The 144,179-nt window shown below is 35.0% G+C and overlaps 1 protein-coding gene across 1 annotated transcript; it reads left to right on the forward strand.

The window, feature by feature from the left end:
- Window positions 1-12,575: 12,575 nt before the first annotated feature.
- Window positions 12,576-90,080, forward strand: LOC127546497 (XK-related protein 6-like). The gene is made up of 3 exons (XM_051973578.1): window positions 12,576-13,351; window positions 77,455-77,567; window positions 79,998-90,080. The coding sequence occupies exons 1-2, from the start codon at window positions 12,576-12,578 to the stop codon at window positions 77,471-77,473; spliced, it is 795 nt and encodes a 264-aa protein (XP_051829538.1). The 3' UTR covers window positions 77,474-77,567; window positions 79,998-90,080.
- The last annotated feature ends 54,099 nt before the right edge of the window (window positions 90,081-144,179 follow it).

Consider the following 144,179-nt stretch of genomic DNA (forward strand, 5'->3'; position numbering starts at 1 on the left):
TATTAGGATCATGAAAATAATACTTATAATTATAAAATGAGAATATAGAAATTAATAAATTTAAAATAATCATATAATTTATCCTTAAAAGACATGGTAATGATTGGAAATGCAGTAGGAGTTAAGGGGAAGCTCAGTGTGAGTTGAAATTTCATGGAGGAAGTGAGACTTAAACTTGGCTTTGTAAGTTGGCTAGGATTGAGTTAGGCAGAGGAGAGAAAGAAGAGTGTTCTAGGGGAGAAACAGCCAGCACCAAAGTCCACAGAAACACAAAGGAGCATGGGATTAGTGTATGTGGGGAGGGGTCGGAGGGTTTTAGAAATAGGGAATATAAATTTTAGAGCAGTAGGGGATACTAGAGATCAATTAATCCAACTCCTAAATTTTGGTGGCACAGAAACTTAGGTCCAGATAGATGAAGCAATTTGTCTGGACCACACAGATCAAAGACTTGGCTGACCAGAGAAGAGAAAAAAAAAAATACAAAACCCTAGTTATACAAAATGAGTTGATATCACATAGGAAGCTTTGAAAACCTTAAGATTCTATATAAATGATAGGTTTTTTTATTATTATTTTATGAAAATAGTATATTTGGAAGGGGGCTAATTTGAGTCAGGGAGCTAAGAAACCTAAATTAAAATGTTGGTAATGGGAATGCAGAGTAAGGGCTATTGCTACAAAAGCCTATAATGAGTAAAAACTGATAGTTTTCAAAGATTTTGAAGAAAGAGATTAATGGTGTCATTGCCAATCAATTAGTCAAGAAGCATTCATTAAACATTAAGTACATATGTTTCCAGAACTGTGACAGAGATAGGGCAGCTGAGAGGGGCATCTAGGTGTTTTTATTTTTTTCCCAGTGGTGGGAAGGAGCACTCCTTAAAAACATATTAGACAGAAAAAATTGCCATAGATAAAAAAGAGCAGTCATCCAAACAAAAGTTCTGTGTGAAATTGACAAAAAAGAAGGAGGCGATATCAGGGGGAAAAAAGGATTATTTTTAATAGAATGCTTAGAAAAAGAACATATTTTAACTAAGTTAAAATATTTCATGTATATATTCATATTTTGATTTCCACTAAGATTGTAAACTGATTGAAAGCATAGATTATATCTCTTTAAAATTATTTTTGAAAATCATTATAAACCTAAAACTGAGAACAAATGATAATAAACAACCAAACCTCATATGGTATATATCTCTAGATAAAATCCATGACCCAGAACTTAAGCTATGAATTTATACAGGCAAGGCTCAATCTTGGGTATCAATTATAGATCTTCTCTTTTCCCCATTTCCCCAACAATATGTTCCTTGGGAATATCAGAATACAGTTTATATCTATCATAAAGAAAAAGGACCCTCAGCTCTCAAGAACTCAGACCAGTGATACAAGTTTTATTTAATTCAGTAAAAAAATATGAAACAAGACAGACTTCTACCAAAGTTTGTGAACAATAAAAAACTAACACTTTCCCCCTCTCCCTGACAGGCTTCCCCTTCCCCAGATCCCTAGGGGAGTATAATCCTCTAAACTCATAGCACTAGACTTATAACTCTAATTACAAATTCGGACTGAGTTCCTCTTGGAAAAGAAAGCATTTTGGGTCATTAGGTTAACTGCTTTCCCCTCTCAAAAAGCCCAGCCCACCTCATGGCCAGCCTGGGAAGGCCCTGGGTTGGGGCACTGATGAAAGGCAAGGTCTGGGTTTTTTCTTCATTCTTTGTTATGCCCCTACTGCTCTTCAGGTCCAGCATCTGTTTAATTTGGTTCTAAATTCCTCTACATGGCTCAAGAACTTGGGGATCCCCTGGAGGTTCTCTTCTCTTGGGAGTTTTGCTTCAGAAACTCTTTACTTTATCTGTGGATTCCTCCACTGCTGCACCTACTGAGGTCACAGGGTCCTCCCCCTGGAGGAGTCTGGCTCATGCAGGGGTTTCCCATCCTGGAAAATGAGGCTGAATCTGTGTAGCTCTCAGTTTTGGCTCTCTCCATTTCTGTCTGTATCTGCTTTCACTTTGAAAGGCCAAATACAAAGTCATGGCTAGCTATAGCTTCATCATCCTCCAATGTGTGAGCAGATGGTCCCTCTCATATAGACAGAGGTATCTTTAAGGACAATGTATGAATGAAAGAAGACCCAAATGAACAAACACTGACCTGCTCCTCTTGTGGTGAGAAGACAAAGAAAAAAAAATGGCAGCCCCAGGAAGCTAGGTGGTGGGCGATAGGATCTTGGGAGGAGTTCAGAAAGACCTGGGTTCAGTCAGATACTTACTAGATGTGTGAGTCTGGGCAGTTACTTACTTCATCTATCTCAGTTTCCTCAACAGTAAAACAGGGGTAATATAACCTCTATCTTCTGGGGTTACTGAGAGGATCAAATAAGATAATATTAATTGTTTAACATAGTGCCTGGAACAGATTAGGCACTTAATAAATGCAATTTCTTCCTTCATACTTTCAAAGAGCTTATAATCTAAATGACAGAGACAATGCATGCGAGTGGAAAGGCCTGAAGTCCTCAGAATTCATCAGCAGAGTGGATGGGATGGCCCAGGCGTTCTCAGGATGCTCTGGTGGGTCAGATGACATTGTCTAGGTATGGGAAGGGGTGTAGTGGCAGAGCTGATGGGAGCTGGGACAGTAGTTTCTTTGCTTTTTCCCTCTCTCTCTCTTTTTTTTTTTTTTAGTAACTTTTTATTGATAGAATGCATGCCAGGGTAATTTTTTACAGCATTGTCCCTTCATTCACTTCTGTTCCGATTTTTCCCCTCCCTCCTTCCACCCCCTCCCCCAGATGGCAAGCAGTCCTTTACATGTTGAATAGGTTACAGTATATCCTGGATACAATATATGTGTGCAGAACCGAACAGTTTTCTTGTTGCACAGGGAGAATTGAATTCAGAAGGTATAAATAACCCGGGAAGAAAAATAAAAATGCAAGCAGTTTATATTCATTTCCCAGTGTTCTTTCTCTGGGTGTAGCTGTTTCTGTCCATCTTTGATCAAGTAAAGCTCTCTTTATCGAAGAGATCCACTTCCATCAGAATACATCCTCAAATAGTATCATTGTTGAGGTATATAATGATCTCCTGGTTCTGCTCATTTCACTTAGCATCAGTTCATGTAAGTCTCGCCAGTCCTCTCTGTATTCATCCTGCTGGTCATTCCTTACAGAACAATAATATTCCACATGAATAACATTCATATACCACAATTTACCCAACCATTCTCCAGTTGATGGGCATTCTTTCATTTTCCAGCTTCTAGCCACTACAAACAGGGCTGCCATAAACATTGTGACACATACAGGTCCCTCTCCTTTCTTTAGTATCTCTTTGGGGTATAAGCCCAGTAGAAACACTGCTAGATCAAAGGGTATTTCTTTGCTTTTTCTCAAAGAAGATACTACATCTTGCATTTCCAGGCTTTTTCATTGGTTATCCATCATGTTTCCCAGAAGATGGCCTTTTTTCCATGCAAATCAATCCTTTGTGCTTCTTTCAAGTCTTAACTAAAATCCCACTTCTCACAAGAAACCATTGCTAGTTCACTTTAATATTATAGAGATTTCTCTATGAGATTATCTCTAATTTATCTTTTACATATCTTGTCTGCATATGATTGCATGCTATCTCCCTCATTAGATTGTGAGCTCCTTGAGAGCAAGATACATTTTTGCCTTTCTTTGTATATCCGTGGCTACTAATGCCTGTTATAGTAAGAACTTAATAAATGATTGACTTGCTTGTACTTAAACTTTTCTCTCCAAAATTACTGATTATTTCTCAAGTGCTAAAACAATGGCCTTTCCTTTGTCCTCATCCTTCTTGACCTTCCCTCTACATTTAGTACACTGAATACTTTTTCTTTCTGGAAACTATTTCCTTCTTGAATTTTCATGCTCCTTCTCTGTTGTAACTCTTTTTGGGGATGTTGGCTTCTGTCTGTTCCTTCTTACTCTCCTCTGCAGGATCATCATTAGCATCCTGTCCACTAAATGTGAGTGTATCCCAAATATTTGTCTTAGGTCCTTCCCCACTTTACGATGGTATTCTCATAGCTACTATATACGATCATCTCTATGCAGATGATTACAAAATTTACATCTCTAATCCATTCTCTTCTGAGTTCTAGTCCTGTATCTCTGAAATGCTTATTTGAAATCTCCATCTGGAAATGCCACAGGCACCCTCAACATATCTTAATCAGAACTATGATTGAACAACCAAATGAAGGAAGAATATGTATTTAAGCACTTACCACATGCCAGCCCATTTCCTACTTTGTTCAATCACTATTTGTCTGGTCATCTGGCTAGCAACCTAAGATTCATATCTGCCTCTTTCTTACTCTGTACATCCAATAAGTCATCAGTTTTGCAAATTCTGTCTTAGTATTTCTCTATCAATGCTATAACTTCCCTACTTCAGGTCCTTATCATTTTACCTGGATTATTGTAATGGTTTCCCAACTGGCCTTTCTGGCCCTAGTTTATTCTTTTCTAATAATCCTCCACATAGCTGCCAAAGTGATACTATCCCATCAGAGGCTCCACAATTCCTTTAGGACAGAATATAAATATAAATCCTTTGGCTGGTTGCAAGTTAGTTTTCCTTACACACCCAAGTTCTGGCCAAGCTATTACTCTTACATAATCTATACCTTTGCACAAGTTATCCTCCTATGTCTGGAATGTTTTTCATTCTCATCTTTATCTCTTGGATCCCATAGCTCAAATCCCAGTGTTCAGTTCAAATCCCATGTGCATATCAACTGGGCTTTCTTTGAAAACATTTCTTGGTTTTGTTAAAAAGTTCAAATTTTTTATTCTGTTTTATTGATCTCTTGATTATTTCTTAGACTTCCTTTCAGTGTAGACTTAGTTTTCTAAGTTTCTTACTAATATAAGCATTTAGCTCATGAATTTATCTTTGAGTAGTCTACTACATCTCAAGTATATTGATATGTAGTATCTGTACTATCACTATCTTTGATATGACCTAAAAGGCTTTTATGATCTTTTTACCTTAGCTTTATCTAATAATTTTAGTTTCCATATAGAACTTTACTTTAAACTCATACTATTACTACTTATTTCTAAGTTTATTGGATTATGATAGAATACATACAATTTATACTTTTCTAAATATGCCTAATCTTTACTGTGATTGAAGATGAGACTTTTCTCCCATATCTTTTATATTTACTTCAAAAGAAGAATGAATATTCTTTGTTTTTCCCACTGAGTTCTCTTTTCAAGTCTGTTAGATCGTTTGTTTAATATCCTGTTCAAGTCTATTATTATCTCTTTGAAATATTCAGATGTTATTTTTTTTAAGATTGCTAGTTTTGTCTTTATAAATGTTACTATTAAATTATATCATAATGATACTAATAGCTCAATTGATATTGTACTCTAAGAGTTTAAAAATTTTTTAATAATAAAAAAGTTGTTAATAAATAATAGTGTAACCTGACAACAATTTAGTAAAAGTAGGTGCCATTATAACTCTCATTTTATAGATGAGTATCTGAGATTGAGAAATTATGTAGTTAGTGAATGTCTGAGAATTTGAATGCTGATCTTTTTAACTTCAGGTACAACACTATCTACTTTGCTGTTTTATTATTTTGTATACACTGTTTAAGCATAACAATTTTTTTTTTTTACCTTTAATTGTTTTCTAGCTCAAATTCAACTTTGTACAGCATTATCAATGCCACTCTCATTTTTCATAAATGAACAGTAAGAGGATAAATTTTTGTCCAACCTTTCAATTTAAACCTATATGTGTCCTTCTGCATTAAATGTGTTTCCTATAACAATGTGTTGTTAGATTCTGCTTTCAGTCCAGTCTGTAACTTTTTCTTTTTATTAGTCTATTTATATTTAATTACACAATTCTGAAATTACACAAATCTAAAATCTTAATTATACAATCTGAAGTTACTTTGAAATATATTTTCTGCTATTCAGATTCCTAAAACCCCTTCTGATGTATCTATTACATTAAAATAGTATATTTAGCTTTGCTATGTAGATGCTTTTTGCTTAATGACCTATATTTAAAAATTTCATGTATGCCACAATTAAGTTTTTCTGGTTTCAGAAAAATCTGCTTATATGCTGATAGATTTCCTTTGGTGTGTTTATATTTTCTTTCACCTTGTACTATTCTTTTTTTGTCATTGTAGTGCTTAGGAATTTTAGGAAAATATTTAAAGTTTTTATTTATTATAGTTTAATAATTTCTATGTGTAGAATGATACTGATTTTTTATATTCTGTATAGCTTTATTTCCTGGAATATTATGTAAAGATTCTTTTCTTTTTCTCAGTTTTCTGGCATGTCAGTTTTCCTGATGGTGCAATGACTTGGCCTGTCATCCAAATATGTCAAATTGGTTCTGCATTGTTTCTAAGGCTTTCCAGCTGAGTCACTTTGTGATCTTATTTAAAAAAAAAAAAAAAAAAAAAAAAAAAAAAAAAAAAAAAACAAACTTTCTTGAGAGTTTTGCATTCAGGACTTATTTAAAGTCCATTGTTGACGCTTCTATTAATACTTTCAGGTATAAAAAAATAGCCTACATATTAGACTCCCACCTCCTCCTCCACTGATTTTTTTTTTTTGGTCCTTAAAATTTTTCTTTGTCTTTTAATTCTGGTTTCAGTTTTTCCATTGGAATGTTTTTGAGTGATATAGGTTCTTCCTTTATTTTTCTCTTCTGATTTTCCTGTCAGTGTTCATTAAATGCTCTTTAAATGTCTCATCAATCCATTTAGACTATCTTCTATTACTGATTTCTTCCATTTTCATTTGTTCTATTACTTTTTAAAATATGTATCTGAGATCCTTTTTGCCCTCATCTTTCATTTCTAAAAACCTAATTTTTATTGTTTAATGGATTTTAGCTATTTTTCTGTTGAGAGGACCAAGACACCTGAGCTTGCTGAAACCTCTCCCTCTTCCAGGAGGAGGTCCCACGAGTTATATATTTAATCCCCCTCTTCCCAACTCTTCCCAAACCACAATATTTAAATTCAATGCTTAACCAATGAGATGCCTAATATTTGCTGAATGTAACCGAATAGGGAGAAAATTTTTTTAAAATAAGAATTAAAACTAAGCTTTTTGAAGAGATGAGCATTGTTATGACTTTAAAGCATAAAAAAAAATTCCAACTTCTACCTAAAAAATTTCCTAATAACTCTAGCTACTAATACCAAACTTTTCCATTCTTGAGTATCCTCAGTAATTTGTATAGGTACTATTTTAGGATCTGATTAGATTTAATTGAGCAATATACTTCATACAATGTCTATCCTACAAAGCGTAAAGCTCATCAAGTTTTCAAAGCTGTCCATTACCTTGTTGCATCCTATTTAATCTTATTAACTCTTCAGTATGAACCCTTCCCTCTACTCAAACCAGTGTCTTTTCTTATCTCTTGGATGCCTTTCTTCTTTACATTTTATATCCTATTCATCCTTTAAAGCATTGTTCAAGTCACAACTGTGTGAAGCTTTTCCTTATAATTCCAGGCTATACTGGCTTCTCTTTTCTCTTTTTTCATTGTCTGTACCACATCAATTATTTTGGCACCTTATTTTTATTCTTATTCTATGATTGTGTGTAGTGGTAAAACTGTTAACCAGGAAGACTAGGTTTGAATTCTGGTTCTGACACTAGGAAGGCAACCATGTTTCAAATCACTTAACAAATCTATATATTCAGGACCAGCCTTCTATCTTTAATAAAACATCTTTGATTGCCTACTGGTATTTCTTTTCTTTTTTCTTCTTTTAAAAAATATTTTTATTTTCCCGCTACATGTAAAACATTTTAAAATTTTTATTTTATTTGATTAAAGCTTTTTATTTACAAAACATATGCATGGGTAATTTTCCAACATTGACCCTTGCAAAATTTTCCATTCCAAATTTTCCCTTCCTTCCCCCCACTCTTCCCCTAGATTGTAGGCAGTTCAATACATGTTAAAATATATGTAAAATCTTTTTTTACATTATATATGTACATCCATTTTTTTAAAGTTACATATAAAACAATTTTTTACATTATATATACATCCATTTTTTTTACACAATTCCATATAATCATATAAGGAGAGAAAAATCAGAACAAAAGGGGAAAACGACGAGAAAAAAACCACAAGAGGGGGAAAAATTAAAATAGTATGTGCTGATCTACGTTCAATCTTCATAGTTCTCCCTCTGGATGCAAATAGCATGGTCCCTTCAGAGTTTATTGGAATCACTGAATCGCTGATTGATCATGGCCTAATTCTGCTATTGCTGTATACAATGTTTTCCTGGTTCTGCTTGGTTCACTAAGCATTCTATAAACATTTTTGCATATGTAGGCTCTTTCCCCTCTTTCATGATAACTTTGGGATATAGATCCACCTCCTGGATATTTCTAAACTAAGTTTCCTGTAAACTTCACAAATTTAATATGCTCCAAACATGTTATCTTTGCTATATCTGTGAAAAAACACCAGATACTAGTTTAGTCTTGTTTCTACCATCATGATATACTGCTCACTTTCAATCCAGCTCATTTAGATACCACCTTAGTTCAGGCCCTCATCACACTTCTCCTAGTTTATTCTAACAACTTCCTAACTGGTCTTTGTCTTAGATTTCTCTCTTCTCCAATCTGTTCTCTATATTCCTGCCAAAATTCTCTTAAGTGAAAACATGTTCATATTCCTCCATTCAATACATTCCAGTGGCTCTTCTACATAGATTTTAAAGCCCATCACAATGTTTTTCTAATCAAATTGGATGAAAGCTATTCTTTGAACTTGGAATTTCATATCTTGCCCCTGTGCATTTGGGCAAACCAACCAATATGCCAGGAATGTGTCTTCTCTTCTCATTTGCTTTCCAGAATCCTGGCTTCCTTCAACAAAATTATCTACTCCATGAAGCCTTCTTCCATTCTCTCAGCTAGTACCTGTCCATGTTTAAATTATATTTATGTGTCTGTGTCTATGTTGTACATTCTTCCCAGCAGAATGTAAGCTCCTCATCGGCAGGAGCTGTTTTGTTTTTTATATCCATATAGCAGACACGCAAATGTCTGTTGAACTGAATTTACAAATTAGCAAGCATAGATTTATGAAATTATTTAATAAGGGGATAAAGAACTCTAAACCGCTCAATAAATCCTAAGGGTTTCATGATGATAAATGCAATTTTTTGTGTTTATAATTATAACCATTTATTTCTTTAGACCAGTACTATTCATAACTAGAATGCTGACCACTAGGTGGTGATTTCTTTTTGGCCAACCAACTCATAAAACTACCTCTGAAGGCAAAAAAGTATTGCATATGTGTGGGTTATAAGTTTGACAAAATGAGACTCTCTGAAATACTGAAGGAATGTGATATGGTAATTTATATTCCTAATTGTGCCCCCTAAGTTATTAACAAAAAGTTAAATTATATTTTGCATATTGTTTTAGAAGGCAGGGAAGAATAGATTTTGGGAGTTTAACCAAAAATAGTTTAATTAGAAAAAAAAAGTTTTGACATTTAAGGGTTTCAGTTCTATGAAAAATTCACTTCTTCACCTAATGATGTTAGATAAATGAAGTGTTGCTATTGTTTACTTTTATGTCAATCTACAACTGAAAGTATTTCTGAACAATAATTGCTTTGGTTTTTAACATTTTTGTTCTATTAAGAAACTGAAGATATTTTAAAAAGAGAAAACTATAGAATCCCTAGTCATAAAAAGTAAGGGATCCTTACTGAAATATCTTGTTGGACTTCTTTTCAATAAGCTATGGATATGGCACTATTTCATGTACACTAGACTTTATAAGCACTAGAAGTTTTATTTATTAGGTATCTTTGTTATCTTACATTGAAATATTACTTTCTTCATTAATTTCTTCTAATAAATCATATACTATTTGGTGGGGAGTTCAGATCTGCATGGTATGATAGAAAGAATGACGGATTTAAAGTTTATAGAAACCGAGTTCAAATTCTGGCTTTCATTTACTGTTAGTTTTGAGCAAATCACATAACTTTTCTGGATCTCAACTTATATATAGAATGAAGTTCCACTAGAAGACTTCTAAGATCCCTTCTGACATTAGAGCTATAGTATCTAAAGACTTTAAAGATATAAGAAAATTTTTCTCTGAAAATTCATATTACTAATTCAGTTACAATCTCAGAGTATTAAAGATTTCTTGGGACTATGAGAAGTTAATTTATTTGTCCCACAAATAGTATAAGTCAGCTGCAGAACACGAACCCAACTTTTCCTCACTTTTAGCCACTAGGCCCCATTGTTTCTTACCAAGTTCAATCTACTTTAAAAAGTTATTAAATATGTGATTGCTGCCTACTTTAATGATTCAGTTCATTGGTTCAGTTACTTAGATGGAAGTTTCATCATAAATAATATTTCTTTAGAAGTTTTTCAAATTGTTCTACTTTATCATTTTAAATTTACCCATTCAGAATAAATTAGGCATAAAACTGGCATTTGTTAAAGACATTTTATAAATGATGGGATATGATATATTCGAACTAGAGGAAGCAGATTTCAAACTCACAAATGTCTTATATGTAGAATAAACTGTTTCAATTATCTTTGTAATTAAAATACTCAGAAACATAATTGCTATTAACTACTTATAGTAGTCACAAAAGCAAAATTTGGAATTATATTTTTTTGAAGATTCTTATCAGGAATTGCTGAGCTTCTAGTTCCTTAAGAACTAGAATATGTTTAGCATCCTTAACAATATTTCTCAAGAATTAAAAGTAAATTATTTTCCTTCTCAATGCAGAGTTCTAAAAATAAGTCACAAAGTATATCTGCATATTAATAATTGTCAAATAAAAATTTAGTACCACAAATTTATAAAGTACCATTTTTTCCAGTATACAAATTTAAGTACCAAATATATGTTACTTACTTTGTCCTTATAGCATACCTGATGGTTAAGAAATTGATATTTAATACTTTTGTGGTTGGGGAAACTGACACAGAATAAGATCAAGTAAGTTCACAAAGACAGTTTAATGAGAGAATCCAAGCTTTCTGCCTTTTGGTGAAGTACTCTTTTCTTTTCACCTGACCGTTAATTACACATGCAAATTGCCCAGACAAGGTTATAATTACACTTTCTTTGGAAAAATCATTATAATTCAAATCCATTCAGTGCTGTTTCACTTGTGTAATTTGTTACCTAAGTAGTGTGTGCTACACCTATTTTAATGATATAGCACATTGATAACATTTTCACTCATTTAAAGTCATGTTTACTAACAAGAGCCTTAACAAGGAAAAATTTGAAAATGTGATTTTCACTCACATAGATTGCCTTTGTAACAACAGAAAAAGGCCAGATAATGACTTCTCAGCTATTTCTAGTTGTAGAGAGTTAAACATATTAACTTGTAAATTATTTAAGAACAAACTGTTGTCAGTCTTTCTTCTCAAATAATAAATACACAAATTAATGTGTACATGTAAAGGGTTAAATTTGGCCAAAATATGCACTTCAGGACAATTTAGATATTCAAGGTCATTATGTACCTATTTAATTCTCATTTCAGCACCCAAGTTTTCAAAGTCTAACTAATCACCAACTGGTTTATCCTGGAAAGCAGTGCAGAAAACAAGCAAAAATCTATTGACAACAGATGTGGCAGTGACAATTAATTCAGGGGGGTCAAAAAAGGTAAGCCTGGTGAGAGCAGGAGAAAGTCAAAGTTGGGGAATGACTGGGTTGTTTGTGAGAGTCTCAACCAAATACTATTTCTTTTAAAGCATAATTAAATTAAAATGGGAATGAGAGGGAGATTCAATTTGGGGACAGTGTGTATGTATATATGTATGTTTGTGTATGTGTATATGTGACATAGAATAGTGAAAAACAACCATTTTAATTCTAGAGGCTTTAAAGTACAGAATGAGGTCATCCTATCTCCTGGAAGTGACATAGCACCACCTGCTCAACACTTACCCCGCCCCTTCCCTCCTAGGTCCCGCCCCTCCGCCAGCGGCGGGCAGGGGGTTAGGGGGCGTTTCTCCTAGAGAAACGCACTGAGCAGCGACACTGAGGAAGGGGTCCTCCAAAGCTTCTGGCACTGTCCTCTCCAGGGATCATCTCGGACCTCCCAACCTTACCCAGCGGGTTTCTGAAACGCCAAGGGGTCAACCTGATGGGTTTCGGGGTCAACGGAAGAAGAAGAGAGGAGCCCTGGCGGCGAGAAACCCCCGGCCCCCCGCCCAGCAGCTGAGGAACAGGAGGACGGCCATCTTGGCTGGGCGGGCCGGGCTGGGGAGCGGCGGGCGCTGTACGATTGGGGGGCTCGCCCGGAAGTGACGCACACCACCCGGAAGCGGAGGGGGTTCCCCGGCCCACTCCCCCCTCGTTCGTTCGCTCCCCCGCTTCCTCCCCGCCCCCCTTCCTCTCCATTCGTTTCCCCCCCTCCCCGTTCCCTGCCTTCTTTTCCCCCTTCCCTCCCCATCCCTCCCCCCCAACCTCCGGAGCTGGGAAGAGAGTCAAGATGGCGGCGAAATCCGATGGCGGCGGCGTGGGGGTGGGCTTCGCCCAACTGCACAACCTGGACGAGGCGGTGGGCAGCGGCGGCGAGGAGGACGGGGAGCCTGGGGGAGGCGGCTGCGGCGGCGGAGACGGCAGCGACCCCGGCGAGAGCAGCTCCCTCCACATCTGCCACTGCTGCAACACCTCCTCGTGCTACTGGGGCTGCCGCTCCGCCTGCCTGCGCTCCCTCTTGGGCAAGAAGCCGCGCCGCAGCGCCGCCGCCGCCGACGGGGGGGACCAGCCGCTCCAGCCGCCGGCGGACGCCGCGCGCCCCCAACCGACGCCCCCCGCCGGCGCCGCGCGCCCCCAGCCCCTGCCGCCGCCGCAGGTGGAGCGGCCGTGGCTCGACTGCCTGTGGATCGTGCTGGCGCTGCTAGTGTTCTTCGGGGACGTGGGCACCGACCTGTGGCTGGCCCTCGACTACTACGGCAAGGGGGACTACGGCTGGTTCGGGCTGACGCTTTTTTTCGTGCTGGTGCCGTCGCTGCTGGTGCAGAGCCTCAGCTTCCGCTGGTTCGTCCAGGACTACACGGGCGGAGGGCTGGGTGCCGTGGAGGGGCTCAGCAGCCGGGGCCCCCCCATGATGGGGGCCGGTTACGGCCACGGGGCGGCCCGCGGGGGCGGCGGCCCCGGCGTGGGGGGAGGCTCGGCCACGCCGGGGGCCCAGCGCTTGTGCCGCCTCTCGGTGTGGATCTGGCAGTCGGTCATCCACCTGCTGCAGATGGGGCAGGTGTGGAGGTAAGAGAGATCCGCTAAGGGGGAAGAAGGGGGTAGGGGGCTGGCTGGCTGGCTGATGCCTCGGTCGGAGCGCGCCAGGGTGTCGGGTGGATGCGGCCCTCCAGGTAGCGCTCTCCTAGGCGCTTTTCCTTCGTTCCCCGTAGTAGGAAAACCTACGCTCCAGGCCCTTGAAAGTGGGATACTGGTGCTTCTCCCCGAGGGTCTGAAGCCCTCCTTTTTTCGGGATTCTTGGCCACACCTTTCTGTCCCGAGAGAGGCCCCAACGTCCCCTTTCCGTCTTGTTTTCTCTGTAGGTCGTACCTAGATCTAAGACCTTGCCTTCTCCTTCTCCTTCACCATTCTCCAAATCTCTCCGTATTTATCTCAATCACCTGCCCACTGCGCCTTTCTTTATTTTTGCTTCGATACCTCCACTTGCTTTCCTTCGCTGCACCTGGTCTGCGTCCTGAGGAGACCTCCTGTCTTTTTCCTGTCTGCTCTGCGATGGCCTACGTGGGGTTGTCCGAGACATCCTTGACTGTCCCCTTCTGTAGTTTTTAACCCTTCCCTTTTTTCTTCCCTTCTTTTCTAACAGATGCGTCCAACCCTCTAGTAGTTTTTCAGTGGCAGGTGGAATTGTGCAGTATATCGTGAATGTTAAGTATTTAATACTTATTCAGAGGAGGAATTGTCTTAGATACCTTTCTTTGGGCTTCTTCCTCGCCTTTATTTTTTGTTGGCAGGTCGGGTACTTGAGAAGGATGGCGAATGTACAAAATGTACACAGAAACTTATCGATATTCTTTCTCCCTTATCTGAACATTCCCCAGTGCCCAGTTGAATCGGTAAAAGACACTTGGATATGTTCCTTTTTGCTCGGTTACATCTGAGTCTTAACACGCTGACAATTAGATTAAGCCCTTAGTATATCTGCAGTGTTCCCCTGACAAAACCAACCGAAAACAAAGTATCTGTCTGGAAGCAGTAGGGTGAAGGTACGAAGGTGTTTGGAAAATAACTAACACGGAGAAGAGCTCTTCACATACATTGCTTCTGTGAAGAGATGTAAGTTACCAAGGCTGCCCTGACTCCTTAATGCAGAAGATTTGCAGTACCTCCACTATCTGCTGGTTTAGGGCATCTGACACAAGCAGTGTCAGAGGAATATTTCAGTCTAGTTGCATGAACAGAAATAAAATTCCAGGTTAGTTGGGTTGTTCATCTTGTTCTTACTTCAGATGTCATATTGTGAATTGAAAGTTGGAAGGTTGTATGGAACTTAAATAAAATAATTGCAGCTTATGGTCTGACTCTTTGTGGGGAGATTAATGGGGGCACCTGATTCAAATTCTTCATTTTTCTGGTTTTTACTTTGTATGTTGAAATTGAACTAGCAACAGTTCCTTCCCCCTCCCCCCACCCCCAATCCTACTTAAAAGTCTTCCATCTGCAGCTTATTCATTTTTTGCTGGTGAAGGTTGTGAATAGAGAAGAGATAAAGAACAAGTAATTTTCAGTTGGTATTATAATTCTATCCTCTAGGATGAATTTATCTTTGAAAATAAATATTTTGAAATAGAAACACAATTGTTATTAATGTAAAAAAGGTAAACTTTTGAGCTTAGGAGAAAACAGTTACATCGAGGAAAGCTTTTCTCCTACTACTCTTAGGAAATAAAAGGAAATACAATAAGAAAGAAAAAGTAATGAGAAGATGCTGATTTCTAAATACTTAAAATTGGTAGTTCATATTGTACTAACAGTGAATTTTTGACAGAATTAAAGAGAAGCATAGCCCCCTCAAATATGAGAGTGAGTGAATAATAATGTTTGATTAGGCTAACATATCTGATCCCTTTATGGTAGGTAGAATTGGTAACTGGCTGATTATTAATAGCTATTAGTAAACATTTTGAACATGATAAAAGTCATATTGCCTTTTAAGAACTTGTAGCTACAGTATAGAACAATAATACCCCTATTGATGTGCTTTTGCTGTATAGCATTTGGAATTGTGTGAAATAGGCACTATTAAAAGAAAGGCGGTTTTTTGAGAGTCTGTGCAAAACATGAATCTATTGAAATCTAGTTTTATAGGTGTTAAAACATGGGGAGCGTTATTTTTTGAGAGGAGGGAGAGGAAGATAAAAGAAAGAGACCATTTTAAGGGGTTCATGGCTTTAATTTTTTTCAAACTAGAACATTTCAGCAAAACTTGGACTTTATACCAGAGGAATATTTACTATTTAACTTTTCCTATTTTTAAATCTAGTCTTATACTGTAAAAGCTTAGATCTCAGAATTACATTTATAGTTTTTTTCCTGTAGCATTAAGAAGTAAGATAATGATGTAATTGGAAGATTACAGATTTAAATCTATTAAAATACCTATTAAGAGCTTTGTATTTGGCTTCTGTGTATGAAATAATCTAACACCCTTATGAAATGCTTCTTTCTTGGAAGCACATAAAATTCCCAAATTTTGTTTATGTTATTGTGGCTTCATAGACCCATTACGGATTAATTTTGGTTTGTACTAGAAATTCCATCGACCTTAAGTTTCATACCAAACGGTCTCTTCAATTAAGTCAGAAACAATCTATCAATAAATAATTTATGTCTTTCAGAATTTACACAAAAATTAAAAGTTATGGGTCACTTTTTGTAGAAACCAAATAGGAGAGGAAAAGAGGTAGTTTGCAGAGTAATTTAATGTTAACTTTTGCATAGAGCAAAATAGGGTTCTATGGCACTAGATGCCCCACCCAAGTTAAACTCCTGGCCTCTAATTTCTTTACTCCCATGCCTACTCAAGTCTTGATTGACAAGACCTTATTCAGACTCTCTTCTCTTTGATTGGAGAGTGAAGTACCAAACCTCTTCCCAGTGCTTCCCTTTATGAAGAGTTGAAATCACACTTTTGAGCTTACTTTCCTTTCCTGATTCCAATTTACAGAATGAGATGCCTCCAGACTAAGTATCTCCTATCTCCCTCTACACCCCATATTTTTTCCTATCTTTACTCCTCTTCCCAATCTTTTTGTATCTCTCCTCTCCCCAATAGATTGAAAGCTCTTTGAAAGGAGAGAATGTCTTTATTTTTAATTAATTGTATTCTCAGCCCTTAGTATAATTTCTGGCACATGGTAGGCTCTTCTGTTTACAGTATATTATTTTCCTTCTAATTATTTAAGATGTTACACATTCTATATAGTCGTAGGTGAGGAACATCTAGTTTTCTTGAGAATATCTCTAGGGGATACCACTTATTGACATTTGAAAGGTAAACATACATCAGAAAATGTTTTTGTTATTGGAAAGTAGGATAACTATTAGTGAGTTTGGCCGTCGAGAATATTTTGTTTAGTTTGCCATAATCATGATATATTTTAATGTAGTTTGTGTTTTTATTTAGCAATAACAAACTTTCCTCTTTCTTAAATTGATCCAAATTGTGTGCCCTTTATTTATTTGAATAGAAATTCAAAAGAAACTTTAGTTGTTTTTTCTTTAAATACTAAAATAATTCAATTTAAAAGAATTTAAAGGAGGAAGAGAGATCTTTTAAAAGTAATGCATTTTTTTCCTATTAGAAAACTATGTATATAGTAATAATGTAGCATTGATTATATCTAGAAGATTAGTAAACTAACATCACAATTTCCATTTTAGACAAAAGATCAAAGAAAATAGAAAGCAGCCATTGTGAGATAGTCCAGTATGGAATATCTTGAAATATGTGTTTCTTGGAAAGGGAATAGTTATTCCACTGTGGTGTCAGGCTCTTGACTGTGATGTAAGAGACAGAATATTAGTTTCAAAGATTTTACATAATCTGGGAATTGTGCCATACTGCAATAGAAATAGCACTGGTATAGGCCTGGGATCTATGTTCCCTGCGAAATACAGCAGGTAAAAGAGGAGAGTAGCCTTTGGTTATCAGAGTAGAAAGTGCTATAGAAAACATAAAGGCAAATGTGGGTTTCTTTAAGGCACTTTACTGAGTCCCTCTTGTTAGCCTTTTGCACAAGATGAAATATGGCTTGGACAGTGTAATGATGTATTGGTATTACTAGTCAAAGCAGTCAGCTTCAAAGAGTATTTAAAGGATCTTTGTCTATTTTGTATATATACTTTGTCTATTATGTATATTATACCACGTCTATTATGTATATTATGCCACTAAGTGCTATCTGTATGTAATATTTATCATATCAAGATATGTTTTCAGATTTGTGGAAGACATGAAACTGGATTAATTCTTAACACATTGGATGACTGTCAGGATCTAGGAGGATAGTGATAGATTGGAACTATGAACAAAACTTAATGATAAATTGTAATAGGAGTAAGGGTAAAGTTTTGCCTTTATAATTTTGAAAAAATCGGTAATGCAATCAAAGGACTTAATTTCTTTTAAAAATTTCTTTTAAAGTTTTGTTATTGATTTAAAAAACCCCAGTCTTGTCCCTATATTCTGCCACCCCCCTGTGCCTATTGAAGTTGCCTTTGTAACAAAGGAAAAGTTAAGCAAAACTGTTGGTCAAAATGACCCCATCCTGTGTCTACTGCCCCCCACCTTTACCTGGAGGAGGGAAGGGTTGTTTATGTATCATCTCTTCTACTCTGAGGTTTGTCTTTGCAATTATGAATTGGATTGTCATTTAGCATTCATTTATGTCAAAGCCCCTTTTTACTTGGTGTATAGTGGCTTGAGTTCAAGTTCTGAGAATGAGCAAGTTTTAAGTTGCTTCACTTCTCTGCCTTCTAGAAGACTCTACTTTGAAAACCTGTGTTAGGAGTTAACCATTTCCCAGTCCTTATTTCCATTTCTTCTTTTAAATTATTGTAGTTATTATATAGACAATCTCCTGGTTTTGCTTTTTTTTCTCTGCTTCAGTTCATTATATATGGTGTTCCAAAAGTCTTAGTGTAGTTTTAAGCTTTAATAGATTTCAATCTGCACCAAGACTTTTAAGGAAGTGTGTGTGTGTGTGTGTGTGTGTGTGTGTGTGTGTGTGTGTGTGGTGTGTGTGTGTGTGTGTGTTTGCTATTTGCTAATACATGGTGTAAAGATTCAAATGATATAGTCACTTCAAGAAACTTGTATTTTACAATTGGTAATGGGGAATTAGAGGTCTGGAAGAATTTAGAAATGATTTAGCTATAGAAATGATATAGAAAGATTTGGGAGAAATCTGAATAGATGGAATAGTTAAGGGATGGAATAGATGATATCACCAAGAGGGAGAATGTATTCAAAGAAGAAAAAGACTATAATCTTATTAGGTATCATCTCATCATTTAAAGGCCAGGAATAAGAGATGAATGTCATCAAAGATGGAAAGCATAGGGTTGGAGGAGAGAACTTTTGAGATTTTTGTGTCAAGAAAATCCACCTGAAGAATTCAAGAAAGATGACATTTAAAAGGCCATTGGATTTAATGATTACAGTTAATAACATTAGAAAAAGTGAGTAGCACTTTTTGAGTACTTCACAAGTATGATATCTTTATTTTTGAGTACTTCACAGGTATAATATCTTTACAACATTTCTGTTATAAGAGGGTGACATGTCTCTGGATAGCATTTTGGCAAATTTTAAGTGCTGATTGTATGGACCAGGCATTGTTTTTAAATGCTGCACTTGAAGCTTGCAATTGAATAGGGCTGGATGAGATAGATGAGCATAAATAATTATGAAATAAAGTAGACTGGTATTTGAGAGATGTCTCAAAATTGGTTTAAGATATTTGAAAAAGATGAGATTACTTTTAGCTTAGGGGACCTGGGTAGGCTTCATGAAGAAAATGTCACTTGAGTTGATGCTCAAAGAAATGAAGGATAAAGATAAGAAATCTAAATATAGGTAATAGTGTGAATAAAACATAGATGTGATAGGGCGGACTAAGACTAGGATACCATAAGTGACCTTTTTGTCTCTGATGTAGGTTACTGAAAGGGAATTTTAGTATGAGAGATGGTTGAAGAGTAAATGGAAACCTGATTGTGGAGAATCTTCACTATTAAGATAGGGGATAGTTCCGAAAAAGACTTAGGGGTTTCTTATCAGTTACAGGGTCATTATGAGTAACAAATATGTTACTGACAAAAAACTAATATGATTTTTGGAGTCTAGAATATAGAATTACAATGAAGAAAATATAGAAAGTAGTACTTCCTATAGAAAGTAAAATTGTAGTGTCCCATTCATTATTTGGCTAGGCATATTACATTATAGTATTGTAAACAATCCTGGGTACTTAATCTTAGAAAGATTATTGTCAATTTAGAATATCATCTAGAGCAGGAGTTCTCAACCAATTTTGTGTCATAGGCTCCTTTGATAGAAGCCTATGTAGTCTTTCTCAGAATAATCTTTTAAAATGCACAAAAGAAAGTAACAGGATTCCAAATGAAACCTTTTCTCCTATCCAAATTCCTGTACCCCCATATTAACAATCCTTATGTCTAGAGGAAAGTGAGTGACCAAATTGGAGAAGGGACTTTTATGGGCAACTTAAGAAGAAAGATGAATGATATTTGTCTTATAGAAGGTACTACATCCTCACTGATTCCCCATTTTATTCAGTGTTGCAGTTAGAAATCAGATAAAAAATTTATTCAATTTAGCAAAATTTATTAAGGGCTTACTATGCTTGATACATAGCATAGATACTATGTTAAGTAAGAAAGTTAAAAACTCTTCCTTTTCTCAAGAAACTCATATTCTAAAGGGAAAAAAATAATCTAAAGATATACAGGGGAATTTGGAAGTATTCTCAGAGGGAGGGCTATTGAATAGTGAGAATTCTGAAAGGCCTTTTGGGGAAAAGATGATTACAGAAGGAGCTGAGCCTTCAAGGAAACCAGTGAGGCCAGGAGGTTGGAGATCAGGAGATAGCACAATCTGCTCATAGATACATATAGGCAGCCAATGGAAGGACACAGAATTAGGAAATGGAGTATCTTCTTTAAGGAACTGTAAGCAAGCCAATATAGCAAGATCATAGATTAAGTAGAGAGCAGTAAAGTGTAAAAATATTGGAAAGATTGAAAGGTTGTGAAGTGTTTTAAAACCAAGTAGATGTAAATAGAAAGCTCTTGTAGTTTATTGATTGTGGGAGAGACAGGGTTGGTTATACTTGTACCTGAGGAAGATACACTTGGCATCTTAGTGGAGAATGTGCTGGAGTAGGAAATAGAAAATAGGAAAAACCTAGATATTGCAAAGTCAGCAGGACTTAGTAACAATGTATTTGGAGGATGAGTTCAAGTGAGGAATTGATGGGAGTTTGGATGATTGGGAGGATGGTAAAGAGGGCCTAGGATATATAGCCTTGTGGGAAATCTATAATTGGCAAGTGTAATCTGATTGAAGATTTAACAAGAGTCAAACAGGAGAGCCTAGAGAGAACATTGATAACTTTGAAGAGAGCAGTTTTCAATTCAATGATGAAGTCTGTAGCCAGAGTTTAGGTGACAGAGGAGAGTGGAGGCATCAATCATAATGGCTTTCTCTAGGAGTTCAACTACTAAAGAAGGTAGAGGATTGCTAGAAGGGACTGAGAAGTGAGATTCCATTGTATCTCAGTTAACTTTTTCTTTTTCTTTCTTTGTTTTTTGCACTGTTTTACCTCTCTTAAACACACTTCTACTAAGCTCTGGTTATTAGATACAGATAAATGTATATATTATACATATATGTGTGTGCATATACACATTTGTCATCTCTCCTGGCCTTTCATTCTGTGTGCTAAATTATAAATTCCTTAGGGTAGGGATTATGCTTTAATTTTTTTTTGTATCCCTCTTGCTACTCGACAGTATTTCTCAGTAACAGGTGCTTTATACATGGTAGTTGAAGCAGTGGATAAATTTAGCCTAGTTTTTGAGTAAGGAACTGGGAATTTGTTTAGGGGGAAAGAGTACCATACTGTGCTTAAGACAAGGTCCTTCAGGTCTAAAATTTCTTCCCTCACTATTGCCTTACTTAGAGGTTCATTTGAATTAACAAGTCTTTGGTAGTGTGCAAGTACTCATCAAAGAGTTTAGCTTATTGGTCATTACTCCTTGGATGTGAATGACTTTCATCATGTTTTCTTTTTTTACCAGACTAAAGTTTAGTTATCTTGGTAAAAGATAGGGAAATGGAGAAGAAAAGTCTAAAGTAATTTTGGATTATGAAGCAGGTTTAGGTGGATGTTAAACCCTAAATAGGCTTTTAACAATGAAAAAATAGTTTAAGGAAAATTTTTTAGAGTGGATTAGCAGTGGGGTCCAAGTCCCGCCTATATTACTAAGGAGTTGTATGAATTTGAGGAAAGTAACATGTCACTTTACATATATCATCTCATTTGAACATCATAGATAGCTTTGTATAATAGAAGTTTAAAATATCTGAATCTTACAGATAAAGAAACTGAAACTAGGAGAGGTTAGGCAATTTTTTCCCCATAAATCAGAGTCAGAATTTGAATTTGGATCTCTTCTTACTCCAGGTCTGATACTCTTTCTACTATACTATGTAAGCTCCTTGATATGGAATACTATATGAGATATTGATGATATTAAGCTCTAATGAGATAATATTTTTAAAGTACTCACCACAATGCTTGGAACATAGTAGAAGCTTAGAAATGCTTATGCCCTTCCCTTCCCCTTAATATTGAGGGGATTGGATGAAATAAATTTGATTCCTTTCAATATTAACTAATAATAATAAATTATGCAAGGGGCAGTAGGTACCCAGATGATAGACATTTGGAGACAAGGGATTTAGAATATAGTTCCTTAACAAACTTTGCTGGTACATTTATTATGTATATTTTATATACATTGACCTATGCTAGGCACGAAGGCATATATAAAGATAAAGAATATAGTAGCCTAAATGAGTTTACAATCTCATAGAAACCTGCCGACACAAGAGTTATTGTAAAAAAAAAGGTTATAACAACCTTCTTTTAAATTTAGACTCTGTAAACCTAGATGTATTACTTTTCTGATAAAAAAAGATAGGCATTTTCTTAAGATTAAGATATAATAGTATTAAACTTGTTTTGTCTCAGAGGTCAGAACTTGGGAATAAATGGTTATTCATTAAGTATTAATCACTTACCATGTGCTAGGCTTTGTACCAAGTTTTTTTTTTTTTACCAAGGATTCTAATTAAGGCAAAAGATAAGGGCTAGGTCCTTTAGGTCTAAAATGTCCTTCACTATTGCCTTAAGAGGTTCATTTGAATTAAGTCCTTATTAAGCTCTTGAGGATCTCATATTCTAGGGCGGGAAGCAACTAGCAAACAAATATATATACAAACTATGTGTAGGAAAAATAGGAAATAATCTACAGGTGGGATTTTAGCTTGGACTTGGAGGAAGCCAAGGAATCCAGGAGATAAAGTGGAAGAAAGGAAAGCATTCCAGACATCAAAGTGGGGAAGGATGGGAATGGATTGGGTGGGGGGTTGTTATGAAGATCTTTTTATGCTAAATCGAATATTTTATATTTGATCCTGGAGGTGATAGAAAGCTGCTGGAACTTATTTAAAGGGGTAACATTGTTAGACCAGTGCTTTGGGGTAATCACTTTAGTAGTTTAGAATCCAGCTTCTTAAACTTAAAAGGTTGTGAAATTTTTATTATCAGTAAACGTTTGATTTTTGTATACCTATAAATCCAATGTCAAGTAAAAATTTCTTGGGCAAAAAAGGGGTTTCAAGTGGAAAAAGTTTAAGAAACATTGGTTTAGAGGAGTGGGGAAAGACTTGAAGCAGGCACACCCATAAGCCTAATATTTATTGCAAGAGTCTGGGCCTGCATGAGTGTTAGCAATGTCAGAGGATAGAACGTAGCATATTTTTTCCCCATAGGGTTAGAGAAATTTTTTCTTTTGTTAATACTTCCTACTTACATGTAAAAGAATTTAAACAATCATTAAAAATTTTTAGTTTCAAATTCTCTCCTTTATTCCTGTCTTTCCCCCTTCTTTGAGAAAGCAAGCAATGAATTTTGATTATACTCATGAGTTCATGCCAAAAATATTTCCATTATTTGCCATGTTGCAAAAGAAAATACAAACAATATAAAACGAAAAATAAAGTAAAAAAAGTATTCTTTAATCTGTCTTCAAAATTCATCATTTTTCTCTCTTAAGGCGGCTAGCATTTTTCATCATGGGTCTTGATTAGAGTAGCTAAGTCTTTCACAGTTGATCATCTTTACAATTTTGCTGTTACTCTGTATAATATTCTAGTTCTGCTTGCTTCCCCTTTTCATGAGTTTATATACTTCTTCCCAGGCTTTTCTGAAACTATCCTGGTTGTCATTTCCTATAGCACAATATTATTCCATAACATCACAATATTATTCTATGCCATCACATTTACAATTTGTTTAATTGTTGGACATTCATTTCTTTGCCACTACAAAAAGAGCAGCTATAAATATTTTGGAACATAGAAGTCCTTTTCCTTTGTTTCTCTGGTATGCAGACCTAAGAATGGCATGACTGAATCAAAGGGTATGCAGTTTTATGGTTTTTTGGATATAGTTTCAAATTGTTTTCTAGAATGGTTGAACTAATTTCATAATTCCAGTTATGGAGTTATAACAGTGCATTAGTGTCCCAGTTTTTCTACATCCTGTCAGCATTTGTCTATTTTCCTTTTGCCAGCTTGATACCTGTAAAATGGTACCACAGAGTTGTTTTAATTTACATTTATTGATTTTAAATCAGTAGCGATTTAAAGCACTTTTTCATGGGATTATTGATAGCTTTAATGTCTAATAAAAACTGTTATGTGCTTTTACCCTTTATCAAGTGGGGGAATAGCTCTTATTTTTAAACCTTTTTTTTTTTTTTAACTCTGTTAACTACATATATGAGAAAAAAGGCCCTTCATCAGAGAAACTTGTAAAAATTTAACCCTCAGTTTACTGTCTTCCCTCTAATTTTGCTATGCTAATTTTGTTTTTGTCTCCAAATATTCATCATCTGGGTCCCCACTGCCCTCACATAATCATCAATCCCCTCAATATTAGGGGGAAAGAAAGGATGTAAACATTTCTAAGCTTCTGCTATGTTCCAGGCACTGTGCTAAGTGCTTTAAAAATATTATCTCATTAGATCTTAATATCATCAATATCATCTCCTATAATAAGAAAATTTCCATTGATTCCTAGGTTTATAATATTTTTTATAGGAATGAGTCTTATATTTTTTCAAAAGTACTCCTACTGATATAATGTGATTTTTGTTTTTAATATGGCCAATTTTGTTAATAAGTTTTCTTAATATTCTTAATCATACTGTATATGGTATTTGTGACATATTACAAGTAATCTCCTTGCTAGTATTTTAAAATTTTTGCGCTGATAATCATTCAGGAAATTGATCTATAGTTTCCTTTCTGTGTTTTTGGTCTCCCTGAGACCAAAACATATTTGTGTCAAAAGAATAAGGAAGGATTTTTTTCTCTATTTTTCTCTATTTGTTTTTTCAAATAGTTTATGTAGTATTGGGATTAATTGTTTCTTAAACATTTGGTAGGATTTACTTGTAAATTCATTTGATCCTGGAGATTTTTTTTGGGGGGAGCTACTCAGTTATGGCTTATTCAGTGTTTATTTTCTAAGTTAGGTTTATTTTAATGTGCTTTTTTCTCTTCTGCTAATCAGGACAGCTTATATTTTTGTAAGTATTCATCCATTTCACTTGGATGTGCAAAGATTAGGCAAAATTAACTCCTAATAATTGCTTTAATTTCATCTTCATTGGTGATGCATTCACCCTTTTCATTTTGATACTGGTAATTTGGTTTTCTTATTTTCTTTTTAAAAATCAAATTAAGCAATAATCTAGTTGAGTTCTCCTTCCTCCCAATAAAACCACCTTCTAGTTTTACTTATTAGTTCAGTGGCTTTTAAAAACAAAACCTTCAGTTTTATTAATCTATCCTTTGATATTTAAGATTTCCATTTTGGAGTTTAACTGAGTGTTTTTAATTTGTTCTTTTTCTAGTGTTTTTAGTTGCATGTCCAATTCATTGATCTGTTCTTTCATTGGTGTAGTCATTTAGACATATATAATTTACATATTATAATTTATTTATAATTTAAAGTACTGCTTTGATTGTATCCTACAAATTTTGGATGCTATTTCATTGTTCTTCTTGTTAATGAAATAGTTGATTGATTTTATGGTGTATTTGACTTTTAGTTTCCAATTAGCTTTTATTCTGTGCTTTCACAAAAAGAGTACATTTAATATTTCTTTTTTTCTGTATTGGGATGTGAGGTTTTTAATGTCTTAATACATTTAGTTTTTGTGAAGATGCAATGTATAGCTGAGAAAAAGATATACTCCTTTTTATTCTCATTCAATTTTCTTCAGAGATCTAGCATATTTAACTTTTCTAAATCCTAATCTTTCCCTTGATTTCTTATTTATTTTGTAGTTATATTTATCCAGTTGGGAGAAAGGAAAGTTGAGGTCTCCTACTATTATAATTTTCTGTCTTATTTCCTCCCTTAATTCATTTAACTTTTCTTTTAAGAATTTGAATTCTATGCCATTTGATGCAAATATGTTTAGTATTGGTGTTGCTTCATTGTCTAAGGCTGCTTTTAGCAAGATGTAATTTCTCTCTTTATCTCTTTTAATTAGGTCTATTTTTGTCCTTCCTTTGTTTGATAAGTGCTACACCCTGACCATTTTACTTCAACTGAAGCATAATACATTCTGTTCCATTCTCTTATTTTAAGTGTGTGTGTGTGTGTGTGTGTGTGTGTGTGTGTGTGTGTGTGTGTGTTTCACTCTTATAAACAATTTGTTAGTTTTTGGTTTCTAATCCATTCTGCTATTTCCATTTTATTGGTGAGTTCATCCTATTCACATTTGTGATTGCTAACTGCATTTCTCTCCATGGTGTTTTATTTGTTTTCCTTTTTTAATTCTATTTCTCTTCTAAATTCTTTACTATTTTCCAGCAATTCACTTACTGCCTTTTTTCTACCCATGCCTTTTATCACCTCCCTTCTTCTCCCCCCTCCCTTCTTGCCTCCCCAGATAGATTAATATGTGGGGTTGGGTGTGAGTGTGTGTGTGTAGGGTATGTTTTTAAACCAGTGTAGATGTGTGTTTCAAGCATTGCTTCCCTCCATCTGTAAAAGTTCTTCCTGGCATAACTCTTATGTAATAAAAATCTCCCTGTTTTGTCTCTCTTCTTCTTTCTCCTGGGACATCCCTCTTTCTCAGAAAATCTATCAAATTTTTTGCACATAATTGACTCATTTTCATACCCTCTTCTATATAGAATCTGTGTACCTGCTCTTATGATGATAAAGTTCTCAGAGATACATGTATAATCTTCCCATACAGAAAAATACAGTTTAACCTTACTGACTTGACTCTCTTCTGATTTATCTTGACGGTTTTACCTTTTTATTAATCCCTTGAGTTTTATATTTGAAAATAAAGTTGTCTTTTTAGCTTTGCTCTTTTCATCAGGAATTCTTGGAAGTCTTCTATTTCATTAAATATCCACCTTTCCCTTGAAATATTTTACTCAATTTTGCTGGGTCGATTCATTTTGATTGTAGTCACAGCTTTTTTGTTTTCCAGAATATTATATTCCAAACCCTCTGCTCCTTTAATGTGATAGCTGCTATTATATCTTGTGTGATCTTGACTGTGGTTCCATTGTATATGAATAATTTCTTTCTTGCTGATTGGAATATTTTTTTTTATCTGAGTTTTGGAATTTCATTATTCCAATGAATAACTCCTGGGAGTTTTCATTTTAGGATCTCTTTTCAGATGGTTATTGGTGGATTCTTTCAATTTCTATTTTAATCTCTGATTATAGGATCTCAGGGTAACATTCCTTGATAAATGTCTTGAAATATGAGGTCTATGAAATATGTCTTATGTAATATGATGATATCATGGCTTTCAGGTAGTCCAATAATGCTTAAATTATCGCACCTTTATTTTCTAGTCAGTTGTTTATCCAGTGAAATATTTCACATTTGCTTCTATTTTTTTATTCTTTTGACATTGTTTTGTTGTTTCTTGATATTTCATTAAGTCATTAGTTTTCATTTGCTTATTTCCAATTTTTAAGGAATGGTTTCTTCAATGAACTTTATTTTCTTTAGTATTTTTTGTTTTTCTTTTACCAAGGTGTTAATTTTATCTCATTAATTTTCTTGCTTTCATTTCTCTATTTTTTCTTACCACCCTTAATTTGATTTTTATTTTTTAAAAATTTATTTAAAATTTAATTATGAAAAAGAATAGTTAAAGGGCGCAGTAGAGAATAAAAGAACAGCCTGCAAGAAAGCAAAGAAAAAATGGACACTCATGAATATAATTTCTTCTACTACTATATATTATTTCTTGAACTAGAAATTGTTAGATATTTTGAATCTTTCCTGATTATTATCACATGATAATGTTCTGTTTTGTTTTCCTTTCCTTTTTCTATTCTGTTTCTTTTTTTAATAGGAAAAAAAATAGGGTGGAAAAATGAACTAGCAAGAGCAAAAAACAAACAAAAACAAAAAACCTTGACCATAAAAAGCTACTATGGTAAGAGGGAAGATAAAAGATACAAACTCAGAGGACAGTTAAGTCAAAACAGCTTCAAGCAAAACCTTTAAGAAAATGTGAATTGGACACAAGCCAACAAGAATTTCTGGAAGAACTAAAAATATATTTTTCAAAATAAGTCTTATAAATTCGGGAAAAAAAAACCCAACAAGAGGCTAAGGGGATAATGGAGGAGGGGAGAGGACAAGGGACGGAGTTTTAGAGGGAATCCTACTCACATCAGATCATCTGAATAACATACACATTTAGAAAGAAATAAAAGTCTTCTAAATTTATAAAGAAATAAAGGGTGAGGGAATGAGATAAGGGAATAGGGATCTGTAAGGAAGGGGATAAAGAGGGAACAGCATCTGTGTATGTACATACACACTCACATATGTGGAAGGCCATAAAAGTCTTCTAAATTCAGATAAGAAAAAGAAAGGATAAAGAAGGAATCCTTGGAGGGGGGAGTAGCTTAAGTAGTAGAAGGGAAAGGTCGTGGATAGAAGTAAAGTGGAGAAGCAGGAGGGATAGGAAATGAGAGATACACACACACATAAAATAATCTAGAGTAGAATTTATTATGTAAAAAGCAGTAGTAGTAATCAAAATCTTAGACAAAGCTAAACCTAAAATAAATTTAATCATTCTGGTCTGTTTTTTCATTCTTTATATTCTGTTTTATTATTTCTTGGTCAATCAAAATTTCAGTTATTTTCTTTTTTAAGACTGTATCTCCTTTTCCAGTTGGATAACTTTCTCTTTTCATAATCTTATTTTTCTTGGATGTTTTTTCTTTTTGGTTTTTCCTCAGTGTCTCATTTGATTTTTAAATTCTTTGTTGAGTTCTTCTATAAATTCTCTCTGGGTAGGGAGCCATATAATGTTATTCTTTGGGGTAGTAGAAGATTTTTTTTGGTTACCTGTGTCATTCTTTGAAGGTGAACCCTGGTCTTCCCTGTTCCCTTTCTAAGTGTCTATGGTTGGGTTCTTTTTTTCGCTGGTTCTTTTTCTTTTCTTTTTTCTTTTTTTTTTAAATGAGAACTATTAGTGTAGCCACCTCTAATCATGGGGTGGAGGGGTGGTGCCTCTAGCTTTACTTCAGTTCTTCTTTCTGACCTGGAATGCCAAACCAAGAGCTTCCCCCTCTTGCAAGCCAGCAGCATCCCTGCCCCATGCCTGTGTACTCAACAGGTATGCTGGTTCCTTTCTGCCAGGGTTGTGCCTCTACTGCCACACAGTTAGCCCTGACATTCCTAATCAGCAGAGGTTCTCTCAGTTTTTCCAGACTTATATCCAAGACTCTATCTTGTCTTATGCTGTCCAGGAAGGTGGAAGTTTCTGAATTTTCTGCTGAGGCTCCAGCCAAACTCAGCTATACCAGGGGCCCCTACTTGGTGTTTGTGCTGGAGGTGTGTGCATTTTACACTCGTTAGTCCCGGCCTGAGGTCTTTCTTTAGATCTTCCTGGGTTATCCCTGGAGGTCCTCTGTTATGCCCCAAATCTTTTTTATTTTTTACCAGACTAAGTTGGCCCTGAGGCGTATATTTGTCCTATTTGTGTGGGAATTCTGGAAAGCTGAAATTTACTGACCACTGACAACTTACCAGAGTCCTGCTTTAAACTGTTTCTTGAATTGGAATTTTTCTTAATTTTGGGCTCTATTCCAGAGATAGGATGAGGGCTCAGGCCTTTTTTCCACTGTTGTTTTCAAGGCTATTTCTGAACTTTTGAAAATTTTTAGTGCTTTCAAGGTGGTATGATCTGACAGGTGTGTTCACTGTTCTCTCAGTTTCCACTCTGGTCCTTTCCCAGGTCCTTTTCCCTTTGAGATTGCAATCAGTACTTCTCTTTAAGATCTTTTCCTTGTTTTGTGCAGGAGGTGAAACTGCCCTTCAGAGAAGTGACATCCCTTCTGAGGGTTTTCAATGACATCTGACCAAAAAGTATCTCTCTTCACCCTTGAGCTGTGCACCCAGAAGTGGATATAAGCAATGGGATTGCCAAAGAGTTGCCCCTTAAGACTCCCATTCTTTCTTGATTGAAAGTGCTTTTTAATGCCCTTAAATTTTTTTTTTTCTATAGTAGTTTATTTTCCAAAAACATGTAAAGATAGTTTCCAAATTTATGTTTGTTGAACTTTTGTGTTTCAGATTTTTCTCCCTTCCCTTTGGCCCCTCTTCAAGACACAAGATAATCTGATATAGGTTAAATACACGTATTTCCATGTAATTGTAATTAAATATATATATGTAAATACATATTTCTATATTTGTCATGTTATTCAAGAAAAATCAGACCAAAAGGAAAAAAAAAAAACCATGAGAAAGAAAACAAACAAAAAGTGAAAATATTATGCTTTAATCCATATGGCACTTTCCATCCCAAGTCTATTGAAATTGCCTTGAATCACCACATTGTTCAAAAGAACCAAGTCCAAAAGAGCCACCGTTGATCATCACATAATCTTGTTACTGTGTACAATGTTCTCTTGGTTCTTCTGGCTTCACTCAGCATTAGTTCATGTAAGTCTTTCCAGGCTTTTCTGAAATCAGTCTACTTATAATTTCTTTTAGAATAAAAAAGTATTCCATTACATTTATATATCATAACTTACTCAGCCATTCTCTAATTGTTATCATTGCTCCTCTTTGGATATAGGCAGTTAAGTTTCTAAACAGCATCTGGTCCTGTGTCCAGTATAGCAATCTCTTTCTGGCCTTAACTGATTTCCTTAACTGTTTTTTATTTAAAAGCTTCCAAAGTCACTGCTGCTTCTATCACCCTCATTTAGTCTCATCCTTGGTGTTTCATCCTTGTGGACTCTGGGTCAGGTTTCTCCCATGTGTCACAGGGTCCAATAGACTCTTTCCAACCTACTCTGTTGTCTTGGGCTGGAAAGAATGTCTGATTCTGCTATTTTGTTGGCAATGCCAATAATAATACTTATACAAATTAAAATTTAAGTGCATAAAAATACCACTTAAAATGCAAAGTTTCATTGTTCTGGGTGAATGCCATTTCCTTCTTCAATTGTAACTTAGGGCCTGGCAATAGAAACAGAATGAAAACAACAATGCCATAACTGGAGAAAAGGCCAAGAGAATATTAAAGTTTTTCTCATTTTAGAAGGAATTATAAAGGTTTGAATAGGTTAGTAGCCATGAAGAAAATCAACTAAATGCCACTTCACTGTAAAAATCTTATGATTCTTTTGCAGAATTGAAATTTGTAATCAGTGACTCTCTAAATAAAAGGAGCCAACTAAAGATTTGGGAAAAACTAACCTTATTGAAATTGGGGACACTTGAGGACAGGAAAAAAAACCTGTAATCAACATTGAAATAATAAAAGTATGTCACTCCAGGGACCATTTCTCCTAGAATCATACATATAACCTTACAGTTTGACCTTAAAGTTCATTCTTAGTGAAAAAAGAAAGCTGTTGTAGTATATCATCACATTCATACACCATAATTTATTCATCCATTCCTCACTTGATGGGCATCCACCTAATTTCCAATTCCTTGCTACCACAAAAAGAACTGCTACAAATATTGCAGATGTGGGTCCTTTCCCCTCTTTTATGATCTTTTTGGGAAAAGTCTCAGTAGTGACTTTGTTGAATCAAAATATGCACAATTTTATAGCTCCTTGGGCATAGTGAATAGAGCAAAGTATGAGACCAAACATTTAGGAAATACCCAGGTTATGAAAAGCTTTAAGTGCTAAACAGAGGGCTTTATATTTGATACTATGACTAATAGGGAGTCATTGGAACAGGAAAGTGACATTGTCAGACTTATACTTTAGAAAAATTACTTTGCAAGATAACTGTATAAATATGTATACATATATTGGATTTAACATATATTTTAATATATTTAACATATTGGATTATTTGTTATCTAGGGGAGGGAGTAGGGGAAAGGAAGGGAAATTTGGAACACAAGGTTTTGCAAGAGTCAGTGTTGAAAAATTAGCATGCATATGTTTTGTAAATAAAAAGCTTTAATTAAAAAAATTTTTTTTAAAAAAAAGAAAAATTATTTTGGCACCTGAATGAAAAATGGGTTGAAATGGAGAGAGATTTGAATGAAGAAGAATCAATTAAAAGAATATTTATTTTAGTAGTCCTTAAAAGGGGGTTATGAAGATATGAATTAGGTTGGTGATTGAATGGAGAGCTAGTAATAAAATACATCGTCTCATATGTCTGTACACAATACCAAAAGTTTAAATAATAAAAGGAACTGAAAGTCTTAATGCAAGGAGGCAAGTTTGAGTTCAGATATTAAGATTTGGTAGATTAAAGTCTTTGGCGGAATGATGGCATTGGATTGTATTAAAAAGGTATATTCATATGAGGAAATCCAGGAACTAGACTGGATAAATATGACAGTATTTGGGTGAAAGCTACAGTAGGGAGGAGAAGCAAAAGTGATTTTTGTCTTTTGGAACATTTTTTAGGCCACATGGACAAAAATAGGAAGTAGGGGAAGAGTTTGCCTGGTACAGAAGAATGATGCAATAGTGATGGAGATTTTTACTTATTAAAATATTTTCTGGAGCATTCTCTACAAAAATCAGAATAGTTAATAACCTTTTTTCCTTGCCTTTGTGATAACTTCATCTTGCAAGATAGAATGACCTGTAAGGGAAAATTCTGCTCTGAATCTGATTATCATACAAAGGAATTGGTTACATGAGTACAAATGATACCTCTTTGGGAGAGCCAGTAGAGGAATTGAAATTTACCACTACATTCTAGAATTTGTAATAAAAAAAGAGGTAAAATCTTGGCATCATCTGACATGTATTCTAGATTTGGGAAAACCGATTTCAAAGAATTTACAGGAAAAAATAGACATTATTTTAGCTTTAGGCAAAGTCAGCCCAGAAGAGATGGGAGATGCTCAGGAATGAAATTTTGAAGACACAAAGGAGAACGATTCCAATGAGCTAGAAAAATGATATTTGTCTGAAGAGCTTAAGATGCACAGTGAGCTTACCATCTAATGTAAAATTTTAAAAGGAAATACACAGAAGATATGGAAATAAGACCAGATAACAGGATGAATAGAAGAATGTACCTAAGTCTTATACAAATAGTGTTAGAATTGCTAAAGAGTGATTATGAACCTGGGAAGAGATGCCAAAGATAAGGGGGGAAAAGTCTTTTAGCTATATTAGGAGAAAAAGAATCAAAGAAGGGACTCAAGACCTCTGTGGTATTTGGGATGATGATAACTGACAACAGGAGAAGGTTGACTTCTTGCTTTGCTTCTGATTTCTCTGATAAGGAGAGAGACCATTTGCATCAGAAATGCCTGAACAAAAATGATTTGAGTCTAGTCATCTGGTCCCAATAAATTATGTTTTTCAATTCTTAAAAAAACAAGCTGCAATCACAACAATATCACTGGCAAGATATGTTGCCTAAGTCATGATCAATGATACTTGAATGATCATGGAAAATGAGAGAGGTTTAGCAAGATTGAAGAGCAAATGTTCTGATTTTCAGAAAAGTGAAGTGAACTATAGTTTGTTGATTGATTTTTGATTCCTGAGAAATTAAATTTAAAGAGGTGTTGGCAAAGCTGGATTTTAAAGTGGTATATGCAAAGTGCCAACCTACATTAATTAACAAATTATGGTAGACTAACCTTACTTCCTTATTTTGGGAGCATAGAGGTGCAGCCAGGATTAAAAGATGAGTAGAATGCTCTGGATATATTACTTATATGTTGACAAAGCTTTTGATAAAGTATCTCTTTGAACAAATAGAATAGAGGAGAATACAATCAAATGTATTCAGAACTAATTGGTTGTTGGAGGCTGTCCTCTGAGGGAGTATTTTAGGATTCTTTGCTTGTGCTTTTTAACATTTTTTTCTATGACTTGGATTAAGGCATAGATAGTAATGCTTATTAAATTTACAAATGACACAAAGCTAGAAGAAATTGCTTTCAGACTGGGTGATTGTCAGGATTCATAAGGATTTTGACAGGCATCTAAATCAACAAAATTTAATAGGAATAAGTGAAATTTAAATGGGTACCAAAAAGTCAACCTTTCTCTGCTGTTGGAGGAAGTATGGCTAGATAGCAATTTTGGAAAAAGACCTGGGGATTTTAATGAACTTCTTTACAACACTAATTTTACTCTTGACTTTCTGTTCTCCCTTGTCCCATTAGTGTTTTCATATTGAAAGTTTCTTTCACCCCTTTCACAATGAAAGTTTGTTCTGCTCTTTTGGCTCTATTCTCTTGATTAGGACATTACATCCAGAATCTCCATTTTGAGGAATAGTCATCCATGTGGGCATTGCTTCATTCCTTTTCCAGCTGTGCTTCTGAGTTTTTCATCCCATGTATTGCCTTTCTCATTACAATGAAAATTCCTTGATGACCAGGACTGTCTTTGTGAATATAGTGTTTGATATAGTTCTTAATGCTTAATAAATGCTTAGTGAATTGACTATGTATTCAATCAAAATCGGCATTATAATATAAAAGCCAGCAAAGCTAATCAAGTATCGGCTTGCATTCGGAGAAGCATAGGAACAAGGAATTGTATAGTATAGATGTTCTATAGTATAGAACAAGGAATAGTATAGTACCATGATACTCAGCCCTATATTAATTCACATTGGTGGTATTGCATGTGTATAAACTAGAAAGTTACTTAGAAAAGGTCAACCAGGATGGTGAAGCCTTGAGACATTGTCACTTAGGTAGATAAAGCAATTAGTAAGTATTTCTAATAGCCCTAGACTGTATGTATTAAGCCTTAGGGTTGCAAATACTTTCAAGCTAAGCTGTTGCGCCTAAGCGTTTTATATTCCCATCCAGGAAAGCAAAAGGGAGGAAGGGATAGTTTGGAAATGTTATGGAGACTTGGCCCCTGGCAAATTGAACCTAAAAGTTACCTTTCAGAATTTAAGGGATTAATGGAGAGGAGTTAATGATGATGCCAGAGAGAGAAAATGGTATGAGGAGATTGCTCTGTTGGCAATAGAGAGATCTGACTTCCAGAAAAATAAAGAAATATAGAAGGATAAATTGAAGGAACTAGGCATTTATTTTGGGAAAGAGGGTATAATAACTTTATTCAAGTATGTAAAGAACTCTTTATACCCAGAAGGTTAATACATCTAGAGGATGTTATAACCAGGAGCAAGAGTTGGAATTTGCAAAGAGGCCAGTGGAGGCTAGAAGTCACAGAAAATTTGATAATAATTAGAACTTCCAAAAGTGAAATGGGTTGCCTGGAGAGCTGATGCTTCCCATTCTTGGAAGTCTTCCAAGGAGAAGGTAGATGAACACTTGATGGTCATGTTATAGTGGGAATTCTTTGCATGTAGGAACAAACTGGATGGTTGTTGACTTTCATTCCAACTTATGAATTCTGAATCTCTAATTCTTATCTTTATTATCCTATAAATCCCTAGTAAAATATATCTAGCCTAGGGATCCCTTAATTAGAAAAAAAAAATTAACACACACACAATATGTGTGTGTGTGTTAACATTACCAGATTTTCTTCCACTATTACTCCTCCTGCTTCCTCCCAGAGAATCATCTCATATAACAAATAATTTTTTAAAGAGGGCAAAAAAGAGGAAGGGGGGGGAATCAATAAAAATTATGAGTGCATTAAAAAGTCTGAAAATATCCACATTTGTGGATTTCCAACCTCTGCAAAGGAGTTTTTTTTCTACACTTAATGAAGAATCTTATACTTGTATGTTTCACTTCCAGATCAATTCATTCTTGGGACTGACTCCACCTCCTCACCAGCAGTCTTGTCTTGCCCAGTCTCTGCCTAAATCCCTATTTCATGAGGGAAACCACCCATACAAACTTCACTCTCAACTCAACTTATTCTTTGGGCTTCTCTACTCCTTACTAGTAGCTTTGCTCCATTGGAATGGAAACTCTTTGAAAGTAAGGGCTACTATTTTCTTGTATTTGTATCCATATCCCTTGACAGTGTCTTGTCACATAGTATAAATGTTTAATACATGAATTTGGTTCTACTTCACATCCCTATACAGCTCCTTGTTCTGCCTGCCTCTCCCCATTCCCCCCATGTCCCCTGCCCCCTTGTTTTGTACTCTTATTATTCCAAAGATCATTCAGTGAAAAAAAGGAAATGAAATAAGCATATCTAAAAAAAAAAAACCCAAAATAGTGTACACAGTGACTATATAATATAAATGGAAAGAATTCTCTCCCTTTTCAAATATAAATGATTCAGGAATAGTGTTAGCTTATATATCATTGTTTTAATTTCTAAATTTGAAGATAACGCTTCAATTTAGTTTTCATATTCAATTCAGCTCTTCCATCTTATGTGTTTGAGAGGAAAAATAAAGTAGTTGGTCAATATGAGAAGAGAGATGCTGGCTCATAACATGAGATTGATATGTACCTTGTTGGAAGGGGGAAGAAATAGTCATAGCAGAAGGCCTATTGTTTTGACTTGTGCTTGCAGTGATTTTGTATTAGGTCACTTGCCCTGTTCCCACATGATAGTGAGTAAATAATACTTCACCTTTATTTAGGGCAAGTCTTTCATGGTTAATTATTTTCCCTAACAAATTTTAATTAAAAAAAAAATTGTTTTCTGGGTTCTGCTAACTTCTATGTTAGTTCTTGCAAATCCTACTGTTTTCTCTAAATGCATTCCTTTTGCCATTCCTTTCTTCTCATTAATACTCCATTATGTTATTGTTAGTAGATAGTAGCTCATTTTGTTTCCTTTGTTTTTCCTTGTTATAGCAAAAAAGGCTGTTATTATTTTTGTATGTATTTGTCCTTTTTCTCTTTGATCTCTTTTGATATTATTCCTTATAATAGTATTACTGGGTGAAAGGGAGATACGCGAAGTTTAAATTTTGGTGGGGTGTGGTTTTAGATTGCTTTCTGGAACAGTTGGACCACATTACAGCTCTACCAAGATATTGTTGTGCTCCAGAGATTGTCATTTTCCTTTTTTTGTCAAGTGTTTTACAGCTGTCAGTGTTTTTGGCTGAAAAATATTCCTTAAAAGTGCAGTGATGTTGAGGGAGTAAAATATATAAAAAGATAGACTCTTAGATTTAGATCTGACAGATCACTGAGGTCATCTATCCTTTTTTACCTTCTTTTGCATGAGGAATTCCAGGGGGAGTAAGTTACTTATCTAAGGTCATATAGATAGTAGAGGTAGAATTTGAATCCAAGACTTCTGACTCAAAAGCCATTTTGCTTTTTACTGTTTCATACTGTGAGAGCTAATAATTTTAAATCTCTTTGAAAATTTTGAATATTTCCATGTACATATGCTGGAATTTATAATGTGGAAATTGCCTCGTTTCCTGTTTTATCTTATTGTCTGTCTCTACAGTTAATTAATTAAATTAAAAAATTCAAATTAACAATTAAAAAAACAAAAAAAGATAACAGATCTGTATATAAGGGTAAATGAACAGAGAAAACAGTATCATGAAAACCCAGAGAAGACATGTAGAATAGAAAAGGGTAATCAATGGTGTCAAATAATGTGTAGAGGTCGAACAGGAATAAGGATTAAGAAATATGGCAGTTGAAAGAGCATTATGTAACTGCTGAAAACAGTTTTATTTGAGTGGTAAGGTTAGGAACTGCAAAACTTAATAATAGTAATAGTTAACATTTATATGCAGGGGTCCTCAAACTTTTTAAATAGGGGGCCAGTTCACTGTCCCTCAGACTGTTGGAAGGCTGGACTATAGTAAAAACAAAAAATTTGTTTTGTGGGCCTTTAAATAAAGAGACTTCATAGCCCTGGGTGAGGGGGATAATTGTCATCAGCTGCCGCATCTAGCCCTCGGATCGTAGTTTGAGGACCCCTGAAGAGCTTCCTTTGTGCAAAATGGAGGAAGGGATAAGGAAGTCTTGGAATCAGTATGATCTAGGTTCAAGTTTTTGCCTCTCTCACAGTCAGACTACATGAACCTAGGAAAGTCCATGTCATCAGTGTTCAGGAATCTCTCATATATAATATAAATTGCAGATATGTGGTAGAGGGAATTCCCTACACCTATAAGAACTCAATCAGCAAGTATTTATTTATAAGCCTTGCTTCATACCAGTTCCATTGTGTCTGGTGCCAGGATTTCCCTTAAGGAGTTTACATTTATCTGGGAGGGAGCTAAGGGAAATAAACCTGCAAATGCAAATTATTTAAAGAGTGAAATAGAAAATAATCTTTGAAAATTGGGGGAGGGAAGGAGTCAGATGGATCTATAAAACTCTGGGAGGTGACATCTGAAATGTTTGGGTTTTTAAAAATGAGTAAAACTGCTTTAACTTAGCTTCATCAAATATTTTTAAGTAGGAGAATAGGAAGCGGGGTACTAAAGGTCAGGGCTATAATATACAAAATAATATATCCCCTGAACGTGGTTTATTAAACAATGGTGAGCACAAATTGTTCTCTGCCATTTCATAGCTACTTTGTTGCTTGAATAGAGGAAAAGAATAGAGTTTCTAATGATAATAATCTTCTAATAATTAGAATATTTTGCATTCATTAAAAAAAATCTATTTGGGTAAGTACTAGCCATCAAAAGATGTTAGAAAATAGTATTTATGCAGCAGCTGGCAGCTACTAGTGTTCATGAATGTATATTGTGATCAGCTAGTAAAAGTATTTCATTAGTTGGATGTACAGTTTGATTTCCTTATTGCTGCATGAGTAAGTCCTTTGAGCAGCTGCTTTGGAAGGCATGTATAATAAACATTTCTCCACTTGTTTTAAATATGTAGCTGTTATTGTTGGAGAGTATTAACTTACCATCTGGCACAAAAGAAGAGCCTTAGTAGAGCTTAAATCCCTCCATGTGTTGTTGATATAATTTGAGGTATTTATTTATTGTCCACTGAGGACTGATAATTGATAGATGTTAGCCTTTTGGTTTCATAGGCAGATAAGATCATTTCTAGCAAATGGACTATTTGTGGAGTAAAATTGATAAAAATGTCTTAGACTGTAACTGCATAGAAATTAGTTTCTTTTAAAGTTTTAGTCATTCCCAACATTTTTAGTATGAATATTCTTTAAAATCTTAAAATATTTGCAGAACTCTATCTGAAAGTAGCATCACTTAATACTTATTTTATTTAGAAATTAAAGAATAACAAAAAGCAACTGTGAATTCAGTAGAGCATTTAAATTAAAATGTATTATTCCAACTTCCCTTCCTGTCTTAGAAAAATAACATTTTTTAATTTACAAATTAATTTTTTCATTTGTAAAAGGTAAGTTTTCTTATTTATTGAATTATTTTTGAATTTGTGGACCTCTTGCACTAGCTTTCTTCAGGAATCCCCTCTTCCCCCATTATCAGCATCCTTTCTATTTTATCTTTATTAGAATGAGGGGGAGGCATATTGAGCTAAAAAATGGGAAAATATCCCGGAAATAAATATTAACTGATCATGTATTGGTCAATCACCAAACATCTTTCCCTTCTAAAGCATCTGATTATAAAGGTAAGCTTTCTTGTCCAACTTTCAAGTAAATGGCAATGCAGCTAACTTATTTACTATTAGATAATTCAAACTGTGACTTGGAGAGTCCATAGTTAAATTACTTTCTGGTTGCTTTGTGATGAGTGTTACATTGTTGGTTTTTACTTGGTACTTTCAGTCTTGCTTTTTTTCTTGATTCTTAGAAGACAAGCAAATATGGTTAGTGAAACAACAATACATCCTGGTTACAAGATAAAAATAAAATTTTATAGTTAAAATGCACTGATGCCAGTTTTTCCTCTCATTTTTATGTATCCTCTTTGGCACTCAACTAAAGGATATACCAATCATTTTATGTGTTTGTATATGAAATATATGCATAATAATGAAATAAATTTGACTTTGGAAATTTATCTCATTGCACGAAAGATCTCTTTAAGTGTTTTTAAAGCATATTATGCCTTTATAAGATTAGGGTAAAAGATAAAATTATTTTTCTTAGTACTGATTTCCTAGAGACAAAATTTCATTTTAATCATAATATTAACAAAATTTGTCTTTGTCTTTAGAGTTTGCAGTGGAAACACTTAGGGGCAAGCCCATTCTTAAGGCCTTAGATTGGTCATCCACATTGATTGATTATCTGGAATACTCACTTATTTCTATTTCTTTAATCTATCCATTCTCTATCTTAAGAGATTCTTTACTTAATTGATCTTGTGACTTTTGACAAGCTAGACTTGAAAAATGCAAAATGCATTTTTAATTTTAAGCTTTTAATTAAAAACAAGGTAGTTTACCTAGCATTTCTTCAGTTTCTAGAGTAACCAAACTCAAGTACCCAGAAGTAGCATTAGGATGTCATCCTTTGAGGATGAATAAAACTTCATATTTTTCCAATATAAAAAGACTCTTCGAAGACAGATGAAATGGAAAGTAAATGTTTGTTTTAATTACATGTAGAGATTTTTACACCTGCATGGAATATTTGAGTACTAGGTTCAGAAGACCTCGGTGGAAAAGTTTGACTCTTGAGACTCTATTGGATGTGTGACCAAATCCAAGCCCCCTTCACATCTCTGAGTCTTAGTTTTCCTCTTCTGCAGAGCAAAGGAGTTGGTCTAGATGACTTCTGCTGTCCCTTTGTGCTCTGTCTCTATTTCTTTGCTGAACACCTGGAATAATCATAATGTGAGAGGACACTCATTAGACCTGTAAATAATTGTGTTGTGTATGCAGAGATAATCTCTTCTTCAGCAATAGTTTAATAATTTATAGGCTATAACACTTAACTCTGAACACTTATACAGTATACACATGGAAGAGTACTACTAAGAATTTTCAGTTTTTGTTTTCATCCTTACACATACTATGAATACAAAAGAATACATCACTTATCCTCTTGTCTGGTTTTAGTATCAAAGAAAACCCATTTGGTATATAGTATTACCACAAATTTTACTTGTCATAGGAAATGCTCTACCATGGCGAACTTCTGCATGTGTGATGGTATGAAAATGAACAGCTATTGAGAGACTTTACTTGTCTCACTGGCAATCACTGCATTACGTAGTATTTTAAAGCAATGCTATATCTTTACTGTTATGTATTATTGAGTGACATTAATGTTAGCCTGTTTTCCCTGTTAAATATGTAATTTGTAAATAGTTGGGCATGTTGTGACTTGTGTATCATTTGGGGGGGTGGTCTTTTTTTAAATAGGAATATGTGACATGAAAACCAATGTGGTAAGATATGATTTGGTACATACACAGTTTTGTGGTACTAAATCTTTTGTCTAAATTGAACTTCATTTGTGTACATCACTTATCCTTATTGAGGATGCAGATAGATTCTATGTAGTTATAAATAATTCATAAATATTGAAGATTGAAATCATCTGGAGGAGCATTAAACAGTGACTACATATATATATATAAAGAGAGATATATGTATATATCTATATATCTGTATCTTCCTGTTTGGAAATCTTAACAATGTAGGAAAAAGTAAGTTAGAAAAGATGTATCTATTACTTACTGTCAGAAGCATTTGTTCTTGCTCTTATTTGGTAATTAGAAATGATTGTTTTAATTAAAGAGTTATGATTCTTGGATTCTATGAATTCACAAGTAAGGGGATTTTTGATGAAGGTCCAGCAATTTTTGATATTTAATAGAATTCAGTTAATTTTTAGTGTCACTTTAGATTTTTAAAAATTGCTCTTTTTCTCTAAAAAGTATATTGAATGAGGAAGCTTAATTAAGTTTTTGGAGAATTATCATTAACTCATTATGGGTTGAGGACTATTGTTTATTGTGTTATGCCACAGTTTTCTTTTATTGTCCTGATTCAGTTTCCCTAATTATCCTCAGTCATGCCTCAGTTTCTCTGCTTCTCAGTTCTGCAAAACCTCCCCTCTTTCTTTATCAGAATAATTGATAAGGATAAAAGGTCTTATGTTTTAGAATATCAGAATGCCTCTCCTCATCCCAAGCTATTGAAATGTCAGATACTGTCTTATCAAAATGCCTCTCCCCATGTCTCCCCATGTGCCTCCCCCGATTATATAATCCCATCTCAGGTGGCTCACCCTACCCTGTCAAGAGTGCCCTTATGCTCTCAGTACCCTGACTCTGCCCCTGCCTCAGTCTACCCTCTGTGTCTGAACCGCATGTATATATGTCATTGAGAACTCTGACTGTGGGCTGGATTCTTGGAGACAGTAGTCTCATTCAGCCCTGGGACCAAACATGGAGCCATTGGTCCCAGGATATCTCTCCATTTAATAAATTATTAAATACTCTCTAATTTCTATCTTGCTCAGTTTCTCCAGCATTACATTTGAACAAAGAATAGTGAAAAAAGCCTGGAGCTTGAAGGGAAAAAACCCAAATGATAAATCTTGACTCTGTCATTCAAGGCGCAAGATCCTCTAGCAAGTCATGTAGCTTTATCTGAGCTTCAATTTCCTCATTTGTAAAGTAGGGAGAGTAATGCTCTCTTGCTAATTTCAGGATTGTTTGATGATCAGAAGGAAATAAGGCAATAAGTAAGTGTTTGAAAAAATTGTAAAATAGTGTAGATGTATAAGGTTGTAGCATTAGCATTATTTTGCCCCAACTCTTAAATTTCCTCTTTCCTCTTTCCCCTTTCCCACTTTTCTCTCATTCCCATCATAGATTATAAGTAGTGAAAGAAATTTTGGCATAAAAATTAAGAAATAACTAAGACCATGGGAAAATGGAAAAAAAAATAGGGATAATTAGATTTGGTGTCTTCCTGTCACTGCTCTTTGTGGTTTATACTTTCCTTCTTTCCCTCCCCCTACTCTTTTTTCCAATTAAGTATTCTACAGTTATTTAATGGTTAGAAACATTTTACAAGAGCTCTACCCGGGTCTGTTCCATTTGTTTCAAAATGCATTTTTTGCTAATCTGTCAAAGTTTTGTAACTATGCTAGATTTCCCAATTGAAATAATTTATACTGAAGTTTAAGTACCTAATTAGGCTTACTTCTGTAAGGGATTAGTTCCTTTTTAAAGCAATAACTTATTAAAGGGAATCATCTAGTTAAAATATTTTGGGGGAAGAGAATTTTGAGGAGCTGGGAACATCCATGTGTTTCTTTCCATTTTGGTCTTTAATACTATCCAAAGACAAAAAAAGGGTCCAGATACAGAATATCTTCGTCTTTTTGATGAATTAAGTTAAATTCAATTAAAAATTTATTTAGTGCTAATTAGGTGCCAAGGCATTGCTTGGGGAATTGGAGAGATAAAAATGACATTCTCTCCTCAAGGAGCTTATATCTTTATTAAATTGGAAAAGAAAGAATAAAATTATCCTGTTGTTGTTTTATGAAGTATTGGCCTTTCCTAATATTTCACTTTTAAAATTATAAAAAAATATATTTTATTTCCCACATTCGGGATCCACCTGTTGATAGTGAATGTCATTTATCCTAGAAACATAAATTTAGGTTTTAGAAGATTTTAGAAAGAAGCCCAGATTGACTGTGTATTTCTCACGGAATCAATTTCAGAGGTTCCTAATTACCCCTAAATAAACTCTTCTGTTTGTTTAGGTTATTTCAGTTTGGGCCTATTAGAATGTATGCTGGCTAGAAATAGGGATTGTTTTCATTGTATATGTCTTCAGCCTCTCAAACGATGCCTGGAACATGTTTAAATTATCATTGATTAATTGACCTTAGAGGCCATCTAGTCCCACTCATACATAAACAAAAAAATTCTTCTGTAGCAGAGATTTTTAATCCTAGGGTCAGTGAACTTATAATCATGTTCATATTTCAGTATATTTTGTAATTCTATGCATTTTATTTTTTGCATGTAAAAACATTATTCTGAGGAAGGAATTTAGAAATTTCATCAGAATGCCAGAGGGGTTCATGTTGCAAAAGAGATTAAGAATCTTGAATACCAACAGCTGAAAGGAATATTCTGCTTTTGTTTGAACTCTGTCTCTACCCCATCTCTCCTATTATCTCTCCCAGGAAATCCATTCCACTTTGAGATAGTCCTATTTGTAGAAAGTTTGTCTTTATTTCAAGCCTAAGTTTGCCCAATATTTTAGTTCTATCTCTTGGGACCAGGATGATCCCTAAGGAGTAGGAATTAAATCTAATTCCTTATGTGATATCTCTTCATTTATATATAGATAATTGTCATGTCTATTCTATGTTTTTTCTCTTATTTGTCTTTTTCTTTTCTCCAGGTCCCCATAGGAATATCATTTAGCAACTGTGTGGTGAATGACTTGGAGACGGGAAAGACTTGAGGCAGGGATATCTGTTAGAAGGTTATTACAGTGGTCTTGATAGGAATGATAAGGACTTGAACTGGACTGGTTGCTGTGTAAGTGGAGAAAAGGGAGATGAGTGGGAGATAAATTGTGCAGGTAGAATCAACATGCCAACTGAATGAATGTGAAGATGAAAAAAGAGTTAAGGAAAAATCTGTGTGAGTAAAAGGATGCTGCTTTTAGTGGAGATACTGATATAAATGTTTTTGTTTGTGTGTTTGCACAAAACAGTGAAAAGTGAACCATAAAGAACTGATGAGATTATTTAGAGAGAGAAGAGAAGGGGTTTAGGACATAGTTTGTGCTATTAGAGAGCTAGTAAAAAAAATAGGGTTTCCAAGGAGGAACTAGGTGATCAACAGTTCACAAAGATAAGAATTAAGAAAGGCCCTCTCCAGATTTGGCAATTAATTATTTGATAGTTTCTTCATGTGTGACCTTATTGAAGTGATATACCCAGACTTTCACAATTAATGAGTCAGAAGCATGACTAGTTTTTGGCTCCAAGTCCTAATCTTGATTTTCATCGTCAGATAATATATTTAGAGAGAATGCATTAGAAAACTAGGGAGTGATATGAGAAGTATAGAGCTGAATGGATTTAGGAATCTCTTAGTAAGTAGACCATTCTACTACTACTCAGTGAAATGGAACCTCATGATTGCTTCTTATACTGCATGGGTTATATACCCCACATTTAACTCGACATTTTATACTTGCTTCTGTCTTCCAACATTAAGCAAAACTCAGTGTCCTTTAAAATAATATCACAAATCAGAGACTGCACTACTGAAATTAGGGTAACAAACACAAGTTTTCTTCTACTTCCTCCTTTTGTTATCCAATAACTAGCCAAGGAGTTTACAAACAAGTCTTAGTGATTCTCTGTGGGGGGAGAATGAACATCAATTAACATAATTTGAGGTATCAAAATATAATGGAAGGAACCCTGAATTTGGAGTCAAAGAATCTGGGTTCATATCCCAATATTGCAGTTTATCTTCTGTGCTACTTTTGGGCATATTACTTGTTACTTAATCTTTGGGCCTCAAGTTTCCTCAGTCACACAATATGATAGTTAAGGTGAATGATCTCTTAGGTTCCTCCCAGGTCTAAATCCTGTGATTGATCTATTTAAAAAAAATGAGTAAAAAGAATAAGTAGGAGTTGCTGGAACAAGAGCCTCAACACCAGAAGTGGAAAAAGTACAGTAAGTGGTAGCAGTAATTGACCTTATTCATAGCATTGCTGCTTTGACACACATTTGAAAAGTGATACTGTAAAGGATCAGAGAGCATCTGGCTCTGCTTGAGTTGCTTTAAACTTCACTGCCATGCCTGAATTGAAGTAGAATCCTGTGGTAAGATTGACTTTCAGGACATGAATAGATAGACCCAGCAGGAAGGAAGCTGAGCTGAGCTATTCACTTTCCTCTCCCAACATAGACTAAGAGTATACGTGATGATAAGGGATCCTCCTGACTAATTTTCCTTAGTTTTTCCATTCAGAAGGGAATTTCTAAAGTTTGAACAGAGGAGCAATAATCAGGTGGGAGAGAGAGATCTTATTTTTGACATCTGTTTAATACTTTTGTTGCACATAGCAGAATGTAAATTTCTGTGGGGTTACAGTATGATTTTATTTAAAACAAAAGTGAAATTTAAACATTTTATTAAAAATGGAAGTCTATAACGGGTCCATAAAATATATATATTTATCTTTTCCTATTTGAAAAAGAAAGTGAAACTAAATGATTGATCAATATCTGTTTGAATGAATTTCTTCATATCACATAAACTTCAAGAAATAATTATGACCAGGGAAATATCTAGTATGGGCAATAGTCTTTAAATATTAGCTTGTTATGCCCATAGAAATGGCAAGGATCTAAGAAACAAACTCATATTATTAGCTTATGAAGTATTTGGTCGCTATCAGTCATATCTCTCCAAGAGCAATACTTGTAATGCTTGGAAAAGTAAGCGAGTGTCTCCTTATTGATAATAAGTTGGTCAGGGTTGGCTGTAGATAAAATGATTTATCAAGTAGGGTGTAAGAATGAGAGTGGTAATGTTAAAATGTTGTTGGTATTTGGAGAGAAAAAAATGGAAAAATTGATTTGGGAATCTTCCTCTAGACATCATTTACACACACACACACACACACACACTCTCTCTCTCTCTCTCTCTCTCTCTCTCTCTCTCTCTCTCTATATATATATATATATATGTAATGTGTGTATAGTGTTTTTTAAATTAATTTTTTTATTTTTAGCATATTGTAATGGTATTAAGTTTCACATTAAGTTATATTGATTTTTATTAGAGAATCATTTATACTGAAGATTGTTTTCAGTTTACTAGATTAATGACAGACCTTTCTGTAATGTTTTCAATTCTTAATTATTAAATAGTTTAGTATAGCTTCTGGCATCTAGTAGATCCTTAATAAAGAATGCTTGAATGATAGATATTTTACTATGACTGGGGAAGAAAACGTTACTTCTTTAGTAGATTTTCCAGTTTTCATTGTACTGTCCTAGTAATCTAAGAGTTTTCTTTTCTTTTTAGGATTTTTCCATCATAATAAACTATTTGGAATTTTCAGCTAGATGCTTATATGCAACAACTGTTTTTGCTTCAGTATGAGGAAATGCAGTTTTTTTTTTTTTTTTTAATGCAGTCTTCAAATGTCAGAAACCTTGCAGGGGTCCTCAAATCATGCCCTCAGGCCAGGTGCAGCAGCTGAGGAAGTTTATCCCCCTCACCCAGGGCTATGAAGTTTCTTTATTTAAAGGTCCACAAAACAATGTTTTTGTTTTTACTATAGTCCGGCCCTCCAACAGTCTGAGGGACAGTGAACTGGTCCCCTATTTAAAAAGTATGATGAAAAAAAATACTTCTTCAAAGTATTATGCAGCTTATCAAATGCCAGCCAGCATTCCCCTTCTTTTAAATTTTAGACTCGGTTGATTGTTCATCTGCTGTACTTGTTTGTCTGCCATCTTGTATACATATACATATGGATTAACTTGGTGGGCTGCTTATTCAAAAGAATATGATAACACATAAGTTAGAAACTTATTCCATATATGTCACCTAGTGATCTAAAATATGAGAGCCTTGAACTCCTGGTATTATGACCAGCGTGGCCATAATCAGGGAATGGATGCAGTGGCATCTTTGGGGTTTGAAACCTATAAAATGTTACCTGTTTTTAAATGCATACTAAGTTCATTCATTAATTTATTTGTTGATTATAAGAAAATCAGAATGCATTGCATACTAAGTTTAGGAGGGATGACTTGATATCAACAGTGAAGGGCTGTGTCAGTAATGCATGTCTCATGAATACCAAATTAGGCTATTCATAAAATAAGAGGTAAATCTTATTACTGCTATCTGGTAGGAACCTGAGCTGGCCTGCCTCTTGAAAAGAAAGTTAACTTTTTAAATTCCCTGACTCATTGAAAAACTCATCTAGCTCTTTGATGGGGTAGCACAGTTCTGACCACTATTAATAGTTCATGGAATTGTCTTTATCAAAAGACCTTTTCTTGACTGAGACATTAAAAAGAAAAAGTACTGTTAGCTTTCTTCTGTTTTTACTTACTGTTAAGCCAGAAGAAAATTAATTTTCTGGAATTGTAGTAGTAACAAAGCTAGTAACATATTGTAATACTAGTAGAATCCTCTTTTTAATTGAATTTAATTCATACTTGCTTTCCGTTTGAATTGTGTAGCTCTGTACATTGTTGAAAAGGAGTGGGGTATATGTATCTTGGATAGGTGTATAGCAAGTCCTTGTTTATTCTTGGCATACCTCTTGAGTTACCACAACAAATAGTGAAAATGAACATCAGAATAGAAAGGTATCCTTTTTGGGGATTGAGAAGACCTTTCATTCCCTGTGGGGAATCTCTCTTCTCCCTGTGGGAGCCTTAGGTTTCCTGTTGGTATTATGGCTAGTTGGGACATAACCAGGAAATGAGTGCCATGGCAACTTTGAGGTTTGAGACCAATAAAATGTTTTCTGTTTGTATTTTGGGCCCCTGGATGCTCTGTTTTTAAATGCATAGTAGGCTTAAGAGGGTTCACTAATTATTAACAGTGAAGGGCCCACCACTTTGCTCCCTGGTTCTAGATCATTCCATCTTCTTCCTTCTATGTGCTAAAGATGCTAGGGAAAGTATATACATACTTGGAATATATCCTGGAATGAACAATGAATTAAGAAAACAAACTTTCAGAATTGACTAACAACACAGGTACTTTTTTGTAAGTTAAAATATTTATCATTGCATACCATTTGTGAAACAATCATATCTTTAAAGTCTTAAGGAATTTAAGACTATTTGGAAGTAACACTGAAGAAGGCTAATAGTATAATAATCACATGTGGCATTTATATAATGCTTTCAAAATTTAGTATTTACAAAAGCCTGTGAGGTAGGAGAGATAGCTATTGTCCTCATTTTACTGGATTATTGAGGAATCTGTGCTTTACTGGTAAGGGTCTTCAAGCAGGTCATATAGTTTGTAAGTAGAAATGGGATTAAAACTCAGGTCCTCTCTGTGTCCCATGTTGTTTCTATTCCACAGTTCCTCACATATCTCTAAAACTATATTATTTTTGTAACATATTTGGATGCACTATAAGATAAAATTTTATTTTTTATCTTTATAAAGAGTTGTTCATATTTTTAGGTTTTTACATATTATATTGGAAGTTCCATTCTTTTCCTTTGCTTTTCTGCTTTCGCCTTCTTTTCTTTCAACCTTCCCTCCCTTCTCCCCCAAACAGAGAAATGTTTGGTCTGGTAGGATGATATTCTGAGTACCTTATCAGTTAAAGAAATTTGATTGTTAACTTTAGGAAAGAGGAATAATAAAAGTAGGAGATAGACTTATTTGTTTCTTTTCAAAGTTTGTTTCTCAGTACCTGATTTTTATTCCCATATCCTATTTTCTATCCTCATTATGACAACAGTTCCCAGATTTCTACCTTTCTAGTATGTATATGGTTACTTTGCTTTTCTCCTGATTGATAATTTTATTGTTGCTTCATCCCCCCCACCTGCTCCCCGTAAAACAATGAAGAAAAAAAGTTTATTTTCCTAGATAACTCAAATCACAAACAATACACAAATGTACTTCGTTTTTTGTCTTCGGCTTCTCGGTCATGGACAATTTTTATCACTTTTTTAAAAGCATAGTTATAAATTGCTTTCCAGAATGGTTAGTCTAATTCACAACTTATTTAAGAGTGTATTAGTAGTGTTCTTGCTATCGCTCTTCTATCACATCATGGAATTCTTAGGCTTCTTCAAATCTCAGCTCAAATGCCACGTTCTGCAGCAAACGATGCTGTTTTGTATGTATTTTTATTTAATGCACTGTATGCATGTTGTTTTTTCCTAGTAGAGTATGAACTTCTTGAAAGATCAGGGAATATTTCATTTTTGTCATTGTATTGCTGTAGTGTCTGGGCTAGCTCTCTGGAGGGCTTCAGGATCACTCAAAATCCTTGGTCTTTAGGAGAAGTGAAGAAGGCAGGCAAGTTGCCACGTGGCTTGTCAAAGATGGATCCTGGAATCTGCAATCTGGAGCCTGAAGTCCTCTTTCCTCTTACCCTTTCTTCATGTGTCAGGGAATCCCATGATCCCTGCAAGTTTTTGAAGTCCTGCATCAGTCTCATTAAAAATTTTTGATGTTCATAAGTCAGTTGCCGTAACTGCCATGATCTTTTAGTGGTAGGCACAGTCAGCAACAAAACCACCTGATGTTTCTTAGGTCTTCAGCTCCATCTCTCTCCTATGGACAAGGCAAATATGGCTCGTTGGCACTCATCTGATTCCTTCTCCACCTGTAGAGATACAAGCAAACCCTCTCCCCCAAGCAGTTAACCTATCTGGTCCCTTCTATTCACCACTTCCTGGATCTCTCCACATTACCTGGTGATTATTTAAAGATAGTGGAGCTGCTCACACTGGACACTGCCCTTCCCGTGGGTTATAAAACCTGTCTGCCGGAGCCAGTGCATCTTTATCAAAAATAAAAAAAAAATAATGGTATAAAGAGCTAAATTTAAAAATTCTCTACAGTTACCTGTGGCTCCCCCTTTCTTTTGTTTTTGGAGCAGCGTCTTAATGTCTCTGTTTCTTCTCTCTATTATTGTCTATCCTTGAAGATTAAAAGGTATGTCAGTGGTGTGTAAAATCTTGTACTGTGCACAAAAGTGTGCAAAATGTTTAGCAGTATATGCAGGTCCATTATCTGTTTTTATTGTTTGTGGCACACCCATGATTGCCAAAGCTTGTATAAGGAATTCAATGACCACTTGGGCTGTCTCTTACTGCTGATATTGCAAAAGTAAATCATAAAAAGGTGTCTACTACAACATGGATAAAAGACAGAAGACCAAAAGATTTATAATGGGTCACATTCATTTGCCAAATTTCATTGGGTCTTAAACCATGAGGGATCTTCTCTGGAGGCAGTGTAGGAGCGTGGAAAGGAAGGCAAGCTGTATAGGTTTTTACGATGATCCTAGCTTCCCAAATTGCAAATGTAAAGCTCGAGCACTGATGAGATTTAGAATGAGATTCTTGGGCTGCCTGAAATAAAGGAATATTGGCTAATATGTTTAGAAGGCTATCTGCCTTTGAATTTCTATCAAAAATAGGAACTGGAAGTCCACTATATGAGTGGACATGCAAGATATAAATCTTATCTGGATGCTTTCTCACTTACTTGCTCTTGAAGTTCCTTAAAGAGCTGATATATATTAGAAGCTACAAATTTTATCTGGGCTGTGGCAATTCTTTTTGCCATGCCTACTGAACAGGCTAAATCAGATACTATATTTACATCTCCTGGATAATAAGAGAGCTAGAATGATTACATACAATTCATTCTGCTGAGTGGACTGAAAAGGAGTTCTGACTACTCTATATAAAGTTAAGTCATGAGAGTATACAGCACAAATGTTATGTTTGGATGCATCTATAAAGATAGTTGGTCCTTTAAGAGGAACTTTAGAAACCTTTTCTTCAGGAATCCATCACCAATTATGTAATAGTCATGTTATCTTTAATGGAGACTTGTGTGTAAAATTGGAGCCATGGCTAATAAATTTGCCACTCTGGGATGATTTCACATCATACATTTATTTGTGCATTGGTATAAAAGGTGTATATCTTGTCAGGTCTTATCCCAGATAATTGTACTACTTGCTTAATGGGCTTCAATAAAATTCTAGCCACAAGTACTGGGTAAGGAATAAGGTTTTGTTCTGGTTGTGCTGGGAGGTCTACCCACTCTATCACACTGTCTCCTTGATGAAGGACTGCTGTTGGATGCCTCTTGTGTAGCAAAAACTGATATTTCCAAGGGTTTTTGAGTGACTCTTTCAACCACATTGGATAAAGCCAGTTCAACTTTTCTCAAAGCCTCTTGAGCTTCTTTTGTGAGCTGGCATGGTAAGTTTAAAGCACTGCCTCCCTTTAAAATGTTATATAATAGTTGTAATTGATAGGTAGTCAAGCCTAATACTGGTCGCATCCGTTGGATATCTCCTATCAATTCTGAAAGCCATTTAAGGTATTTAGCTTCTCTGTTCTTAAAGAAAGTTTTTGTACTGTAAGTGCCTTAGGGTATACTTCAAATCCTAAATATTGAAAAGGAGCATGTCTTTGAATTTTTTCTGGAGCTATATGCAATTTGTAGTTCCTTAGTGTTTCTGTGGTCTTTTGTAGACATGCTTCTAAAGAACATTTGCTTCTCAGGTGCACATCCCAAGATATCATCCATGTAAGGTAATAACATAACTTTTGGAAATGCTTTTATTACAGAAATAAGAGCAACAGCCACATGCATTTGGCTTATAGTAGGGTTATTTTTCATACTCTGTGGCAAAACTGTCCATCCATATCTTTTATAAGGCACTGAAAGGGGAAATCTTTTCATATCCTCCTCATCTAGAGGGATAGAATAGAAACAATCCTTAATGTCTATAACCCAAAGAGGCTATTCTCTAGGCAATTGAGTATGAGATGGAAGTCCAGGCTGAAGAGTTCCCATAATTTTCATCTGTTCATTTACTTTTCTTAAATCAGTCAACATCCTCCATTTTCCAGATTTCTTTCTTACAACAAGTGTAGAGGAATTCCAAGGACTTAGAGAAGATTGTAAGTGTCCTTGGTCAATTTGCTCCTGTACAATATCTAATAAGACCTGAATTTTATCGCTAGCTGAGGGCCACTGTTCTATCCACACTGGTGTATCAGTTTTCCTTTGGATAGGAACCGGTGAAAGTATTGGCAGGCCTTCAACAGCAGCCCTGCTTAAAAAACCAAAGTACTCATTTGTAATCCTAATTGTTGTAAAATGTCTCTTCCCCACAGATTGGTGGGGATTTTTTCAACTATAAAATGAGTAAAAACTCCTGTTTCACTTTCAAATGTCCATCTCAAAGGGGTGGTACTAACTTCAGTTGCTATTGATCCTCCTACACCAGACATGTAGGTATCTGCCTTAATCTTTGGCCAATGACTGGGCCAGTTGACATCTCTAATGACTATACGATCTGTACCTGTGTCTGTCAACCCTTCCAGTGGTATGCCATTTATATAGATAGTGAGCATAGGCCCGTCAGCTGTAACAGCTGCAGTCTAGAATATTCCTGGATATTCCTGGATTCTGTTGCTGGGAGTCAAAATCTGGGCAAATATCACTAGATTGCCTATTAGGAGTCTGTATCAGTAAACCTTTTGCTATTACTTCTCCGGGGTGATAGATCACACATTGTCAATCTGTATTAGGACTGGGATATTATCTACACATTCCCCAGTTTCCCACAGCAGTGTATGGATGAACACTGTTTTGTCAGCACTCTCAGGAAGTTAAATGGTCAAACGTACTATGCTTGGAGACAGGATCTATAGCCTGGACAGGGACAGAGTTCATCTCTCCAACAGATATTTCAGTAGTCCCAGCTGCATACAACTCTATTCTCCCCAATTGTAATCCCTGGGGCTCTGGGACTGGGGTCCTGGGCTCCCCATCCAGTTTCCCTGAATCAATCTACATTCTGATGCCCAGTAGAAGCCTCTGTTGCATTTTGGACATGGAGTTTTGTGTATTGTTCTCCCACCCTGTTTTCTCACTCTGTTTTTTTGTTTTGCCAATATTGAGCTTTCAGATGCATTTTACCACATTGAAAGCACTGATGAGTCTCTCTGAAGTCCCCTGCCAAAAGGGACTGTCTCCCCATGTTCAAATCTTGGGAAGTCTGAATCATATCCTGGCTATAAAAGGCATTTGTGCCCACTGTGGCACAGCGTCTTGTGATCTCTTCTAAAGGAGCATCCTTGCACAGTCCTAGTATAATTCTTTTACAAACCTCATTAGCATTTTCTTTAGCAAGTTGTCTTGTCATAATTTTTGTTGCTGCATTTTCACCAATAGTTTGTATGACAGCTGTCTGCAGACATCCCACAAAATCAGCAAAGGGTTCATTGGACCTCACTCTTACTTTCATGAAGGCTTCCCCTCTATCTTGTCTTCCTGGGAGGAAGCCCCATGCTTTGATGGCAGCAGAAGCAATATGCTCATATGCTGCTATGGGGTAATTAATCTGTGCTGAAGTGTCTGCATAAGGACCTATACCTGTTAATTGGTCACAGGTGATAGGTGTATTAACTCCAGGTTGTCTATTTCGTTGGGCTTGTATTCTACAGAGTTCACTATATTCAGAAAGCCACAAGTTTTGTCCAGGTTCTGAACATGTCCTTGCTATAGATTTCCAGTCACTAGGGGTTAAAATTTCATAACCAAATTCTCTAATAACATTTTAACATAAGATGATGTAGACCCATAAAGAGTGCAATCCTTTTTCAGATCTTTGATAATTTCTAGATTAAAAGGAGTGTGTCTTCTTTTTTCTTGACCTGAAGAATTAAACTGTTCAATCATAGGGTATGCTTCTATTTTTAAATCAACTATATTCTGTCCTTCTTGGGCTTTAAGTAGTGCCTTTTTTAATCATCGGGGGGACAGAGAGGGTTTGCTGGGGTGGAAGGTGCTGGTGATATCACTGCCCATCCTACTCCTCCCTCTACCCAAGAAGATGAAGTTGATGAAGGGGAGGGTCAAGAGCCTGCTTGGGTGTAGGAGGAGATGAAGCTGAGTTGTGATAGAATCACTATACCCCTTAAGTTCACTCAACTCCCCATGCCTTTTATTGATTTTTTTCATTACCTCTCTCCCCCTTCCAAGAACGAAAAAATAATATTGGACTTGGATTTGGAAAATTCCCTTTGGGTATGTGTAATCTTGGGCAAATCCCAGGAAGCTAGAAAATATTAGATCTAAAATACTAGATTAGAAAATATTGAAACTCAATCCCCTTATTTTACATTTAAGGAAATTAAATCTCAGAGAAGTTATGTGACTTGCCTAGTATCACACAGCTGGTAAGTGCCAATACTGGGACTTGAACCTAGGACCTCCAAGTTCAAGGATATTTTCACTGCACTGTGCTACCTTCTTTCTGAACTTGTTTCCTTGTATATCAAGAATAGATAGTAATTGTGCTACAAGATTTTTCTATTATGAGGAAAGTCATTTGTCAGTTGCAGAGTGTTTTATGTAGTTGAGAACTTTTTAATAAAGAAATAAATTTTTGAATTAGCCCCCTCTATGAAGTTTGTACTTTAGCTGAAAAAATATACTATTTAAATAAGTGGGAACAGCACATAAGCAAGTGCACCATGGTGTAATATTCTTTGGAAATTAAATTTTTCGCTTCTGAAAGGAATAGACCTAGATCATTTGTGCACAGGATATTTGTAGGTATATATGGATGTAGTTGTGGTGTCTTGATTTGTTTATGGGAATGGCAGATGATTAAAATAAGAGTAGCAGGAAGTGTTGTTAGGGTACATGTCAGGAGCCTGGAGAATGCCAAAAATAAAATTGCCCCAAGTTGCAGATTTGCTTTATTGCACAGTAGCCATATTGTTTTGTATCACAACTCACATCATCCAGATGTGTAGAACTGGAAGGCACAACCCCTCTATTTTACAGATAGGTCAAGTAAACTTGCCCATGGTCATATAGATAAGAAGGGGTAAGACTGAGATCCAATTCAGTGCAGAGATTTAAAGCAAGACCCACATATTCCAAATTCATTATCTTTGCCACATAACTATCCTTTCCATAGAAATACTGCCTTCTTGACTCATGTGATTGTTGGGGGGGGGGGGTCCTAGGGAATCTGTCCATCTGGGGACTCTGTTCAACTATGTCTAAATCCTGAAGGAATGCAGTGTAAGAGAATGGTCATCAAGAGTTTATTCTGGAGAGTGGGAGAAATCTAGTTTATTCCTGCCAAAATTAGCTTGATACAAAAATTGGACTTGTTTTAGCTTTATGTGTAACTAACTATTAAGATCAAGCCTTTTACCAGATTTCCACATTTTGGATAGTCTCTTCTCTCTACTAGAAATTTAAATGCTTTGTCTGTCTTTGGATCGTTTTCAAAAGAACTAAATATTTATTTGCTTATTATTTCTTAAAACAGTTGTATGATTTTGTCTCTTTTGTTTGTGGTACTAATTCAAAGACCTATGCTGCATTTAGATTTTGTAGTTTACTAATAGTCTACTATTAGAATTGGTAAATATGTCCTGGCTTAATTTTTAGCAATTCCCCACATTTTGCAAACAAGTTTTATTTCATATTTTTTCCATGTAATTATCATCACTATATGAGTGTCTTCTCTTCTCCTGCTCTCTTGTCCCAGTAGAATGTTTTATTTAGGTCAAACCAGAATGGTTATCTAAGGGAGTCTGCTAATGTTGAGTTCCCTTGCTCATTATCACAGTATAACATTATTTCTTTGATAGAAGCTATTTTTATACTGACACACTTAAATCCTGTGATTTAAGATGTGAGCGTTGGCAGATTTTGGTACATTAGCCAGTAAATTTTACTGTTTTATGTTATATTTCATTTTCATATAGTTGCTAAAAGTCAAAATTAAATTAATCCTTTTCAGTGATTTTCTTTTTTCTTTCTTTCTTTCTTTTTTTTTTTTTTTAGCATCTAATGACAACAAACAAAATGCTCTGATAAATGTGGAAATATGTATGTAGAATAGCACATGTTTAGCCTATTATTGGATTTTTGCTATTTAGGGGAAGAGCTCAAGGGAGGAGAGAAAAAATTTGGAGCACAGGGTTTTGCAGGGTTGATTGTTGAAAATTATCTTTGCATGTCTTTTGAAAAATAAAAAGCTTTATTGTTACTTTTTTTTTTTAAACCTCTTGTAGGAAGTTAGGCAGACTAACTCAACATTTCAATGACAATTTGCCTTATGCTTGACTCCCAGGAAATTTCCTTGTGTTTACTTTGCATATATGTTTCATTTATCTATGCCTATGCTTCTTTTTTCACCCAAATAGAATGTAAGTTTTTTGAAGTCAGGGAATGTTTTGTCGTTTTGTATCCTCAATACTTAAACATAGTTTGTAGAGCACAGTGGATTCTTATTACCTGTTAAATGGATGATACATGAATGAATTCTCTAACCATAAGAAACTGGAGACAATTAAAGACTGGAGACTGCTTTAAAAAAAAATGCTCTTAGTATGCTTTGCTATGCCAGTTTGTGTGTGTATATATATCCTGTCTCTATGTCAAATCACTTTGCAGGAACTTGTGATCTGTTCATGTCCCAGTGACCCAATAATTTCTTTTGTATTACGAGAAAGCAACATCTATTTTCAACAGTCTTCTATTGTTTAACAAATTTATTGAAAATTGGTTAGAATTTTTTTCATGTAAAAAAGATAAACCTAATTGTAATTGCTGCTGTATTTTGTTTACAGAGTTGAAAAAAAATTAGAAAAGATATTTAGTCTGATATAATTTTCTACCCATCAGGGAGGGCTCTGTCATTTATTAAAGTTTGTCTTGAAATAATCTAGACCATTAACTTAATTCTTTTTACTTCTCCCAGAACAACATATTGAGTGGTAAAATAAAGCAATCAGCTATTATTGCGTCTGAAATTGAAAATGAAGAGAACATTAACTGAATAATATTCTTCTTGAAAATATGTATATTTTGAACTAAAGCTTTTTTTAAAAAAAATACCAAATACCATCTTGTGAAAATATTTTATGAAATATCATTCATTTTCTTTCTACAATTGATTTATTTGCAGCTTTAAATATTTTTAATAAAATTTGACTTAGCTTTATAGGGGAAAAAAGAATTCCAGTAAATCTTGAATAGTGCAGTTGTAAACAATGATATGTTCTAGGTATTTTATAGAATTATAAGACTAGAAAGGATCTTCAAAGTATGTAAGGCAGGAATAAACTAGAACTACTCCAGACAGATAGAAATAACCTGTTTTTAAAGATCTTAAAGAAAATAATTACCTTGTCTGTATTTCTTAAGTTATTTACACATTTTAATAGTCTTACCTAATTAAAATTTCTTTCTAATGTGGAATTTAAATAAATTCCTTATGCTTTAGCTGAAGTTCAATTTTTCATTTGTCCTAAGTGGAAATGGGGAAGGAAATTGAGGCCTCTTTCTTTTTATCTCTTCCCTTAAATAATAAAATAATAGTAGCATGTGGTTAGAGCTTGAAGAGACCTCAGAGGCCATGAGTCTTAAATGGGAGTGAGAGTACTTGAAGCAATGTTGGCAGTTTTTTCCTCTTCTCGCCCCCTTCCCCCCTTCCTCCCACCTTTTTTTTTTTTTTTTTTTTTTCCTTGACTGTGTTTAGTTTATTACCAGGATTGTGTATTTTACTTCACATTCATTGTATCATTTGATTCTTTCAGAATCTCTGTGGGATAAGTAATACAAATATTATTCTGGTTTTATAGACAGGGAAATTGAAGTTTAACGAGATTTGTACAGAACAACCAGAGTTGAATGGTTTAGTTCTGAATTTGTTACTGTTTTTACTATATCAGCTATGCTTAAATAGCTCTCCCCAGGATCAATATTGTCTTCTTTTTTGATCTTGGAGAGGCTGTGTAATAGAAAAGAACTCTAGACATGAATTCTGGGGATTCTCTAGCCTTTCTCAGGTTGCAAGTCTTCCTCATTACCTTTTCCACAGCAGTTTGTGAGCCCTCTCCTTTTCACAGTTACTTATGAGTATCTCCTTTATATCTTCCCTGGATTGTAGTTCCTGCAGGGCAAAGTCAGTGTCTTAGCTTATTTTCCTATATTTGGTACAGTACTTTGTATAGTTTAGCACCTAATGAAAATTTGTTGAATTGAACTGTTATCTAGCAGTTCCTCCATCCTGGTGCCTCACAAGGCTGTTGTAAAACAGGTTATGTATGTGAAGCAATGTGACAACTTTAAAGGGCTGTATAAATGCCAGACATTAGTGGTTTTTTAAATTAAAACTGATGGCATTTGTTATTTTTTGTTCAATTATCTTTCAGTTGTATCTGACTCTGTGGCTCCATTTGAGGTTCTTTTGTTAAAGATACTGGCATGGTTTGTCATTTTCTTCTCCAGCTCATTTTACAAATGAAGAAACTGAGGCAAGTAGAGTTAAGTGACTTGCCCAGGATCATACAAAGGAAGTATCTGAGACCCGATCTGAACTCAGGAAGATGTGTCCCTGATTCCACTTTTTACCTTTCCTATTTCTATAACATGATGCATATCAATATTATTTCTGTCTTTCTAGGTTCACAATCTAGGAGTCACTCCCCTTTCTTACCTACCTCCTTAGCCATATCCAGTCTTTTGCCAAAGCCTGTCCATTTTACTTTTGCTTACATATCATTACTCAGACCTCATTTTAAGGCCCAGTCTCTCATATTCTCCTCTGTGAAAGCTCCTTTAACACCACTCCCTGTGAAAATATCCTTAAATTTCATACTTTACTTTGGATCTTTTTTTTATACTTCACATATTCTTCCTCTTCCTGTAGGTGTTGTTTCCTCCCATTAAAGAGTAAATTTTGAGAGAGTAGGATGTGTATCATGTCTGTGCTTCTCTTTATCACATCTCTTAATGTTATTGGGAGTATTCTGAGGAGCTCCCTCTCCCCTGACAGGGCTCCCTGGGGCCATGGCCCTCTCCGAATTTATGTGGTCTTCCTCAGGCTTCTGCAGGAAGTCTAAAATTTGTATTTACATCAAGTTAGAACTGTCTTATCAGTAGCTCTTACATTGTAGGTATATAAATTTTTTTAGTTTGATTTTTTTTTCTTTTGCCCAAGAACATTCAACCACTCTTATACAGATTGGATTCAGACCTTAGTTTGATTTCATCTGGCCCTTGGAATAAATATATAAAGTGCTTTTTACCTCATGAATGAACTACCATTTATAGAAGAAAGATTTTCTCACATTTTCTCTATTCTAAACAGAACTTTTTTTTTTTTTTTTTTAGGTTTAAGTTTTGTCAGTAGCCACTTTGTGGAAAAGAATTTTGCCCCAAGGATGCTTTTGATTCATTTAGCAGAAAATTTCGATTATTGAAATTGGGCAACCTTGAAATTGTCCTTCATTTAATTTCATTTTTCTCTCCCAGTTTTAAGTATGCATATTTATTGAAGCCATGTTAATTCATTCCTTGAAAATAAAGGCAACAGATTATCACTTTTAAAGGGTAATAATATGTAAGCAGGATAAATATCAAATCCATTATATTTCCAAATGTATTTTCACTTATTCTGAACAAGTGTAATATATTTTGAATTGTGATGCTGCAGTAAGACTATGTGACTATAATTTAATATAGTTTGCTGTGAAATTTGAGAATGGTCAGATTAGTTCATTTTATTTTGGAAGCACAGTTAACAGAAAATTAAGCTTGTGTCTGGAACCAACAACACATGGAAAAGAGATTTTGCGGATTTTATCTATACAAATAGGAAATCTTCTGGGGAACTAGGATAGATATTCTATCTAGAAACCAGAAGAAAGAAAAGACCCAAAAGATCAAAAGATCTGGACAAAAAGTTTTAAAGAGGATCATTCCAAATACTTTTGAATTCTGGGACAAATGAAGTCTATTTGTTCCTTAGTGGTTATTCTCTATTGAATGTGTCACATCAGTGTACCTTCAAGGATCCTGCTTCCTTAGTTTTGGTCATCTACATCTACATCTACATCTACAAAGTAGCATGCCTGTGCTGTTAGCCCTACTTTTCCATAGGCCAAGTCCTTTCTATTTTGTTTATTTCCAGACCTTTTCCACTTTTTTTTTTTTATCCTTACTCTATTATCAAAAAACTCTTCTATGTCCTTGAACTTGGTAGAGTAGTGTATAAAAAGTATATGTCCCGACTCTTCTATCCATCTTCTCTGTGTTCCTGCTACAGCTATCTTCATGCAGATTCTTATCAGGCACTTGTTTCAGTAGCTGGCTAAGTGGGTTTTTTAACCTTTACTCTCCTTCCAACTTATCCTTCATGCTGCCCCAGAATCTCTTTTGTATTGAACTGATTATATCACCCTTTTGTTTGAAAATCTTCAGTGACTTTTTCTTGTCTGAGTAAAGTTCATAATCCTATATTTGGTATTCAAGGCTTTCCATAATCTATTGCTGTTCTCTATGTACTGTGCTCCGTGAGAACAGAGTAGTTTTCTGTATTTCTAATTATTGCATACCTCCTTATGTGGCTCACATCATTCTATGTCATTGGGATGTCTTATTTGTTGCTTGTTTCCCCTATTAAACCAGCCTTTTAATATTTCAAATGATATATTCTGTATGAATTGATAATGACTTTCTTCCTTGGATCTTGCAAGGTTGGTATTTTTTTCCCCCTCTTTAATGTACTTATCATGCCTTGTAATGACTTTTGCTTATATCGTGCCCCCCAATCATTTCTAAGTTCTTTGTGGTCAAACACTGTATTCATTCATTCATTGTACGATTGGGGTTAAGTGACTTCCCCAGGGTCACACAATTAGAAGATTACATTTGAACTCAGGTCTCCTTACTTAAATTTTACATTTCTTCTAGCACAATGTTCTGCATTAAGCACATCATGATGCTTTGTAAGTGGTTATCAAATGAATTAATGTTTTAGCTTCCTGGACTGGATGTGTTAAAAGATATTAAGATATTGCTTGTATAACATCCCTTCACTAACCTGTGGATGTATGAATGCATGTCTCCTGTATGCTCGTGTGTGTGTGTGTGTGTGTGTGTGTGTGTGTGTGTGTGTAGTAGAATCCAGGCCCTCGTTATGTGAAACTTGTACTCATTGTAATAGCCTTTTAATTGATCTTCCTGCCCCCTTTTTTAATCTACCTATCAAACATTTGCCAAAGTGATATTCTTAATGATCAGGTCTGGCCACCTTTTCTTGTGCTCACTGTATTTGAGTAGCTAGCTAGCTGTTGTCTCTTAAGGTGGAAAATACAAATAAATACTTTTGGCCTTTGGGGCTGGCAGGTAGTGCAGTGGATTGAGTGTTGGGCCTGAAATCAGGAATACCTGAGTTTAAATATGGTCTTAGACATTTACTGGCTTTGTGACCCTGGGTAAGTAGTTTAATCTTTGTTTGCTTCAGTTTCCTCTTCTGTAAAGTGGGGGGATAATAATAGAACCTTCTCCCCAGGGTTGCTGTGAAGATTAAACAAAATAAATCTAAACTGCTTACTTTGTGTAGTGCTTGGCCCACAGTTAAGTGCTATATAAATGTTACTTATTATTGTTATATTTTTATTATTTAAAGCCCTTAACAATCTGCTTCTGTCCTACCTCTCCAGTTTTATTATTATTCATTTTTCTATCATTCTACCATAAAATTGTAAAAAAAAACCCTAATCATATATTCCTCAAATATAATATTCCTCAGTCTCTTTTTCTGTAGATGATGTTCATATTTGTTCTGTGTGCCTATAATTCACTCCCTCCTCATTTTCTTCTACAAGAATTAATTCCCTCCTTACCTGAACCTCTAAGAATTCCTCTTTTCTGTTAAAGTTTAACTGATGTCCACTTTCTTCATGAGGCTTTTTCCTTATCTCCCTTCCCACCTTCTGTTTCTTTCTCTACTCAGAAATTAAACATTTAAAAAAAAAAAAAACTTTTATATGTCCATCTTGTTACAGAATATATACTCTGCAGTGGGAAAGGACTATTTTGTTTTCTTATTTATATCCATAGTGTCTAGCACAAAATATACACTTAATAAATGTTTGTTAATTTATTGAATTTAAAGTAGAGATGTTGTGATAATTTAGAAAATACTGCCATGTTATTGAAAATTCTGCACTAGGAGAGTATCATAGAAGCACAAATAATTTAATAATATAAAGAATAAAAAAGTCATCACTTTGGGAATATTTTGCATTTATTTTATTTGGTAATTCAGAATTCTTCAAAATGATGATTCTAAATTGTGAAGACAAATTTTAGGAATAAGAAATTTATATAACTTTTTCTTCCTGTGTCTTAAAACTCTTCTGTTATTAACTTTATTTCTTCTCAGATTTGCACAGATCAGAGGACATATTGTGGTTTATAAAAGTCTATCGCTGGGTTTGGTGTAAAACAGTCTCCACAATAAAGATGCCAGAATAGCTTCGAAAACACCCTGGCCAGCAAGCACTTATTCTTCCTGCCAAGCTTAGAGATATGGCAGCCAAGGGTAACACCAGTTTAGAATGTAAACTAAATTACACAATCTTATAGAAGATGATGGTGGAAGATTATAAGCAGCATCATCCTATAAACAGCAAAAAAGCAATGAAGGGAAAAATGAATTTGTAGAAAGCTTGGCATGAGACCTAATTAATTCAGAGCATCCCAAGAGCATTTAAGGATAAAACTGGAAGGAGAACAACAGCGAGATGAAGAAAAATGGAAAACATTTCTCACTTTTTATGACAATAGACCCACCATACTTTGAACTCTTAATATTACATACCCTGATATACTGCATGAGGAAGTTGTAATGTTATTTTGAAGAAGACAAAAAGGCAGGTAAACCAGATCTGCAAGATCACATCTACAGTGAAAATCTGTATCAGAGGCATCATAGTTTTAAGGATTTTGAAGGATTAATTCTCAAGATTTGTGAAAAAAATAACTAAATGACTAAAAGATTAGAAAATGTATATATTAGTTAAATACACATGAAGAAAGGACACTGAGATGATGTTAACTATTGTTTATTTTTGTTCTTGTAAAATATTTGGGAACAAGATAAACTCACAAAATGTATTTCAGTAACTCTTGTAGCAACTCCTAAAAACCACCTTCAACTCATTCATTCTTTGAATCTGATACATAATTTCCATATTATCTTTCTGATGAATAGATTTTGTACTGTCACTCTGTTGTGAAAACCCTCAACTTGTTCTCTAACTGCCTGCCAGATTCCAAGTCCAAACTAAAGTTTTGGTGTTTAAGACCCTATAGTTTGACTTCATTGATATTCTTTTTCACAAAAGTATTATAGATTTAGGACTGAAAGGTATCTTGGAGGACTTCTAGAGGTTAGAAATATAGGGGCCAGCAGGCATTATTCAGCCTAAAAACTCCCAAGGGGTCCTAAATCAGATTAAAGTGTAATTGGGAAATCATTTAACAAAATAAATAAAAATATAATAAAATTTAGGTAATTACTACACTTTAAAATTGTCAGTTTGCCTATAGGAATCCTTATGTATGGGTTAGTGGCCCACTTTTTGAATTTGAAATCCTCATTATATAGGTTGAGGTAAACAACCAAAGTGATGTAACCTGCCTGAAGTCATCCATCATATCAGTATTTGAAGGTGACTCCTCTGACTTCAAATCTATCTTTCATTCTATTGTATCACATTGTCTGCCTATACATTTTGCACTTTGTCCAACAGATATAGTGGTTGATATTCTATGTAGTTCCTTAAGTCTTACAAAATACTTTATTATTATCCCATTTAAGCCTTATGTGATAAATCTTTGAGGTGAATGTTAGACAATGAACTGTGTGTCTACCTAGCCAACTAATCAGTTAAATTAATATGTGTTAATGTGCTAATAATAACCCTGGTAGTTAATCTTACCAGACAAAATGTATGCATTTTAAAAATTAATGTTTTTTTCTACACATACGTGCAGACACACTCTTTTTCTTTGTATTTTTCCCGTTAGAAAAGAGAAGGAAAACATTGGCAATAAATATACATAGTCAAGCAAAGCTAATTTCTGCATTGATTCCAAAATTATGTGTTTCTGAGCACCCTGAGTATATCACCTCTGTCAGGATGTAGGTATCATGTTTTGTCATGGGTCCTTTAGAATAATGCTTGGTCATTGCATTGATCAGGGTTCTTAAATTCTTCAAAGTTGTTTATCTTTATAATGTTGTTTTTATAAAAATTGTTCTCCTGATTCTGTTCACTTCACTTTGCATCAGTTCATACATGTCTTCCTAGGTTTTTCTAAAACCAACATTATCATTTCTTGGAATACAATTGTATTTATCACATTTCTTACTTTAATTTGTTTAATCATTTCCCAGTTGATAGGCATCTCAGTTTCTAATTCTTTGCTACCACAAAACAAAACAAACCCCAGCAATTTGTTTATATAAGGGTCATTTTTCTTTTTCTTTGTTCTCTTTTGGGTATAGACCAGTAATGATACTGCTAAGTGGAAGGGTGTGCACAGTTTAATAACTTTTTAGGTATGGCTCAAAATTGCCTTTCAGAATTTGCAGCTCTACATTTAAATATGTTTTCCCACAGCTCCTCTCTCTAGCTTTTGTCATTTTCACTTTTTTTTTTTAAATCACAGTCAGTTTGATGGGAGTAAGGTAGTATTTCACTATTGTTCTAATTTGCATTTCTCTGTTAGTGAGTTAGATCTTTTTTTTTTCTTTTTATAAGACTTGAATCCTGTATATTTTAAAACATTATTTTAAGAAGAGATCCATGAAACAAAAAAGCTATGGATTCTAAGAGTAAAGAGGGAATTTTTTTTTAATAGGCAGCAGACATAGCTTATATGAAAGGAGAGATGTTGGGTAAAAGAATATAAATAACAGCAAGTAAAGTCCTTTTGGCTAGTAGGGTATGTGCAAAGGAATAATGTATAATAAATCTGGAAGGGGAGCTGGAGATCGATTTTGAATAAGATCATTCTGGAAAGGTAAGTTTGGGTTAAGACATTAATGTCTAAAAGCAGCTTTTAGGGATTGTGATAATTTCTCTTCCAGGCCGTCACCCCTGCATTAGCTGTACTCTCCATTCTTTCTCCATTTTGATTCATCAGTGGACGATTTCAACCCTACATTGTGTTTTTCTGTGAGCTTTTTGCCTTTTTAACCATATGTTAATCTTTCCCTGCCAAGCCTCTGCCTTGAATCATTCCCACCACCTTTACTCCTACATATGTATTGTTTAATGAAGCTAGAGAAAAGGAAATTGCTAATTGGGTCCATTACAAATTTATTTTATATATTCTTAACTGGTCCCTCATTGTAGCAAGGCAATCCTTTTACACTTTGCCATATTTATCTTCTGCCACTCACTATTGACTCTCCTGAACTTTTTCATTTTTCCTCAAAGCTCCTTCTCCCTACTCTCTCATTTGAGAACCTTGCCTCATATTTCTTAATGAAAAAATTGAGACCATTTGCCACAAGTTCTCTCTTAAAGCTCCTCATCTCACATCGTTGCAGAAGTTTTCTGCCATTACCTCCTCCTCAATCTCAGTTAGCCCTTATGACTTTTTTTTTTTTAAATTCAGTCCTCATCTTTTTTTTTTTTTTTTTGACTTCTCTTACTCTTTTTTCCTAGGATGTTCTTTCTGGATTTTTATGACGTTAACCCTCCTGGTTTTCTTTCTACCTGACTGTCTGTTCCATCTCAGTTTCTTTTATTTGTGTCTTTATCCAGATTATATGCTCTAACCACAATTGTCCCTCAGGGCTCCTTGCTGAGATCTTTTTTGTCCTTCTGTAGCGTTCCACTTGGTAATCTCATCATCTCCCATGGTTTCAATTATATCTATACTGATCATTCTCAGATCAATTTATTTTGTCCATGGCCTGGTCTGCTGACTTCTGGTCTTGCACCTCCAGTTTCATATTAGATATATCATACTGAATGTCCTGTACATGTCTTAAATGCAACATGTCAAAAACTGAACACATACTGGCAACTAGGTATCATACTTGATACTTCAATATCTCTTAGCCCCTATATCTATTCTATTGCATAAGTATTTGGATTTTACTTTCAAAACATCTCGTAAGTCCCCTTCTCTTGTTTGACACTTATACTACTTTGGGGCAGGCCTTCATTACTTCATGCCTGGACTATTACACTAGACTGCTTATTGGTCTGCCTGCCTCAAATCTCTTTCTACTCTAGTCTATTCTCCATTTGGCTGTTAAAGTGATCTTAATAATTAACACAGATCTGACCATCTATGTACCATATTAAATAAACTGCAGTGGCTCTTTATCACCTCCAAGATAAAACATAAAATCTCAGCGTTAAAAATCCATCATAACCCACCCACCCCCTTCTGTGTTTCTGGTCTTAACATTTTCCCCCCAGATGCCCACCTATTATACAATTTAGTGATAATGACCTTGCTTTTCCTTACTGAAGGCCCTCAATTGCTTGATTCATTGTGTTTTCAATGGCTGTCGCCTTTCTATGGAATTCTCTATACATCTCTGACTTCTAGATTCTCTGTCTTCAAATTTCAGCTTAAATTCCACCTTTTACATGAAGCCTTTCCTATTCCTTCATAATTCTAATTCCTTCCTTCTAGATTATTTTCATTTTGTATTTTAGGTACAGATTGTTTATATGATGTTTGTAAGTTATGTCCCCTCCATGAGACTGAGTACCTTGAAGGGCAGGGATTATTTTTTATTCCCTCCCCCCTTCCCCCCCACCCCCCCCAACCTCCCAGCTTAGTAACAGCTTAGTGCTTGTTTACATGGTAGGTTCTTAATGTTTATTGACTGAGTGAGCTGGAAGAATCAAAATTTGTAATTTCTTTACTGCAAGGTAATAATATTCCATTATAATCATAGAGTATAGTCTTTTTAAAGCTATTTCCTTCTCATTTGATACCTTCTTCATTTCTATTTTTTTGCTAAGAGCAAAGTGCTGCTATAAATATTTTGGCATAGATATTGAACCCTTGTTTTTGTCTCTGATCTTTTTGAGGTTAATGCCAAATAATGAGCTCTCTGGGTAAAGGGTATGAAAAGTTTGATTAATAATTTTTTTCACACAATTTTCAAATTGATAATCTTTATTATGCTACTACTATCTCTTCTTCAATATTGATTATTCATAGTACTTGTCATCTGTGCCAAATTCGCGAGTGTAGAATGAAACCTCAATGTTGCTTCAGTTTTCTCTTGTTAGGAATTTGGAGTATGACTTGAAATAGTGCATTTATAGTTTGCTGTTATTTTGAAAACTATATCTTTAATACTTAGTTATTAAAAGTTGTCATTTGGTCTTATATATTTGTGTCAATTGCTTACATATCTTGAACATCAAATTGTTTTAGAGATATGTGATGAAAGTATTTCCCCAACCCCAATTTTTTTTCCTAGTCCTTAACCTTTATTGACTTTATTCATGCAAAAACTTTTAAATTCTGATTTTATACTATTTTATCTTTTGTGATCTCTTCTTTGTTTATAACAATCCCCCCAGCCATCTTCTATATTACAATTTTTTTAAAAGGTGTGACCTTTTTAATTAAGGTTGAATATTTATTTTGAATTTATTTTTTATGGTATGAGTTTAAAGAACTGTGAAGATACATAGAATTCTATTTTAAAAATTGATAGTTAACTTTGTATGCAATGCATTCTCCAGCATGTCATTCATTCAGTGTAAGAGGTTTTTAAGAATAATGAGATAATGAGAATAAACAGTCATTAGTCATGAGTGTTGGTCTGGTTTGATAGAGTGTTGGACTGTGGATGTAGAATAAGTCCTCAAGTGTAAGGACACCACCAGTTATCCAGAGTATTTAAATAGTGTAGTGGATAGAGCACTGGATCTGGAGTCAGAACTTCTGAGTTCAAATTTGACCTCAGACACTTACTAGCCTAATGAGCTGGGCAAGTTATTAAATCTTTTTTTTTTTTTTTTTTGCCTCAGTTTCCTTATGTATACAGTGGACATAATAATAATCCCTATCTCTGTATTAGCATAAAAGCCGAAAGGAAGATTATAATCACATTCATTTACAATGATCTTGCCACATTTATCATAGTAATATAAAAATTTTTCTCTCTCTGGTAGAATATAAATTAAAAGCATCTTTTTTTATCTTTTTACTTACCAGAGCTTTTAACCTAGTCCGTTGCATATAATTTGTGATATTTTTGAGAATAAAATTCTATTTTCTTTCAATTAACACAAATTCCCCCCATATATCCACCTTGAACAAAGAAGAAAAGTACAAGATTGCCCCATAGCGAATAAGTCAAACCCTGAATTGGCCATGTCCAAAAAAAGTCTTTCATATTATATCTTTAGTCCATCTTCTCTCTCTGGCAGAAGGTGAGTATCATGCTTAATCTTTGTTCTTTTGGAATTTTAGTTTGTAATTGCATTAATCAGAGTTTTTCTTTCAAGGTTGCTTTTTTTTTTTTTTTTTTTGAGGATAAGGTAGGGAGGTAATATTATTGTGGAAATTATTTTCCTAGTTCTTTTAAGTTAATTCTGTATTAGGTCATACAAATCTTTTCATTTTTCTTTGAAACCATTTGATATTTTTTTTAATAACACATTGATATTCCTTTACACGCATATCACCACAGTTTGTTTAACCATTTCCTAATGGATGGATACTCCTTAGGATACTCGTTTTTGGGGGGAGGGGTGATTACAATAAGAACTGGTACAAATATTGTTGTGTTTGAGTTCTACCTGTTTTCTTTGATCTCTTTGGGATAAAGAAATATCAATAGTAGTATTACTAGGTTAAAGGATTTGCAGTTTAATGCCTTTTGGATGGGTTTACACATTTTTTTTTTTTTTTGAATGATTACCAGTTTTTTACTTTACCAGTAAATCATTTAGTTCACAAATATTTATTAAGTCTTATTATGTGCAAGGTACTGTGTTCATCACTCTTTAAAAAAAAAAAAAGAAAGAAAGAAAAATAGTTCTTGCTGTGAAATAACTTACATTCCACTGGAGAATTACACCATATGAAATGAATTTGAAAGAAGGATGGGATAATACAGAAGATGCCTTGCTCAGGGGTTACATGGATGAGGAAAGTCCGAAATATAGTCTGGAGAGGAATGAGATTGGCTGGCCCTACAGTTCTGGGAGCAGCTGTCTAATCATTGGGAGAGGCTTCAGAGAGTACTTCTAAAGTATGAATTATAGGGCTGGAGTGACTTTCAGGATGAATAGGTTTCTGGGACATGATAGAGAAGATCTCAAGGGTTTTAGAGTGCCTGTTTTCTAGGAGACTCTACAACAGTGATCATTTTGTTGTTCTTCTCTCCCTTCTACCCCCCCCCCCCCCCTTCTCCCTTCAGTTTTGTTACATTTTCCAAAATGGTGAATGTAAGGTGGAACCTCAGAGTTCCTTTAATTCACATTTCTCTAATATGGTCAGGTATTTGTTAAGGGACTCTGTCTTAAGTAAAAGAATTGAATAGAATCTCTTCAGCATCATTTTGTGGCCCCAGGAGAATTACAATTAAATCTTCATTTATCTTGCTATCATGGCAAAGACATTATACCTTTACATATTCTTAAAGATAAAATTAATGTATATATGTATAGAAATTTAACAATTACTGATAATAAATTACAATTCCATGACCTCTACCTTCAGTTATGAAACCCTATTTGGGATTGCAACCCACAGTTTAAGAAGCTGGGTTCTATATGACCTTGGACAAATCCTTTCACCTTTCAGTCTATGTCCTCTTATTTAGATTGAAAGGAGGCTAATGGAGCTGATTCTTCAGCTTCCTTCAAGATTTTAGGTAGTCTGTATTTAAGAAGATTGATGAGTTGCTGACATGGAAGACTATAAAAGGGGAAGGCAATGTTTTTGATATTTTCTTTATGGGGTCTTCTAGTACAGTATGGAATTTTTCATACATTTGGTTAATTTGGGTGAATTTCCTAATATAAAGTGAGAGACAATCAACTTTTTCTAGATTAATAGTCCAAATTCAGAAGAAGTGTTTACAAAGGCTTATATTAAAGAAAAATAACAGAATTTTTCTGTATTGTATTTTATAGCACTAGCACAAGAATGTCTACATATAAAATGCAATTGGAAGCTTTCCTAGAAATTATTAAAGCTTTTTATTTTCAAACATATGCATGGATAATTTTTTAACACTGACCCCTGAAAAACCTTGTGTTCCAAATTTTTCCCCTCCTTCTCCCCACCTCCTTCCCCAGATGGCAAGTAATCCAATATATGTTAAACATATTAAAATATATATGTTAAATCCAATATATAATACATATTTATACAGTAATCTTGCATATAAGAAAAAAACAGATAGAAAGGGGAAAAATGAGAAAGAAAACAAAATGCAAACAAACAACATAAAAAGGGAAATACTGTGTTGTCGTCCACACTCAGTCTCCACAGTCCTCTTTCTGGGTTTAGATGGCTCTCTTTATCACAAGATCATTGGAACTGGCCTGAATCATCTCATTATTGAAAAGAATCACATCCATCAGAATTAATTGTCTTAAAGTCTTATTGCCGTGTATAATGATCTCATGGTTCTCATTTCATTTAGCATCAGTTCATGTAAGTCTTTCCAGGCCTCTCTGAAATCATTCTGCTCATCATTTCTTACAGAACAATAATATTCCATAACATTCATATACCATAACTTATTCAGCCATTCTCCAACTGATGGGCATCCACTCATTTTCTAGTTTCTTGCCAGTACAAAAAGGGCTGTCACAAACATTTTTGCATATGTGAGGCCCTTTCCCTCTTTTAAGATCTCTTTGGGGTATAATCCCAGTAGTAACACTGCTGGGTCAAGGGGTATGCAGAGTTTGATACCTCTTTGGGCATAGTGGAAATTATTTTGAAACAAATTTTCAAGAATATTAATTGGGAATATTTTAGCTTAGTTTGTAGATATGGCATATGCCACTTTCTTTTTACAACATATACAGTTCATTAGAATCAAGTTAAATTTTGAGTCAAAATACAAATGAACACAGTTAATTACACACTAAATACATTCATGTATATTCTCATTTTGAATGTTTTTTCTCATGAAAATAGATTTTCTCCCTTCTCTTTTCACATGTTATTCCTATTCAGCTGGCCAAATTGGTTATCATAGTAGCAGAAGGGCAGTCCCCTAAAGTACAGAGTGTATAATTATTTGTATTCTCTGGAATGATGTCTAAATAACTATTAAGTGAAACCCTGTAGAATGAGGGAATCAGTCTAAAGGGTTACATACAGAACAAAGTTATTGTAGACACATACATATAATCCATCCATTTGTTTTTAGATATGTCAGTCATTCATTGTATTTATTCTAAATCTGAGGCCTTATTAACCAAATCAGAAAAATCAGAAACTTAATTTTTCAGTCTTCAAATACTGAGTTCAAATACTCAGATTTTTTTGCTTTTGTTTTTGTTTCTTAAAATCAGGCTGTTTTAGTATGCTTACATTTACATTGTTTGGCTTTTATTTTGCTTTATTTTTTGTACAATGTGCAATTATAGATGAAAGAGTAATATTCAGAAGTTTGAGGAGACTAAATGCAAAAATTAATGATCAAGATTCACAGTAAAATAGACTTCTATAATCTTAATTAAATGTCCAAATAGGAAACATGGGAGAAACCCTTCATGGTAATGGTTAAGTCTTAATTTGGTTTTTCCATGTGTGCTTTATTAATAAATGATTCCATGGTTTTGCAGAGTTCTACCGACATTTATAAACTCTATTTGCTTCATAGGTTTTTTTTTCTTTCTTTTTTTATTTATTTTTTCATAATTATAACTTTTTATTGACAGAACCCATGCCTGAGTAATTTTTTACAACATTATCCCTTGCACTCACTTCTGTTCTGACTTTTCCCTTCCCTCCCTCCACTTCCTCCCCTAGATGACAAGCAGTCCTTATACATGTTAAATGTGTCACAGTATATCCAAATGCAATATATGTGTGCAGAACTGAACAGTTCTCTTGTTGCACAGGAAGAATTGGATTCAGAAGGTAAAAATAACCCGGGAAGAAAAACAAAAATGCAAAGTTTACACTCATTTCCCAGTGTTCTTTCTTTGGGTGTAGCTGCTTCTGGCCATCCTTGATCAATTGGCACTGATTTAGATCTCTTTGTCGAAGAAATCCACTTCCATCAGAATACATCCTCATACAGTATTGTTGTTGAAATATATGATGATCTCCTGGTTCTGCTCATTTCACTTAGCATCAATTCATGTAAGTCTCTCCAGGCCTCTCTGTATTCATCCTGCTGATTAGTTCTTACAGAACAATAACATTCCGTAACATTCATATACCACAATTTACCCAGCCATTCTCCAATTGATGGGCATCCATTCATTTTTCAGCTTCTAGCCACTACAAACGGGGCTGCCACAAACATTTTGCACATACAGGTCCCTTTCCCTTCTTTAGTATCTCTTTGGGATATAAGCCGAATAGTAGCACTGCTGGATCAAAGGGTATGCACAGTTTGATAACTTTTTGAGCATAGTTCCAAATTGCTCTCCAGAATGGCCGGATATTTACAATTCCATCAACAATGTGTCAGTGTCCCAGTTTTCTTACATCCCCTCCAACATTCTACGTTATCTTTCCCTGTCATTCTAGCCAATCTGACAGATGTATAGTGGTATCTCAGAGTTGTCTAAATTTGCATTTCTCTGATTAATAATGACTTGGAGCATCTTTTCATATGGCTAGAGATAGTTTCAATTTCTTCATCTGAGAATTGTCTGTTCATATCCTTTGACCATTTATCAATTGGAGTACTTAATAGGTTTTTGAAGGAACCTAGTATTTTTTGGATAAATAGCTATATTTAAACTATAAACACTCTTTAGATATATTATTTTTCTTATTGATGTTGATAAATGTTGATAAAAGCATAAGCATTCTCTTAGAACACAGGGAAAAAAATTTTTGGAAAAAATTAAATGTCTCTTGATTGAGAAGACAAAATCAAGTAAGTTTTCTTTTTGAATTTGTTTTGTAAAAGAGTTTATTGACCTTGCTTTAAACTGCTCATGCCTAGTAATAGCTTACCAGAACATAATCTAATATAGATAGTTTACTTAAAATAACTTCTACTGCCATTACTGATTATGTTTAAGTAGTTTAATTATTTAATATTATTTAATATATTTAATAATAAAATAAAATATTTAATAATTAAATTGTTGGGTATTCTTGTTGTTTTTTACATTCTCTGTTTCTTATTATCACTGCCTGCCTCTTAACTAGCACATATTCCTATCATTGCTGTCTCTTCCTTCTAGGTCATATGATCAGTTATTTAGCTTAATCAACTGTGTCTGAATTCCAGGATGCTTGGAAGTTAGCCTTCTTACTTGGAACGCCAAATTCTTGTATGTAGATCTCCAGGATTTTTACTAAAATCTATCTATTAGGTTTAGATGCTAATATTTCTTAATCTGTACAATACCTTGTTATCTTCTTGACTCTTGATGTCTAGTGTTGGCCTTTTTCATTTGTTCTTTTGTTTCCCAATGCTCAACAAAACTTTTTTGTTGAGCTTTTACTTAAATGCTTAAAAAGCTTTTACTTAAATGCTTACAAAGATGCAGTATATCAAATAGTAAAGAATCAAATTAGAGAGGAGGTTTTGCATAGTATATTGTTAGTCTCCAACAAGAAGTCTTGGATTTACCTGATTTTTCTGACACATATCAGGCTCATTGGACAATTCACTTAAATTCTTCAAGTCATAGGACAATTTTCTAAGACTACAAGATGATACATTTGAGGTGCTAGATTAAACTGATGTTGGGAGTTGTCCCAAAGAAAAGAAAAATGCTGTACAATTTCAAAACTACTATTACTACAAAGATTTAACATATTTTAGACTATATTGTGGCCAAAACTACTACAGTACATGTGTTTTCTTCTTCTTCTTCTTTTTTTTTTTTTTTAAAGCTTTTTATTTTTTAAAACATATGCGTGGACAATTCTTTAACATTAGCCCTTGCAAAACCCCATGTTCCAGTTCCTCCCTTTCCCCCCTGCCCTTCCTAGATGGCAAGTTGTCCAATATATATTAAACATGGTAGAAATATATGTTAAATTCAATATATGCATACATATTTATACAATTATCATGCCACACAAGAAAAAAAGAGAAGCAAAATAAAATACAAGCAAACAACAACAAAAAGAGTGAGAATGCTATGTTGTGATCCACACTCAGTTCCTACATTCCTCTTTTGGATGTAGATGGCTTTCTTCATCATTGAACAATTGGAACTGGTTTGAATCCTTTCATTGTTGAAGAGAACCATGTCCATCAGAGTTGATCATCGTATAATGTTGTTGTTGCCGTGAATAATGATCTGCTTTTGTTCATTTTACTTAGCATCAGTTCATGTAAGTCTCTCCAGGCCTCTCTGAAATCATCCTGCTGATCATTTCTTGTAGAATAACATTCCATAACATTCATGTATCATAACTTATTCAGCCATTGTCCAGCTGATGGGCATCCACTCAGTTTCCAGTTTCTTGCCACTACAAAAGGGCTGCCACAAACGTTTTTGCACAGAACATGCATTTTCTTAAGGAAAAAAAAGGTAAAGGAATTAACAATTTACTCTAAGAATATTGTTGAGAAGGAATAGCTAGGTGGCGCAGTGGATAGAGCACCAGCCCTGAAGTCAAGAGGACCTGAGTTCAAATGTGGCCTCAGACACTTAATGCTTCCTGGTGTGTGGCATTGGAAAAATCACTTAATACCAAATGCCTAAACACCTCCCACCTCCAAAAAAATTTTTTTTTTCATGACATAAAAACTTAATATTAAATATCTCAAAATATCATTTTAAGTTTCTTTACATGGTCTCTTTGTAAAATCTGTGGTTATCCATTCATTTTGGAGGAAATATTTTCGACTGACTATTATGCTAATCATTGTTATAGGAACTTTTGTGGGAGATACTCATTTGAGCCCTTCTCAAAAGGCTAATGTAGCTGAAACAGTTACTGATCTATACAAGAATTATAGAATTGTATCCCAATATAGTTTAGGCTATATATTCTAATGCAACTTATTTAGACTAGTACTTTACTCAATTCATATAGTAGAGTCTATTGCTGGCCCTGAACTTGAAATTTTTTTTAGCACCTTTAGGATTTGTTGACTCCAATCATACATAATCTTTAGGAGTTCTGGATCGCCATCATCCCATGCTGTGAATTGTCTCACAAATTCTTTAGTGGTAGAATATGTAATGTGCCCATAGTAATAAAATCCCACAAAACAAATTTATTCTTTTGAAAGATCTTATAGAACTAAATGGAAAATAAAGAGCAGTTGAGTTGGAACAGAACTATCTTTTTAAGGAAACTATCAATATGTCCTACTTTGGGCCACTATTAAAGAAGTAAGGTATTTAGCCAGGATGCTGTTTTTCTAGCAGATTTATTTTTAAAACTCTTCTCTACTTACTTGGTATTGTTCCTTTTAATGTCATTGAAAAACCTGATACCTATAAGTTGAATAGTGTACTTTATATAAAAATAATTTTAAAAAGGGATTTGGATGCCACAATCTTTATTAAAAATAGGTAGAAATGGGATAATTATAATTTAAATTTTGAATAGGGTGACTTTTAGGAAGTAGTGGTGCTCTCTGAAGGAAGGAGAATTCATTTTTGGATTAATTTAGTATTAGGAAAACACAAACTTAATGCTGACAAAACTAGATGATTAATTTCCCAGTTGGGGAGTTTCTCAATGTTTTTTTGGAGGAATTTTTTTGGTGGGAAGAAGAAAATTCTTAGGGAGCCCAGGAAGACTTTTATCTATCAGTATCTGCTTATCTACCAGTATCTGCAAGATTAGAGATAAAGTTACCAAACTGAAGTGAAAAGAAATATCTAACCTGGTGGATTTCACCTTCTGATAGTAATGTGTCTCTTCCTCTGTATACATATATTTGATTTATATAGTTCTCCATGCTTGTGTAGGGTACTTAGTCAATCAGCATCATTTTATGGCATTTCATTTGAACCATTGAATCATTGAAGTGTGCTTCCACAAAAAGGAAAGCTGAGGACTGGACTTTAGAGTGGAGATTCTGCATTTGCTCAATTGGTTTTTCTGTTCGACCAGACTTTTCATCCAATTAGAAATTCCCTTCCAAAGAAAAGAACAATTTTAGTGCCATTTCATTCTGTTTCTAAAAGTGTCTTTTCTTGTTTTACAAATCTTAATTTTTAATTTTGAAATTCTAGCCCCTTTATTCCTCAGCTCACTCCCAACCCTTACCATCATAACATAGAATTTTAGAAGAAAGGAAGGAATATAGAAAAAAGATTTACTAAGAAAGTCAAGGAAGCAGGTGCTCTTTACTTATTGAAGAATTATAGAGCTGGAAGTGGGGAACCTTATTCATATTAAATATCCACAGTTTGCTTTGTGAACTTAAAATAAATTTATCAGAATTTTAACTTTGTGGTCCTTGCAGAAAAGCTCCTTTTGGGGACCATCCAAACTTTCACTTCACAAACTTCTTAATCACCTTGTTGTACTGTTTCAAATTAAAAGCAGTAAATTAGGTGTGTGTTGTGAAGTATTTTATAGTTTGATTAAACTTCCCTTACTTTCTATGTAAAGGTGGCTGCTCATTTTCTTAAGAGTAATTTCTTGTAGGTAGATAACTAATGACAAAAAAAAAAAAGTTAATATTAGTGCCTTAGAAGATAACAGGTGAAACATGTTTTTTAAAAAATTTTAAAACAGAAGTAAATTTTTATTGTTCAAAAAGGAAAAGGGGAAGATAATTACTGGCAAAAACCTGAGTGAATACTAGATAATCACTGGATGCTCTGTGTGGTGATGTGTACATATTCATTCTTCTGTGATTTAAAATGATTTCTAGTATTTTTATATTTCTTAGTGTCATGCTAGATTATCATTTCACAATCATTTGTTCATTCATATGTATTTTTATTTTTAGCTTTAAGAGAAAGACATGAGGCCTAAGACTGAAATGAGGTTGTTTTGAGGTCATCTGATTTCTGACTAGAAGGTGTGAGATCTCATCGTCCTGAAACTACTTCAAACAGAATGGTAATGGAACAATAAGAGAGGCCTTCATGTTTTTCCATGTCTTTGTCCTCCTACCCCAGCTCCTTCCTGTTTAAGATGTTTTGTTTTTATAATTTGTGAACAGAACATATTCAAGTACATATTATTTGACATAGAAAATGAAAAATAGTAATTCAATCAAAGAAGTTAACTTTGTCTAAATTAACTTTATCCATGAACACTTAAAAGAATAAAATATTTGTGGTAAAACCTCACTAATTAGAAATTTATAGTTTGAATAATTTCTTCCTCTTCTGAAAATTTATTTACAAATAATGGGGGAAATCAATAATTTTTTTTTAACATGAAACTCAAGAAAGAAATTTCTTCAGTGTGTTACTTTTTCTTTTTTAAAGGACTTGAATGTTAATACTAATTTTTAATTTATTTATTTCATCTTATTTATAATTTAGACTCAAGGGAGGGAACCTTAGGAATCATTTAGTCCAACCTTATTTTACAAATGGAAAGAAAAGTCAAGTGGACAGAATGAGGACTAAAAAAATGTAGGTCTCTTTCTAAAACAGCTTTCTCTTGAATATATCTTTAATAATATATGCTGTAATTTAAATGTAACAAAACTACCTATGAAAAATGCAGTAGAATCATTAGGTAACACCTCATTATTAAAAGAATTTAAATAACCAGTGAATTGTTAGACTGTCTCTTCTGAAACATTTTTATAGGCCATAGGCCAAAAGTTTTAAATACCAAAGTTACATAATATAGCAATATTCTAAAGGGATTTCATTATTTTCTAATTCATATTTTACACTGTTGTCTCAAATTAGTGAGGTTTTATGACATTTTTTTGTTTCTCATACTTAAAAAGAAAAAAGGTGGTGGTAATATTGCTAAAAGCAAAATTAATTGGTATAGTAAATTATAGCTTATTAATTTATTTTCAACTTTAATTATTCATGCTATTGAAGCAAGTAATTACCTGGTAATTTGAAGATGTAGACAAACTAAGTTGCCATTCCATTCTGAATGATAAATAAAAAGGTCACAAATAAATAATAAAATAATATTTAGGACAAATTTTATAATTTTTCATAATTTCTTATTTCATAATACTGAAATTCATTTGTATCACATATTCTGTCACTAATAGATTATCAAATGGTACTTTACAAACTTGTACACAGATTTTTAAAACGTGATATTTATGACAATTTTTTTATGATGGGTTATTTTATAGTATGTGTTAAAACAGTGCAAGTTATGGCACTCATTATTTAATATTCTCATTATTTAATGTCTGTCTTAAGAACTAAAAGAATTGAGTTCTGAGTTGAATCTTGTTGATTATGAATCTGAATCTGAGTTGAATCATGACATTTGTGGCTTTCAGTTATGCCCGTGAAAATTGATCATGTTCATTCAAAGTAATTAACCTCTGTATTTTCAGATTGAGTTTTCTACTTAAATTGAGTAACTTAGAGGTTTTTGGATTATTTTCTATCTCTGATCTAAATTTGTATCCTAACTAAAACTCCCACTATTCTCCTGACTAAAATCATTATGAATAAGTTTTATTGAACATTTTCATGTAATTTCAATGGTGCCACAGGAAATGTTAACTTTGAACTAATGATTTTCTTGGCATAAACTATTTGAATAGACAGATGTTAGATTGTTCTATAAGCCTGAGTTGAAGAATTTTTAGTATCCTTAAGTTGTATGTTTATTCAGATTTATTTTAATAAAAAGTGCCTTTAGTATGATTTGAATTATTCTTAACTTTTAGCCACACAAAAGCTATTCCTTTACTATTTTCAAGGCAGTTTCTATGTAAGCTTTAGTTAGTGTTTTGAGTGGTACATGTTCTATAAAAAAAAAAAAAATCTTTATTTTTCCTTTTAATCTTAAAAAGTTACATAATTCATGACAGATGGTGATGAAGTTTACTGCTTGACCACTTTATTTTTATGAGTGTACAAATTGTATAAAATAGTCAAAAACTCTGTTCTAAATATATTCTACACCCTGAAAATTAATTGTTGTGTTATGGTTAATGAGGTGATTATTAGTCAAATTTGTAGAATAAGAAAATATACAAGACAAAAATTGCTGGAATGATTTTTTTGACCCAATATTGATTTAATGATTACAGAGGGTCATGTTTATATGAATTGAATTTTATTTTCATTTTATTTTTATGTATTAAACAGTGAATATTTTTCAAGAAAGTCACATTTGAATATACAGCTTTAGGGTGAAGACAAAAAACATTTGTTTAGTTTTTAGTGAAATTGTCATGTTCAAGGTAGCACATAGTTTTATTTCATAGGGCTTTTAAGATTTTACCTTGGGAATATTGCTATAAAAATTATTATGTTAAATGTTACTCTTTTCTAAAGTCTTTTTACTTTTGACATTGTTTAATTTTTTTTCCTTTTTGTTTTTTAGGTTTGCAAATTTTTTTGGTGGTGGCATGTTCAGAATCTTGGATCCTTATGTTGAATGTATTGGAAAATGTTAATGATATTTAGAAATCCTGAAAATAATTTTATGTATGTTTTATTTGTTTATATATAGGTAAACCAGTAGCTTTAATAAAATCTTAACAAAAAAAGGAAAAGATACTACAATTTTGTAAGTTCATGGTGTTGATAAACTATCACATGCATGTAGAAATTGCATATAATTGTTTTATAGAAGCTTATCAATCTAGTCTTTATGATTCCTTCCTTTGTTCTTCCCCAGCCTCTGTTTGTAACCCTTATTTTTCTGTTTACTTGGCCTCCTTTCTTCTTTATACTTTCCTTGTAGGTCATCTGAATCAAAGATAATTGGTGAGAAAATAAATCAGAAAATGACGGTCTCAGAGTTCAATTTCAGCTAGAAAACTGCTTCAGAAATAGAATTTGCATTAGCATATTGAGACTACCCAAACTACATCCAAAAACACTTAACACCAAATTGCATCTAACTTTCAGATCATCCTTGATCATGTTAGAAGAACAGGATGAACAAGATAAAAAATTGAATTCTCAATTTCACTTTCTCTCTTAGTTCATCTTCAGATGGATTGGTCAATGAAAAGTAAAATGACCAAAAGGAGAGTAAAATTGAAGTAAAAAAATGAATTAAAAATTGAAGGTAATATCTAAAGATTAAATTATGACTCTGAATGAAGAATTGGCTGGTTTCATGCTTTTTGAGGAGGCCATTAATGGGAGGTCTCAGTCATTTTTTAAGTAGCCCATCAAAATGTGGAGCAAGGTAATTCTGAAATTACATGAAAGGGATTAACAAAGTTCAGTGATATTTAGGAAATACTGTGAGTGGTGGTCACGCAAATTATTAAGCATATTTGTCTGTCTTGGGAGTTCCTTTGGTCATAAAAGATGTTAGAAAGCAAAATGATTTATTCTTTACAGGAACTATGAATACGTTTGTTCTTGTTCGCTTCAATGGAAAAGATTTTTTTAAAAGAAAAATGTCCAGAAGAAACGCAATCAATTAACAGTCGTTTTTATTATGTGCCACCTTTGTGCCCTACACTTTGTTAGGCTCTGGGATTTCAACAACAAAAAGGAAAAAGGTCTCTAGTCACTAAGAGTTTATATTCAAGTGGGAAACAACAGGTACATCTACAAGTATACATAAACTAAACATAAATAAAAAGTCTGGAAATCTATGGTACTTAAGTTTAAAGGAAATCAGGTTCCATTAACTTGAGGAAGAATCTTCCAAATATGGAGTGACCCATGAAAAAGCAAAGTGATGATAGAATGTAACTTGTGAGTAACAGAGGGCGGCACTTTGGCTGGATTGCAACTTGTGGGAGAGGCAATAATGTACAATGATCTTGGAAAAATAGGCTGCAGCTAGTTAAGTTAAAGCTACTTGTAAATGCTGAACTGAAGAATTTATATTTTCTCCCAGATGCAATAAGAAGGGACTAGTTTATTGAATAGGGGAGTGATGTGGGGGAAAAAAATGCAAGGAATTAGTGTAGTACAAATTTTTAAAATTTATTGCTTTAAAAAAATTTGGACCTGGATCTGAGGTCTCCTTTCTGGAGAATATGCAGTGTAGTAATGCCTTTCAGCAGTCTAGCCAAATATGTTATCTGTAACCTACTGTGGGGTAGTAAGAGGTTAAATGACTTGTCCAGTCCTTAAGCCGTATGTGTCAAGAGACTAGACTTGAGCCAAGACTTTACTGACTTGGAAACTAACTCATCTGCTTTGCCACACTTCTTATCTTCTAGTTTGTGTGTAGCAATTAATATATTTCTTTAAAAACATCTTCCTAGTCAAGTTTAAGAACAAAATCACACATATCTTTTTCTCAGAGGAAATGGTTCTGTAATATTATACATGGAATTACTAAGCTTTCTCTTGTCAGTAATGCCAGGACAAGAAAAACATTTTAAGACTTCACATTAGTTAGGAATTCATGTTTAAGGAATTATGAATGGTTTTTTCCTTTTCAGAAACAAACAAAAATTACCCTCAGTATGTTTTTATTTTCCTAAATTGGTTTATAGGATAATATATCTTATTGAAACTATAAAATTGTCTCTTTTAAAATTGTCACAGTTAGTAGACATGATGTTGTTGGGGCCTAAAGGAATATGGCATATTGATAAAAAGAATGAAGTCAATTAAAAAAAAAAAAAGATTTCCTGTCAAATTAATTTAAAGTCCCTTGGTTTCCAAAGGATGAGAGTACAAATAAAGAGACACTGTAGAAAGGAAACACATTTTTAGAGCAAAGAATGCTTGTAAACTGCTCCATGGATACATAAGTATGGGTAATCTTTGGAAATGTTAAATATATACTGGTAGTATGCTTTATTCTTATACAAGGATTAGGTTCAAGGTTACTTCATGTAAAGGTCTTTATTAAATGTACCTATTATTTGAGACAGCATTAGTGTGAATAATGTAGTATTACCGGTTTGACTGCTAAAGAATAATAAAATATGACTGTATACAGTAAAATAATGCTGAAAGCATGAATCAGGATGATATGCATCAGTCGCTTTCTCAACATATCTGTTACATTCCATTTGGAAAATCTAGTTTGTTTTGTTGATAACTGTTATAAAGAAAAAGTAGCAACTGGATACTTGTTTCATGCAGATTTTACCTTTTTACCTTAGTTGAATTCACCTGAAGTTTAGGATAATTATGTAAGAAAAAAAAACTGAATAGCAAGTTTTATTTTCATTTTTAAGATAGCACTCCTCTTTTTTATTGAACATACAAAATGTTATCCACTGATGCTGTTCTACTTTTGTGTTTTAGGGTGGCTGGCAAAATATTACCCATCAAATTTGCTCTCTTTCATGATTTTTACTTGTTTTATTACCCTCAGTTATAAAGTTCATGAGAGAAGAGGAGTGTGGGACTGGGAAGATTATTTCAATATAATTATTTTCTTTTATGATTTTATGCATACATTATTCTGAGAAGGGATCCATAGGCTTCTGAAACTGCCAAACTGCTTTATGATGCAGAGTTGAAAAAGCTGGGATCTAGTTTATAGAAGAAACTAAGACTCAGAACTGTTAAGAATTTCCTCAAGGGAAAACAGTATCTAGAGCCTGGGAATGTTGGCTTAAAGTCCAGTCGATATTCTTTTCTATTACACTGTGTTGCTCTTGATACTTATATTTAGTTTTCCCAGTTGGGACATTATAAAGATTAAAGCAGTAATATATGTATTAATCTTTTTAAGCATCCTGGGAAGAAATAATCTGGTTCTGTTGTTGTTTGTTTTTTATTTAAATCCATTGTGATCACCAAATGTCATTAATTAGAAGGGAATTGAGAAGTTACCTATTTTAATCTGTGCTGAGCAAGAACTCCCACTTTTAGAAGTCGTCATCTCATTTCTATTTGGAGAGATCTTCTGTGATTTGGAACCCACTATTCATCAAGTATTCCATTAGGGAACTTGTATTGTTAAAAAGTTTCATGGAACAAAAAAAAAATCTGTGTTGAACTCCCTTCTGGGACCAAAGCATGTTTGATTTACTTTCTCAGAAGAATTCTTGACTGTTTTTAAGAAGAATGTCAAGTAACCCCAAGCCTTCTTTCCTTCAGGCTGAACATCATCAGTTTTTTGGACTGGACCTTCTACCTTGTAATTATGTACCCTCACCATCTTGTTCTCCTTCCTCTGAATATTTTCCATTTTCAGTAATTTAATAAAACGATCTAGGAATGGAAGATTCTACTCCAGATAATCTAACTTCTGCAGTATATAAATGTACTTTGGACTTGGGGTCAGAAGGACTTGAGGTCAAATTTGATCTCAGACACTAATTGTATGACTTTGCTACAGTTTACTCATCTATAAAGAGTGGACGCCAATAACCCCTACCTCTTCCTATTGATATTTCACCCAGACTTAAAACCTGCAAACATTCTTTGACTTCTCCCTTTTTCTTACTTCTCACATCTCATTAACTTGCCAAGTCCTATCTATTCTACCTTCACAATATCTCTTGAACCCAACGATCTTTGTTCAGCTCCATCATATCTCATTTAGATAGTTAGAGTAGTCTCCTAACTTTTTTCCTTTCCTTCAATCTCTCCTCACTGCAATCCATAATTTTTTAGGATGAAACAAGATGAAATCAAGAAATACTGGTAACTGGCTCCCACCTTAACTTTAAAGGGATCCAGGAATCCTGAAGGATTCCAGAACGTAGGAGGGAGAGGAGGCAAGGCATTCCAAGGATGTTATGAACAATAAATAGGCCAATTTTGAATGGAATAAAGAGTGTATGTCAGAGGAAATAATAGGAAATGTCTAGAAAGATAGGCTAAACTTAGTTTGAAAAGTGTATTCTATCCTTAAGGTAATAGCCCTTGAAATTTATAATATGTCAGTATACATAGTTGGTCCCCATGGGTCTAAAATTAGGAACACCTGAATTCAGATATGGCCTCAGACACTTATTAGCTGTGTGAAAGGCACACAAATTAGCTCAGGGCATATTATTTGTGTCCTGGGCCGATGAAAAGCAGTACATAAAAGTTATCAGTATTACTATTATATGAGTAGATCACTGTTTTAGAGAAGTAGCAGTTTGGCCCACAATGTAGAAGATGCAATAGAGAGGGAAAGACTAGTAGGGAGATGAGTTAGGAGAGACTCTTCACAATAGTCCAGACCACAGATTATGAAGACTTGAACTAGGATGGTGATTATAGATCCAGTGACATGGCAGCTGATTGACTTCTGGCTGGAGTGAAGGATAATGAATAATCAAGCAGAGATTGACTGCAAAATTGCAAACCTAGGTGACTTGAAGTGATAGTGGTATTCTTAACAGAAATAAAGTAGTTTTAAGGAGGAAAAATAGTTTGTTTTTGACATATTGAATTGGAGTTGCATCATGATAGAGATAGACCCCAAGCAATTAGCAATTCATAGCTAGGTTTATGGAGTTCTAATGAGATCCCCAGGGGAGTGTGAATAGAGGAGGAGCTAGAAGAGATACTATATAAATGAAGTTATTAGGAATTTCAGCAGTATTTTTTTTTCCTCTTTTCATGAGATTTGGTCAATATTACTTTTGTATTATGTATAAAGTAGGCATTTCCTAGGTTATTTTGGAAATTATTTACCACATTGTTTCTATTAAGAAAAAGAATTTTGAGTTCCAAAAAATTGACTGAAAAAATAAGGCTTTGTAACAAAACTAATCTATTAGTTTCAAGTTTAATGTATGGTAACTCTTAGTTATTAAAATAATAAATTTTGTTTTAGTCATTCTTTTATAAATCTAACTTTGCTGGAGAAGAAATCCTATCCTCCTTTTTTATGTTTCTCAGGCTAAGAAAACAAAAGTCTGGGGCACGTACATCTCGTACTGCTTCAAAAAGTGGTTTAGGAAAAAGTAAACAAGTGTGGAAAACTGAGAAGCAGCCTCAAGGTAGAATACCTAGTACAATTTTTATAAGTTGAAAAATAAATGTGATCTCTATGGCTTAATTTGGAGATTATAGAATTTCCTATCTGTCTTATACTATCCTATCTAGCCTATATCTTCACTGATGCTGGATTATTGGACTGATTCTTGGAACTGGAAGCATTTTAAAATTACAGTGTCTTGTTTGTACATTTGTATATGTTTGATAATAGGTTAAAGAAAACTTTGATTTTATTGCTTCCTTTGTTTTAGCATTCCTTTCAAGATTGATTATTACTGGATAGTTGATTAACTATTTTAGTTTCATTTTTTACTGCCTTTACCGCTACTACTGAATCACCAAATCTGAAACTAATTTAATGTTATAGGACTAAAAATGTTTGCAAGAGATTATTACATAGTAACACAAAAACATTTGTGTAGTTTTTGATATTCATTTTCTCATTTAATCCTCATAACAACAACTCTGAGGTGGGTAGGACATATACATTTTTTTCTCTCTCTCCTTCCCTACCTTCTTCTGTCTTTCTCTGTGTGTGTCTTTTTCTCAAAAGATAAAATGAGGCTTAGAAAAGATAAGCAAGTAGTAGAAGTTTAAGTGGCAAAACTAGGGCTAACCTGTTCTCATTTTAGTGTACACTAAATATATCATCATTGTAACATGGTAACTCGAAAAAGACAATGTTCTTCTAGGCATTGTTAAGAGAATATCTTCTTTTTTGCTCCCACCACACTGTGCTTGATTTTAGTTAATAATAACAACTTATATTTACATATGCAGTACATACCGTATATACAGTATATATACTGTATACTATATAAAGAGATTATGTGGCTTGCCTGTGGTCATATAGGTAGGCAGTGTCTGAGGCTGATTTGAATTCAGGTGGTCTTTACTCCAGATCTCTCACACTATCTACTATACTACCTAGCCACCCAATAAAAGATAAAGTACCTTTTATGGAAGACATTGAAAAGGTGTCTCAGCAGAGTTGTTTCTTAACCTGGGATGCTTGGAATCCCTGTCCCACTGTTGCCTCCGCCCTGTGTCCATTGATGGAAATGGCTTCTATGAACTTTTTTTCCCCTTATATTTTGATAACTATTTCAATATAATTGGTTTTCTTTGTGTGGTTTTTGTGTATTTAATATCTATTTAATATCCATTTACAAAAGTTATTCTGAGAAGGGGTCTATAGACATCACTATTTGTCAGAAGGGAAGCTCTGTCAAGAAGAATAGCATGTTTGAACTGATGCTGAGTGAATGAGCAGGACCAGGAGATCATTATATACTTCAACAACAATACTATAAGATGATCAATTCTGATGGACATGGCTATCTCCAGCAATGAGATGAACCAAATCAGTTCCAATAGAGTAGTAATGAATTGAACCAGCTACACCCAGCGAAAGAACTCTGGGAGATGACTATGAATCATTACATAGAATTCCCAATTCCTATATTTTTGTCTGCCTGCATTTTTGATTTCCTTCATAGGCTAATTGTACGCTATTTTAAAGTCTGATTCTTTTTGTACAGCAAAATAACCATTAGGACATGTATACTTATTGTAGTTAAGTTATACTTTAACATATTTAACATGTATTGGTCCACCTGCCATCGGATGGAGGGATAGGGGAAAGGAGGGGAAAAATTGGAACAAAAGGTTTTGCAATTGTCAATGCTATAAAATTACCCATGCATATAAAAGCTATTTTTAAAAAATAGCATGTTAAATTCTTAAAGGAGACTTGGTTCGATAATTGTCTTCAGCTATTTGATATTGTCATATGGATAGATTAGAATTGTTCTGCTTTGTTCCAGAGGGTAAGACCAGGAGTAATGGGTGAAAGTGGCAGAAAAGGAAATATCAGTTGGATTTAAGGAGAATTTTCTAACAAATCTCTCAGAAAGGGGAGTTGGCCTTCTTGCTGACTAGAGTATTCCCACTCTGGAGATTTTCAAATGGAGACTGGGGTAATCCTTTAGTAATAATGTAGAGAGGATTATGGGAAAGGCATAGCATAGACTAGATTCTTTGGGGCTTATTGTATTTCTATAATTACATACACACATGTACACACATATACAGGCACCCTCTTCATATTTTCCAGACCAAAAGTTTTCGATAAAGGAAATTTCTCCTGTACATTCTGCTAAAAACTCTCATGTGCTCTCCCTCCCCCTCCTCCTCTCTTTCAAGTGGGACTGTTTTAAAGTTGTGCCAACTGTACTACACTGACAGATAAAGATTAACCAGATTACTTACAGAATGAACCATTGGTTTCTATTGTCATTTTCACAGCTTGGGTATTTTATTTTGTTAGTCAATTTGGGCATTCGTAAGCATTTTTTCAAACATTTCTGATTGTAATTTTACTTAATTTTGTCAACCTCAAATATTTTAGGAATGTGTCTTGTTTTTATTAATCTAGGAAATCAGATTCTGATAATGTAGAATGCATTTTATAATTCAGTTAATAGATTTGTTATAAATCATTATTATTATTTTGCTCTGTCCTCTTTCAGATTCTTAAAAGTATTTTCTGATGTGTCATTAAGACATTTTCAAGTTTGGAAAAAAAATGTTTTCTAACCATATTGTTGACATAGGATAGTTTTGTTTAGCTTATTACTTTAACTACCAGAAGAAAACTTCTTTTCAAATGTAAATGTTGTGTCTTGAGGGGATATAATAGTCTCCACATTGGACTCCTGTTCATCCTTATGTACTATTCATTAGGATTCATTTACAAAGAACAACTCAAGCTAGAAGACTATTGCTGAAAAATCAAGACTCCTGAAGAAATCACACCTTGAATTATTGGACTTACTAGAGAGAAGAATATCAGCAGAATAACAAAATTAGAATTTTGAAGATAACTTAAGGATCCTTAAAATATCATCCTAGGTGACAGTACTCCAAGAGATAATAGGCGACTCTTTGTTTAGAAGAATAAAGAAACTTTGGTAAAGGTTGGTTAATCTGTGAATAAATAAATGTCATCAATTTAAACACGAAATTTCAGGTTGAAACCATTCTCTGTCTTAATAATTTAGATGTTTTCTCTTTTTTTTTCTTGATCCATCTGATTTCATAAAACTCTATAATTCAAAAACAGTTCAATCCTGGTCTCCAAAACTTAACAAAAAAAGATGTCATGGAGTCTGCTTTATGCTTTCTTCACTAATTAGAGGTGAGGGAAGAGATATAAAGGAAACATTGTTAGAATAATCCAAGATGTCTCTTAACTCTGAAAATAATTTTTTCAAAAAAATTTTGAAAATGCTTTTTAAATATCTTTGAAGTTGAAGTGTTATTTTCCAAAATGAGAGAGACTATGACATAGCTCATTTGTCCTCAGCCTCAATATTTTTATTATAGAAGAAAGGTGGAAATTCTAGTGCAAAGGCCTCTAAAATTCTTTAAATTCCTGACTTTTTCAGCTGATCTCCCTAGGTTCTTAATTATATCCATGATACTTTACAAAAATCTTTATTTTAAAGTTCTCCATATCTACCTATAGGCAGTTGAGGAATAGAATAGCCTCTCATCTTCTGTCACTTTTGGATTTGTACTCTTCTCTTGAATGATGATGATAATACCTGACACATTTATATGGACTTTAAAGTAAGAACAAAATACTTGATTTTTTCATCTAATCTTCAAAATGGTAATGTGAAATGAATACCTACTTGTATTACCTTCATTTTGCAGATGAGGAAGTTGAGGCTTAGCATTATTAAGTGACTTGTTTCCATGGTCATGCCAGAAACAGGATTTTAAACCAGAGACAACTTATTCCTTCACTAGCATTCTTTCTAATATATGACTCTAACTTCTTTCCCACATTTACCCCTAAACCCCCTCCCCCCAATTCTTTTTCTCCCTTCCACTTTACCAACATTTCTAATCCTTAAGAGTTATAGTGAATTGTCAGTTATTTTTCCTCCTGATTTGGTACTCATCACATCTCTTTACCTTATTCCTTTGGTGTATTCAGCCTCTATTCCTTTTATTTATGAATGGACTTGGAATAGGAATAGATGGCAAAATTGAGAATAATGAGCAGCTGTGAGAAATCACAATATTATCTGTAAAATCACCAAAAAAAAATTCTTTAAAGGCATGATTTTTTATTTCTTCCTATTCTTCATCTCCCTCACCCCCACTGACTGTTCTTTTAATTCTAGGTATGATATATAGATCACGTGATGAACTAGAGTTGGTCGGATGTTCTCTCTGTTGACTACAATGTCAATAAAGTTTTGAAATCAATTTCAGTTTTTAGAATTTGTGTTTTAAAAATCTTTCTCCAGAATTTAGATGAGCCACTTGTGAAAATTAAGCATTGATTATACACATATGTGTCACTTTGTATATTCTTTATGTTTACAAAAATGTGAACTTATAAAAAAAAGAAAGGATACTGATATAAGTTCCTTTAGTACATTTTAAATGCTATAATTTAGAAAAATTTAATGTACACAATTTTAGTAATTTTCATTAAGTGTGCGTTCTTTTGCTATGTAAATTATATTGTTTGTCTTATTTAATAAAAAGTGAACAAAGATAATTTGAAAAATAATGGCTTTATGTTGATTTTTTTTCTACAGAAAAAATTTTTGATTACACAAATTTACATGAAAGCTAATGATATGTATTTTTGTTTATAAGTCTTGTGAACAGGCCCTTTGTATTTTCTTCAGTAATTTGATGATCTGAACTGTATTTAATGTTTCTATAAATTGAATTGATTGGGACTGCATAAATTATATATTCTAGTTATTCATGTGTAGCAAATTTTTATCTAATAAAATAGTATTTTTTTTGAAGAAAAATTTCTTTAGTTATTAATATATATTTTTAAAAGAACTCAAATGTGCTTCAAGGAGGTGAGGAAATAAATAAATACCATGTTTATTTGCAAATAGATATAATTACTTAAGAGTTGAAGTCTCATGATAATCATTCTGAAAGTTTGAGTGAAACATTAGGCATTAACACACAAATCTTTAAAAATCCAGAGTATAATAAAAACCTTATGGCGAAAATCTTTCAGCTTTTCTTTTCCTAATGCTTCTTAGTATCCCATAAGCATAGTGCCTGACACATAATTAATACTTACTTATTACTGACTTTTTAGTTTCTTAGCTGAAAACGATAGTCTTCTAGTGTGATGGATTGTCTTTTCAGTTGCTTGTATTTAATAATTTTTCTTTTTCTTTTTGTTTACTATTTGTTCAAGAAATGACATTAGTCATGTAGTCTGTGTAGTGCCCTAAAGACCACTGGGTATGAACTCATGAAGATCTGAACTCAGATTCACCCTCAGACCCTTGCTATGTGACCCAAGGCAAATCAATCCCTATTTGCCTCAGTTCCTCATCTGAAAAATGGGTCCATGTTGGAGAAAGAAATGGCAAGCTATTCCATTATCTCTGCTAAGAAAACTAAAAGGACTTTGTCCACAAGTTACATGGAGTTGGATAAGATTGGCTAAACAAGACCTATTATACAGTTCAATTTAGGTTTGTTCCACACCCTTGTAGTATTAGAGATAGAAAGACAAAAATAAAGTAGATCCTGCCTTTCAGAATCTTGTGGGGGAAATTACATAGATGAATACATAAATGAAGGTGAAATAATGAAGGATCAGGAAACCTCACCCCCTTTTAGGTGAGTTATGGGCAGCGTTGCACAGTGTATAGAGCATTGGCCCTAGGATCATGAAGACCTAATTTCAAATCTGGCCCCAGACATCGTATAACTCTGGGGGTCACTTAACTCTGTTTGCCTTGGTTGCCTCATCTATAAAGTGAGCTGGAAGGAAATGGCAAACCACTCCAATATTTTTGCCAAGAAGATCCCAATGGAGTCATGAAGATTTGGACACAACCAAAAAAAATGCCTGAACAGAGACCACGACATATCCTTTGAAAGAAACTAATTCTGAGAAAGGTGAGGAGGGAGAGTTGGGGACAGCTTGTTTGAAGGCATTGAAGTGAAGTATAGAATATCTAGAGTGGACAACAGCAAATAAACTACTTTGGCTAGGTTATATAGAGTACCTGAAAGGATTATAATGGAATCAATTGGCAGAAAACAGATTAAAGTTGGATTGTGAAGGGCTTTAAATCCCAGATGGAGAAACTTGTAATTTATCTTACAAGCAATAGAGAACCCCTGAAGTTTATAGGAACAGGAAACAAAACCTGTATCTTGATAAATGTATTGGGGCTAGATTTCTGTTCAAAGAGAAAGATGCTAAATATGGCAAGCAACAAGGAATCGCATAATGAAATGACATTGATTTGCAAGTTGTTTCTGACTCAGCTGTTTTTGTGCAAAGATAAAAGTTAATAAGTTAATAGAAATTGGATCTGATGTGCAATTGAAGCAATTATTTTAACCTCTTTTTAGAATCTTGAATATAATCGTCCAAAGAAACATCACTATACAATATTGTCATTTCCTAAAGAGGCATAATGTAAATTCATTTGCCACTATGAGGAGACTAAAAGCAGAAGAAGCTACTTGAATCAAGAACAGGATCCTGTTGCCAAGTAGAAAAAGCAGCAAAAAGACAGTTGTGAGTTTAACACCGTTGTTTTTATCTTACAAGTGAGAATGCTAAAATAATGTAATCAATATAAAAATATAAGCTGTCAAGAAACTTGCAAAATGTTTAGAAGGAACCTGTGTAAACCAGATTGTCCTAAGAGCATAAAGGTAACCCTGGAAGGAAGGATGACTAATAAGTGGAAGGTCTCTTATTTTTTTTTTTCTCTCATCATTGACTATGAAATTGCCACATTACAATGTATTGTGTGAAAAAAGATCGAAATGGCAGTAAAAAAAGATGTAAATAGATGGAGGAAAAGCCTTGGACAAAATAGAACATGTTGAAAACAAGAAAATAAAAGAATAAATGAGATCTTTCATAAAAGTGGTAAATGGTGTCTCTTGAAAACCAAGCACTAGCATCTTTACAGAAGATCAGAATCATTAGAGGCAATTTGAGTAAAGTAGGTAAAAAAGAATGCTCAATTTCACCATTAATTACAGTGATAGGACAAGAAAAAGATTGAGGGAATAAGAATGGACAAAGAAAAAAATGTAGCTATTTGCAGATAGGATGGTTTAAAGAGCCCTAGAAGTTTAACAAAATATTAATTGAAATATAATCACTACATTATCCTTCCTTAATAAAATAGCAGGATAATTATATATGTATCCTTCCTCAGATATATAGATATCACTTATTTCTCTCCCTTTTCCCTCTCCCTCTGTTCCTTGTACCCCTTTTGCTCAGTCATGTCTGACTGTGACCTTCCCATAGGTTAAAACAAGCAAAAGCTAACTTTCCCAGTATCACACAGCAAGTAAGTACTTATTTGCAGTCATATGTAATTCAAGTCTTCATGACTTTGGTTCCTGTGCTCTATCCACTGAGCCACCTAATTACCTCATTTATTACTATCAAAAGTCAGTAGGAAGAGAGAAAAAACATTGAAAATAAGTGCAGAAGGGGTGGGGGGGGGGTGGGGAGTCTTTTCCTCGGTACACTTAAAGCTTGATTACAAGTATATAACATTTCACTGAAATAAAGACATTTGAAGAGATATTAATTGCTCATGACTGGGCAATGACAATAAATGATAATAAAATGATAATAGCCCAAGTTAATTTACAGATTTAATAGCATATTAAACTAGTCGGGTTATTTTATAGATCTAGAAAAAAGAATAAAATTTGCCCTGTGGGAGCAAAAGGTTAAAAAAAATAATGCAGGGGGCCTTTTCAGATCTGATGATATACTATAAAATAATGATAAAAAATTAAGTATTTATTAAATATGGAAAAGCTGATTGGTGGAACAGATTTGGTAAACCAGGTCCAGAAGCAGTGGAACATTGTAATATAGTGTTCAATACTCTCCAAGAGCACTCTCTACTGGGGCAAGGACTCCTTATTTGTTAAGAATTGCCAGAAGCTGAAAAGCAGTTTGATGGAAATTAGGTTTAGATACAGCTTATGCAATATACCACAATAAACTCTAAATGGATATGTGACCTACATGTGAAAAGGCATATGTTTTAAAAAAAGAAAAAAGATAGCTCTCATAATTACATCCAGGGAAGAATCTTTTTTTTTTAAAGTTAATAATAGCTTTTTATTTTCAAAATACATGCAAAAAATACATTGCCCCTGGCAAAATTTTGTGTTCCAAATTTTTCTCCCTTCTCTCCAATCCCCTTCCCCAGACAGCAAGTAATCCAGTATGGGTTAAATGTGTGCTATTCAGGGAAGAATTCTTAAATCACATAAGAAATAGGGATGATTATAAAAGACAGTAATTTTAATTAACATTGAAAAACTTAGCAAGCAAAATGCAGTTAGATTCAGAAGGGAAACCATTTGCAAAAGGTCTTCATTGTAGAGTTCTCTCAAGTTCAAGTACTCGGAATATGTAAAGAATGTATACAATTATAGAAGAGTAAAAGCTATTCCCTAGTAGTTAAGAGATAGGAACACTCAAATGTAAGTACGTATAATGAGTGTAAGCTATGAACCACCACCATGTTAAAAAAAAAATGCTCCAAATTTCTACTAATAGAAACAAATTCAAATGACTAAAGATTTACCTCATTCATCAGGTTGGCAGAGATGACAAAAGAAGAAAATAGTCATAGTTGAAGGATCTGGAAAATGGTCACTGGTCACTGCTGGTAAAGGTGTGAATTCAAACATTTTGGAAAACATTTGGAACTTTACTCCAAAAGTTATACATACCCTTTATTCCACCCTAAGGAGATCAAGCTCAGAAAGAACTTATATGGTTAAGAATATTTATAGCAGCACTTTTTGTTATAGTAAAGAACTAGAAACAAAATATGTGTCCATTAATTGAAAATGACTGACTTAAGGATGATGTATGAATATAATGGGATTTCATTACATTTTAAGAAATAGGCAATATAGTGGCTTCTGAACAATGTGGGAAAATATGTATGAAGAGTGAAATGAACAGAACTAGGAGAAAAATTTGCAAAAAACCATAATATCAATGTGAGGGGGAAACAACTGGGAAAAAATCTGACCAAAAAACTGACCAAGGAAAAATTCTGACCAGTCAAAAGATTGGTGATGAAATATATAAATTTCTCCCTTGACTAAGAGGTGATGGAGCCAGAAGTACAAAGTCTTATATGCATTCTGACATGACTAAAAGTAGATTTGTTTTGCTTCTCTCTCTTTGTATCTCTCTCTGTATCTCTTCTCTCTCTTTCTGTCTCTGTCTCTGTCTCTTCTTTGTCTCTTTCTGTCTCTCTGTAAATATAAATATACATATCCCCATACACATATACATATATATGCTATAATGAAAATGTAAAGGGGAAAGAGGGTTAGAGATACCAAAAAAACCATTTTAGAAGATATACAGAAGGAATGGGAAGTGCTGAAAGATATAATATTTGTCACCATCTTGTTTAGCTTATTATTCCTTGATAATAAACTTGTATGTTTATAGGTATTTCTTTAAAAAAAGAAACTACAGGGAAGAAACTCCTAGTTTCTCATAAAGTTTTTTTTTATGTGTCTTAAAATGTGATTGTTGAATTCATAGTTTTCAAAAAGATGAAAAGAACCAGCTGGCCTAGACCCAGCCTAAGTATCCACAAAAGGGCTGTCCTTAACACTATTTTGAGAGTGTGGAGAGATCCATTCTCAAGATATCTCAAAAGGAATGGTAGTGTAAAATGAAGGTCAGGCATCTTGAGTATGTTTGTAAGTATCAGAGAAAGGGAGAGAGACACTAACCCAGAAAAGGAGCAGTCATTGTGGCAAACTCCTGCAGGAGCTGCACAGAATGAAAGAAGATCCTGGGCAGCGGGGTGGGCCTTGGGGAGGAGAAGGGCCTTTTTCCCAGAATGGAGCTAAGGAGGAAAGGAAGACAAAGATGTAAGAGGAGTTTAAGCTGTGTAGTGGGGATGATGAGACACCACTCCCCCCTCCCACTCTTGCAGTATACTGGGAGGTGAGTTCTTTGCTGAGAGGGGACAAGATAAGTAGTTGAGAGAAGACCAAGTTTGCCTTTGTGAGGAGTCTTAATGCCAGTCAGCACATTAAAGGGTTTTCATGCAGTAATGAAGGCCCAGTTGAGATTAGAGAAGTGGAAAACCAAGAACCCACTGTGGGATGTTGGACAAATAGTTTTTTCATCAATAAAATGAAAGGTCTACCCCAGAGGTTGCTTCCAGTTCTGATCTATGGTTCTGTAGAACGGTATAGTAGCAGAACTCATGAACTCCTCTAGCAACATGAAAGTTGATGTGTCTTGGACAAAGATGTGTGCGATCCTAAAGTGAAGCGTATGGGAAATAGGGAAAATGAAGCTGGAATGGAGGGATGGGGTAGTAACAATAGTTGCTGCTTTAAAGTTTAGAAAGTGCTGTACTTATCTTGTTTGATCCTCACAATAACCTTGTGCTGTAAGAGCCTTTTTTTTTTTTTTTTTTTTCCATTCTAGAGGTGAGGCAACTGAGGTAGACCGAGGCTAAATGATTTAACAAAGAGGGAGTAAATCTCTGAGCAGGATTTGAACTCAAATCTTTCTGACTTCAATATCAGCACAGTACCATGGCTACCTAAAGGCCAGTGAGGATAAAGACTAGATTTAAAAGGATTTGAGGGTGAAATTAAAGGATAAAACTGTTTTTTTTCTCTGTTAAATTTTTTTATTAATTTTTATTTACAAGTTATATGCATGGGTAATTTTTCAGTATTGACAATTGCCAAACCTTTTGTTCCAATTTTTCCCTTCCTTCCCCTCACTCCCTCCCCCAGATGGCAGATTGACCAATACATGTTAAATATGTTAAATACAAAATAAATATACTTGTCCAAACCATTATTTTGCTGTATAAAAAGAGTTGGACTTTGAAATAGTGTACAATTAGCCTGTGAAAAAAATCAAAAATGCAGGCGGACAAAAATAGAGGGATTGGGAATTCTATGTAGTGCTTCATAGTCATCTCCCAGAGTTCTTTCGCTGGGTGTAGCTGGTTCAGTTCATTACTGCTCCATTGGAACAGATTTGGTTCATCTCATTGCTGAGGATGCCAGGTCCATCAGAATTGGTCATCATATAGTATTGTTGTTGAAGTATATAATGATCTCCTGGTTCTGCTCATTTCACTCAGCATCAGCTCATATAAGTTTCTCCAGGCCTTTGTGAAATCATCCTGTTGGTCATTTCTTACTGAACAATAATATTCCATAACATTCATATACCACAATTTATTCAGCCATTCTCCAATTGCTGGGCATCCACTCAGTTTCCAGTTTCTAGCCACTACAAACGGCTGGCACAAACATTCTTGCACCTACAGGTCCCTTTCCCTTCTTTAAGATCTCTTTGAGATATAAGCCCAGTAGTAACACTGCTGGATCAAAGGGTATGCACAGTGTGTGATAACTTTTTGCATAGTTCCAAACTGCTCTCCAGAATGGTTGGATGTGTTCACAATTCCTTGTTTTCCCACATCCCCTGCAACATTCCGCAGATAAAACTAATTTCTGACAGGGAAGGTGCAGAGATTGAAATCATGGAGATGTCACCATGTGGATAGTGGTGAAATCAAAGGGATGACATTCTCTCCCTCTTTCACCTCCTCAATACTTGTTCATAGGAGTCGGGAGTGGTTGCCCTGGGAAGTTTTGTCTTCTTTTTCCATTTGTTGAATTGTCAAGCATTTGAGGGCACATCCACAAACACACATGTTGAAATTATCTAGAACCAGGGTAAAGTCTGTTGTCAAGTAAGAAAAGTAATCTAGAGAGCAGTAGGTGATAGTAACTGAGACCAAAATAGTGCACATGGGTTGAGTGAGTGAACTGCAAAGGAGAAGGGGTTGCAGTCAGGGAGGATACTTGCTTCCTTCTAGCTGTTGTGTCCTGGATTTCAGGGAAGGATCAATCTCTATCGAAGGGGGTGATTAGGATTCTCTTACCTTCTAGTTGAGTGCCTGAAGAGAAAGATAATAGGAGATGAAGAGATTATGAAAAGGAGTTCTGTGACAACCAGGATTCTAGAGCCAAGATGCTAGAATTTAGACATACAGGATTCTTGAACCAAAGTTTGTTTTTCCATAATCTTATCCTTTTCTGGTTTGTATGGCTACTTTATGTGATTTGATTAAAGTAATGAGGATTATTTAGCTTAGAAAAAAAGAAAGCAATATTCCTTAGATGTGAAGAAACACATCTATAGAGTATTTGGACCATATAGTCATAGTCTTAATTTCTTCTGTGATAGAATTAGAGAAAACTGGAAGTATTTAGAAGACATTTGGGGGCAAGCTATGAGACTTTGTAGTGGGCTATCAAGAAAAATGTAGAGATCTTGGATATCTTTAAAATTAGGTCAGGCACTAGCCTTTACAGAAAGATGCCAGGGAAAATGTCCATCAGGATAGGAGCTTTCCAAAATGTAGCAATTGCTGCCCTAAGCTTCTAATGCTAACAACATTGCACATAATAATATCAATACTTTGTGGTGTATGCCGGCTACAAAGCAATTCTGAGCTTTACTATTTTCTCCCTCCCCAATATTAAAAGTAAAATAACTAGCAGTTATTTAATATCTACTGTGTACCAGGAACTGTGTTTAGCACTTTGCAATTATAATTTCTTTTGATCTTTACAAGAATGCTGGGAAGTAGGTACTGTTGTTATCCCCATTTTACAGATGAGGGATTTGTCCATGGTTACAAGGTAAGTAAGGCTAGATTTGAACTCAAGTCTTCCTGTTTCTGGACTCAGTTTTCTGTACATTATGGTACTACCATGGTCTCTTATTTGCTTTCCTATTTCCTTATTGGACTTATTATGGAATCTTCTTCTAAACTCATTTCTCTCATGTGTAAATAAAGTTTACATATACAATGGAAGGACTGATTTGTTTCTGTTGTTTTAGAATCCTGCCAAAGAATGCCTTCTCTTTATTTATGGTAGGACAGGTTGGGAAAATGATAGAGCATCAGACCTGTTGCTCTTAAGCTCTTTTTGCCTCATTTTCATCTTCTGTAAAATGGAGATATAATAGCATTTCACTTGGTCTTCACAGTAACCACTGTCAGACCCAATGAGATGCTGTTATTATCTCCATTGTATCCCTTGTACCCCTAACACAGCCACAATTATGAGGACAAAATGAGATAATTATATAATATTTAGCACTATGCTCAATACATTGTAAGTACTATAAAAATGTTATCTTCTTCTTCCTCGTTTTTTTTCCCTCTGTTCATCAGATGAAGAATTTGGCTTACATCTGTTAGCTCTGAGGTCTTTCCCAATACCAAAGCCATGATATTGAGTTCCAGATTCTCCAGTTCCAAAATGTTGGTGACTCTTCTTTCACTATTTACCCCATAGGATTGTGAGGAAAGGATTATGTCACAATCAGTATCTAAAGATTTTCTACTTCTCTCCTCATCTTTCCTCCCAATCCCTCAACTATGTGACAGATCAGAATAGAGTACATTTGACAGTCTACTTATCTAATTTGGCTTTTAAAATGACTGCCACCTTCTTTTTGAAATAAAATAAGAGAAATTGAAGTTGATTGATTCATTTCTTCAACCTCCTTTGAGAATCTCAGAACAGGGAAAAGATAGCCATTATTAACTTCGAATTCCTAGAAATTTAAAGCATGGAAAGAGTGTTTGGCTATTGATGATAAAATTTTCTCCCATTCTCTTTTGTCCTTTCTTTAACTCCTATATAATCAAATGTTGATTGTGTATTAAATGAACTGAAGTTTATGATATCTAACAACTCTTTTATTTCCAATAATTTCAATATTATCCTATGATTCCAAAATTTATTTTACAATAAGTTATAAGAAAGAGCCAATTTAGATGACCCATTTCTTTACCTTTTTCGAGGCAATTGAGATTAAGTGACTTATCTAGGGTCCCACAGCTAGTAAGTGTTAAGACTCTGAGGCCTCTTGATTCTTAAGCCGGGTGCTCTATCCATGGTGCTATCTAGCTGCCCCAATGATCCAGTTCTTCAAATTACTTTCTTAAATATATAGATTCATTTTTTCCCTATTTTTATATTTGAGATGCAGAATTTGGAATTTATTAAGGATGAAAAAATTTATATTTGAATGGTAATTTATGTTTTTCAAAAGAACCTTCACAACATTATTTTAGAGTTTTAAAATTCTTAAAAGATAGATGCAGTGGTATGCTGATGTTTAACAAATGATCCCCTTCCCCACTGCCCCTTCCTCCTCTCTCACCTCAGACCCTGCTGAATATATGCAGTTCAGCACACATTTTTAATCTTTTCTCTCTCACTTCCTTAAGTGTGAACAATCAACAGAACAGTAAATCAAAGCATCATTTATAGTCTTGCCAATTTCTGAAATGTACATTTTCACACTGAAAATTTAACAAATCAGCTCTACTAAGTCAGAGCCGACTTCAATACACATCTGGTATAATCATTATCCTAATTTGAGGAAATCAAAGTTCAGGGAAAATAATTTAATTGCCCAACCATGGTCTCATGTAACCATTTATTTTCATATGTATTCAGGGTTTTTTCCATCTTACCACTCTGAATAAAATTGTAGCAGAAAGGGTTAAGAGTTAAGAAATCCTTGGGATGTATAAACGCTATCTGTTCTGTGAGAATTAGCAAAAATCATAGCCAAATTAAAGAAAAAACAATATTTACAGAAATATTTTAAGTGATTAAGTCCAAGATTTAACCTTTGGATTTTTAAAAATAAATTAACAAATAGATTGATAAATAGATTTTAAAAATGGTTATCCAGTATTACATAAATGCATAGTTCTTGACCTATTATGTTAGCATAATTTTTATATTTTAATTTTAAGAGTGTAAGTCATTTTAGTAGAGTGAGGATATTCTAATCAAACCTGCATTCCAGCTACACTTATGTATAATGTCTTGTCACAGTTACATTCCTGCCAATTTGCTGGAAATACCACTGCAAATATTTTAAAAGTTGTTATAATTTTTCCAATCTTACTACAAGAATGTCAGATTAAGCCATGATGTGGTAAATGTGTGCTATTTAAAAAAATACTCTTGTAGATATAAAAGTTTGGCTATATAACAGTTGAAATATGGTACTCGTCTATTTATAATTGGGATATAAAAGTTGCCTTGCTAAACAGAAGGTCCCAAATGGTTCCAGATAGAATGTTATTTTATATCTTCCTTCTGGTGAAAAATATAATAGGAACAATATGATTTACTTTGATTATTAGCTGTTTGCTGGGTGAAGCTGGAACTTTAAAGCACTATGGCACTATTTTATAAGATATTGTTTATAACTTTGGTATCAAGGCAAAAACATAAAAATCTTATTTGAATTGTCCAAATTATTATGTCTCAATTCTAGCTGGCTGAATCTTAATGTATCATTTAGGTAACTTCTATGGATCTTCAGTTATACCTATTCTTTGTAATGAGTCAAATACAAATGAATATATAAACATCTCTGAATATAGTATTCATGTTCTGTTGAAATTTGGTGCTTGGGTTCTATATGTGCTCTTGGGCATGGCTGTTGTAGGATTTGGTTTCTTGAAGGATCAACAAAACCTGTAGTATAATATAGTGGAATGAGAACAAGTCTGTAAGTTGAATAATCTAGGAAAACTGTATATTCTGAGAAAATAAGATAGCCCAAGAAACAATTAGGCAGCATTAACCAGCAGAATATATCAAATGATGAGTAGAGTAGTGGGCACAAGTAGAGTGCCAGGTCTGGAGTCAGGAAGGCTCATCTTTGGGAGTTCAGGTCTAGCTTTAGACACTTGTTATCCTGGGCAAATCAATCCTATGTGTCTCAGTTTCTTCATTTGTAAAATGAGCTGCAGACAGAAATGGCAAACCTGTCTCTACTAAGATAAGATCTCTGCCAAGACAACCCCAAAATGGGGCCACAGAAAGTTGGACTTAATTTAAAAATGACAACAACAAAAATAGTATAAAGTACAGTTCATAAGTACTATAATAGTTAGAAAAGTGGAGAAAAGTGAGGGCTGGCATAGTTATTTTTTCCTCCTCCTTATCAAAAAATATATCAAATCTGTTTTGGATATCTTTCAGAGAGCCTCGTTGTGCCAAATATCTGAGAAGCAGAATACTCAAATATTATTAAAGATGCAAAGATTCAGATTTCAGGTTACTAATAATCAGAAACTTAGAAAGCACCCAATGTGTGCTTTCTAAGTTTCTGATTATTAGTAACCTGAATGTAGTAACACCCAATGTGTGTGAAACTTGTGTTAGATGCTGTGTGAGAATTGAAGAATTAGACTCAGTCTGATCCCTTGGGGAAAATATTGCCTACCTGGGGAAATAAAATAGGTACACATAAAAATATAACCATAAGCTAGTGCAAAACTTGATATCTAAAATGATTTTTTAACTCCCCAAAATGTGTTTAGATGTAGGGATATCATTTGATTAAGTCTTACAACTATGAGAAGTACAAAGAAATCTAGAAAGACCATTATGAAATAATGCAAAATGAAAAAAGTAAAAGTAAAAATGAATTGGTGAAAAATTCTGATTTGAGGGGCCTTTGTGGGAATGATTGAAAAGCCCTATTTTTTTGCATTAAAATTAATGTAACTATAAATACTAAACAAATTGGATTAATTGTGTTTTAAAATACTGTTTTCAATAAAGCATTTAATTAAAAATTAAACCCTTTCAAAAGATGTTTAATAGTCATGTAAGACAAGTTTTGAGGAGTTTATTCCTTTAACAGGATGTAGGTCAGGAATATCCTTTATGCAGAAACATAGATGAAGACTTAAAAAAAAAAGTCTTCTGTTGAATCAATTTTAAAAAGCATTTCTCAGACTTAAAAGAAATAGTATGAATTTTCTCCATACTTTATTTTCAAAGTAAATGGTTATGAATTCAGGAAGTTGCTGCCATCAGACCTTCCTATGCTTAATTTAATGTTCACTGAATACATATTAATAGTAGAAAATAATTACAACATTAGCATAGACTTTTCTCCGACAATTTTTAGATTCCCAGCTTTTTCTTTTCCCTTGTTTGTCATGGAAACAGGTGACTTCTCCTCAGTTGTAAAGAATCAAAAATCTCACCTAATTAAATTTCCTAATTCATGCAGCCGTTCAATCCACATAATCTCTTTTAAAACAGGAGGTAATTTTCCAGCTTCTATTTGAGTGACAGCACCAGAAGATGATTTGTCTATTTTTCCATTCTCAATTAAATGGAATCTCTGTGAGGGCAAAGGCTGTTTTTTAAAAAAAATTATGTGCTTATTTCCCTAATACCAAACATGGTAACTTGAATATAGTTGGCATTTAATAAATGCTTACTGAATGAATTGTGAAGTCCTCACCCCATATTCAGATCCCAATACATTTATTAGTGTATTTCCAACTGTGGACATTATTAGGTGTTGATTGTTTCTCATACTCAACCCAACAAAAGACTTGGGTCAGTGACAATTCTTCGTGGCTAATAATTATTAGAGTGTTGACCCCCAAAATATCAAACAAAGATTCCTAAGAAAATCAATTGTGCCTTTTAAATCATAATCAAAGACCATGGTTTTTCACCAGTGATTCTTTGCTAGCCAACAAAATGTTTTTATTGAAGTCAGAAGTCATCACATCATTTGTGAAATGAATTGTCCACAAATATAGAAAACCCAAGTTAGATGTCACCTGTATTTGCTAACATTTCTCTAAATAACTTTGTTTCTTTGTTTTGGGAATTTAAATTTTTAAAGTTTTATACAGGTTACAAGGAAGTACGGTATACTGGCAAGACCCTTTAACCTCCAAAATCAGGGTACCTGGATTCTAATCTCTTCTTCAATACTTACTACATAAGTGATCTTGGTGAGGTTATTTAATCTTTTTTTTTTTAATCATCATCTTTTCTTATCCATAAAATGAGGTGATTGAACCAAATGGCTTCTGAGATCTATGATCTTAGAGTGCTTATTATAATGTTAAATTGGGCTTATTCTTGACTTTCTAGACTGAATTATATGAATAGTAATCGCTAGTGTAAGTGCTTGAAAAGGACAGTTACTCTTCTTTTTGTGAGAAGTTACTTTTTTTCCCCAAAATTTTAAGGTTATTGGGAGAAGAGAAAAGAAAGAAAGAAAAGGAAGGGATTTTTATAGTAAAGCCCTAAGCCTGTTGTGCTTTCTTCCTCCCTGAAAAAATACATCTTAGAGAAGGAGCAGGTGGTATTGCAATAACATACAACTTGGAAGCTTCTTAAGTAACTCTCAGGCCTCTGCTTGGGGACCTGAGGCATAGGGAATTCCATAGCCTAAGAGTGATACTCTAAGAATGGAAAAGGTTCTATTCTTTTTCAGAACATTGGGGGAAGTGGAAATGAGATGCTAATAGGCCTTTTAAAGAACCTGTTTCATGTAAATTGCACAAAAAACTCTTTAGGTTTTAATAATTACACATCTCATCGGTGTTTTCACAAGAAGCTAATTAGATTCTAGCACTTTTAATATAGCAGATCACCTTTATAACTGATGTATGAGAATAGAACTCATTTCTATGTTTAGTGTTGTTTCCAAGTATGAACATTGAGAGGATTTTTTATGTTAAAAAAAATTCCTTCCTATAGAACATAATACTGTAATTCAGAAGATGAGGGTTTTAATCCATTAATAAATTTATTCTGTGACCTTTAGCAAGTCACCTAATGTTTCTGGGCCTCAGTTTCTGTATTTATAAAATGAACATTAATGTTCTCTCAGACTCCTTTCAAAGGAGCCCTCTCTCTCTCTTTTTTTTGTTTTAATATTTTATTTTATTTTATTTAATAATAACTTTATATTGACAGAATCCATGCCAGGGTAATTTTTTTTTTACAACATTATCCCTTGCACTCGTTTCTGTTCCGATTTTTCCCCTCCCTCCCTCCACCCCCTCCCCAGATGGCAAGCAGTCCTATACATGTTAGATATGTTGCAGTATAAAAGGAGCCCTCTATCATTGTCAAACTCAGCATGCCCTTTCATTCCTATATGTTTCTCTATTTCAAGCTTCTTAAGAAAGCTTGAGACAATGAAACTGTGGATGACAACAAAGAAGAATACTAGGGAATGGATCTTGGTGGATAGAATCCTTTTACGTATAAGCATATGAGAATGATACTAATCTAAGGTTAGACTAGCTTCCTATTAGAACAACTATTCTTAATTTAACTTTTTGTGTGTTATGGGCCCCTTTTGGCAGTCTGATGAAGAAGCCTACAAACCCATTCTAATCATATAGTTTTTATTTATTCATTATTATTTTTTAAATTTTATAATAACTTTTTATTGACAGAACCCATGCCAGGGTAATTTTTTTTACAACATTATCTCTTGCACTTGCTTCTGTTCCGATTTTTCCCCTCCCTCCCTCCACTCCCTTCCCTAGATGGCAAGCAGCCCTATATACATCATATAGTTTTTAAATGGATAAAATAAAATAGTCAGAATTTTTAAAGGAAAGCACTGATACTATGAAGGTAACTAATGATAATCAGTTTTCAAAACTTTTTTTAACTTCATGAACTCCAGGTTAAGAATCTGTGTATTGAAGCAATGTAGGCATTTAGGCCCCTGGGGATAAGTTTGCTCTTTTCCCCTCTGTGTGCGTTTTCAGTGTAGAAAACACCTTTTTCAAATCTCTAATCAACAAAATATTTCACACAACAAATATTGTGGTTATATCTAGAGAATCTGCAAGTTTCAGGTAGTATCAGGTAATTGTGTCTCTGTGCATGTTACAGTTTTCTAGTGGCTTTGAGCTTCTGTAAAAAATGTGCGTTAACAGCGTAAAACAAAATTCTACTTGACCTGGAAAGCACAGCTTTCTTTCATCAAAAATGTATGTTTCATATTGTATCCCTCCTACATAATATGACCTTGGTGACCTGTTTACTATCTGACCTGAATGATTGGGTGGTTTAGAGATGTAGTGTGAACATATTATGGCCCTGTTGCAAACCAAATTTCTTTCCTGAGAGCTGGTTTCATCCTTGCCTGCAAAATACCTGTGTTTTAGTGAATAGAACTCATTTAATTATTCTTTTATTCAAGTGCTTAGGTGTTATGTTAATGTAAATGTTAATTTATGATATTAGATATCACCCTGCCAGTCTTTTTCCTCAAACTGAAGGTCCAATTGCCCACTACTGGGTTACTCCATAATATTCTTAGATATTATATTCTTCTCTTATCAATCCTGGTGGTTACAGCATTCCCAACTTATCCTTGCATTTTTGCAAGGAGATCACTTATGGGTTGTGAGCAATGTTTTTAAAGCCTCTTGGGGGTTTAGACTATTATATTCTTCTGATCATGGGAGCTTTGTCTCTATATGTTCCCTTGAGACTTCTGGCTTTTAGTTTTTTCATGTTCTCTATATTAGCTTCCAGAGAACAAAGAGTCTTCAGGTTAAATGTTCACCTTCTAAGTTTACTGGGATAAATCATTCTACACAAAGATCATCTTTGAAGCCTATATCATGGCAGCTTTCTTTAGTATAAAGAAAAGGCACATTTGCTCATCTTTGAATTCTATTACATATGGGGCCAGCTTATTTTATGTGAATTATAAATGCAAATAGTCTGCCTGGCAGAAGTCCAAAGCATGTGGACAGATGAATTTTACTGGCAAGACACAGTCCCTTACAAGTAGCAACCAATCAAACAATGGCTAGTGAATGGGCTCTGTTATTTTCAGAGAGGAATCTCTTTGCTTTGGTAGAAACCCAAAGACATCCTGCTTCTGGTGTCATGTAAGGGGTTGAGAGTATCCCAATGAACAGCTTGATGTCAAGAGCTGTACGTCTTCTCCTATTCTGATCCAGCGGCTCCCAGATGAGAATTGTCCCTCATCCTACTGAGACTTTTTTGTCTAAGAGCAGTATCCCACTTTCCTAGTCTGATTTGGTGATTGTTTTCTTATTTCTTCTAAGGACAGTGGAACAATACTCAAGTTGTTGATCTTATTTCTTTGAGTTTTGAAGTGTAAAAATAGTTTCAAGAAATAAGATCCTAAGTGGTGTTCCTCAGATCTTGCAACCCAGACTCCTATTATCTCATCCATATAATCTACATTGTAGTATATATATGTAGAAAATGTTTTCCTTACAATGTAAATACCACAGACATTACCATCCCCATTTTGCATAGAAGGAAAATAAAACTCCAAGAGTTGGTGATACCTTGCCATAGGTCATATAATCAGTCATACAATCAAAATTTTTAAAATGCCTGCTCTGTGTCAGGCTTTGGGACTAAGTGTTGAGTTGGGATTTGAACTCACATATCTTTTGATTCCAAGTCTCATCTTCATCCCATCTTTCCACCATACTTTTCCTGAAACTATACCTGGAAAAATCTTTGGTGTAGAAAAGAAAACCTTTGCTTGACTTACTGATGATATTCTACCTTAACTAATTCAATTTGCCTTGTCAAAACACATCTGACCAATTGCCTGTAACAATGAGAGGGAACTATGATAAGTTCTGGCCCTTTAGTCTGTGGCTTTATTAATGTTATTGCTCATCTTTGGGGAACAACTGAATGGTTATTATTCCCAGTCCCCAAAGACTAGACCCCAGAAAGACCTGAGTTCAAATATGACCTCAGATACTTACTAGCTGTGACTTTGGGCAAACTTTTGTCTACTTTAGTTTCCTTATCTATGAAATAGGGATAATAATATCACTCATCTTCCAGGATTGTTATGAGGATAAAATGTGATAATAATTTAAAGGCACTTAGAAAAGTGTGTAGCATGCAGTAGGTGCTAAATAAATGTTTAGTTATATATATATATGGTGATGAAGATGATGTTAATGAAGGTCCTTTACTCCCTGCTGAAATCTATCCTTTCTATATACAGTAGGATATCAGTGTAGATTGATCAACAATCATTCATTGTTTTGTTTATTAAGTCTCTTTGTGTGCAGAACATTTATATAAAGAATTAGGTATTTGTGCCTACAAAAAAAAGCCCCACCAAAAAACAAACTCAGATACCACAAAACCAAAACAACAACAACAACAACAAAAAACAGCTACTTAAGACATAATCCCTGGCCTACCAAGAGTTTCTTGTATAGTAAGAGAGCTAAGATAAGTGTTTGAATAGCTATAATAGGAAGCAGTACAAGTTATGAGTTATATAATTGGCAAAAAATAAACAGGAGTTCAGTTGGAAGAGAGGTTTTTAAGGCATTTGAAGTTGGTTCATCTCACTTAGACTTTCTTTTCCTTAAGAGCTTGGTCTTAAATCATTGATCTGGAGGATGGAGATTCATCCTCATCCTAGTAGATTCAGATCCTGACATGAATTTCTTTTTCATTTCCATGCTTAATGGAATGATTGGCAAACCCAATGATTGGAAAGTCAAATCAAAATAATATCCCAAATTAACTTGCTAGCTAACATTAATTCAAAGTATCCCAAAAATCTTGCTGCACTTTAAAGTTATAGTCCGAACTGTAAGTTTGAAGCTTTAAACTCCGGTAAGAATTTTGGGACATTCTATAGCACCAAAGTTTTTCAGAGAACTTTTGGGGCTATTATGACCCCCATTTTGTAGACTGGAAATTAGGTTGAGGAGAATTTGTCCAGATTCACACAGGCACTAAGTATCTTGAGGTCCTATTTGAACTTGGAGTGGATTGTAAGTCCCTCAGGTCTTTCCAGCTCTAAGGCTGCCATTCTACACATTGTGCCATGTTACTGCCACTCATTGGCTGGAGTAACAAAAGCACAACATTTAGAGTCAGACCCGAATTTGGCTCCCAGAGCTGTTATTTCCTGCGGTTCAATAAAGTGGGAAATAGGAGACATAGCTCTGCCTTTAATTAGCTACAATTAAGCAATTCACTTTGCCCATCTGGGCCTCAATTTTTCCATCTGTAAAATGATGTTAATCTTGATGATCTCTAGGGCAGCTAGGTGGATAGAATCCCTGGCTTGGAGTCAGGAAAAAATGAGTTTAAATCCTACTTCAGACATTTACTAGCTGTGTGATCCTAGACAAATCACTTAAGTCCTGTTTGCCTCAGTTTCCTCATCTTTAAAATGAATTGGAGAAAGAAATGACAAACCACTTCAATAACTTTGCCAAGAAAAACCCAAAATGACCTCTAAGATGTATTCTAGCCCCAAAGTTCTGTTTTTATGAATGCTAAAGAAAATGCTAAGCCAGAAGCCTTCCTTTCCTCCCTAGGTATTATACTTAATGACTGCAAAACTCTTTTATAGCTGTTCTCTTCAGTACTGTGAGGTAAGGAAGGGAGGGAAGGGCAAATTTTTTTACAATGTTTTAAAATTGTTCTTATTTTACAAATGAAGAAAGATTATTAGAAGGAGCCTTGCTCAGGACTACTGCTTATAAATAGAGCCAGGAATTTGAGTAGTCCGTCTGTTATCCAATATTATGCAATTTATTATACCAAGCTTTCTCTCACTTTAGGAAACTGTTTCTATAGACCAATCTAGCCTTGTTAAAAAAGGGATGAATTGTGGAATCTGCCTCCCTGGAGAGTTGTAATAAGAGCAGGGCTGATGCCCATCTGGCAGGGGGATGAACTCTCTAACCTTTGAGATACATGGGATTACTCACTTATCATTTGAGGTATCTTTGGTGTTAAATCTATTCTGGGGAGCCATTCATTTATTTTGTTTCCTCTATCAAAGACAAATTGGACCCACTGCATTTATATTTGAAGTTTCACCTTTCACTGTTGAGTCAGTAAGGTCTAGAAAAGAGCAGATATCAGAGGAGGCCATAGGAGACCTCAATTGTAGTCTTTACTTTGCCATTGGTTCACTCTGCAACCCGGGGTTAGTCATTTAACCCCTTTATAGTAAAGCTTTTTAATCCTCACATTTTTAGATTTGTCACTCCATGAATGAATGAATGAAAACATACATTTAGTGCTTAATTATATGACAGTGCTAAGTATGTGCTAGGTATGCAAATACAAAAAGTAAGCCCACAAGGGGCTTGTGGTCTAACAAGATAAGATAATAAATATACAAGTGTGATGACTAGGGAAGGGGCTTTTGAACTTTGAAGTCACAAGAATGGGAGTGCAGTCAGAGCAAATGATTGACATGCCCTTCTCAGGGATGGTAGTGCAGAACTAATTATTATTCCCAGAGAAAGAGGTAGAAAATGAAGTTCAGGATAGGTGTGTAATACAGGAATATATGAATACATGGCATATACAGGAAAATGGTTTAAATGGGCAGCCTGGGAATCTGGGGCTAACCAGATATGGTGAAATCTAATCAGGTAGGAGAGTACACTACTAGAGAAAGAGATGGAAGATTGAACAAATCATCTGATCTCTTGGGTCTCACTGATATCCTATATAAAATGAGAGGGTTGAACTGTGCATACTCTTTGATCCGTTAGTGTTACTACTGGGCCTGTATCCCAAAGAGATCTTAAAAAAGGGAAAAGGTCCCACATGTGCAAAAAATGTTTGTGGCAGCCCTTTTTATAACTGAATGGATGCCTCTCAGTTGGAGAATGGCTGAATAAGTTGTAGTATATGAATGTTATGAAATATTATTGTTATGTAAGAAATGAGCAACATGATGATTTCAGAGAGACCTGGAGAGACTTACATGAACTGATGCTAAGTGAAGTGACTGGAACCAGAAGATTGTTGTACACAACAACAAGAAGATTATGTGATTATCAATTCTAATGGGCGTGACTCTTTTCAACAATGAAGTGATTCAGACCAATTTTAATAGATGTGATAGAAAGAGCCATCTGCATCCAGGATGAGGACTATGGGGACTGAATGTGGATCACAACATAGTATTTTCACCTTTTTTTGTTTTTGTTCTCTGCTTGCTTATTTTTTTCTTTCTCACTTTTCCCCCTTTTGATCTGATTTTTCATGTGCCACATGATAAATGTGAAATTATGTTTAGAAAAATTATACATGTTTAACCTATATTGGATTACTCGCTGTTTATGGGAGGGAGTAAGATTTGGAATACAAGGTTTTATAAGGATGAATGTTGAAAATTCTCTTTGTGTCTATTTTGAAAAATAAAAAGCTCTTATCATAAAAAATAGATTTGTCACTCCATTGTTGCAGAAAGCATCCTTGCTAGAACAGAATTTGTTCATTCCCATTAGGATTCCTTTTGATAATTACATCTTGATGTGATCAGGAAGTGATTCTGATGATCTCTGACCAATGGTCTCATTCCTCAGAATATTAAAAGCCCATTGTTGTTGAAGGCTTTCATTTGATACCTAGCACTTAGGATACTTTCTAGCTTTGTGACTCTGGACATATCACTTAACCCTATTTGCTTCAGTTTCTTCATCTGTAAAATGAGCTGGAGAAGAAAATGGCAAACTACTTCAGTATCTTTGTCAAGAAAACACCAAATAGGATCAGGAAGAGTTGAACATGACTGAACAACCACAGCAATGAAATGGTAGGAATTCCATTTGGACTGCATTGATTTGTCATCATTCTTCTATTCTGAAAAAGTGTTCTTCATTTGTCTGCACTACCCAAATTTAGACCCTTCTCACTTTACCTTAGAATGTCCCAATAGCCTTCTAATTGGTCTCTGTGCTTTCAGTATTTCTATACTCCATACCATGCTCTACAAACAAGTCAATTAAGCCAAAATTTGTTAAGTGCTTGAATGTGCCAGCCACTGTGCTAAACAGTCTGAATACAAATAGACAAATATAAAATCACTACCCTCAAGGACTTACATTCAAACTGGGAAGACAGCTCTTAAAATGAAGCTAAAAGGGGAAGAGAGCAATGTGAAAGAGAAAGTCTAGAAATTGTCCAAATAATCTTGTTAAGATACAAATCTGGACAGGTCACTCTCCCACTCAAAAACCTGAAGTGATCCCTTATTTTCTTCTAAAAATTAAAAAAAAAATCCTAATCTTTGTATTTAAGGTTGTGCACAATCTTACCACAACTTTGTAGTACTAACCATATTTCCACACAACGCTAGCCAAATTAGACCACACAAACTCAACATACACTCTTCTGCCACCAGGCATTGGTCTCATGTCCTCTACAAGTGAAGAATGTTCCTCTTCCTCACCTCCAATTTTCAGAATCCTCATCTTCCTTCAAGGTTTGACTAAGGAGCCATGACTTCTATAATGCCTTCCCCAATGTCTCTACTCCCATTTAATGAGCTTTCCCACTTTAAATTAGCCTATATTTTATTTTGTGAGTTTTAGAAATCTGCTCTAGGACCCCAATAGATAGTAAATTCCTTGGCCGGGGAGAGAGCTGTCTCACTGCCAATCCTGTTTCCCACATTTAGCAAGTAATCTTAGCAAGGAGCAAGTTAAATTGCACAACTTAAATTGCACACTTAAAAAAAACCAAGCATCCAATTTCACAATAACTCCTCCAAAAGAAAACTCATGCTTAAAAATGGATGCCTTCAAGAAGTAAACCCTGCTTTCTCCTTTTTCTGGCCCAAATGACTGTGGAAAGTCTGAGAGGAATATTTGCCACTCTTTCTCCAACTGACCTGTTTGAAATATTATTTTGGATTCTTAATTAAGATCCACCATTGAAATCTCTATCATAATAATAGGCCAATCCAATCAAATAAATATTAAGTGCCTGCTGTGTGCCAGACAAGATGTTAGTGTTGGGGTACAATTAATAAAGAGAATGATACTCCTTGCCCTCAGGGAGCCTAGTCAAATGGGGAAAACTGGTGGGGGAGGGGTCAGACACCAAGGAGAATCTCTTTCTATGGAGTTGAAATCAGGAAAAGCATCAGATGCAGAATGAAGTGTTTTGGGGTCTAGTTCTGCTCTCTATAAAAGAAGTTTGATACTGCACCTTTCAGCCATCCAGTTAGAGGAAGAAGAGGCTGAGAAGGTAGTGTCAGCAGCATGGTGGTAAGGTGAGAAGTGACGAGCTTATCTTGGGAGGGTATCTGTTCCATGAAGTGGAAAGCAGACAGAGCATCAGATGCAAAAAAGGAGGCCTTTAAGGCAGAATTACTTGGTACTTGCCATAATATAATTCTCATGAAAACCCTGTAAGTCAAGTACTAGAGATATCACCCCCATTTTTTTAGATGAGGAAGTTGAGGCTCGAAGAGAATGATTTGCCCATCCCAATTAGCCATTATGTGGAGAGTAGGTTTCATCCCAGATGTCTCCTAACTCCAAGGCTAGCACCTTTACCTTTCTAGACATCCACATGTCCCTCCTTCTTGCCACTATTTGCTATGGTTTAGGTAGTATCTCTCCAAGATTAGGAAGGTTACTTCTTTATCTTATTCTTAGTTTCATTTTATATCCTGTTGTCCCATAAAGGAGAATGAATCTGACTTAGTATAGGTGTTAGAACATGTATCAGCTAGTTCTGCTACACATTACATTTGGTTTGCACAGTAGCATCACTTCACACATTCCCTTGCTATGAGTTATAAGCATGTACAAAAGTAAGAGCCTCTTGCAAAACTACTATCCTGCATCAGGGATTTTGATTGGGTGTTCAGCTATTGATCTATAGGAACTGTCCCATAATTTGAAGTCCTTGTAACCCAGGGGCTAACAGAGCACATTCTCCAAGAAACAATGAAGGATGTTTCCTCTGAGCAACATAAGGTTACAAATTGATATGGTACTGAGGAAATATCAAAACGCTAGAGAGAGGTGGAACAGGAACCAGTAGTCACTTAGTGGTCCCCATTGGAAAATGTGACTTGTAAGAGACTGAAGAAATTTTAATAGTATTTTATTTTTATGTAATTATATGTAAAGATAATTTTTGATATTTATTTTAAAAAATTTTGAGTTCCAAGTTTTCTCCCTCTCTCTTCTCTTAAATGGTAAGCAATATAGATTTTATACATATATATATATATATCTACGCAAATCTACCCTGGAAATTGGACTCTGCAAAGGGATAAATGTTCCTTGTCCTAATATACCTCAAACAGGATCCCCTAAAGTGACCTGAAACTAGCTCCAAACTGTTGAGAGCCCTCTGATGCTAAAGGAAGTAGTAGTCTTTAGATAATGTCTGATTTCTTTTTTTTTTTTTTAATAGCCTTTTATTGACAAGTTGCATGTATGGGTAATTTTACAGCATTGACAATTGCCAAACCTTTTGTTCCAATTTTTCCCCTCCTTCCCCCCACCCCTCCCTTAGATGGCAGGATGACCAGTAGATGTTAAATATATTAAAGTATAAATTAGATACACAATAAATATACATGATCAAACCATTATTTTTATGTACAAAAAGAATCGGACTTTGAAATTTGTACAATTTGTACAATTAGCCTGTGAAGGAAATCCAAAATGCAGGTGGGCAAAAATATAGGGATTGGGAATTCAATGTAATGGTTCTTAGTCATCTCCCAGAATTCTTTCACTGGGCATAGCTGGTTCAGTTCATTACTGCTCCATTGGAATTGATTTGGTTCATCTCATTGCTGAGGATGCCAGGTCTATCAGAATTGGTCATCATATAGTATTGTTGTTGAAATATATAAGGATCTCCTGGTCTTGCTCATTTCACTCAGCATCACTTTATGTAAGTCTCTCCAGGCCTTTGTGAAATCATCCTGCTGGTCATTTATTACTGAACAATAATATTCCATAACATTCATATACCACAATTTATTCAGCCATTCTCCAATTGATGGGCATCCACTCAGTTTCCAGTTTCTGCCGCTATAAACAGGGCTCCCACAAACATTTTGGCACATACAGGTCTCTTTCCTTTCTTTAATATCTCTTTGGGGTATAAACCCAGTAGAAACACTGCTGGGTCAAAGGGTATGCACAGTTTGATAACTTTTTGAGCACAGTTCCAAATTGCTCTCCAGAATGGCTGGATGTGTTCACAATTCCACCAACAATGTATCAGTGTCCCTGTTTTCCCACATCCCCTCCAACATTCCGCATTATCTTTCCCTGTCATTCTAGCCAGTCTGACAGATGTGTAATGGTATCTCAGAGTTGTCTTAATTTGCATTTCTCTGATTGATAATGAATGTCTGATTTCTGATGCCTAAAATGGGTACTTATCATCCAAGGTGGCCCCGGGGCAGTGTTAACATCTTTCAGCCTTTGGACATGTCCATGATCTCCGTTTTAGGGAGAACTATTTACTCCCTACCTTACAAGGATGACACTAATTCTAGTATGTGTGTGTGTGTGCGTGTGTGTGTGTGTGTGCGTGTGTATGTATGTATAAATGTCTATAAAAAACTTTGAGAATCATGCTAAAAGGTACCATATAAATCAAAAGTATATCATACTTCATTTCATTTAGCAGCTTCTCTGTCATTCTTATATTAACATTTTCCATAGCATTTGTGCTCTTTCTCTCCCTCCCTGCCTCCATTTCTTCCTCCTTCCCTCTTCTCCCCTTTTGCTGTCTGTCTCTCTCTGTGTCTCTTTCTTTCTGTCTCTCTGTCTCTTTCTCTCTCTCTCTCTCTCTCTCTCTGTCTCTTTCTTTCTGTCTCTCTGTCTCTCTCTCTCTCTCACACACACACACACACACACACACACACACACACACACACACTTCCATCCAACTCACAGAATTTAACTCTGCTTGCTATTTTTAATGAGATTACTTTCATCCTAGGATTAGGGTTTATGATGCTTCCTCATCGCAGACAAACAACAAATCTATGTATAATACCAAGAATACTATTATTTCTTTTAAGGATAACATTTTACATTTTCCCTAATGCTGGCAATCATGTGATGAGGGTGCACAGAGAAGAAAATTCTTAGGGATAGCTGAATATTTAATGATGAAAACTTATTTGTAAGAAGAAAAGAAAGGCCAGTGTGTATAACAGGTGAAAGTAAAATCACTTTTAAAAAAACAAATCTGAATGACAAATAGGTAACAGACAAAACTCATATTTTCCAATTACATTCATGGCATAATTTTAAATAAATCATATTTATTTCATTAAATATTTCTCAGTTACATGTAAAATTTTTTAACATTCGTTTTTATAATTGAGTTCCAAATTCTCTCCCCTTTCTTTTTTTTTTTTTTAATAACTTTTTATTGACAGAACCCATGCCAGGGTAATTTTTTACATCATTATCCCTTGCATTCACTTCTGTTCCGATTTTTTCCACTCCCTCCCTCCACCCCCTCCCCCAGATGGCAAGCAGTCTTTTACATGTTGAATAGGTTACAGTATATCCTAGATACAATATATGTGTGCAGTACCGAACAGTTTTCTTGTTGCACAGGAAGAATTGAATTCAGAAGGTATAAATAACCCGGGAAGAAAAACAAAAATGCAAGCAGTTTATATTCATTTCCCAATGTTCTTTCTTTGGGTGTAGCTGCTTCTGTCCATCCTTGATCAATTGAAACTGAATTAACTCTCTTTAACAAAGAGATCCACTTCCATCAGAAGACATCCTCAAACAGTATCATTGTTGAGGTATATAATGATCTCCTGGCTCTGCTCATTTCACTCAGCATCAGTTCATGTAAGTCTCACCAGTCCTCTCTGTATTCATCCTGCTGGTGGGCATCCATTCATTTTCCAGCTTTTAGCCACTACAAACAGGGCTGCCACAAACATTTTGGCACATACAGGTCCCTTTCCCTTCTTTGGTATCTCTTTAGGGTATAAGCTCAGTAGAAACACTGCTGGATCAAAGGGTATACACAGTTTGATAACTTTTTGTTCTTTCCCCTTTCTTCCTGCCTCTCTTTCACCAATTGAAAAGGCAAACATGACATTTATTATTACATAGAAGTCATGCAAAATATGTTTCTATATTAGGAAATATAAAAGGAAACATATTGTAAAAGAAAACATACATACACACATACATACAAACAAAAAAAAATAAAGTGTAAAATATGCTCAAGAGTTTATCGTATTCTCTGTGGAAGTCGATAGCATTTTTCATCAGGGGTCCTTTGGAATTGTCTTAGATCATTGTATGACTTAATTATTGAATTAGAAGGATTTTTAAAAATCAGTTTGAGGTAGGAAGGATGTCGTAAATCCTATGTAAAAATTTTATTTGAAAAGTGGGAAGTGATGTGTTCTAGAACACTAAATACCAATTGTTCGAAATACCAGTTGTCCAATACTTGGGCACAGAATCGAATTCTATTTCTAGTTAGCTTTTAATTTAAAAAAAAGACTAATATTTTATTTTTCCCAGTTATATGTAGAGATAATTTTTCACATTCAGTTTTTAAAAATTGTGAGTTCCAAATTTTCTTTCTCCTTTTCTCATCTCCCCACTACCTAAGACAGAAATTACAGTTATATATATAACCATGTAAAACACATTTCCATATCAGTCACATTAAGAAAGAAGAAGCAGACTAAAAGGAAAAAAATATGAAAAAATAAAGTGAACAAAACAGCATGCTTTGATCTACATTGACTTCATTAGTTCTTTTTCTGGATGTGGATAGCACTTTTCATATGAATCCTTGGTTATTGTCTTAGGTCATTGTTCTAAATAACTTAATAGAAGAAATCTCATTTTGGATGGAGCTTAGATGATCCAGCATTGGAACAAGTATATTATTTCATTTTATATTTGTGTGTAAGAATGACAAACATTAGTCAGCTAGTTACCATTGTGAAATATATGATATGTCTGTATCTATATGTGTGTATTTTACTGTGCCTTCCTCAGAGAAGCTTAAGGTGATTGTGTGTGTGTGTGTGTGTGTGTGTGTGTGTGTGTGTGTGTGTGTACATATATGGGCAGCTAGGTAGTGGAGTAGATAGAGTCCTGAGCCTAGAGTCAGGAAGACCTAAATTCAAATGTGGCTAACTCTATAGCTCTGAGCAAATCATTTAACTCTCTTTGCCTTAGTTCCTCATCTGTAAAATAAGCTGAAGAAAGAAGTGGCAAACCACTACAGTATTTGTGCCAAGAAAACCCCAAAACAGATAACAAAGACACAGATACAACTCGACAACAAGATAAACACATGACATATTTGTTTATATATTCTATCTAGTGTGTATGTATGTATACACACGGATAGATGTATATATCTCAATGTAACATGTATATACAGTATGTATACATATATAATGCACATACAGCTTACACTATATATGTGTATGTATATGCATATATATGTATGTATGTATCTATCTATCTGTACTTCAAGTTTCTCTGAGGAAAGCGCAACAGCAGGGAAAATGAGAAGGCTTTTGACTGTTTTTCCCTCAACCCTTTTGACATGGTAGTTATTGATAGATAAGATGCTCTAGAACAGTGTTTCTACTAAGTAGTAAAACACAATCACTAAATTACAAGACTATCAGACCTAGAAGGGACCTTAGAATCATTTTGCCCAAACTTTCCTATTACAAATGAGGAGCCGGACACAGTGTCCAAAATCACCTAATTAATAGTTCAGAAAGGCAAGACTAGAAAACAGACTCCTAGTCTGGGGTTCCTTCCAACCCTTTGTTAAATATCCTCATCTGAGCACATAAAGAGCATGAGCTTGTTGACTGAGACTTGCCCTTCGAACTCCTTATGGACAAAGAGGGCCCTATTCTAGGAATATGGCATGATTTTTAGAAGATTAATCTATCATCCTTTCCCCCTTGCTTCGCCTAAGTTCCACATGAAGAGTCTGCTGCTCATCAGAGTCTCTGGACATCACTGGCAGAAAAAAATGTGAAATGGTTCTTCTCTGGATGTTCAGCTGCCTGCTGGTTTGTTCAGCTTCCTGAAAGCATTAGAGCCAAGGATAAGGAAACTGCTTAACTGACAGATTAAACAAGGATGAATAGGAGGTGTTTGACGAGCATTTCTCTAACTCTTCACCCTTGCAACTCCCTCAAATGGAGTCACCAAGATAGAAGTGATACACTTAAGAGATTCTGTTCAGGCATGTGTGCTGAGGATAATAGCACGAACACACTCAAGTACAATGGACTCTTTGAGGGAGCTGGGCTCCTGCAGGTAACTGAGACTTGGAAAAAGAATGGTTTGGATAGACTGCAGCTGGAGCAGTGATCCCAGAGCTGTCTGAGTACTGAAAAAGCAGCAGGCTGCAAGGACCCAATTCATTCCTAGTGAAGTTGGAAGATCACAGAACTGGAAAATTCCTGAGGTGGAGGGAACCTTGGTGATCACCTAGTCCAACCCCTTCATTTTGCAGATGGATAAAATTGAGTCCCACAGAAATTTTACTAAAGCAATTTATTTAGGTATAAGAACTAAGACTAAAAATCTAGGTCCCCTGAAGCATTCCATTAGGGGAGGGAGAGATAGAGTGAGCAGCTAGGGAGTGCCAAAATGCACAGAGGGCTGGACCTGGAAGTCAGGAAGACTCATCTTCCTGATTTCCAGTCGGATCTCAGATGTTTACTAGTTGTGTGATCCTAGATGAGTTACTTAACTCCGTTTGCCTCAGTTTCCTCATCTGTAAAATGAGTTGGAAAAGGAAATGGCAAACCACTCCAGTGTCTTTGTCAAGAAAACCCCTAATGATATCATGGAGAGAAAGGGAATGACTGAAATGATAGGAGAAAGATACACAAATGTAAGAATAAAAACTCTTACCAATGAGAAAGGACAGCCTGTTTATATCCCTTAATCTTAGAGGATTGCTTGGGAGCACTAAGAAGTTAAGTGGTTGACCATGGTCATTCAGTTAGTATGTATCAGAGACAGGGCTTGAGCTTAACTTTTCTGGACATCAAGGCTGACCTTCCATCTCCTATACCAAAGCACCTCCTACAGAAGGAAAAAGTATTTTTATGACCACTCTCAAGAAGATAAAAATCTTAAGTACTTTCTCTGTCAGCTTCTCCTTTGCTTTAATCAAATCCTTTAATCCTTGCAAAAGTACCTGCAAAGGGAAGTCATCAAAATCTTTGATGTAAGATTGGACCAAAGAATAGCCCAAAAGTATAGACGCACTTCTTTAATACATCAAATATTGGCAGAGATCCAAGAGCTGATTGAAAGGGTAGTCTAAGCAATTCAGTCAAGCAGAATTCAGTAAAAGTAGGTTTCCAGGTCTGGTGGATGGTTCTGTTTATAGAATAATAGCTATACTTTGCACAAGAATAATGCTCTTTATTTTGGTATATTAGTTGTAGAAGCTTCAGTAGGTTACAGCATCAACCCCTGAAGGTTTTTGCTGAAAATAGGAACTATCAAAAAGGCCTTTTCCTTTAAGTCTCAACTAAATTCTCACCTTCTACTCCTTCCCCAACCTCTCTTAATTCTAAGGCTTCCCCTTTGTTGCTGATTTCCTATTCATTATGTATATAGCTTACTTTGTATATATTTGTTTTCATGCTCTTTCTCCAATTTCTCCAGTTCTCTCAATTCTCCAATTTTTCCAAGATTATATACTTCTTGAGGATAGCAATCTTTTGCCTCTTTTTTTGTATTCCTAGTGTTTAATATGGGCCTGACACACAAAAAGCACTTGATAAATGTTTATTGTGTGGTTGACTTTTTGGCAAAACCTTCTCCTTCTTTCATTCAACTTAGCTTGTGAAATTGTCAATGTCTAGAAAGTTTTTATTTCCAACATGATTCTCATTACTAAAATTAATTTTCCATTGTGTCTTATACTAGCTAACAGTTAGATAATTGTTCTATATAAACTCAACCTGCACTTAAAAGGTTTAAAATTCAGTAAGGGACATATGGTAGAGTGGAAATAGCACTGATTTAATGACATAAGGCTTGTGACCTTATCACATGATCTCTAAAGTCCTTTCCAATTCTACATACAGATCCTATGCATGGAAAAGATGGACAAATATCATGTGTTCATGTAAATACATGCTGTTTTGTTCAATGTCTCAAGTCATTTGGAGAAAAAGATGGAAATCATGCTTAACAGATTTGCTTATGACAAAACTGGGAGAGAAATAAATATCACATATTATAGATTCAACATTCCAAAAAAATGTCAACAAGTTGGAATGATGGGCCAAAACTAGGAGAATGAAATTTAATTAGAATAAACATAAAATCTTGAGCATATTTCAAAAATCAACTGAGTATAGAATTGGGAAAATATGATTTAGCTAATTGTGTAAGTGATCTAAGATCTTAGTTGGATATAAGCTTAATATAAGGTGTTGTAGTTGCTTACTTTTTAAAGGTAATTTGATCTTGGTTTGAAGTAATAGAAATATTGTATGTAGACTGAGGGAGTGATTTTGCCATCAGGCTCTCCACATTTGGAGCACTTCATTCATTTCTTAGTACCATCTTTTTTGAGTTGAGCTTTACATTCAACTCCTTATAAAGAAATATTTATAAAAGATAAAAACCTATTTCACCAACTTACTCAACCAGCTCTTTCTTTGCTTTCTTTTTCTTCTTGGTGGGGCCAGCTGTGCTAGCTGGAGTGGCTTGTCTCATAGGGGCAGCTCCAGCTTTTGAGCCAAGTCCACTGACTCCTACAGTACAGTTAAGACTTTCAGTGTTTTCACTGGACAGAATCTTTGCAAATCAACCACTCCAGAAGGAGTCAACATGATCTGCTGCTTTAATGAGGTAATATTTGTAAAGCCCTTAGCATAGTTACTGGTCTACAATAGGGGCTTGTTTCCTTCCCTTCCTTTTTGGATGAGTTCATTAGCTTTATGCTTCATGAGTGTGACTTTCTGATTGTGAAGGGTACAGATCGAGTGGGGCAGCTAGATGGCACAGTGGATGGAGTGCTGGGCCTGGAAGTCAGGAATACTCGTCTTTGTGAGTTCAAATGTGGTCTCGGACACTTATCAGCTTTATCCTCTTTGCCTCAATTTTCTCATCTGTAAAATGAGCTGAAGAAGGAAATGGCAAATCACTTTAATATCTTTGCCAAGAAAACCCCAAATGGGATCACAAGTAAGACATGACTGAAATGACTGAACTACAACAGACTTGGTATGAGCAAGTTCTAAGAAAACAATTTCAGTTGCTGGCAAGGAAAGAATATTACTTATAGTAAAGCTAGTAGCTGACTGAAATCAAAGTTTACCCCATGGGAGTACCTTACAGCTAATTGAAGAGAAAACATTAATACCAGATTTAAAGAGAAATAGTAACAATATGAATCACAATTGAGAATAACCAGGATAGTGCGGGGTCTGGAAATAATTTCATACAAGGAATATTAGAAGAAAGTAAAGTTATTTCTTTTGATTAAAGAAGACTAGATTGGGAGAAGTGGTGAGAGCAGTTTTATAACAGACAAATGCTATTGATGTACTTTACATAGATTTTAGTAAAGCACTTGACAAATTCTCTCTTGCTTTCCTCGAGGAAAATATGGATAGATGGGACTTAAACAATAATATTATTATGTAGATTGACAACTGGTTTAATAACCAGATCCAAATAATAGGCAGTGATAATTCAGTGTCAAATTGAAAGGAGGTCTCTACTAGGATGTCCCAGTGATTAGTATTTTAAATGTATGATCTAGATAAAAGGACAACTGGCTTGCTTATAAAATCTGTATATTATACAAAGCTGGGAGAATTGACAATTGTTTACAAAGTTAGGATCCCAAAATATCTAAACAGACTAGAACATTCGAATAAATTAAGATATTTAGCAGGGATAAATGGAAAATCAAAGTTAGATTCAAACACAAGCATCTTAAAATTAAGATGGGAGAGATATGCCTATGCACATGGCTAGACACAAATTCATCTTACAAGAATACTGAGGATGGTTTAGCCTATTTCAAACTGAACAGGAGTCATTGGTGTGATTAGGTACCTCTTCCCTCCCCACTCCACCCCCAATCTAATGTGATTATAGGCTGTGTTAAAAGAAACTTAGTATCCTGGAGGAGAATATTAGTCCAAATAGACTTTGTCCTGTTTATTCTAGGATCATAGGATGACAGAGTTAGAGCTAGAAAGGACCTTAAAGGCCATCTTGTTTCCCCTCTTCCCCACCTTATTTTACAGATGAGAAAATTGAGACCCAGAGAATTTAAATAATTTATCCAACATGAAGTAGATATAAGAATTACAGAGGTAGAATTCAAATCCATGTCCTCTGCTTTCAAATCAATTACTTTTTCCAATTTACCATGTTACCTTCCCTGACTGAATCTCTCTAGGCTTCATCTGGGTATTGTGATCCATTCTGGACACAATATTTTTAAAAATTCTTGACTTTATTTTACATTACCTTCATTTTCAAATATATCCATCTCTCCTCCCTTGCACAGAAAGCCATGCCATGTAATAAAGAATGAAAAAGAGAAAAAGTGGTTTAGCAAAATTAACCAATGCTCTATCAATGCTGACAGTATATGCAAAATGCTCATATTCTCAAAAATTTCTCATATTGCTTTTGCAAAGAAGGGCAGAAGACTGTGCATTATATTTTAGAAAGTGCTTTAGAAAAGCCTTCAGAAGAGGAATCCAGGATAGCAAGGCTGGAAAAAATACAACACAAGAATGAATTGAAGGCCTGTGCATACCCTTTGATCCCCATAGTGTTACTATGGGGCTTATATCCCAAAGAGATCTTAAAGAAGGGAAAGGGACCTGTATGTGCACGAATGTTTGTGGCAGCCCTATTTGTAGTGGCCAGAAACTGGAAACTGAGTGGATGTCCATCAGTTGGAAAATGGCTGAATAAATTGTGGTATATGAATGTTATGGAATATTATTGTTCTGTAAGAAATGACCAGCAGGATGATTTCAGAAAGGCCTGGAGAGACTTACATGAACTGAAGCTGAGTGAAATGAGCAGGACCAGGAGATCATTATACACAGCAACAACAATACTATATGATGATCAATTCTGATGGACGTGGCCCTCTTCAACAATGAGAGGATCCAAATCAGTTCCATTTGTTCAGTAATGAATAGAATCAGTTACACCCAGTGAAAGAACTCTGGAAAATAAGTGTGAACTACTACATAGCATTTCCAATCCCTCTGTTTTTGTCTGCTTGCCTTTTTAATTTCCTTCTTAGGATAATTTTACATTATTTCTAAATCTGATTCTTCTTGTGCAGCAAAATAACTATATGGATATGTATGTACACATCTATTGTATTTAACATATATTTTAACATATTTAACATGTATTGATCTATCTGTCATCTGGGGGAGGGGGTAAGGAAAGGAGGGGAAAAGTTGGAGCAGAAGGTTTTGCAAGGGTCAATGCTGAAAAATCACCCATGCATATATCTTGTAAATAAAAAGCTATAATTAAAAAATAACAAATTTTATTTTTGTTTAAAAAAAGAATGAATTGAAGGAACCAGAAAACTTTAACATGGAGAAGAAAAGATTTAGAGGGCATATGATAACCATCTTTAGTATTTAAAGAATTTTCATATAGAAAAGGAGTTGAAGTTGTGCTGGACCCCAGAGTGCAAAAAACTAGAGCCAGTAGGTAGAAGTTGCAAATATATAGGTTTTTATTTGATATAAGGAAAAAATCCCAACAATTAAAAATATTTAATACTGTAATGCTTTGCTTTTGGAGATTATGGGTCATTATCCTGCATCCTGAGTGTCTTCATACAACGGTATATAACTACTTGATGGTGATATTCAACTATGGGTTGGACTACATGGCTTTGGAAGTACCCTTACAATCTGTGACTGAGATTCTGTGTGAAAGGGACAGTGGATATATTTCATGGCAATACTGAAAGAATTCAGACCAAAATATAGAATCTACAAGAAGGCCAACAAGAAAGAACTCTTTGGCAGCTAAGCCTATCCAACAATTAAATGGACTCCCTCTTGAAGAAGTAAACTCCTATCACAGATGTGTTCAAAACAAAAATGGATGATCTTCTATCAGAAACATTGCAGTGAGGTTTCTTGGGTTAAGTAGAATGCTGGATTAGAGGTTTGCTCAGGATGTGTATAGTGATTAAATCAAATTTGTAAATGCCACATAGCTTCAGTTTGCTGACCTCTCTTACTCCCATTATTCAAACAGCTCCTAAGAGTTTCACTTTCTCTAATAAATCTCTTCTAGATGAAAAAGTAGAAGCAGTTTTCCTTCATATCCTACAGTTCCTTCCTTTGCACCACTAGCATATGTATTCATCTTGTTACCTATGCAGAGGACAAATACTTATTTACTGGTTTCATGAATAACCTTTATGCTTATCTGCTACCGATTGGCTGTTTGATTTTGGGGGTAATCATTTCTCAGACTTCAAACCTCTAAAATGAGGAATTTTGATTATCTAGCATCAGGAAATTTTTAGGTCTCATCTATATAATAAGAGGCTTGAACTAGATGATTTTTAAAGGTCCCTTCTGTGCTTAAGATCTTGTGATTTTACAATTTATCTATGATCCCTCCCTCTGCATTCTTAGTGCTTTCATATTTGATGATTCTTGTTACATATTGCTTTGTATTAGAGAGTTCATGTGAGAGAAGTAGCTATGGGTTTCGGATTTATTCCTGTAGATGGAAGAGAACTACTGAAGGATTTTGAGCAAGAAAGTTGAAAAAGTAACCTCTTAAGAAAAATATGGAGGATACATGTTTGATAAAAGTTAATGTAAAACAATGTGTGGCTTTCAATGAACTACAAGTTCTTTATGAGTCAGTAATGTGACACGGCAGTCAATAATGTGTATTTTTTGTTCAGGTACCTTCTGAGTAGGTGCAGTGATTGGTCCACAATGCTCTACCTTTGGGTTTAATTCTGAGGTCCATATTTTAGGAAGGATGATGATTAATTGCAAGGTATTCCAATATGCTAAGAAAACTGGACATCAGGGCATATAAGGATTAGTCATACAAGGATTAATTGGAGGAACTAGAAGAGTTTATCCTGGAAAAAAGAAAATTTAGGAAGAGATGTGATGGATATTCCATTGTGTGAAAAAGAGATTAGACATGTTCTGTTTCACCTTAGAAGACAAAAATAGGAGCATTGGGCAGAAGTTTCAGAAGCTTCATTTTGATTTGTTGTAAGGAAAAATTATCATTACAGTGGGAGCCATCCCCCAAAGTAAAATGAGCTGCTTTGGGAGGTAGTGAATTGTCAAGGTGAGAATCACCTTATTCATATCCAGGTTCAACTAGATGACATCAAAGTCTCTTTCCAACTCTTGAGAGTGATTCCATGGGACATGAGGAAAGCAGCGTTTTCCTTTTTCTTCTTCAATCCCTCTAACACTTATTACGTGTCCCACACATTTTTGGCTTTTAATTATGAGCTGTATTGTTATCTACTTAATTCTTGTGTATGAGTCTTTTTTCCCCAATGTGATTGCAAATTCCTTGAGGGTGGAAAATGTCATATACTTCTTTTCTATTTCCTACAGTGTTTAGCACTCTGTAAGAGTATTAGTATTAGTGTTAGCATCACTAATAATCACCTGTTGTGATGAATTATTTTATTCAGTTTGTTAGCTTTCATGCCATGAAATCCAGTTTTGTTTATTCCAATAAGTGAAAGAAAATTGAGCTTCAGGAGTAGTATTGGTGAGAAACTTGAAAAGCTTTGATTTTTTTTTTTTTTTTTTTACCAATTGACTCTAATTGTTATTGTCTCTGAAGAACTCATATTTTTTTCTGATATCTGTGTGAACATTTTATCATGAAATCTAGTAAAAACTGTGTCATCTGGCATTTCATCCATTAAGATAGCTCTAGGAACTGTGTTAGCACATTTTAAAAATCTATAGGTTTGCTTTAGGAAAGCACCTGACTAGCAAGTCTAGATTCAAGCAATAGTCTTTCTATGTTCACAACAGTGATAATCTTATCAAGTGTCTATGTGTTAATCACTCCTGATTTCCATACAGCTGTTTTGTCCCAGTTGTAGAGATGTTTGCCTTATCACTGAAGGAACACCTGTGATCTGATAAATTGGGATTTACAGGACCTCTACCTCTATCCAAAACACCTGTTTATGCCAGCCCTTTCTTCCCCTCATCTTTCTTTTTCTCCCCTGTATAGAAGTCCTATTCTGGCATGTTATTATAATATGGAAGTATCCCTAGATTCTCAAAAATTGCATTGCAAAAATTGAACATGCTTTGACAGCTTCTACCAAAGTGAAAGGACATTGAATCTGGAGTGCTGATTCCTGCTGTCCAGGCATAAGCAAAGCTAAGTGTAGAGAATCTTATCATCAGAGGGCTGGCCACCCAGTAATAATAATAATAATAATAATCATATGATGAGAGCCATCTACACCCAGAGAGAAGTCCGTGGGAACTGAGTGTGGATTTTTTTTTTTTTGCTTCTTTTATTGTTTGCTTGAATTTTATTTTCTTTCTCATTTTTTCCTTTTTGATCTGATTTTTCTTGTGCAGAAGATAAATAAATATGTAAGCCTATATTGGATTTACATATATTTTTTATCATGTTTAACATAAAAAATAATAATCATATTTAGCATTTATATAATGTTTTAAGATTGTAAAGTGCTTTAGAAATACTATTTCTTTATCCTCATGTCAATGCTGTGAGATAGATACTCTTATTATCTCAGGAAACTGATACCTCAACCTCAGGTGAAGTAAATTGCTCAGGATCATTTATTGCTATTAAGCATCTAAAAGTAGAATTGAACTCAGGTCTGCCTCTTTCCATGTTCAGCACTCTGTCCATTGTGATAGCTTTGATGAATCTTGGGACCATGATTTCTCTTAAAATGGTCGAAAATATAAAATTTCCTTCATTCTTCTGTAGCCTTCTTACATTTCCACTATGATGAAATTGGAATAGTTTTATTAATTGGGATAGTAATTATTAATAGACTATCTGGGAAAAAAATTCAGTTTATTTTTTTAAAATGTAGTCATTTCCTAATGATCAGGGAGCTGTCATACCATTAGACTAAGAAACTTGATCCATAGAGAAGTAGTTATAAGTAGATAAAATATTGGATTTGAAAGTCACTAATACCACGAGTTCTAATCCTATTTTGGATACTAAACTCAACTGCTCTTATCCTCAGTTTCCTTGTCTATAAAATAAGGATAATAATAACACTTATCTCACTGGATTGTTGTGAGAACCAAATGAAACAAAATCTGTAAAACACTTTCAAAATTTTAAAACACAATGTAAATGTGAGCTATTATTGTTATTTACATGGACATATATAAAATTGGGAAAATGTGTAGTTCCATTTGAGTAAGAGAATGACCCATGAATTCTCAGGCAAATAAAGAAATTGGTGGTTTGTTTTCAGTACTCAAAGACTAAAATAAAATGCATAGTTTATTGGGCTATTTGGCCTGCTTGCCTTGAAATCCTCAGGATAAATAAAAAAGCAAGCAGATCACTGTGAAGATAATTGCAGATTATGCATGAAATCTCTCCTAGGTATTAAAGAGAAAGGGAAAATCTATGAAGAATTGACAAGATTTTCCAAACCAAAGCAATATATACCTTGATATGTCATAATCTCAGTGTGATATTGAATATAGGGGAAGGCAGTAGTGAAGATGATATTTGAAAATATGGTTTTGGATCAATAAATTAAAGAGTTTTAAAGCTTGTCAAGTACTCTTGTATATGTACATCATGGATACTTTCTTCAGGAAGAGAATTGGAAGGAATTGAATGTGACATATCTAATATTAAAAATTGAAATTAACAAAAAGGAAGTAACATATAGAAGAATAATTTCAAAGTCATCTGTCAATATGTATAATTATCATAGAACAAAAATCAACATGAATATCAGATTGAAGGAAGAGTGAGTGGGAAATGACATTGCTTATGAATACAAAAGTTTCCACCTGAGCTGTTCAAGGAAAGTGATTGACATTATAAAAGAGGAAACAGACATAGATTAAGACATTGACTTTGACCATTCCTGTCTCTTAAAAACGTTTGACCCAAATTGAGGCTCCAAAATCATCTCAGCCAGTAGAGACTTTATTGGAGAGGTTAGGAGCAGTGCTGGGGTTGAAACATTATTGAATGAGGATGTCCATGTGGTAAAGTGGTATACTCAACATGGTTAACGGAGCCAGAAGGCTTCCCATATGCCTTCTTCTATAGAGATTTTATCAGAGGAAAATTGCACAGAACAAAGATATGGAGAGATTTCATTTTATATATACATATGTATTTATATATATATATATGTATGTGTACACACACACACACACACACACACGCTAGTAGAGGGATCTGTGACAAAATCACAGATCTCTTGATAGTTGGTATTCAGACATTTCAAATGTGTTTGACTCTTTGGGACCTCATTTGGGTTTTTTTTTTTTTTTTGACAAAAATGCTGGAATAGTTTATCATTTTCCAGAGGGTTAAGTGCTTGCCCAGGCTCATGCAGTAAGTATCTGAGGCTAGATTTGAACTTGGGTCTTCCTGATCCAAGGGCATGCTCTATTTACTACATCACTTAACTGCCCATGTAGCCAAATAATATTGGTCCACTTCTATAGTATTTTAAAGTTTGCAAAATCCTTGTCCTCACAACAATCCCTTCAAGTGGGTAGTGAAAGCTTTATTGTCCTCTAAGTAAGGTGAAGTGACTCCGCAGTACAGCTAGTTTTAATTGAATCTAGACTTGAACCCTGATCTTCAGAGTCCCACCCAAGCATTCTTTCTTTTACATTACCTTACTCTTTTTAGGAGGATGAGGAAGAATCTTTTTCTTAGATTGAAGCTCTGATTCACTGGTTCCTGATTCTGCTACCATGAAGGCAGATGAATCTTGGAGTGGGGCTGGGATCAAACCTGGCAGATGAGTCAGTAGGATAAAAGACTCTTGGAGAAATAGTGACACTAACATTGATTGTTAATGGACTATTGTGGAATAAGACCCTGCTAATTAATGCACATTAAAGCTGTGATGCTTTGCTATTAAGCTGACAAGGATTATTCTTGTTTACCTCTTCTTTGATTATAAGTTTCCCTTGCAGCTGATGGAGAGGGAGGAATCCAGACTGGGAGAACATTGTTCTGGTGATGGCTTTTCTGAATCTGACTTTTAAAGGAAATTTCTGGAAAAAGAATATCCTGGGGGTGGAGGGGAATTTCCCAATACATTTAATTTCTTGATTAAAATGAGTTAAATATGCAATTTTAAACATATAATCAAATAACATTTAAAATATACTGAGTAGAATGTATCTGCAATGGACTGTTCTAAAGATGGGGAAGCCATTTTAATAAAATTGTCATATATATAGTCAGACCTTAATTCAAGGGACGATCTATTTGATATTGGATTAAAGAAAACTGTGTAAATCTACCCTGCTGGAGGGGCTTGAGGTCACACTAATGTTGTATAAGCTCCTTTCCAGTTAAATCTTGGGAAGTTGCTCTAAAACATACTCCTGAATGCCCTGGGAAGCAGATTAAATGTATTGGGAAATATTTAATGAAATAAATGAAAATACAGTAAATCATAGAAAACATTTTAAAAACAAGTCAACATATTGGTTTACAGAGATCCTTATGTATGGATTTCATGATCACTGTTTCTAGTTGAGTTTAACACCATTGCTTTAAAATATCTCCATGACACCTTTATTTTTCTTAGAACCTGGAGTTTATTTAGAACTTAGAATTCCTTTTTATTCTGAATAGATCATTTTGGCTTAGATCACTTTGGAAAGATGTGACACAGATCCTTACCTCTGAGGCCTTTTGCCTAGCCTTGACTGAATCTGTTAGTCTCCATTGGCATGTTACATTATGCACCTTCTTCTTCCTTCCGGTTATAAACAATGAGGGGAAATCTCAGGGAAATAGTTCCATAGGTATTCAGATATTTTATCTCTGCCACCCCCAAACAATTTAATATGTTAGAGAAGGGACTTTGGGAGAGCCTTCCTTTTCCAATGGAAGAAACACAGGGAAGGAAGTGACATTACTTGTCCAAGATGACACAGCTAATAAGCTATAGAATTAAGACTTCACCCTTAATTTTGGTCTGTTGCCTAAAACAAACTCATACTTGTGGTACCTAAATCTGTGTTTGGAAATTCATCTGAATTTATTTAATTTTTGTGGGCCCCTTAGATGTTTTACCAAATTATTTTGTCATGGTTTCTACTGCCTGTTTTAATACTTTTTGGCATATTTGTCTTGTTCGCTAATTGTTTGGGATCTATAGTTGCTAGCAGTATGCAGACACTTAATAACCTTAAGTCTCAGCTTCTGCATGGAGATAATCTTAGCATTTCAGAGCTAATCTCATCAATAGCTAGATGCAAGAATTCCATCCATAGAGTCTCTGACAAGTGGTTATTTAAACTCCTTTTGAGGTCTTTCAGTTTCCAGGAATAGTCTAAATTCATTCATAATCATTACAATGATGGATAGTATGATGTATAGTCTATTTAAGACTGTCTTGAACAGTTCAGACAATAATTAATGATAATTGTAACAGATCACAAATTATGAGAGCTCCCACACAAAACTTTACTCACATCAACTTTATGAGGTAGGTAGTGCCAGGATTATGGTCCCATTTGATAGAAGATGAAACTAGGGAAGTAGAAAGAAATAGTTGGTCTACTGTCACATGGTTGGTGAGGGACAGAGTTGGAACTCAAGCCCAGATCTATTATATACCAGCGATTTTTTTGGTATTGACACCTTGCTATACATTATTTTATATAAATTTTATATGTATAGATGGTACAGAGACAGAAAGGTAGATGACCCTGTTATGTACGCTTGCTAGAATTAAGTTCATTGAAGACAAGGACTCCTTTAATTTTTTTGTTAATATTCCTGATACCTAGTATATATAGTGCCTGACACATTAGCACTTACATAAATTTTTGTTGCTTGATTGTATGTAGGTCTAAAAGAAAACCCAAAGAAGTCAGGGGGCACCCCCAAGATTACACATATGAATTGAGGGGTATCCTTACAGAAAATGACCAATGATATCAAGAAGATGATGTGTTGACTTGCATGTGAATTTCATTTAAATGAGGCAGAGCTGCAGAAATTCATTAGCCTCACTCCTCTAGTGTCACCAAAGTCCAGTGGCAAGACAAAAGTTAAGACAATTGGTGATGGCCCGGGATGTAGTGAAGGACCTTTGCCTTTCTAAATTAAAGTCTTTAAGTATAGATAGAAAAGAGAAGCCTGGGACAGGGAGGATGAAAGGAAAGGAAACAGGGTCAAGTCAACAAACTTTTTTTTAATTAATTTTTTTATTAAAGCTTTTTATTTTCAAAACATATGCATGAATGATTTTCAACATTCACCCTTGTAAAACCCTGTGTTCCAAATTTTTCCCTCCTTTCCCTCTCACCTCCTCCTCTAGATGGAGAGTAATCCAATATATGTTAAATATACTTATTTCCATAATCATCATGCTGCACAATAAAAATCAGATCAAAAAAGAAAAAAAATGAGAAGGAAAACAAAATGTAAGCAAATAACAACAAAAAGAGTAAAAATACTGTATTGTGATCCACACCCATTTTCCACAGTGGGTGCAGATGGCTATCTTCATCACAAGATCATTGGAAATGGCCTGGATCATCCCATTGAAGTCAACAAACTTTTTAAAGCACTTAACAGGTTCCTGGAAGTGTGCTAAGAAAAGTAAGAAAATCCTTACCTTCAAGGAGCTTACATTCTCATAGGGGAAGATAATACATAAAAGAGAACTGAGAAGCAGGAAGAGTGGGAAAGGGGAACTAGAAAATACTCAAATGGGGCCCTAGTGTCCAAACCTAGGGAATCAGGAGAGATTGCATTTGGGTGGGGAAGAATTGAAATATGACTAATCTAAGCATTATCAAAATGAAAGCCCAGAAGAAATTCATTAATGGGAAGAGGGGCCAATAATCTTCTAGGGTGTAAAAGCAGCTGAGGCATGATGATGACATCTAGACAGAGAGGAGCTGAGCAGGGTCTCAATATCTTCAGGCACTTCTCTAAGACTGTCAGCTGCTAACCATTCTCTCATCTCTCTTCTTATCCCCCAGTAAAGAATAATGTCATGAAAATCCAGAGAGGAGGGAGCGAAGATATATTAATTACTTGCTCAAGGTCATATAGGGTCTTTTTTTTGTTTGTGTGTTTTTGTTTTTGTGTGGATCATTACCTACTAGTAATACTCATCTATACTCTGTCCCTGGCTATGGGATATTCTCACTGGAAAAAAAAATTGTGGCCAGAACTTATTACCCGGGAACCTTTCCCATTGAATGAAATTATCTCAAGTAAAATGTAACCTTCTGGCATGCCCTATTTTTTACTCACCCCACTTTGAGCTTCTTGTTTTTCCCTCAGTCTTAAAAATTCAGGTCAATAGGAAATAATTGCCCCGCAGAAATAGTTTTAGGACCCTGTTTTAGATTTTTAGGTTATATACAAAATTAGGATTATTTTCCTGGCAGTAACTCTTGCCATAAAACCAGAATGAATTACTAGGAGACAGAATGAAATATAATGATGCTCTATTGGACATCAACCCTATGTGGCCCATGTGTACAGTTACCATCTGAAAACCCATCCCTTATTTAGCCTCTCTCCATCAAATCCCCAGTGTCCCAAAATATGATGAATCAAAAAAGCAAACAGTGCAAGGGTTTCCCTCTTCTTTTAATTTTAGCAACAACAAACTACATTATTGCTGACACAGATTAGTAACCATTGTCACGGGAACAGAGTGAGCCAGCTCCTGTATAATATATGTTCACAGTTACATTTCTTGAGCTAGTTAGGTCAGAAGGAGGCTCTTCCCTCAGGGGACAAAGAGTTTCTATTTTTTAAAGAAAATTCGAGGAAAAGTAAAGGAGACTGGGGCTGCCAACTCCTGTCCTGTCTACTCAGCTATCTCAACAAATGAATGCTAATGCTACAAATAATGACAATGGATAGTATTTATATAGTGTTTCAAGGTTTTCAAAGCACTTTACAAATACAATCTTATTTGAGTCTCACAATAGCACTTAGCACAGTACCTGATGCATAATAGGAACTTAATAAATGTTTAGTGGATTAAACATCCCTGGGAAGTAGGTAGATCTATTTTTACAGATGAGAAAAATGAGGTAGATAGAAGTTAAGTGACTTGGCCAGAGTCACACAGCTAATAAATGTCTAAGGCAAGATTTAAACTCAAGTCTTCCTCCCTCTAGGTTCAGTATTCTATCCACTGTGTCATCAGGTGCCCCAAATTACTTTTTATAGTGTGGTCGTATGGGTGGATGGCCTACTCACTGAACAAGGAGGATGAATATTCACTAGGCCATCAAACCCCTTTTTAATGAACTGGATTTTTCTTAGAGATAGGTACTAGGATTTAGAGGAAGGATCTTTTTAGGTCCATGATTTTCTGGAAATCTTTGGCCACTCTCACAGCTTCTCCAGTTTTTCTACAAGGTGTAATTAATTTGCCAAGTAATACTGTTAAGTTATGGAATTTTTACCTAGTTACTATATAGTTATTGTGTTATTTTTTTACCATATACTAAACATTTAGAGACTTTATGAGAATGAAAATAAAGTACTAAGAATTTCAAAGAAAAGAATGATTACTAATTTGTTATATTACTCTACTGTGCAAACCAAAAAGTTATATAACAGAAAAAATCTCTGGGAGACTTTTATCTTCTTATACTCCAAAGATGAATTGTAGCACATGTGACAGGGGTTCATAGCTGTCCCTTAGAATATTGTTTTGGATAGATTTTTTTTTTTTTGCTGGGCAGTTGGGATTCAGTGACTTACCCAGGGTCACATAGCTAGGCAGTGTTAAGTGTCTGAGACCAGACTTGCACTCAGGTCCTCCTGATTTCAGGGCTGATGCTCCCTGAATATTGTTTTTTTAATGAATAAAATAAATAGGATCACAAAGGAAATCATACTGAAATATAGTTAACAAAATAGTTTTTAAAAACAAAAATCATGGATCCCAGGATAACAACCCCTATCTGGGATATGTATATCCCTTGTAACTTGTGTTTATTTCATCCATACTTGTGGGAGTAATCATAATCCCAATGGAGAGCATTCTACAATATGAAAGAGAGACTTTTTTCCCCACTCTTTTCCTCTCACTCTATATACTTGTGTTATAACAGTGTCTTAGGGCATAACTCCTGAAGTTTGGTAATATGGGTGGCAATAAATATTTCCTTTTTCATTTTTTCTTCAATAATGTTGTTATTCTCCTAGTCACTCAGGCCCAAAGCTTCCAAGTCATTCTTAACTGTTTTCTGTCTGTCTTCCTCCATCTTTGAGTCAGGTATCAGACTTGATACCTTTATCTTCCTTTACTGTGCCTCTCATACTCACTCCTAATTTTCTGTTCTTATTTTTGTTACCTTAGCCTACATCTTATACCTGGAACATTTTTAGTGGAGGTTTCCACTGGGTTTCCTCTAGAACCAGTCTTAATATAACTGACTCGACATTAGAAATTGCCTTCTATTTCATCTTGGATTGAGTAAACATGTATGTTTGATCTTTTATTGCTCTGCTTGTCTCAGCAACCACAAGATGTTCCACTTCTGATACTGAAGAAGTTGTAACCCATTGATATTCTGTTTCCCCTCTTACATCGTAGTTGCCCCTTTAAAATTTTTGACTGCTGTATGAATTCAGAATGCTGAACACTGGGATGACAATCTGTGGAAGGCAGCTTTCTCCCAGAAGACCATATATTTAATAAACTTTGAGCAATTTGACTTGCCAGAGAGTGCCCTTTATTCTATAACATATCTCCAAATACATTTTATACACAGCTCCTAGATAAATGTTCCTAAAACCTGCTGTACATATTGGAAATATATTTTATTTTGCCTTTCAATATGGTGATAACTAGATTTCAGTATAACTAATTTTTTGTAACCCCCTGTATTTTATTTTATACATATAGAGACATTGTTTTGAATGGGGTCTATAGACTTTACCAGAATGCCAGAGGGATCCATGACACAAAAAAGGTTAAAAACTCTTCGGTCTTAATGAATAAAGGTCAAACTCCTAAGCCAAATTCTTTCAAGCTCTTCCATAATATAACCCTTATCAATGATAACAACAACAATTATGATTAATTGTGAGATAGGGAGTGCCTCTCTTTTCAATCTTATCTTTCCATAAATCAAAGTATTCTATTGATTGTTCTGCAAACATGCCTCTGTTCCCATAGTTATGTCCTTTCAGTTACTGAAATGCTCTCCTTACACCTCTCTGCTTGTCTGAATTTTATTTTTTTCAATAATTTAATTATTTCCAATTCAGGTTCTATTTCCCTTATGAAACCTTTTCCAACTGCCAAAGCCCTGAGCAAATTTTCTAGTCTTTGAACTTCTTACCATTTATTCCATTTGCTTAGCATTTAAGGCCACCTTGTATTTTTAGTAAGAATTTTACATATATATCTGTCTCCGAAGTTTGCCCAGGAGATATTCTGTATTCCCAGGACCCTGCATGTAGTAGACCCTAAATGAATGTTTGTTAGTGAGGTTGATGATAATGGTGATGTGACTGGGCACTTTCTCAGCATACCCCTGCAGTCCCTTTTCAGAAAGTTACCTAAATAACTTTTAAAAGTGCTTCCCATATTGTGTTTCAAAGAAGGCCGAGTGGTTGCTGCTTATTGATTCTCTGCTTAGAAAGTAGCCTACTCTGAATATGGAATTTTGGGATAGAAGAGAGAGGGAAAGTGTTCTCCCTTGGTTGGTTCCTTAAAGAGTCTTGTCTACAGTATCCAGATCTGGAAGGGAAGAAGGAGAGTGGGTTTTACTGTGTGTTGATTGATTACCTCTTCATAAAGGATGTAATTCACCATTGCTGTGTAAGAAAGGGAAAGATAATTATTTTCTCCATGAAGATAACAGTTCAGAATTAGATCCTTCCTTTCACATGTACTAGCCATGTGCCTTTGTACAAATCATTTAACTTCTGAGGGCTCAAGGCCAGTGGTATAAAATTCAAATAGAAATGGAGCCTGCAATCTACTGTACATCAGGATCCTAAGGAACACCTATGATGTATTTTTTTAAAATGTGGCATTATCTAAGCCTTATTGTGTTTTGTTAAATATTCCTTAATTAATTTGTTAAAAATTCCTTAATTTAATCTAACTGGGCCTACTTGAGCAAGTTGCAAGCCACATGCCATCAACAGGTTACATGTTTTAATACCTCTCCTGGAGGCAGTTTTCTACAGCTCTTTAAGCCCTAAAGTGTCAGGGACATCAGTAGAGAGAATTTCCTCCGCTGAAATTTCCCTACATCAGCTTCCCTAAACCAAAGCTTCTCTAGGCCCATTCTTGCCTTAGGAATCTGCCACTCCTGATACTTGTAGAACTGGAAAAAGGGGGCCTTTTCACCTTTAGACCTTCATTTGGGCAGCTTGAATAGTAGGGCAAAGGTCATAGTGCACAGGTTAAGAGTGAAACACTGAAGAAGAGAGAGTCATGCAGCTATAGACGGTGGGGCTGGATCAGACTCCAAATCACAAGCTTCCCACTGGGTCTGAGTGAAGTGACCTCTGAGCCAAGGTGAGACACCTCACCTGCAACACCTGTGAACCCAGGATAAGACCTTTCCATCAGTGGGAGTCGGAGACATAAGTTGGCATTGTTTTCAGTCCTTCACCATCCTGGTTGCTTTCTTATGAAGGTGCATTAGTGTGTATGTGTGTGTTTGTGTGCTTATATGCGTATGTGTGCTTATACATGTGTATTTGTATATGTGTGTGCATGTGTACTGTGTGCTTATGTGTGCGTTTGTGTGAGCATGTGTGTATGCACACTTGTGCATGTGTATTTGTGTGTTTGTGTATGTGCATTGTGCATGTGTGTTGTGTGTTTGTGTATGTGCGTTGTACAGTATGTTGTGTATGTTTGTGTATGTGTGTGCACCTGTGCATGTGTGTGCATGTGTATTTGTGTGTATGTGCATGTGTATATTTGTGCATGTGCTTGTGTGTGTGTGTGCATGTGTATTTGTGTGTGTGTGTGTGTGTATACAGTTTGCATTAATCTCCTTCATATATGACACTGTCCAAGTTATGAGGCTACTTTTCAAATGCCTTCTCACATATTTGTCCCTCAGAACACCCAAGTAACTTACGCCTTAAAATCCTTCTAGCAAAGGGCTCCAAAGACTTTGTACTGCCATGTACTGTTCCATTGGGAACACTTGCAAATGTTGTTGGGTCATTTTTCATGCATGTTTGACTCTTCATGACCCTGTTTGAGGTTTTCTTGGCAAAGACACTGGAATGGTTTGCCATTTTCTTCTCCAGCTCATTTTACAGATGGGAAGATTGAGGCAAGCAGTATTAAATCACTTGCCCAGGGTCACACAGCTGGTAAGTGTCTGAGGCCGGAGGTCTTCCTCGCTCCAGATTTGGTGCCCTGTCCACTTTACCTCCTCACAGTCCATTTGCCAGCACATGGGAAATTAATTCCTGGTGCTGACCGTGGCTCGGGCCAGCCACCTCTTCTACCAAGAGCCCTGTGAGTTCAGAGCATATTGGGTAAAGTGAAGGCCACTCATCAACAACCCCATTCTAACAAGCTGCGCCAGACAGTCTAAGAAAGTCTTGTCAAAAGTATCCAACCCCATTATTTAATTTAATTCAGGTGAGTTATGTGGAGGAGCACGTGACTATACCTGTACATGTGTAGGGTGGGAAATCATTCTGTAGCCACAAAAGGACTAACTTTTGAAAAGTAAATTATATCAGATAGTTATTTCACTCCTGTTTTCTGGTAGCCTGACTTGTAACTGAGTCTGTCCTTCCCCTTCTTTTCTTTCTCCTCCCCCTTGCCCAGGCTTGAAATCACCTCTCAGGATTCTACCTTCTTGTTTGCACCTGGATTTTGTTGCCTTAAGAAACCTTCTGAACCCAGCCTCTGGTTTGCCCTCTGAGAAGGTGGATAAGGAATCACTTCAATTGGGAACGAGATGATAGGTGGAGGAAAGAGGTCCAGTGGTAGGCAGTAGAAGGAAGGAGATTATTCAGTGCGGGGAGTGGGGATGTCTGGAGAAATCTATCGGAGGACCAGAAGCAGCTGGTCAGCTGGGAGGTTTGGCAGCACATAGGTAGCAGAACCTACCTTTATTTGGAGTTCAAACACAACTACTTCTGTATCTCAGGTACTATTTCTCTCACTGGATTGTGAATTCTTGGAGGGCAAGGCTGATGTCTTCTCTTTCTAGCACTAAGGAAGACAAGTCTCCACAGGGGCTGTCAAATCTTTCTCTTACACAGTAAACTTCTATTAAGTGCCTACTGTGTGTCAGGCCCTGTGCTCAGCTCTCTGCATGCATAGGCATTTAATGCATATTTGTTATATCCTATTATTTTCACAAGACAATACAATACTGTGTATTACATTTCTCTTTTTAAATCTTACCTGATATTTGCCACAAAAAAGGAATAAGCTTCTAGCCTGCATGGAATACCTCTGGTTCTATGGTTCTGGGATAACTGTTGTTTCTTTTATCTGTTTGGATCTCTCCTGGCTTCTTGCTTTAGTCAATTTCTCTTTGATGTTGTCTATGTTTACATGGATTAACTTTCCTCAAACAGTTCTGGGCACTCTCTCTCACTCTTCAGTCCCAATTTACTGTTATTCTTTATTTTTCTCTAACATCCTCTTCTCCCCAGCAACCCCAGCCTATTGGTTTTTCCTTGAGTTTATATTTCTAGGATTATAGAATTTAGAGCTGGAAGACATATTAGTATGATCCCTTCATTTTGCAGATAAGGAAACTGAGACCCAAAGAAGTTACATCTCTTGTTCAGGGTTATATAGTTGTAAGTAGCAGAGCTAAGATCCAAAGAACATGAGCCTAGAGTTTTAGTTCACTCCTTGATGCTTATATGTCCAGGTTCATATACTTGTTCTATTATCTTCTTGTCCCCAGAAATTAAAAAAAAACATTTAATAATGTACTGAACAGTCTCCTTGCATTCATTCCATTTTGTAGTGGGTAGCAAGGATGGCAAAAGCCAAGGCATGTTAAAGGAATATTTAGCCATTTGTGGCCAAGATGAAGGAAAATCAAACCTCAGGAAAAGAGAAAACTCAATTATTTCTCATTTGATTTCTTTCACTTACAAAAGCCCTGACATAATTTTCAGTGGCGAATTCCAAATCAGTTTATTATAAGTAGTATAAAATTAAACATCTGTATCTTTTAGATGGAGAAGTAAATCAGTCTTCCAGGATTAGAAGTGACGTAATTGAGAATGTACATGGATGAAGTGGGACCATGTTATATATATGTCATATGATAATATAATATTATATATATGTACATACACACACACACTACACACACACACACACACACACACACACACACACATATATATTATAGACCATCTAATCCAACCGTCTTGTTTTAAAAATGGTAAACTGAATCCTGGAGTGGTTAATGTTAGGTGATTTCCCTGAGGCCACATAGATACAGGTGGATTATGAATCCAGGAAAAGGTTGTTTCAGTCTTGATTAATTAATAGTGGAGTATGATGTATGAGAAAGATTCCTAAGACGAGTACTCATTACCTGACAATTCAGCCATCTCTAATCCTCAGGTTTCTCAACTGCAAAACAGGGTCAGTAATCCCTACCTCACAAGGTATTTGTCAGGATCAAATGAGATAATATGTATAAGCACATGTAAGGTACTATTATTATTATCATTTTTGTTTCATGATGATTATAATGCTACATTTCTTGAGGGTTTTCATGGCTGTCCCAATCTGATTTCATAGCATTCTTCATTTCGTAACAGGAGAGCTGGCTAATGAAGATAGTCTTGAAAGCATGTGTAAGGGCTTTGCCAGGGACTAACCCATGCATTGGATTTGCTGAGTTGGATTTTGGAAATTTGTGATGATGTGTAATGGAAAGTATTCAACCCACAAAGAGATTAAATCTAGCTCTCTCCTGGTAATGATCAAGGAAAGATATAATATAAACTTCTGAGTGAGAAGACCTCAGACCCTCATCTCCCCAACCCACTGTGTGCCTGATTATATGCACACTCAGTTCCAGTTCAACAGCCAATTTAAAGATTTTTCTTCACTACAAAGTGGACAGGAAACAGTCATAAAAAACAGCAGGACCCCTTCATCATAAATTTTCAGAAGCAAGTCTCCAAGCCTTTGCTCATTTGGGTTGGCAGCAGGCAGGTTTCGCTCCTCTTGCTTGGTTTCAGAGCCGTACCTTTATTGGCCACGCCTTCTGTTGTATACTTAATTTGTATCTAGCTGTGTGCTTGTCTTATCTATTACAAGATTATTAAATTCCCTGAAAGCAAGGATTTTTAAAATTCATTTTTTGTATCTTTCCTAGGGTGTAGCACAGTGTCTGGCACAAAGTAGTTACAATAAATGTTCATTTATTTAATGAATAAATGAATATATTTACTGATTGAATAAAAGAATGACTAGTTTGATCAACTTTGATTTTTCTTGCTTTTAATCATTTAAAAGATCTTGTGATTTGCAGCGATCAGAAAGACTCAAACCTTCTCCCTTCCCTTTAGTCTCCAGGTCTTTCTTTTTCAGATTCTGTAGTCATTCCTACCAGATGACTTCAGTGCTTCCTGATTCAGAGTATCTAGATAAGCTTCTTATCCCTGGAACCGAGTGACTGAGCACATAGCCTTCATCAACCCCATACTTTGAATTGTAATGTGAGGCCTTCGTTGATGATGTGGCTTTTAGCTTCTAAGGTACCTTGTGACCAAGATCTGGTGCTCTTTGTACCTGTCCGTGAGGACAGTTCTTGCTGGAACTGAAACCCGATGAGTCACTCAGCTTCAACCTGCTTCTGGAACTTTTTAGCCATTAGAAATAGCTCTCCTTTCCCAGTTCAGAAGAACAGTTTTAAGACTTATCTCTTTTCTGAACCTACTTCTAAGTAGCAGAAAAAGGCACAGGTTCAATTGGGCAATCTTTTCAACTTTCCATATGATGGCAAGGATACTGGATTGAGTCTTAATTAAATTAATTCCTTAAATGTGTTAGAGGATCAGGGACCTGATTTCTAGACTTAACTGCTCATTAACTGTACAACATTGAACAAAGTAATTAGTTTCTGTGCTATCTCCTTTGTAAAATGACCGTTTTGTAGTAGGTGATCTCCATGGTTCCTTCCTGCTCTTGTGATTTGTAAGTCTTTAAATTATTTGTGTTCAATGCTGTGCTGCCCTCCCATGACACTGGTTAAGTATATGAAGGCCAGAAGGTTTTATTGCCTCAGAACTAGCATTGACCCAGGAACCACAGAATTTTAGAGTTAATTGAAACTTCACAATCATCCAGCCATAAGCATTTCCTAAAGCACTTAACTACATGCCAGGCAGTGGGCTCAAGGAGCATATGTTCTGTTGGGGGAGAGAGAGTAGGACAATAGAAAAAAAGCTGGGCCTGGAGTCAGAGGAGCCCTGGGTTTGGATCTCGGCTCTGAAACTTAATAGTGGTATGACCACAGCCACACTTTACCTTTCAGAGCCTCCGTGTCCTTATCTGTGAGGTGGGGATGCCACTTGCCTTCCCAATCATGCTGAAGAAGGTGCCTTTTTAAACCTTAAAGTGAGGCAGGAATATGAGCTCTTATTTTTAACTAGTCAAAACGGTGTTGATGCTGAAGATATTACCTATTTCTGTGGGTGTGTGCAGCTGAAAGACTGATGGCTGACTCATCCCATGCACGTGGGGTACACGTGAAGGGTGTCAGGAAGAGAATCTGTGGCATCTCTGTCTTAGCTGCTCCTCCTGTCTGTGCTTTTCTGCTGCTTTGTCCTTCCATGCTCTTCTCAGCACGCCACAGGGTCTGGAGGTGGGCTGGGTTGGGCTGCTTGAACCCTTGTGGTTGGCTGGCCCTTTTTCTTCAGCCATATGACAATGACTTAGATACCATGCTCTCTGTCACCAACTGACATGGTGGCAGCAACAAACCCCCTTTTGGCAGGTTATTAAAGCAACCATCATTTCCAAGGACAAGTTTTTTGTTGCTTAATAAAAGCTCTCTGTATATCTGCCTGACAGACTAGCTTCTAGAACCTTGGCTGGCATTCTAGAATTCTGTAACTGAGATTTGATTCCTTCTTTTAATCTGGTAGAACCCCAAATAATGATAACAAGCAGCCTAGCACATTATATTCTTCCTGAAAACACCAAGGATCTAATGTGTTGAAAGCACCAGGCATAGTATTTGGGAGATAGAAAGTTTAGATGAAACATTGATTTCTGTTGTCCACGAGTCTGTAGTCTAATATGGTACATATTCAGTTAGCTAGAATGCCAAATCATTACATATATAGTAACTGCATCAGAGGGGTACAAAATAAGGTGCTAGGAAGTCTGGGGGAGTTAAAAATCTTTCGGGGGAGTCAGTTTGGAGGAGTGAGAGAAGCTGACATGTGATTTGTACTTTAAAGCATGTGTGGGAATTCATTGGTGAAACAGAAGGAAGGAGGACATTTCAGGTATAGGGAAAACCACAAGGAAAACTGTCAAGACAGGGAGACAGGCTATGTTTGGGAGAAAGAGGGCGGAGACTTTTTGGGCTAGGTCTTAGTGTATGTGAAAGGCAGGTAGGAGGTGCGGTGGTGAGAACGGTCCCAGGTCTGAAGTTAGGAAGACTCATTTTCTTGAGTTCAAACGTGGCCTCAGATACTTAGTATCTGTCACTTAACTGGGCAAGTCACTTCACCCTGTTTGCGTCAGTTTCTTCTTCTGTTAAATGAACTGGAGAAAGAAATGGCAAGCTACTCGAGTATCTTTGCTCAGACTACTCCAAATGGGATCTCAAAGAGTCAGACACAATTAAAAAATGACTGAATAATAGTGTATGTGAAAGAGATTAGTATTAAAATCATAGTGGAAAGGTGGGGAGGGGCAATTACTGTGGAAAGCCTTGAAAATGCTGACAGTTTGAAGTTTGTTACAACAATAGCACTAGGGAGCCCCTGAAGAGGTTTGAGCTAGTGCTATGACTAGGTATATATTGATACTTAGAAAATGCATGTTAAATTGAAAAAAGTTGTATCTGGGAGGTCTCATAGCCTTTCAAGAAGATTGTATAATGTAATCTAAGAACTCTTTGAGTTGGCCCATTGTCACTTTCTCTGCTCAGTTACCAAAGGACTGAACTCTTTTGTTATGCCTTGTAGCCCTGTGTCATTGATGAAAATCTGTGATCAAGTTAAAAATCTTGACAATCAGAGATAAATTTGCTTTAAATTTCCTACTTTAGAGTTGACACATATATATGTTCTTTATGATAAATGTAGCTAATGATTCAACTTGTGCTATAGTGGTTAGACTGGGAACTGGGAACTTTCATCACCTGTATGTAGGTTGTTACAGTAAATTTGTTATTTATTAAAATGTATTTAAAGATGGTTTCCTCAGTTACTCCTGTGAATTATTGCGTGTCAGTAAAGGTATCAGGACTTTAATTTCATGAGGACTTGTCAACTGTGAGGTGAACATAGGTCTAGGAAGGCACTGGATGTTGCATAAGTCAGTGAGTGATTTTTTCACTCACTGGTTCAGCCAGAAGCCCAGTGTCCTTCCTAGACAGAAGTCCAACTTTAGGTAGACAAACATATAAACACTTGTGACGTTCAATCACGTTGCATGCAAATCATGGGTATTCTGCTATGAA

Source organism: Antechinus flavipes, chromosome 2 (assembly GCF_016432865.1).
Source record: "Antechinus flavipes isolate AdamAnt ecotype Samford, QLD, Australia chromosome 2, AdamAnt_v2, whole genome shotgun sequence".
In the NCBI taxonomy this organism is placed as follows: Eukaryota; Metazoa; Chordata; class Mammalia; order Dasyuromorphia; family Dasyuridae; genus Antechinus; species Antechinus flavipes.

Coding starts and splice junctions, on each gene's coding strand:
- LOC127546497 (XM_051973578.1), top strand. CDS start 12,576: ATGGCGGCGAAATCCGATGGCGGCGGCGTGGGGGTGGGCTTCGCCCAA.